The sequence below is a fragment of the Athene noctua genome, chromosome 2 (assembly GCF_965140245.1).
Source record: "Athene noctua chromosome 2, bAthNoc1.hap1.1, whole genome shotgun sequence".
NCBI classification, from domain to species: domain Eukaryota; kingdom Metazoa; phylum Chordata; class Aves; order Strigiformes; family Strigidae; genus Athene; species Athene noctua.
In genome coordinates, this window is record NC_134038.1 from 90,157,106 (window position 1) to 90,301,284 (window position 144,179).

The window sequence follows — 144,179 nt, forward strand, 5'->3', positions numbered from 1 at the left end:
CACTCACCCGTCACTGCTGCATCACTTCTGGACCACTGATGTATGAGTGTCTGCACCACTGAAAGTTCACAACTTGTCAGCTCAAGAGTCTGTCCTTTGTTAATGGATTATTTTTGAAATGTCTGCTGTAATGGGAAGGTTTTATTTTTTTATTTACTTTTTCTAAAATGTGTACAAGCCACACACTGTTTGGGCTCTGGCTTCTCATAGTAAGAGTCCCCAGTTTTAGAGATCTTGATCATTGCTTCCTAAGACTCCACAGGTAAAAGCATGAGGGTGACAGTGCCCAGCCTGCATGGCCAAGTTATCTTTTTTTTTCCCCTCGAAGACACTCTCAGGCATGGGAAGAGAGCTGTAGCATGCTTTCGAAGAAGATACTTAATCCACAGACTAAGACATCCACTAGGTAAGACATCATTGCCCTACCACGGACCTCCTGAGGCCTGGACCCAAATGACCATTTTGTCCTTGTTTTCATCTCTCAGCAACAGAATGCTGTGAAGAGCAACAGAATCACATACTTGAGGCATTCAGGTATGATTGTATTGTAAGTCACAGTATATAATTTATACTCTTCTTCATGAAAGATTTTTGAATCCTTCTGAGGAAGGAAGTAATGATCTACACAAAGGGAAATACACCTAGTTAGCAAGGTTTTGGGTGTAATTTGGTGCTCCCTTTGTTATCAGTAGCAAGCAGGTGAAGAAAAGGGCCTTCTGGGGTAAACGTGCTCCCTGAGGGAAATCTGAGTAGCTGCAGCATGTAAACTATTCCATTTTAAGGACCCCAGAAAAATCTGTGAAATTTGAGGGTACCTGAAAAAACAGACATGGGAATAAAAAAATCCAGGAGAGCTGGAGTACATTGCCTCTCTTTTCTTTGTCTTTGAACAGTCTTTGTCTTTTCACTTTTTAAAAACAGGGGAGATCTTTAATTTCTCTCCACAGACTCAGCCTACCTGTTCTGGCCAACACACTCAGCTGCAGCTGGCGGGGTCAGCCTCTCTGCACTGCTTTCGTGACTCCCTGGTGGATCTTCCAGCATGCTGATGCCAGCCAGCGCACTCCCATCAGCAATGCTGCTTTCCCTCTGTTCATTACCTTCCATGGTCAAGAATGTGCCTATGAGCAGAAAGCACAGACACAAGAGCCTAGGATGGTCTTCTCTGTTGCAAGGTTCAGAGGGTTCCTCTAGCTGAGTGACTCACTGCAACAGAAGTGAGATAGCCTACCATGAAGAGAAGAAAATATGGAAAACAAACCAGTGAAAGTCATTGGCCCTTATTTCCTTCTACAGAGAGAGAATTGCTTTAAAGGAAGAATCCAGAGAAACATTAAGGGGATGTGATGGATGGTCTTACCTATGTTTCATTGATAGGTGGACATAGTATATCCATAAACATAAACAATTTGCTAAGAAACACACCATCTGTAAACTCAAGCTGGGAACACAAAACACGTCAGAATATGAGGGAAGAAAAAGTCATGAAATACTTAAAAAAAAAGCTCCCTAAAATAAAAATCTTCACCTTGCCTATAACTTGAAGTGACCAGTACACCTCCAAGATTTGCAATACATTTTACAATGAGAAATTATGTCTTCAGAATACAAGGAGTTAATCTATTTTTCACTGGTGGATGGTCTAACGAACAACTCTGCAGTAATAAATGGTATTGAGATGTGTCCATGACAGATGAGAGATCGGATTCCCTGCTCTGCCTACCATATTGTTATGGCAATTTTTTTTTACTCTAATAAGTAAATGTAAGTTCATTATGCTGCCACCAGCTTATTTTGCAGCTGCTTTCCAGGTTATTCACCGTATTTGCTTAACTATGAATGAAAGAACAGAGAGCAGAATCCAGAATGCCCAACCCCTGACACCATGGCTTATTGGCCAAGAATAATTACCAGCAAGCAATGACGAGATGGTCACATTTCATTTCAGAGCATATTTACAGTAAGATGTCAGTCATTCCAAGAGCTAAACATTTTGGTTTGCAGGCAACAGAAGACAGCAGAACACTCTTCAACTGCTTGTTTCCACTACACTTCAAGGAACAAAACAGGAACAACTTTCTGGTTATTATTCCCAGGCAAAAATATTTCAAATGCTCAATGACAAATATATAACCAGGGTGGGGGTGGGAAGAGGGAGAAGCAGGGTGGGATGTATGGGTCACAAAAATTTTCTCTCACAAAAATATCTTTACCATTCTATCAAAGACAATGCACAATGGTACAATGTAGATGATCAACACCCTAAACCCTTATGCAGCTTTACAAACTTCCACCAAACAGAAACTTTTTACAAGTGAATCCACCACTTCATTTAAATATGTAGCTTGTATAATCAGAGTCTTTGAAGTGGGGAGACAGATGATCAGGATTTGCCTTTTGATCTTTCCAAATTGTTTTAGCAAGTAACAACTATGCCTGAAGACTTTTCTGGAAAACTTTATTAGCAACAATGTTTACAACAGCCTCAGAGACCAAGGTTCTGCTCACAGTATCGCTGTTAAATAATCTTCCAGAAACTGAAATCTTACAAAGCAAGTTTAGGTTCTGCAAATAACAGTGATGAACTTAATGTAATTTTAAATTCATAATCAAATAAGATACAATGCTCTGTATACACACACATTAAAAAAAAGAAAAAAAATTTAAAAAATAAAAAATTTAAAATGTGCTTTCACAGGATCTGATGGATTCTCACAGATGTCTTGTTCTTCAGTATCAATAATCCAGTAATCAATAATCCAATCACATTTCCAGAAAAGCAGCCAAATTTGCCAAGTTATGAACTACCACTGATTAGCATGAGTTCAGTAATCATTTTTCCCAAATTTAAGGCAACTTAAAAGAAACAACTTTCTCTTCATAGTGTGTGTTATAAAGGACTGTACTCACATTACACATGCTATGTATATCCTTAAATTATCAGAAAAATTCACAGCCACTGTTTTTAGACAGTGCATAAACAGAAAGACACCGTGGTTTTTGACACAAAGGAAACATGAATTTCTTCACCTTTCGTTTTCTTCCCTCAAGACAAGCAAAACAAAATTTCTTCAGGAAATCTTCCTAGCCCATGCTTATACAGTGAAAAAAGGGAAAATAGCCCACCCATGAAAAAAATGGTTATCTACATGTTATTGAGGAAGACCTAAAATTCATTAACTGTAGTAATGGAATGCAGAAATAGCTTTAAAAGTTTGTTTTCAAGCAATTTCTCAGTCAAATAAGAAAAGAAAACAGTTCTGGATTTCTCTCCCCAAACAGCATATCTGATAAATTCAATCTGGTTTTATCCAAATGTTTATGAATAAGCTCATAGTCTTACAGCTGAAAAGTTAAATGATGTACAGGAAGAATGAAAGCAATGTTAAACTATGAGCTAACAATTTCACTGGGGTACTCTGGTGATACTAGATATGATGAGAGAACTGTTTGTAAAGCAACGGTACACGTGAAAATGAAGTCACTGCACGTTTTACTTGTTAAAGCACATGAATCTGGTCACAGTTAAGAGGGAAAGGTGTACACAATTACCCTTAACCCTCTACCAATGCACCATTTCAACTTACTGCTAGAAGCAGATGGGCAATTATACAAAAGATTTTGAATTACAAAAGACTTGAGGGCAGGGGAGTTGTTGCTGCTTGCTTTTCAAACCTGCTGTTCAGAGGCATTTCAGCTTTTTATTTACAGACTGAAGCTATAAGGAGTTACATTCACTTCTCAAAAGTCAAAGAGCAGAAGCATCCAGCAGAAAGCAGATTCTTGCCTTTATCTTGTTGTTTTTATCCCCTCCTTTACGTTTTAATGGTTTATTATCACGCTAAATTACAGAATGTGTTTGTTTCTTTTTTTCTCTCATCCTTTGAAATGGATTTAAAGCAACACTCTATTAAGAAAAGGCAATCATAGAAGCTGGAAGAAGTGAGGTAGTGCTGTGGGGTCAAGTTTTAAAAAACCCAAACATTTAAGTGTATCTCACATTGCATGCATACAAAAATGTTTTCATGAAAATACATGTATTGATTAGCTCAGAAGTGAAACTCAGGGAAGACATCTGGGTAGTCTGAACTTTTCAGCTACACTTGTGTCTACTTTGGCACCTGCAATAAAGTGCTTTCATGGATGCCCACTGCATACCTAGAGAAAGGTTCTTGAGACAACTGCTGAATTAGTTGCTCAGCGTAGTGTGACCATTGGGTAAATGTCTTCTTTCCGGAGTCTGTATGAATTCTTTGGGCCAGACTCATGCATCCACACTCATGAAGCTGCCTGGTATCTTATCACAGGCATCTACGTTACTTACATCAGAAAATCAATGACTCACGAAAAAGGATCTGAAGCAGGAAGAAAATGTGCAGTTAAGGAAAATAAGAGTTGTATCTGTTTCACTTATCAAAAAAGAAAGAGAAATGACTACACAATATGTACTAAGGGACTGTTTTAACTGAGAACTCAGCATAACAAAGACGGATGGCTTGAAGTAGGCAAATTAAAAGTATGAACAATGCACCAACATCTACAATGAAGCTGGTAGTCAGTAGGAAAAATCATCAAGACAAAGTGGATGCTCCACTTCTGGTACCATTCAGAGCTTTTGTAGAAGAAACTTCTGTCTGTCTAATACAAGCCACAGACACCAAAAATCAAGGAAACTGGGTGACTTATTATAAAACTGTGTGCCACCTTTGAACTACACCTTGGGGATAAATTCTGTCATCCTTTGTATACAAACAGTTTTCAGTGAATCTATCTGGAACAGCACCTGTATGGAGTTTCTAATACACCATTTGATTATTATGGTCACATTGGTATCTCCTGGACAAAGAAACCCATTAGAGTAGACATCAGTTTGATAGAGCAAGAAGTTGAGAATGACACTAAATTTGTAAATGTAAAGTCAGTACATTCTCTATGAAAAAAGCTGTCATTCTCTTGCTTCATAATTAACTTTCTTTTCTTTTTCTTAGAGTTTTATAATACTGATTTAAAGACAAAACCCCCCAAACTTCCACACACACCTGTGTCACATTTCAGATGTGGAATCCACTGTTTAAAACAAAACTGAGTATCTCCTTTGCTTAAATTACTGCATCAGTTCCTGTAAAAGGACCTGAAGTTTACGGCTCTGGTTTAGCAGTCAAGAAGCACATTTAGCTGTAAAACTTGTTAGCTACATGATTAAGCGCTCTCCTGAATTACTTTCTCATAACACTTTCCTCCTCCACAGTGGAATTCACGCAATAACTTTGCTGGTCACTGACAAAACAGCATTTGGACATAGGAGACAATTGTTAAACAGCTTTGGTCCTCCTACAGACTTTTGAAATGAATACTTTATTATTTCATACAAGACAGTAAAAATAATAAAAATAATCCCACAACTTTCTGTAAAACATAAAAGGATTTAAAAACAAATCTTACTAAAAAGCAAAACAAACTTTGCACTGAAAACCAAAATAAAGAAATACTATACATACACACACTTTTTAAAGAAAAGATTATTTTCTATTTGATATCAACAGGCACTCTTCATTCATCATCTGCAAGAAACTAGGTTAGGTCTCCACAGGGCACAGCCATGAGTTACTAAGTAAGTAAATATGCCACTGCTTCTGCGCCCTCCTTTTATTTCCTTGCTTCTTCAGTCTCATCTGGCTCTCTCTCTTGATGCTCTCTTTCCCACCTCATTTCTTTCAACTCTTGTCTGTACTTCCGTTCAATGAACCGTTTCTGATGGGCCATCTGGGGGAAGTTATCTGATGCAAGGAGAAATATTTTACATTAATAAACAAACTGGTAATACAGAAAGCCTCAGTTTTTTTGTTTGTTTTCGTTTTTGTTTTTTTTTTAAAAAAAGACACAACAAAAAGTTTGATGAGATTAGAGGTAGGGAGGAATAATGTTATTACCATTTTTACTCATTTATTTCTAATAATCCCTAGTAAACCAGGGCTGTGTGTCATAAGACTTTGATTTCTTTGTAATTTCCACATCTGTTTCCCCTGCTACAAAGCACTCCTAAATCTAATACACTCACAAAAATAAAATATAAAATCCTGGTATAGCAACATGGCCAGGTATTACCTGGATTTTACATTCTGTTCCCTTAGCAACAGGTGGTCGATACTGAAAAACACATGTGAGACTACTGTCAATACTGTCAGGGTTTTTTGCCTTGTTCTCACTCCATAAAGTATTAGTCTCTGGTTCCAAGCATTGTACAGATGTTTTAATTATTAATATTATCATTATTATTATTATTTTAGACCATGCAGAATCCACTAGATGCCCCACATTATGGCAGGGTTCCTAATGGCAAAGTAATAGTGTAGCAAAATGGAATGCAGTAAAATCTGATCCTGAAAAAGTTAGTGCTTGGGTATATACCAGAACACAGCCTTAATGTAGTCTAAGGGCATGGATGAGTGAAGACTGGCTAAAATAGACTAGACAAGGCCGAGGTGATGGACAAATGTCTAGGGGGACAGATGCTTCTGATTTCAGATATTTGTTCATTGGCTGGTATGTATGTACACTAGTTAGAACTGAGGCTGTAAAACCAGCTTATATAACTCATAAGAACTGCTCTCAATTTAGTGCACAGCTGACAGAATATGATGTTTTCTGCATGACCAGGGTGCTGGCATTCATCTGTGTCTCTGTGCTGCAGAGACCTGCACCCTTCGGCCAGTCAGCAAACAAAGAGATGGTAGAGCACATGGCAGCCTGCAGCTGGCAGCAAATCCTGCTGAGATTACACAGAGCTCTGGGATCTGCACCAGCCACCTATCGGTAGCCAAGATGAACACAAAAGGTTACTACACTGACCTTTCAAACCATAAACAAATTTGGGAGATGTCTCAGCAAAGGACTGCTCTCTCTAGCTGGCTACTGAGAGAATTCATCTGAGGCTCCTCAGGGAGGAGTCCCTTGGCACCAAGCGTTTTCCTTCTATTTCTGGGTCTCAGGCAGCACAGATTTCTTCAGCTAAAGAACATGGTGCAGAAGCCACATAATCTGCAGAAATTTGTGGCAGACAGCGGAATGACTTTCTAAGAAATTTGTGCCTTTTATTATATAATGCAGGAATAAAAAGTTTATTCATCAGTTGTTTACAACTCAGCCATAGGAAGTTACATTTGTTAAAACCAGAAAGCAATCTAAACAAAAGAAAATAGTTTTTAAATTGTTGCTGTTTTTAAAAACACTAGTGCTTTGTTTAATGGAGTTCTGGGATATTTTGTTGCTCATGTGCACCATAAGATGAGAATCAGATTTTCAGCACTGCGCCTATAACGTGATTTTTTATGAACTCAGAAGAACTTGGCTTGGTAACTACCTGTTTGGTTATAATCCATTTAACATGTTGAGAAGGAAATTTATGTAATAAATGCATCATGGCTATCATATATATAAACAGATACGTGAAAATTACTTTTACTTGAAGTTAACTACTTATGCATTAAAAGAAACCCAAAAAAAACCCAACAAAAACTCCACAAACATATACATAATAAAACAGGTGCCCATAGGGGCTGTGGAGCCTCCATCCCTAAGGATAGTCAAAACTTGACTGGCAAGGCACTGAGAAACATGCCTAACTTGAGAGTTGGCTCTGTTTTGAGCGGTGGTTGGAGTAGAGACCTCTAGAGGTCTGTGGTATTCAAACAAATATGTATGTCAGAAAAGAGCTATGAGGTCCTTGGACAGACAGGAGATGAAGCTCACAGATCTCCGAGTGATGATACTGTCACAAGAAAAAACCCTCGAAGAAAACTTCAGTAATGTTTTGTAGATACTCAGTGGAGAAAGGAAGTTACATTTTTCTACTTGTCAGATTTACTGGTGGTGAGAAGTATACACTTAGCAGGGGATATAAAATATTCTGAATTACATGGATTTATTGTCCTCTAAAATTTTTTAACCCTGGGATTTCCAGATGCAGAGATAACAGATTAAAAACCTTTGGCATCTGAGGAAACTGCATGTTTTTCCTTTGAATCAAACAAAAAAATGTATCTCCCCACGTTCTGAATAGAGAGCTTCCGCTGCACAAAATGCTTGTAGTCTATTTGCTTACAGTATGTCCACACCTAGCATTTTAACTCAACTGACTCAAGTTATTTCGTATAAAAAGTTAGCATACACTTATTCCTTTCATATCTGAGACTCCATTGCAATGAAGAACTGCTCCCATGCTGGCTAACCTGTGCATAATTTTAAGACATGCATATACAGATCACTGGATCCTCAGCTGATATAAGGCATTCTTAACAGATAAATATTGACTTACATTGGCTGATGATCTGCCTGTTAGATTATAGCCTAGTTTACTATAATCTGAGATCAAATTATTTTCCAAACTGGCAACTAAAAAGTAATTTTCCTCCTTTCCTAGATTAGAGGATGAGACAACCACGCTGTCATAGACTAAGCAGTCTTATCCCACTGCATACTTAAGCATGGAAAATCTTAAGGAGACTTCACTGCACAAGGTTCCCTCTAAGTTGCAACCTCTGTAGCTGATCAGCTCCCTTTATAAAATACCTATTGGTATCATATTAACTTCACCTGTTACAAAATTGTTTTGAAAGTACTAAAAGGAAAACCTGCTGCTTAGAAGCTGCCAGCATTCAGCATATACATTCTGTTCAAACACTATCCCCCGCAAAACCTGCACCTCAGCTCTCTAAAGACCAAGGATGTAAAGTATAAATTTTCTTTTTTGCCCAAATATCTTACATTTTTCAAGTGCGTCCATTGCGGCTCCCATTTCTGCTTGCTGAATACTGTGAAAGCCAAACAAAAACTTGTTACATAAGATCTAAACTGTGCAGAATAAACTAAAATTTCTGATGAAGTGGAACACCAGCTACTCTTTTGTAATAAAACTCTTTGGATAACCAGTATCTAGTAATTCTCAGAGTGTATGATATATCAGCCTTTCCATAAATATGTGAACAATAGCACTACAGCTCTAGTAAAGTATTTTTAAACTTGGATCAATAACATTAACAGAATATTCTAGTCCATTCTTTACTGAAGCATTTGCTTTTACTTGAGAGGAAAAAAGGAACAAAATCACAGGTGTGAATGCTATAAAACCAATGATATTTTTATAACCACCACCAGATTCGGTAGGTGAAAATATGATGAGGTCTTTGGGGTTCATTGTTGAAGTCTTTGCAACTTTAGAAACCATTCTAAAACTCCTAGAAGTAATAACATCAGAAAAAAAAATGAGCCTTGCACCCTCAACTTGCCATCTTAAATTGGACAGTAATCCAGTAGCAAAGCCAAAGATAAAGTCACTGTTTCCTGGAAGCTGTTCTGCATTTTCTAGTCTGAGTGCCACAAATTGGTTAGCATTGCTAGCCACCTTGTAGGCAAGTTCACAAAAAACCCTTTAGACTCAAAACTATACAGACATTGAACCCTTCGGGTATTCCTGAGGCAGAAACTCAAGAGCAGCTTAAAGAAGGCTCTATAGCTTTCCTTCTCTAAGGCCAACCACACACTCGTCTATCTCCACAGCTAGTCATTTGCCACACTCAAACTTTAACACCATGTGATTAATTTTTTGCTATACCTTGGGCCTTTACCACATCCTATTCTTTCTCCTTTAAAGTAAACAGCTACTGTGTATGTCCTGGCATGAGACGGTCCCACTGTCTGCAAAGTCCTGAAATAAGAAAGATATGATTTATTCAAGCAGGAAGTATTAAAAACCAGAATCTGTTTGTGTCACATACATCACCAAGCTTTCAGTCTGGTCAATATATATAGTAGACTTAGTGCAAAGCGTAGAGCAAGGGTTGAAAGGTGCCTGTATAAATCACATTAACTCAGAGAGTACCGGTATGGTGCGCAATAAAAAGAAGATATTTACATAAAATGCACCTTGTTTATATTGGTTATATTTATTCCTCCAGGCTCAGTCATGAGCACCATATGAAAATTAAAACTTTAACCTATAAGCAAAAATGCAAACTATAACACAAAGTGCTTAAACACTGTGAAAACACTTGTAATGAAGTCATATAAATTGTGCACAGCCATGCAATTGCAAATAATCACATCAATATGATTATTGTGTGCACTAAAATTTTAGTCCTTGAGAGTTGTGCAGTTAGCAAGGTTTTAAAAGGGTTTTATATTGGACATGGTAGCTATCTACATACTGAATTATCACAGTTCAAAGAAATTTTCCATCAGCTTTGAAAAGGTACAGTTTGTCACAAAACATACTTCCCATTTGAGCTAAAGTTGAGGACATGCATCAGCAATCATCTAAAGGGGAAAAAAAATAATTCCCTAGACTTGTAAGGAATTGCTGCTTCTGCTGTTTGTTCCTGCTGTCCCAAATCTCTCCCCACTGTCAGCTCAAGTTCTTCCTACTACCTTGTTTCTTTTTGGAAGGAGCACCCATTTCACATCAATTTTTAAAGCATCTAACTATAGTCCTCTGTCTCCATGTGCTGTGAGAAGAGCAAATAAAACCCACCCTGAATATAAAAGCAATAGTACTGACTGCAGTGAAACAGATAACCCCAAGAAAGGAAATTTAGCAAGATAATAGGAAGATAACAGCATATTACTAGCTCTAAGCTGTGCTATAAAAATCAATTTATCATCACAGAAAAACAAAACAAACATTTGGTACTTGATACTCAGTGGGTTTTACAAGAATCAGAAATTGTTTTTATTGTATTCATCTCCTTCACTCAAGACAAAGCTGTGAGCTCTCCATACAGAGACACTAAGGAGTCAGACTGGCAGAGCACCAGTTTCAGTGTTAAAGCAATCATATTTCCAAAGTGACTGTTTGTCACTAAAACTCAACTGCTACATTTCATTGAAAACTTTAGCTCAGCAAATGTGACAAATACACTCAAACTTTGATTCTTCATAGCTTTTTGATATCATAAAGCCAACAACACAAGCCTTGAGCTTTCAGAGCCTTTATCTCTTCTTTTGGGAGCTACCATTGCACCCTTTCCTACATTAATTGAATGGATATGAATGCAATATACAATCTTAAGTTTATTATTGCCTCCTTTAAGTAGCTATTACACTATTTTACAACTGAAAGAGAGAAGGGAGATTCATCCCATCCACCTTCAGGTATTTAACTGAGCTGTACAAGTTGAGGTTCACTGCCCTGAGCTCTTCTCTCACTAAACACGAGAACATACGTGGGCTGAACTGCATAGCAAAAACGTCCAAAACTTGTGCTGCCCTTCAGTGCCTGACTCTGTGGATTAGAAACAGAGCCTACAATCAGGATGTAACACAAGGCATTTATTATGTCTGCATAGTAATGTAGAGTATAGAGAAACTTCATACTATTACTGAAAACAGAACAGCAGTATCTTGACTTCATACCCAAACAGCCATTGTTCCATTACTTTCATTTAAAATACTGCCATTACTTACATTAAAAAGAATAAATATAGAAAGATGCCAATGAAGTACTCCATTTGAACATAAAAATTTTATTTTCCCTTGCAACTGTATGAGGTAAAATGCTTACTATTTCTTCCTTGTAATGGATTAGAACACCTAAAGCTTGGAAAACATTGGGTCAACATTTTCCATCGTCATCCAAAAAGAGACTGGAAGGCTTAGATAACTACAGTAAAAACAAACTACGGGAAAAATGGAGGGTGACTCATCACATCTTCCTCTATATAAAAGAAAAACTGGTAATTAGTTTGTATTCACAAGATGCCCATTCTTACTTGTAAAGAGGAATGTCTGGCTCTTTTCCTTCTGTCCTGAGAGTCAAGCAGCACTGTTGAAGCTGAGATTTAGGATCATTCCAATCTTGATTTAAAATAAACTCCTGTAAATAGTTCACAAAGATGATTTTATTATTGAGAGATTATGGTAAGACTCCCAAAGGAAATAATGTGTTAAAACATAGTACCAGGAAAGTAGGAACCTGACTGATCTTACCTTTAGCCGTGGAAAAAAGCATACATTCATGAAAGTGTGAACATATTCCAAATCTTTATCAATGTACAGGGCAGCAATAAAGGCTGGAGAAAAGAAAAAGGTACTGTCACTCAACCAAGAAGAATGTTAATGGCTTGCACTTTTAGAAACAAGTATCTCTGAGTACTCTAAAGCCATATTCAATTATGTTTCACAGCAGTGATCTGATGAGGGTATTATCCTGCATGCACAGGAAAAAATAAAGTTGACCGAGAGATTAAGTGATTTACCCAAATCCACTCAGTCGTTTAAAGAGCTAGAAAGTACACTCAGCTCCTAATCTCACATTTTAACCAGGAGACCATGGATACTTACAAATAAATCACTACTGGGTACCATAAAAAATTTTAGATATAAATCGCTCCTGTTTGTGTGCTATTTCCATTTGCTTAGAGGATTTGGCAAAAGCCAAGGGGTCTGAATGGCTCACAAAATATATCAATATATACAAGATTACCTTTCTTTGCAGATTATTTATCACTGTTTCCACTTTCTTTGGAAAGAAAGTAGCACAAACTTCCATAAATGGACCAAAAATAATTTAATTTCCATGTAGCTTTCCCTCTTGTCGAATGACCATTTTGAAACATCCTAAACTGCAGTCAAATGAACCACAGAAATAAGCATCTGCTGAAGGAACTACTTTATCTTCCAACAGTGATAAGAACACATTAGGGAAACATTGAAACTGCTGTTAAACAGCTCAACTTGGATTACCAGCTTTACCTCACTAGACATGCTTTTGACCTGGTCATCATGACCCCTCAATTTCTAAGCCTACAACTTTGTATCTTCAATTATGCCCCCTTCACGCTTTCATACAGACTTCAAAAATCTAGGCTAGTGTTCAAAACTGGCTTTCAGAGGTATAGGCTTAACTCATTTGAAAACCTGAACATAGATTTTTAATAGTGATTTGGGGGATTTCTAATGGATTTCTTAAATAAATCCTGAGGAAAAAGAAGTTGCATAAGTACTAAGCTGTTATAACCAAATTAACTCACATTCCAAGAGATCAGCCAAAGTCTTAGTTCGAAGAGCTACGGGTCTTTTCGTCTTGTCATTAGTGATGGCAAATTCTTGCATACCCAGCTCTTCTGCCACCTTGGCCTGAGTCCTGTTGTTCACCAAAGAACTTCTCAACAACTGCAATGGAAAGAAGTTCTGCTCAATGGCAACAATTAGCAACATCAAACTATGAGAGGTAGGGAGAGCTGGAGAGGAAAAGTTACTTTTATCCTTGTAGCCTTTCACTTCTCTCAGTTTGATGTTTTGTTTCAGCACACCTCACATGATTTACACAGACAGACACACACTTTCTACTGGTGACTTTTCCTTGTTTCAACTCTTCTCAGCAAATTTTATTTATTCTATGGACACATTACTTAGATAGTAAGATATGTCTTGCATTTAAAATGCTTGTTTGTGAGCTTCTTTGCAATCATATACCATCTCTTCAGCAGTCCTGTACTTTTTCAGCTAATCTGCATTTTTCTAGTTTAAGTAATACACAGCTGTGTACATTTTTTCACAAAAAGTACAAACATGCAATATTCTGGTGTTTATAGGACAGTCCCCAGTGTCCACCAAATAAGAAATAAATAGGCAGTAATTAAAACAAATGCACATTAAAGCAAGACAGTCTACTGGTTCAGAACAAGCAGATGAGGAAGCCGCTCCATTCATTTGGCCAGAAAAGAAAATGCATAGCTAGACGGCCTGCAAGTACTTTTTTGCTCTGCTGAAGGCAGTACAGCCAAGACAGTGCATCCCTGGCAAAGATCAGGCTCCAATATTTTCAATGGATGACTACGTCCAGGACACCTGGTTGTTCAGCAGAGTTCCCTGAAATGCTTAACCCTGTCTTTAGGCAGATTGTCTAGAACACAATGCTCTGCCAAAGATACAGTCCCATACAGCTTAAAGGAGTATTTTGGAAGTTTAGGGTTTCATACAGTTTTCTGAACCCCTGATTGAGGTGAGTTTTTTTCCTGTTTGATTGCTTTTTTGCTTTAAATTAAACAGCATTCATTTAAGAAGTTAGAGATAATATAGAGATGGAATGAAAGGGAAAGGATGTCTCTCTTCTCCACTGCTTATATATAATCTAGAGTTGAGAAACTGCATAAACATTTTTTTCTCTCTTTGTCTTCCATATCACATTTGCTCAGCTGATTAGATCCAAGTTATATGCTACCTGGCTCCAGCATGTCAACTGAGCTTATGAAAATCAAGATTTATTTGCTGCACTTGATACTTCATCTCTGACAACAGATAAACAAAGAACAGTATGTTCATAATTTGTTTGGCAATGATGTATGAAGCAGATACAACTTGATCTTCATAAACTAGGCAGACTGCAGATAGCATTATTACTTGCCTCCCTAACCTCTGCTTACACTGATCTTCTACTTGTTCCTTTCCAAAATGCTTCCCTTTTATGTCCTTAAGATAAATAAACAATACCTTCTCCAGCAAAATCCCCTAAGTACAATATGCAATATGCAACCTATGAGATAGAAGTGCACTATCACATGACAAAAATCTGTTTCTTATAACCGGAGAAGAAGGATGTCTATTGCCATGGTGCCATGGTATTTGCAGGATATTTATTTTGATGGGACCCATAATCATAGCAGTAGTAATCATAAAACAAAGAGCAACATATACACTACACAGTGAATTAGAGATGGGGAAAAAAAAAAAAAAGCACTAGTTACACTTCTAGCACTGTAGTTATAAACTTGGTCTGTATTAGAATTTGCCTCCTCTGCAGGTGTGATCTACCAAGAAACTCAATTCTTCTTAATGATACAAGGAAGACAAGGTACCTGTGCCTTCCCAGCAACTTCTTCAGAGCTAGTCTCCACTCCAGCAACACACAGTCTGCATCACTGCAGATGCTGTAACATGTGATGGATGCTCTACAAACCAGATTTTTTTTTTTTCTTCCATCTTCACACAGCATACTACTAACTGTGACTGTCTCATAAGCCAGTACTGGAGAAGCTGTGTTTTCCAACAGTCAACAAAATTTCATCCTCTTTTTTGGCAGATCACTTGACTATCTCAAAATATGTAGACAAGACTAAGTTCTGCCTTCTTTTTCTTAAATATAGTTAATTTACAGACATCTCTCCACAAGTAATCACTACACACTGGGAAGCCACTGCATTGCCAGTCAAATGATATCTTCCCATCCTTGACCAAAATTGTCCTCAACACTATAGACACCATTCAGCTGATGTTCTGTTATTACTTTCAATGTATGTTCCCAGATAACAGGAGAGAGTGTTCAGTGTGTGCCATTTCTCTTCAGATTTCACATCATCAGTCTCCTTTCTCACAAGTCTCAGTTCATTTGTTCTCAAATTTAAAAACATTCTAAGACAATTTTCTTTTTCATTGCATGCACATCTCCAGAGTTGCAATTTTATTCTAGGCATTGCCTAGATTTCCTTCTCATATTAATGTGTTTTCAGCATTTATTCCACTCTATCTTTGTACTTGGATGGTGCAACTTGCTCTACCTGCCAACTCACTAATTAAATTAAGCAACATGGAGACATTCTGATCATTGTTCTGAGTATTTACACCCATTAATAGCAACACTTTATATCCTTCCTGCTGAATAGTTCTTGAAAGATTTATCTTACTATAACTACACTGATGCCTGACATTCTTAAAAGCCACCTATAAAGCAAAAAGACCCCACCACTCTTGGATTTCTGCCTTACATTTTTGTTTCTCTGAAGAATTAATATGACAAGGTTATTCCCCTTCTAGCTTTTACCTCAGAAGTTCAGCCTTCATCTACTTTATCTCCCGAATGGTGTAGAAGAATCTATACAATTGTAAATGAAACTTAAGAACTGGAGAAGAAAGATTAAAATTACTTTTAGTCAGAGCATATACTTTTTTTCTCAAAAAAAGCTTTAGCCCAAAAGACACAAGAAGCATATTCTTGAAAACACACTGCCTGCTAGAGACTTAGCATCACCATCCCTTTATTGATTTGACAAGCCGCTAAAAAACCTACAGTGCTACTTCCTAATTTTAACCAGAAGACTCGACTCATCTTCCTGATACATCTATTGCTTCTTAATTCTAGTCAAGACTTGAAAACCAAGAAAAATTTAGTAAGCCTATGAAAATTTCTTTCTCACAAACAAAGACACAGCTGTCTAGCTGCAGTACTAAATGAATCAATCAGGGAAAAACTTACATATGCTACCACCCTATGTTTAAAGTACCGTAAATTGCTGAAAGATCCACAAACTGGGTTGTTCAGAGCCCACGTAAGAGAGGCTGAAAGGCTACAATAATCAACAACAGATGACTATAACAATAGTAAAATTAAATTCAAAAGCTACCACAGGAGCTCCAGATTAAAGACAGGAAAACCAGACTAAAATAGATTGCAAAAACTTCTTACCAGGAAACATAGTCCTGCCTGATTGAAGGTTCAATAGACTAGAAGTCATGAATAAAAAAAGTCATGTGATGTGCCTATTTAAATAAATGGTTTAAGACACCCATCTTTAAACAAGAACTAGTCTTATCTCCCAATTTCATCACTGACATCCTTAAAATTATCAATCCATTTCACAGACGTAACAAAAATTATTGCACCGGGCTCATAAATCACCTCTTCCTATTCATTGCAGTGCTCATGACTTAAAATTAACAAAGCCTTATTAAGAGCAGTGGTTGCTGAGGCTTCTTTTATTAATCAAATCCAGAATAATTCACTAGCTATTCCCATAATTTCAGCCTCTGCCTCACTCTAGCTCTTTCAGAAAGCATGATTGATGGCAGTCTCACCGTTAAGTGCCCTTCATGATGATCGGGGAAATGTATGAATAAATACTCTGTGGCTACCAACTGCATTATGGAGTCACCCAGGAATTCCATCCTCTGGTTATGGCCTCTGAAAAATCAGACATCAATGCAGCAAAATCAATAACCACTCTTTGAGGAAAAAACAAAACCAGCATGCACAGACAAATTAAAATAAAGAGTGATCTGAAAGTGAGCATCACTCATTTCCAAACACATTTAAGACAATTTTCGAGTGTTAACCAGGTGAGATGAGAACACAGTTCATTACTGTTCTAACACCAACTTTCAGGGAGAAAACAAATCAGGGTAGCTACATATAAACACAATTATTAGATCACAGATCTGGGACTAATTGAAGGAGAAGAGCAGTTGACATCAAGTTTTTAATGGGATAAGGTCTCTACCTGCAACTTCTTGTGAGAAAGTCAACTAATGAATACAACAGCTTCAACAGAGAAAAACATATGTCCGTTCACAAAAAATAAAAGGATCAGGGTTTAAACTCATGCAAGATCCTACACTGGGTAACCACTGGTATGGCTCTATTGTTTGCTCTAAAACAGAGCCTGGCAGCTCTACACACCACAGAACACAAGGGCTGCATTTGGACCAAAGAGTATGATTTTACTTCTTTCCTCTGCACAAATGTGCCTCCAAGTATGTTTTGCTACTGACTCAGGAGTGATGTGCAAATATCAATAATGTAGAAAGTTCAGAAGAAATACCACGATAGCTCTCTGACTGCTTCTATAGCTTTTCACAACGTATCCACTACCGTCAGAGATGGCATACGGAGCCAGGCAGGCTTGTGAACATAGCTGGTCTAGTCTCTTCTGGAGACCAGATATGACATCTAGAGTTTATTTACAAATAAGGCAATCTGGGATACTACCAGAAGGACCAACGGAGCTACATGAGGATTCTTGCTGTGTACTCACAGAGTCAGATGGTTAAAGCCTACTGTCCTCAGAGTAAAAGCACGTGCTAGAAGCCGAACATGAGTAAAGATGACTCCAATTGCCTCCTCAAACTCTGTAAGCTTCTGAAGAACTGGAGAGGTCTCAATGAGTTGCCTGTCAGTATTGGACTCCTGCAGCTGTAAATAAAATGAAGTGCAATTAACATTGTTTCAGAACTTTTCAGAGAAGAACAAGCTTTCTGTAAACCAAGGACAAAGAATACAGTGAACAAGTCATTCCGTAGACAGCTGAACTGAGAAAACTGAGTTTCTTGTGGGTTTTTGTCTTGGATAACTACCACTCAAAGACGTGAGCTCTGATGCATGCTTTTTTAATAGTTGAGGCATTTATAACACATTGCTTATGAGGTCTTGTCTCTTAATTTGGATAGCATGGACTACTTAGTTTGACAGAACATGTACAATTGTACCTGTCTTGAGTTTTCTAGTATCAGATTGTTTGCACCTGAGAAACAGATTGAAAAATTATTAGAATAGGGCTGGCAGACTGACAGCATGTCAAGATGAGACAAACCCAAATCTATTTCTTCCACTTTCCATCAGTATCAAAAATCAAGAATAAATACTTAGTATATGAAATTCAAAAGGGCACAATAGCACACAACAATTAAAATTATCACTTTGGGTCAGTATTTTTTCTTATCAGTTTCTTATCTGATGTCCCTGATGTGGTGACACTGTTAAATGGCTTTCTGGAGCTGGGATATGACTTATGCATTTCCTCCAGCCACTCTGGGCATGTCTCTTATAGCAATGCCTTAGAGGATCAATCATCCAGATGAGGATGCCTAAAGGAAAAGTAAGAATAGCCACAGTTTTTTAAAGTGGCATTAAGATTTTTTTTGTTTGTTGACTGTCCCTTTTCTATTAATTAATTATATCCAATTTGTCTTTTTCCTTAAACACTACTGAGCTTTCATCTGAAATTTTCATTGAACTACATATTCCAGCACCAAAATCTCATACTTGGGTGATAATGGTCAGTTTGGAGTTCAGTTGCATGTGAAGCTGAGACTGCTTTTTCCCTCCTCATGCACAGTCCTTTATGTTTACCGATACAGAATTTAATCTGCTTTTTTACTCCACAGTTAGTCACTCTTGCATTCTTGCAACCAGACTGCAATTTTTCAGCCTGCTGTTGTTTCTGCTACCCTGAATAATTTGGTGGTGTCAAACAACTGCCACCTCACTGCTCATCCTTCTCCCTAAGCTGTTGATGTGAACAGCCTACACCTTAGCAAAGATCCCTAGGGAAACCTGCCAGGGATCTCAATCCCTTGTAAGTTGTGGTCATTTCACTCCTGTTCTCCATTTCTTATGTTTCAGCCATCAACTGGGGTTGATCTTTTTTTATTCCTTTCTTTTTTAAAACACATTTTTAAAAACCTTATTTGAGTGCCTCTCCAACATCCTCTTAGGAAACCCAGCAGACAGCATCATCTGCATCATCACATACTATTTTGCCTCCTCTAAAATCTCCTATTCATTTGTGAGGCAGGACTTGTCTTTACATGTTGACTCTTTAGAAAGAGACCACATTTATACAGGTGACCACTAATTATTTTTCCATCATTATTTCTACCAACTTGATTAGTGCCAAATAACAGGGTTACAGGCTTTCAGTTCTGTATATCTTAACCAGGTTCTTTTTTAATTGGCAACTCATTTGTCATATTGTTACAGTGACTTAATAATTTTTAAAATGCTACTTTTCAGGCTTGCTGTCTGTGCCCAAAGGCCAACCTGAGCAGCCTGTGTTTCCCCTACTGGCAAGTTGAGAGCTAGTATGGCTTCTGGGACATGGAAGAAAATACATTTTCATCACACAAGTTAAGGTTGTAGAAAGAAATTATAAGCTGCATACACTGACTGTCTCCAATCCCTATGCAGTGTTCAAGCCTTCCTTGTGAAGGCAGAGATAAAAAGGTTAAAATAAAGTAAGAGAAAAGTAAGAGTAAGAATTTTCTTGAGAGCTTGTGCCACCATGCAGGATAGCTGGTGCTGAATCTCAAAAGTTTATCTTCCCATTAAGACTCTTCTTCTATTTACACTCACAAGGAGTTGGTCGTAAAAACACTTCATGTGAACCGTTTTGTTGCTGAAGATTTTTGTCTATGTATCCATTGCAAAATACATTTAAATATATGAGACATTTCAGATGGAGGCCTCAAAGTGACCTTCTGCTGGAAGGCTGCATTCATAAAAAGTTTCAAAGAAGACAAACTGACTGCACAAAACATCAAACATTTGACTGGACAAAAGAAATCTCTCAGATGTTCATATGACCCTGAAAACCTTACTAACCAACTGGATAACAATTTGAATACAGCTATTCTTGCAGCACCCCTGCACACTTGGAAAATGCTACCATGTTTGCTGAGAAGACAAGGAACAACAGTGCAGAGAGGCTGTGACATGCTCTAGGTCTCTGTCAGAATTCAGGCAGGGAACAAGAACTGGAAAACTATTCTCCTAGCTCTCAGCTTTGTAAACTAACAAAATGTGAACTTGTATCCTTCAATACATGGAAAATAAATTAGCCTTCAGACACCCTCATAATTTCAGTGTTTACTTGGTATTAAAGCTACTGGAATCACCAGAACAACCATACTATCATTGCACACACACCCCCTCAGCCAAAAAACCCCCAAACACTAGAATACACTTTTATTCCATTCAACTATTGTGCCATCCTACTATTAAGGTTTCAGTCTTAATTTCAGGTTAACAAAATATGTACATAGATTGGTTTTGTACCCTTTTTCCACCAACTTTGAGAAGATGAACAAGAAGCCACCAAAATGTTACCTCTCACTAGATTTATCATTTAAGCACAGTTATATATCAAACATGAGACAAGGAAAGGTGAATGATTAAATCTCACCGAGGCAGAGACTCATCATTTATAAAAAAAGCCACCCCAAAACCATACACAAAGGCAAATATATACACTCCTTTGGCTAGTCTTTAGCACCATTTCTGAGATGTCATTACAATGGAAACCTATAGAAAAGCACCCCTGAAAATAAAACAGAGCTATGAAATTTATTACAGAAAGGGATACACTTACTTGGAGTGGGTGTAGTGGATAATTAAGCCATACATCCCGCAGGTCCTGCAAACATTGAGAGATGCCTTTAATGCTCAAGGGAGTCATTTAACAAATTCCACAGTACTAAATAAAATGTCATTACTTGAAATACTGAACTATTTCAGATGCTGACTCTGCTTATTGCAAATTCAATAGTGCTGGCAAACTAATTTTTAAAATCATGTATTTGCTGTTCAAACTGCCTGTAGTTTTCCCAATTAGCTAGTGTCAAAGAGGTGGAAAAATCCTTGAACCAAATAAAAAGTGGTTAAAGGAAGAAAAAGATTTGTTTAACCCTCAGGACTAAATTTATTTGCAAGTGCTCCTCAGTAGCAAGTTTGACTTCACCAAAGGCAAGGACTAAAAAAGAAAAAAAAAAAAAAAAAATCTTATTTTTTTCTGTTTCATATAGGCTTCCTTCACTACAGACACTGAGTAATAATAGGTTTCAAAATACCTTTATTTTTAATAAGCTTTGTCATTTCACAGACTCAAAGACTCTGAAGAAGGAAAATACCATATAATTCATCACCTCACCACAGCCACATGGATTGTCCCAGCAGTGCGTACTGGTTACTTTCCTTAGTCGTTATATGGGATAAGTTCCAACTAACAGTGGTCTAAGATACAGTATGCAAGAATGGATCAGACTAATTATGCAACTGTGTAAATGCTGGATGAAATCCCCTGTATTTTTTTCAAACATATGTTTAAAACTTTTAGTGGGTGGGATGATTTAACTGATGAAACAGGAACAGTCACTTGACATGTGCATCATTTCCCTAAAGCACACCGCTTGGATGAGCAGCACTTTGAATGGAAGTCTGCAGGTTTCCCGCACCACTTACCCTTCCCTACCTAAGGCAACCAACAAACAGCACACCTGAGGAAACACTGTAATATTTTTGCCTGAACCAGTGCAGCTGCTGTCCTAAATACTCCATGCTACACTCAGTTTCCTGGAACTAAGTACAAAAGGTGTATTCCTGTTCATTTGTGATTCTCAAGTAAAACAATGGACAAGAAAGCATGTCTTCAGTTATTTCTAAAATGGAAATCAAATCATATAAATACATACATACCTTGTCATTGAAGAGTAAGCGTCCAAACAATTGCTTTGCTTCTTCTAGGCTCCCCTCTAGATAAACGGCTCCTGCATGAGGGGACCAATATGTCAAAGGTCAATAATGCATTAGTACTTAAAAAATTGCTAAGCACAAGAAAGTCAAAGATCTCTGCCTTCATCTCCAGTATATTTATTTTTTAAAAGCATGCTTTCTGTAGTAATACCTAAGTTTTTGAGAAATTTAAAGCATATTAAACACTAACATAAATCAGTGGTCATAAAACGCACAGAAAAGACCTGAAATAGTTGAATCAGTGGTAGAAAATGATATATCCAAAGACAAAAGTTTAAACAAATTAGGCTAGAAGCAAGCTATTTCTAAAAGTAGTTTCCAGTAATCAGCTAACTATACCATATATGTAGATAGTGAAAGCCATGAAATACATTTCAATAGCTAGCAAATAATTTTCACTTATTCTGTACTTTCAACATCATTATATTGTGCATATAAATGATGTGTCGGGACTATTCCAAACCTCAGCATCTCCCCAATATCACAATAATATATTGTCTGAACTGGAAACTGCACTTTTGCATCTCTGAATTTCTGGAGATTATGGTAGGTTTTTGTTTTGTTTTTTTTTTTAACTGCATATACAACCCTCACTAGCTCTCCACATGACCCTTAGTAACAAGCTCTGCAAAACTTGTGCTAGCATATTATATTTTTTGTGTGTATCATATACACTCTGTATCTGCACAGGCACTTTACAAATTCAGTATCAACACTTTGCTCTTTGATACTCTTTACAGGAGGGCTTCTGCAAACCTCAACCTAGCCCTTGTAAGCACGTCTGTATAAAAGCAAAGGGAATAAAAAGCTACATGAAGAACTCAGAGAAAGAGAGCTGATGTTCCCAAATACAGGGAGAACATGGTATGCCTTGCTGTGTCTTTACCTGCCTCTTTCCTTTTAATTCCTCACTAGATCAACTACTTTCTTGGGACTCTTTGGAGTACAGTTTGGGTGTTTATATGACTATCAGAGGCATATTATGAGAGCACAGAATATCAAACAGGTCCTAGGCAGCCTGCTTATACTTTTGGTTATTATTTTCATCACAGGAAAGAAGCACCACTTTTACAAAGGTTCTCAAGTAGGAGCTGCAAACACCACATATACTTTTACAGTCCCTTAACAAGCTCCCAGATTTTAGCCACGGCCCTGACAAAATTTTATTGCTCAATTAACTTCGTGAACAACTTTGTATTTGAAGTTAAAAAGCAAGCGTCTCTCTTAGCAAATCTCAATGCTTGTCAAATAGTCCTCCTCATTACATCTTAGACAAGCTGAAGCATATGAACAAAGCCACAGATACATATCTAGTGTTCCTTTTCTGTTTTTGTTGTTTTTTTTTTTATTATTATTTTTAAATTAAAGATCAAAGCACGCATGGAAAGCAAAATAGAGTTAAAAAGAAAACTTATTTCTTGATAAGATGAAATGCAATTTGGCTGGAGGCAGAATGCACAGAACTGTTGACATCTAAGTCAACAACAATCTATTTTTCAAAGCTGGACAAAATGCTTTAGGAGCTTGTGTAGTATGTAAAGACCTGGATCACAGCTAAACCATTCCCATAGCTAGTATCATGTACAGTACATTTGGATGAATATGAAGCCAAATCAGTGAGATTTAGCTTGTTCTGTGTATTCAAACAAGTAAAGTTTTATAAAAATATGCTATTTAAAATAGAACTTGTGTGGATATAACGGATCAGATTTCTGCCTTACTGCTTGATTATCTGGTAACTGTGGTTAGGCAGTCCTGATTTCTTCTCCAACACATATTTATCAACTAGCACAGCCAGTCACTAATCAGCATCTTGGTGCCATAAGCAAATTTGACACAACTCCCCCTCATCCTCAGATAGAGGATTCTGGGAGCTTTATTGCACCAGCAATAGCATATTGCCATGATTTTTATTTGAAAGGAAAATGCAAAGATCTAAAAATATTTACGTGGCAAATGTCACGTTTAATTCACAGGAGAAGTTAGCAGAGCACAGAGGAAGTGGATTGATGACTTGGTTGGGCATGCCTGGTGCATTCAGAAAGCAAGCTGCAGAGTTTAAAATTCAGGGCAGAAGTGCAACTCCGCATTCTGCAGGTCTGTGCAAGTAGTACTGGAATCAGCAAACCTGCACTTTTCCTGCCAGGCCATGGTGACTGAACTACTCCCCTTAGATGACTGCAGGTGGCAGGCCATAGTGGCACATGAGAGGTGGAGTTCTGTGTTGACAGACAGAAGTACTGTGCCACAACAGTGTGAAATGGGTGAATCTTCAGTGTGTGGGAGGCAGGATATGAAAGATGAGATTTTACCTGTAATACTGCACCCTCATATTATACACATGGTGTACGTGCAGGAGATGGGAAGAGATGAAGAAGGTTTAAGAAGCTTTACTATCACCTACCCTTACTAACACTACTCAGCACAGACCCATGTCTCCTCCATCACAGTCAATATGGCATGTAGACATATTAAAACATAACCATCTGCACACACAAATACACATCTTTACCTATTAGGGCTTCAAAGCAGTTTGCCATAGCATGACGGAGATCTGATTCCCTGCAAAGGTCTGGACCATGAGCATAAAGCATAAATCGATCTAGTTCCAGCTTCTGCAGAAGATGTGGAAAGAGTTAAAACCACGGCTTTAGAAGTACAAGAGGATCAGTTCTAGTCACTAGAGTTCAATTGCACTATTATGCAGCAACTGGGTTTGAGGGAACTTTAAAGCTTTTCTCCATAGTTTCAGTTCAGACATAGGCTAAAATTAGAAGACTTTGTATTGTTTACCAGTGGCAAGCAACTGGAGTGTGATACCATGGGAAAGATACGAATTATCAAATGAAACTGTTAACGGAAGACAGATCAAAACACGTTACTAGTGAGATTTAGAAATGAGTTCAAGAGGAGGGCTGAAGGTGTGAGAGAAAAATAGCTTGATATCAGCTGGATGGTGCAATGTGTTGTGTTTCTTGCTGGTAGTTTGCCCTTGTGTGATTTGCCTTTAGAAATGCCAAAGGGACATTCAAAGGCGGGGAGGGGGAATTAACACTGAGGGAAAAGATTTTGCCTGCAAGAAGACGACAAAGTAGAACAGTGAGGAACAGCAACTCTGGTAGACAAAATCCACTGAACATCTGGCTTTTTCCTCTAAGAGTATCAACAGGTGGCAGCAACAAAAGCCTTTGGGCACTGCAAGCAGAAGACTAATACTTAATCGACAGTGCCACCTAGCTTTCTTCTTTCTTTCAAATGTGCATCATTAACATTCACCTGTTGCCTAAACTGCAGTTCTGCTTGCCAGTCAGAATCTCAGGTAGTGAGTCAGATATCTTATATAATATGTGATAATTCTGCTATCGAAATACTGGCAAGACCAACAAGATTCTCTTTACATATTCATCTTTTTTGACACAAAACCATTACTGAGATTTTTAAAGAAGAGCTTTATGTATCTTGCAAAGTTTGTATGAGAACAGGTTCTTCCCAACTGGGTGTAAGTTTCTACTGAGTAATTTCTTATTCACTTTCAACTTCATCCTCCTGGAGTATATTTAAGAGCTAAAAGTGAAGACTAAGTGTTTGAGGCACGTGGTTTAGACACATTTCAATTCAAAAAGAAGAGTCTTCCATTTTCAATGAATGAGAGCCTATTCACTGCTCCGGAACACAGGGAATTACCCCTTACGATGTTCCATAGCACTTTATAAAGTGTAGGGAATGCTTGTTAGAGTTAACATAAAAGTCAAACATTAATTATTTTATATTGAATTTAAACTTCTTACAGATTATTGTCATTTGTTCATTTTAACAGGTGGTGTTTGCGTGTTGGTGGGTCTCCCCTGCTTCCAATGGATTATCTCAATTTTTTGAGCTTTCATTTAGCTGGTTTTGCATGTGTTTTGCTTCTCATTTTTTGATCAGAACATATTTCAGACTATTTTTTAAATTTATGCTACCATGTCCCTTAGGAACTACAGAAATTTATTATTTGATCCTCAGTAAAGCAGCGTTCCACAGGTACAAATGAAATTGAGGAGCTGAGAGATATACTGAGTAAGTAAACTGAATGCAACATGACACTGCAGGGGATAATTAAAGGGGATGAAACCAGGAACATCATATAAGATATATGAGAGGAAAAAAGGGTAAGGTGGGAAATCAGGAATGTACAGATACCTAATATTTACAATTGCATCTAAGATAAACACAGTTTTAAAATATTGCAATAAAAACTTTCAAAAATTGTACATGTAAAATGATAAAGGCTGTGAACAGACTTTAAGAATATATGAGCTTTCCCAATGTAGGTTTTAAAATAGTAATGTAAATTCAAATATCAGACAGTTCAATACCATATTTGTAAATAAAACCCTGATTTGAAACAATCAATTTATGTTTATCTAAATCATTAAAGAAAGCTTTAGAGAAAAATGCTTGTGTTCACTCCCCACCCTATGCCTCTCCTGAGAACTGAGCAAAAAGATGACGTTAGAAATAACGCAGTTTTGCCAAAATCCCAAGATTGATATGCTTGCTTAAATTACTGTATGAATATGAACAGACAAAATTAAAAGAGCACTTGAAAACCATCAGCAGTGCACGGTGGACATGTGTGCACGCACGCGTGAATGCGTTTAATACATTACGTCAGCAAATCTCAGGCTGTTTTTTAAAAACCCACTAACAAAATAAAGTATGAATATCATATTATAATTCAATATCATATTCCCGCCCCCTAGTATCATGTAGAAATGTAAAAAAAAAATAATCTATGCCATTCACAGAATTAAATAACGTAAAATTTAGAGACATCTCTATTTTTCCGGTGAGATAATACAACTTTTCACCAAAAGCCCTTTCGACATATTTCTCTTCCACAGTTCATGGTGAATCTGAAAATGACTTCATAGGTTATGGAGCAGACAAAATTATTTCCCACACAGACACTTTCTCTACCACCTGCTGCCATATTCTCCCTACATATTCTATCAGGAAGTCCTTTTATAAGCATCTAATTTATTTTTCTTCACTAAATTTTTACTATCAGCTTCATTACATCTGCAATTTAAAGGTAAATATAGACACTCCTTCCACATAAGCATCCTAAAGACTGCAAAAATTACTTCTTTTAAAAACATGCTATGGAGAGAACACTAAATCCTATTTAATCTTTAAAATCTACTTTCAAACTGAAGAGTTACTGTACCCCAAATCTTGTACATAAAACACAGTAAAGACACTGATGTTCAAAGCAGACAGATCCCTCAAGAAGCAATCCATGCACTGATAGTATGCTAGCTATGGGTGTCAAATACAAAGACATATAAAACTGTACCTTAGCCAACATGGCCAGGTGTTGGTTCTGTACAATGGCAGTGCGGTATGTAGCTAAACCGCCTTCCTCCAGAGTAGGAAACAGGTAGTACAAGTGGACACTAGCAAAACAAAAATCAAATCAGATGCTGTCAGTGTTTGGTTAAAGATGAACCATTAGGGAACCGTGCCTTTCCCTCAGATCCTGGGGGTAACACAGGTCCCTCCCAAGGTGGCCACTCAGCTTGAAGTAAGGTAAAGAAACAAACATTGAAAAAATGCTCACTAATATTTGACTGGTCCACACTGGCAGCAGGGGAATAAGAGTGCTTTTTCTCTACTGGGCAGCACATAATCTCTAAATCCCTGCAAAAACATGCAGTTCCCTCATCTGAAGATTTCTATCCACCAGCAGCAGTGGGTTCAGCAAGGTTGACACCTAGAGGACACTGAGAAATAAAGCACAAGGGAACTGTCAGCCTTGAGAAACTCCAGGCTGCAGGTATGCAGTGCTTTTAGATACCACTAATTCAGGCTGGACCATCATTCAGGATACTTGTTTTACAAGTTTCTTACAGTACTTTAACAGATGCTAATGGGGCCAAAGACCAGAAGTCAACAACCTGTATTTATCAAATGTGTGAAGTCATTAATACCACAGAAATAATAAAAAAAATAATAAAAAAAAAATCAGTAAAAATCACAGGCTTTCAACTGCCTTTAATGATATTTGTCATCACGCAAGTAAGATCCCTCATTAAACAGAAACAAACCAAAAAAAATTAGTTCAGTGGTCCAACCAAGATGTGAGCAATGGATAAAGGATTCTGAATATCTTCATATATGACTATCTAATCCATGTCAGAAAAAGTTTAATACAGAGGGTTTTCAACATTCCACAAATAAGGCAGTGGATGGCACTAATTATTAAAATATATTATTAACCCAGTACCCAGGGAGAAAAGTGCAGATGGATGAAAGATTATTTAAGGACAAAAATTGCTATAAAACTTAAGAGGCAATCTAATCAAGCATCATAATTCACAAAAGCAGAGACCTGAAGTCAAGAGAGTTAGAAAAAAAAATTCGGACTTAAATAGGTGCTTACATGCTCTATTGAACAGAAATGTAATTCAGTTTTTTTTCCTCAATCGAGACAAAAGTTAGCTCTGAAAGTCAACTGATGGTTGATGAACGATGACAATGAAAAATGCAAGACATTTTAATCAGCAAGTCTTCCATCTTATCAGCCCGTATTGTTGTATAAGAGAAAAGGCCATGGGTTTTAAGGGCAGTGGAGACCTTTATAGACTAATAGCTTTTAATACTGAGTAGCTAATGGCTAGTAGAGGCTAGCAGAGACTGGAGATAAAAGGGCAGTTTTGTTATTCATATAACAAGCTTGCTCGAAGAGAAGCTTTACAGTAAACAAGACTACTCCCCTATTAAAAACAAAGCAAAACAGATGCAAATGGATTATAATATTTTATGCAAACTACCTGCCTCTAATACTCAGGTAAGAGGCCAATGGATGTAGCTGATAACACCCCTGTATTGTTCACTGAGTTCAGAATACTCCGACCAAAACTGAAACAATTTTTAATGAACCATGTGTTTTTCTTACTACTTCTAAATTAATTACATTTGTGCTCAACCATTTTATTTACAAACAGAGATAACAGAACCTACAGCCCCAAAAACTGGAAATATAAGAACTGTAACCATATTACCAGTAAATGCTTTTCACTTACAACTAGTGAAAAAGAACCCATGTAAACAAAATGGCATGCTAAGGATATTTTTCCTTTAAAAAAAGGGTAGAATGTTGGACTTGTCTATAGGTGAATAATCTCTAACCCAAATCAACTTAAAATGTACTCCATGAAACAAAAACTCTAGCTTTTCCACTTTGTAATCTTCCTTGTATCATCTGCACTAAAGGAATTTTCAAGAAAGCTGTGTTCAGATGTGCAGGACTGCAAACATGCACAGTCATAAAGTACACACTGCAAAGCTTAATACGCCAAACAGTATGACAATAACATACAAAGGTGAGGACTGCTGAAGAACCCTCCATTTATTTACCTTGTTAAGAATTCCACCACCGCATCTCCCAGAAATTCTAAACGCTCGTTGTGGTTAATCCTGAAAAAGGAATTTTAAGATTTACAACCAGCTAAGAAACACATGCTGGTTATTTACACAATACAATTAAAATAGAACAGATCAGAGCTGATTGCTAATCAGCCATGATAGACATTCTTGCAGCCTCCCCAACCCTCTCTGGGTTACAATTCTTTCCAAAACAGAATAACAACTACATGAATCTTGAAACTCAGGACTGACACCACCACCTTTGAAATTTTCATACGTTCAGTTCTGAGCTACTGTCAGAGCTTAACAAATAGAGAAAGGAAACAGTACCATTGATTGGCACTGAGGTCGGGCTTCTTTGTCCATCAGAGGGCACCAGGTGACTGAAATACACAATCTGTCTTCAGTCTTGTGCATGTAACTAGAGAAGTGTATGTATTTAACATCCAACACCTGCAGGGTGTGATGACTGCCACAGATGCATTGGTACAGCAGAGCTACAAGGGAGTAAGTACTTTTATTTTTCACAGCACCTTTAAATGCCCTGTTTTCTGTAACTTCCTTTAAGCTTAGAAGAAAAAATGGCTGTGCAAGAAGGTGCATTCAAAGATGCCATTAAGCTAGAAAGAAAACAGGAAATACAAGATTTTACTATCACTGCTTCTGGTTTTCCTTTTTTTTTTTCATAAGTTTTGTTTCCTTAAAGCTGTCTTATATAACAAAGGACTAATAGGACACAGCAACTGAAAAAGAATGTGAGTTTGTCTTTGAACACATACAAATTTCTGTTCTACGCATCAAAGTGTTATAGTAGCACCATTTTGACTTCACATGTGATTGTAACAGAATCAAGACCACTACCACAGGATTGGGGGTTTTTTAACCCTGAAGATCCTTCTCAAGTGTTTGACAGTTTTTATTGCAATTTGCACTCCTGCAACAATTATATAGTTAGTCTAATTTCTGAAATAGCAGGCCTTTGTTATGGGCTGAAAGAATTCAAATACCTCTGCTGTGTAAAATAATAAGGTGTGAGCAAAACTACAACTTCTCTGTGTAGCAAGATAGCAGAAAACACAGATCTCTCAGAAGTGGGATTTTATATTTGTGTGTTATTTTGTGAGAATTAATGCAATTTAGCCCTATCTCACATTATCTTAACAGGGCTGAAATAAGCTTGAGTCTGACTCTCAAAGGGCATGGTCTAGCTGAAACAGCATTTGGGGAACACTGCAACAGTAATTTATCCAGAATTCAATTCCTCCCTTTCCTGAGCTTTGTCCAAAATGACAAATCCTAAAAGGCCTAGTCATAGCACTAGTTAACTAAAATACACTCTGCCTTCATGCATTTAGGAATTTTTACATGCAACTGTTTCTTGCATTAGCCCTATGAGCTTTATTCAGTCTGGCTAAATATGGTGTCTGTGGCTATAAACCACACCTTAAAAGTTACTTATTTGCACAGAATTCTTAGTGGTCATTTAAGGATTATTACATTACAGCTTGAATGGTTTTTGCATGTGTCCTTAAATTGGACCAGTAAATCAGTGAAACCTATGTTCAGTATCACACTCATGTTAACAAGGTGCCATGCCAGGAACGAACAACTGTGAGGAAATGTGATGGAGAATTCAATTTATATCGGTGATAACAATAACAACAAATCTTATGTTTTGTTCTTCAGAAAGCAAAAAGGTAGCCTTTTAGTCCTCACTTCAAGGGTAAACTACAGTGATATAATTATCTGTTAAAACCTTCCTGAGGAGTTTTCTGCAGGCATGACCAAACATTTACTATGTCACTGCTAATGGCGGTTCAGCACATCATCATAATATAAAAGCCAATGGAAAATGACTTTTCATTTCAACTATTTGCCAAAGCTGTTGCTGACAGTAAGTTGGTTGTTTCTATTAATAATCTCCCCCTCTGCCACAGCTTTCCTACTTGCAAACAAAAGCATTACCTGGAAGGAGCTGGATCATCCTGTCCCAAACGGGACATAATATTTATCAGGGTGTTTATCCCTAGAAATATAAACAATGCACTATTAAAAAAACAACCACTAATTCAATTTGAATAGGCTTAGAAAATAACTGCTCAAAACGTTACTTTGTAATTGCTGCACAAGATCATCCTGTTTCTTATAGGGTTTACTCTAAGCAAGCATAATCCTTGCAGATGCGCTCTGCCTGACTGCAGTTCTGTTACAATACTACTGTATTTCTGTATTCAGAGAGCCAGACAAAAATACCACCTTTGCATGAAAGAGACATGCCAAACATTACATAAACAATTTACTTCATTACAGCTGAATATACTTTTAAGCGACAAGGGATATTCTGCAGCAGACAGATCATGTACTTTCACATTAATAAGACATTTTTTACAAAATATCCTCCAGGTTGCTCATCATGTTGAGCAGCAAATTAAGAAAACAGTATTTGGCCAAAAATCAAAGAAAATACATCCTCCCATTTATTATCCTTGCTTTTTCTCAGCTCTTTACTTGTTGATTAACTTGCAAAACAGAGTCTTTTAGAAAGATCTCACTGGTGCCTGTGTATAAAAGCATTTAAATCCTCCACTGAAGGGATCTCTCAGAGGAACAATGGCCAACGAAATAATAATGGACAAAAGGATTTCTTACTGATTGTGTGAAGTGAGAAAAAAAATGGTAGTGGTGTAATAGCATACCTTTTTTTCTCATGTGCATATGATGAACTTTTCTATCTCCATACTTCGGTTGTCGAATCCCACAGTTGGATAAGGAATTTCTGGCATGATCTGGATTCATTCCAAAGTTTAAGTGATGGCTTGGATGAGTCATGGCAAGCTATAACGTAGCACATACAGGAAAAAAAAAAAGAAGTCTTAGATATATTTTTGCAAATGTAAGAAAAAAATACATATTTAGCTGGTAGATAATAATTGTTCTTTTTCAGTTTGAAGAAAAGCTACAAAGTGATGTTGTCAATCAGTAGTTTGGTTCCAGTAATTTAAATGTAGGATGTACTATTTCAGATGCCAGAAAGAAGCAACATTTATGCCCAATCATCAGTTCAACTAATTAATTTTCAAGAGGTTTTTTTCTTTAAAGAAAAATTAGTTTAGAAGAGAAAAAGCATGAACTGTCAATGTGTGCTAGGAGTTTTGCTTACCAGCTTTGCTGACCTGATTTCAATACATTTGCTTATTTAAACATATATTCACTCTAACATTGCAGCATGAATATTCATATTAAAAATATGAACACCTAAAAGAGCTTATCAATCATTCACATAATTTGAGTTAGGTTATTTAAATATCTATAAAACTTTCCTACTTCAAAAAAAACCACCAACCAACAAACAAGTATATTACCTCTGGAATAGTTATTCATAGAATAACTCTTTCTCTCATGACTATACAGGGCCACTCTTCAATTGGAAGTGAACAGCAATGGTAGGATTGTTTTTCTGTTTTACATTTGTACCATCTAGCATTATCAAAAGCTTATTCCGCTGCTGACACCACCACTACCAAAATGGCAGCAGTAAATAGAACTACGGCCAGCTTGTATGACTTCATCCTGCAAACTCACACATTTTCTCCTTACACATACACACTTAAAAATATTATGCATGTATAAACGCATGCGTACGCACACCTTGTATATAAAACAAGAAGTACATTGGCAGATTCAAGCTGCATTAAAGTTACTTCTGAAACACTTGCAGGACTGGTGCTGAAGGCTGTGAGCAAAGACACTCCAGTAGTTCATTCCAATATTGTCCATGACTTTGCAAACATAAGACTTAGAGAAGCTTAGTTGTTTTAGAGAGTAAAATTGTATTTGATCAACAGTAAGAACTTTCTCCAAGTCCTCTTTAATTCCTTGCTAATATTAGTAAGTTTGTCATAATTGCACATTCTCAACTTCTCCATCTGAACTGGATGACACATTACAATTTCTCTGAATAGTTAAATTAGCGTAACCTTTCTTGCCCAGTCTGTACTTTAAAAAAAATACATCATAATTAAAAAGGTAAAAATCAATGCAAAATTATACATCTAATATTGCCTATGCTTAAGTAGGTGACTGCTGCTATATACATTTTTAAAAAGCTCTCTTCTGGAACAAGTTTGTAGGTTTTAAATAAATTTGCATAGGGATCAAGCATTAAAAAGTACTTTTGTTATAACTAAACATTAATTTGACTAATGCTCACACACTCGCTTTCTCCTCCTTTTCAATTGCAATTTGCTTTTTGGTTTATGTGTTTGGTTTCAACACTTTGAAGATTTCCATCACTGCATTTTTATCTTTCATATTAAAATTAAGGCAGCCTGCAAACAACCAAATCCTACAGGATGCTCAATATTTAATATAACTTTCAGCAGAGCAAGCCTGGCAACCAACTTCTAGAAGACAAAGAAGCTATGAGAAAAGATTTCTCTGTAAGCCTCTGCATGAAGTAGTTTGGGAGTAAAGTCTCTATACACATACAGAAACTGCATGTTTTGAACTTAAAGAAAATTCACCTTTCTCAGCCCTAGTCAGTGGAGAGAGATGATGCTTATTTCAGGGGAAAATTCTGAACAGAAGTCTCCATTTCCCTTCAGTAACCTCAGAAGAACCGTAAGACGAAAGAGGCCACCATGCCAAGAGTCAGCCTTCGGAGCTGATCAGCTCCAAATATGTGCTTACATAAATGACTGGTAATGCAACATGGATGCATTTAAAACAAATAATAAGAATTCTCCTCTCCAGTTCCTGTCCTTGTTTGTAAATGAAATATTTCATCATGTCTCATGACTCATAGAAATCAAAGAGCTGAACGTACATTTGCAAATTCCTTTTCGCTAGCTATAAATGCAAAATAAAAAGGCAACACAAATTATTCTTTTTGGAACAATAGACTATAAAAGGAAGAAGCAAGACATGTATGCTCATCTGCAGAATAACACTGCATTCTTCACAAATATCTAAAAGAAGAACTTACATGGAAATAATGAGTAATGTACCTGACAGTCTTTTCAGTAAGCATATTTTTGTCTTTCTACACAATACAAGCAAATCCAGACCTACCACTGGAGCAAAGGTAGGTGTATACCTACATGCACAATAGATGTCTCTATTCAGAAATCTCTTGTGACAACTGGAACTTTTGAAAGATCTGCAGTGCAACTAATCAAGTATATCCAAGCTGCAGCAATACAGCACATTTCTCAAGTTTGTACAGCAGGCAGGATTATGGATAAACTCAATAATATTAGGAAGACAAACCAGCAAGTAGCTTACTTTTTTTGCATCTTACCTGCAGCAAGCACCTATCTCGAAAAGTGTAGCCTATCAATTTGTCCAAATGCATCAGGCACTGATGGTAGCGGACATGGTGGGTGAGGACAGGAAGCATCATTGCATGCTAAAAAACAATTGCAATGAGGAAAAGCATTCAATTTCAGTGTATACAGTGTTCAGTTGACTAAGCTATAAATACAAACGCTTTCCCTTCATCACAACACTGAGTTTTACTGTTTCGGCTTAAATGAGTTTAAAAAGCATGGTTTCCCAAACTTCATCATCAGAGCACTTAATTAAATCAGGTTTGCCCATGTGCATCACCGTGGTGGGAACACAGCCCTACCCAGACTAAATAAATACATAAAACCAGTTTTGCACTTAAGTATTCTGAATGAGGCAAAACATGTCTGGTCACCAATAACACCAAATTTCAATAAGCTGTGACTGAATATGATGCTATACGTTTGTACCTTCTTATTTAACAACCTGCATTTTAAGGTTGGTACCAAGGATGAAAAAAAAAAACATTTCCCCTCTGCCTCATAACATTAGGGAAGAAGCATTTTATACCACTTTAACCAGCTTTCAATGAACAACAGTAGCCACTTGATTTTCAAGCAGTTATTAGTGCCTTACTTCATTTCCTTCTGAGGAAGAATTAGGGGGTTTTTGAAGTGACATAGTCTGGCATTTACTGGTTTAACGTGCTAAAAAAATACCAGAAAGGTTGCTGTTTGATCATCTAGGAAACAAATAACGTTTCTCTGTTAGGGAAAATTTCAGTAACAATTTAACTAACTCTCTTGCGACAATGGAAGTCTCCCTCTTTCAGTGCTTTAAAGCAGGAATTCTACCCTAATACTGACTTCAGACAGATCTGGCTTGAAGTAAGAAAGCAGTATAGTTTATCAGTACAGAAATACAGCAAGTACAATAATATCAAAAATCTTGCATAAGAGTGAAGAGTAAGAGCTACAGAAGAAACGTCAGTATTTAAAGAATTTTATGCATGTGACCATTTTTGTGACACTGATATCAAATTTCAGTTCTTCTAATCATTTCTATTAGTGACATGAGAGGAATATATTCAAAAGAATGACGTGTTTTAAGGCAATCAAAATCTGACAGCTATCAATTTCAGAAAGAGGAATGTGTATGATTATAGAACATGAGTGTGGAGAGATCCAAGAAAAACAAGCATACAAAGCAAATGATGTATAATTTACAGAATAAATGATGTTATGGATTTCTGCATGTCATTAAAGACAGAACAGCAGAAAATAGCTAGTATCGAGAAGTTGAGAATAACCAATGGCAATTAACTAAAGTTTAAGTAAAAGACTGCGAAATTATTGAGAACTGAACACATCACTGGAAGTTAATCATAGAATCATTTAGGTTGGAAAAGACCCCTAAGATCATACAGTCTAATGGACAACTTAACACTGCCAACTCCACCACTAAACCATGTCCCTAAGCACCACATCTACACCTCTTTTAAATACCTCTAGGGATGGTGACTGAGCCTCTTCCCTGGGCAGCCTGTTACAGTTTGGTGAAGACATTTTTCCTAATATTCAATCTAAACTTTCCCTGGCAAAACTTGAGGCCATTTCCTTTTGTCCTATCACTTGCTACTTGGGAGAAGAGACAAACACCCACCTCACTACAACCTCCCTTTCAGGTCTTCTACAAAAAGAGCAATAAGGTTTTCCCTTAGCCTCCTTTCCTCCAGGATAAATAACACCAGTTCCCTCAGCCACTCCTCATCAGACTTGTGCTCTAGATCCTTCACCAGCTTCATTGCTCTTCTTTGGACCCACTTCCAGCACCTCAATGTCTTGTAGCGAGAGGCCCAAAACTGAACACAGTATCTGATGTTCAGCCTCACCAGTGCTGAGTACAGGGAGACGATCACTTCCCTAGTCCAGCAAGTCCTGCTGGCCAACCTATTTCTGACACAAGCCAGGATGCTACTGGCCTTCTTGGCCACCTGGGCACACTCCTGGCTCATATTCAGGTGGCTGTCAACCAACACCACCAGGTCCTTTTCCACCAGATGGAATTAACTAGTTAACAGCAAGAAAAGGACTCTCTGGATCTCTGAATGGCAGAAAAATGCAAAACCATCCCAAGCAAACTGAGTAAGTGGAAGCAAAGTTTTATTTTGTTACCATGTCACTCACTTAGATTTTTCCTAGGGTATGTTACAAGCTGGGAGAACACCCCTCTTACCTTGATATAAACTGTACAGGTATGCTTCCCATGTCTTCCTTCATAGAAGGAAATCTTTACAAAAGAAAAAACCAACAAAAAAGAACAACCCAAAACTTGTTTCACGTGACAACTCTTCTTCCCTGCCTATATGTTCCACTGTGCTAGGCAGAAAGAGTCCCTCAAGCAAGGTTTAATATTCTTTATACAAATACATGTGGCCCTAAGTTTGAGGACTGAAATCTAAAGTTTTAGATTTTTATCAGCTGTGGCGCAGTGACCTAAGTGACATCTCCCTGGAAGCACACAGAAGGCCTTTAATTTGACTCTTGCAGTTATATTGACAAAGTGCTGCTTCCATGGCACTAAATACTTGATTGATTCAATTAATGTGCATCGTGTTGGATGATAGCTATTTGATGTTTCTGATGTTTTATGCATTTATCTCTTTATAAGAAAATAAAAAATAAGCTTTTAAAATTGTCTTTGGCTAAAGAATGGCTAGTGATTTAAAAAAAATCTCCTGAAACAATATGGCTACAGGAGTTATCCCATAACCTTGGTACTTGCATTTGGTTATAAACATGCAAGCAACTTCTTTTTTTGTTTTTAATATATATGATTTTAACTATGCTGCATGTTCTTTTCTTGCTGCAGCAGGCATGCCAAGGCAGGGAGTCTCCAGTGCCCACAGCTAGTGCCACCAACCCTCCCTGGCAGACACTCCTGACCTGAAGCTGTTAAGAACCAGGTGAGCTGAAATATTTTGAAATACATCATTTCTCTTACCCTGAACACTTATCACAGCTGTTGAGGGCACACCAGCAACAATACAGGCAATGATGTGTGTGTGTGTGGTGGAGGAGGGGTGGTATCTTCACAGCACGGCCCCATTCTGCCAGATTCCATAGTAAGCGCTGCCCAGCTTAGTAGCCAAGTAGTGCACTTCACCTAGCAAATAACTTGAAGTGAGTCTGGCAGAACACAGCCATTTTATGGTTTTGGAACATTTCACTCACCCCTTTTTCTCCCCCTCTAAGCAGTTCATTTGTGAGACTGCAAAGACCACTGTCATTACTGCTACATGGAACTTAGAGCAACTATAAGCTAACAGAGCGACTTAAAAGAATTTAAATCTTCTAAAAGGCAATGCTTTTAAAAGCATTAATTTTAAATCACTGCACTTCAGCTCTGCCCACAGAGTTGATTTATGCATATTTAGTTTAAGTCTTCCTTAATCTGGGCGAAAGCATGTAGCAACAGCATCAATCTTGCATTTTACAGACATGCAGTTTGCCTACTCTTGGCCTCTCAAAGAAATCGAATCAAAGGACCTTCATACTGGCTAATTTAGATGTTACAGCTGCAGATGGGCCCAAAGTTGCAAAACAGCTTTAGTTTTATCGTTCTTTGGTGTTTTGCTGTCCTTTAGCAACAAAACAAAACAGGAATATCCAAGAAGACATTAAGAGATGAATCACAGAAGATATTATGAATAACACAGAACTGTTTCGAAGTTCCCAAGTTAGAAATTTACTCTGTTTACTTAACCTGTAAAAATAGATACAGTTCAAAACAAATAATTAGAAAAGGCCCATAATTTTCCTCAGCTATGTGAGAAGATACTGTTCCACTGTTCTCTTTCTTTGACTTCAGAAGCAATAGTAGGATCAATAGATGTTTCAGACAGAAGAAAAGCAATTCTAGTTATTAGTATTTCTCTCCCATTAGAATTTCCCCTTTGGCCTTCCAAACTTCTAAGGTAACAATGGGATTTCTCCATATACCTTTGCCTAGCAACCCCCAAAGTTTATACTTCAAACTGTTAATATTAAGTTGTAAGCATTTAACTCTTAAATAATCTCCAAAACAACTGCTAAAAAAAATGATGCAAGTATACCTCTAGTATATTTACTTGGCTATTATAACTACTTGAATTTTACTAATATTATGTAAAAAAGGCACTTATTTTTATCATATCACAAAGCTAGTGGCTGTCAACTGCTTCAGAATAGGATCTAGTAGAAATCTGTACCTTGGAGATGTTATGTGTATGAAACAGAGTATCTGAAAGATATCTTCATACTGAGGGTCACCTGTTTTAATCCAAAAGTTAGTTGTGGTGGGTTTTTTTCTTTCTTTTCTTTCAAGCAGAAAGATATTTCTTCATGCTTCACTGTAAAATTTGATTTTTAAAAAATATCTAAATAGAAACAGATATTAAAACAGAAATATCTAAACCCAACCCAACTGAAAGATGAAGAAGCCCTTGGTGTTCCATACCAGACTCAGCATTTCGCCAACCTCCAGCATTAACCTGGCCATTCCTACCAGCTCTCCCTTGTACTAATCAGTCAGTGGAAAACAAACTAACATTTTAAAATAACTTTTTGTTATGTGTGTGTGGAGAAGGTGGACAGGACACTAGAATAGTTCCCTAAATCAAGAGGGAACTATTATTGAGGCAAAGGTATTAATTTCCATTTGTTTCTTCAGCCTAGAATCACAGCAAACCCTTGCAAGAGGTAAATAGCAGCTATCAAGAAAGAAAATACATCACAGATATCTCTGTGGTTTAGTCACCTGGCAGACGTCAGAGCGTATCCCTGTTTTCCAGAATCCTTGGCTACTTAACTCAACAGTCACTTCACGTCTCATTGTGTTCTTCTGACGAATTTTCTGCAGTGCTTCCTAGACAGAGAGAGAATGGAGCTGCTGTGAAGAACTTTCTACCACAAAGCAGTATCAAAGCACACATGAGTGCATTAACAATACCCGTTTAAGGTTTACTTCTGGTGAGCAGTTTTTAAAACTAGTTCAAATCTTGTAACTACCAGCCACAGACTGTGGTGGACGTGCTGGAATACAGTGTAGGCAGAGGATTTTCATCAACCAAGAAGAGAACAGAGGTGACTACATTGTTTACTGCAAATGACAGAACAAACCAGTCCAACTCATACATACAGGACAATACATAAGTGAGCAAGTTAAGATCCTTATAACGAAAACACCTTCCTGACCCCTGTGTGCAAAACAACCTCTTCATTCAAGTCCATCGCCATGAGTACTCCTGGATCGAAGCATTCAGTAGGTGTAAAACAGACTAAGTTTCGTGATCTTGACTACTTCATAACAGTTTCTGGTCAACACAGTCAGTACTGGGAAAGGGGTCAGCATTCACTAGTCCTGGAGCCTATTATGATGAAATCTACGAAAATGATTTCAAACAAAAAAATTTAAAAAAATATATATGTTTTGCCTTGACCACTGGCTGTTTGATGTTGTGTAAACAGTTTATTTGTCTTTAGAAACTATGAAAGGGTCAGAATAATTAAAAGAAAATATTTTCTGTAAAAATGGAAAGAAAGAAAACCAGCTAAAATAAATCATCCCTGGATCAGGATCTCCTGGTTCCAATACTACAAAATCTGTGAGGTATGCAAACTCCCCACAGAGCAGGCACTAACAGTAAAGACTCCCCCAGTGCTCTTCCTTTTTCAAAACACAAAACTTTTCAAAGCTGCAACCCATCCTCCCTCTCCTTCTCCTTTTCACTACAGGGCACTTGCTCAAGGCTGTCTCTTCCCAGCTTCCAGTCTGAAGCCTGTGAGCAACGCTGGGCAGGAATGGGCTCTGTCTTCTGTTCTGAAGAGACTCAGTGGTTCCAAGAAACACATCTATCCAGACACAGATTCATCAAACCTCAGATACCTCAATACTGACGCATCTAGGGTAGGAGGCTAGTTAGCCCTGCCTCCTTTTATAGTCAGTGAAGGGGGATAAAAGGCTTCAAATAATGCATTTCTCTCTCCATTGACTTCAAAGCGAGCCTTCAGGTCCCAATTTATGCACCTGCTATAAACGCTCAGTTAGGTTAGAGAAATAAAGCCCCCAGGCATGACCTTGTCACAAATAATAACATCATACAATCTTAGTGAATGATAGATGGCAGAGGGAACAGAGATGCTTACAGTACTGTGCCCTTTGTGCATTGTCTAAAATTTGCATTTCGAGGCTGTGTCATTGGGTGTTATCTGAAACAGGTGCTACAGCGTTTGCTAGACCTAGCTGTACTTTCAGGCTGACTGGTTCATGAGCACTCCAGTGTTACTCATAATATACAATTCACAATTTTTAAAAGCCCATGTACCAGTCAGGTGCAGCCCTACAGCTCCTAGTTACTGACACCTCCACTGGCAAAATCCATATGTTATTCTCAAATAAAGCTTCTGCTTCAGCCCTGTATGCCTCTCTGATGACAGAATCACAGATCACAGAATCATCTAGGTTGGAAAAGACCTTGAAGATCATCTAGTCCAATCATTAACCTAAAATTGACCGTTCTCCATTACACCATATCCCTAAGCACCATGTCAACCCAACAAACTATTATGACAAACTACTTGATAAGCTCATTATCCGAGATAATACAGTCTAGAAACAAAACTCAGTGCATCATATGGTAAGTGATAAATACAAAAGGAGCATTTTATTTTTGAATCAAGACATAATCACACCCCTACACTCAATCCACTACAATTTTACAAGTCATCCATTAGCCCCTAATGAAAAGATGCCCATAAAACAATGGTCCTCCCTTCTACTTGCTCTGAGTGTAGAAAGCTGTAGTAAGCAAAATCACATCCTATAGGGACAAAAATTTTTCTTCCTTATAGCTGTGGCACAGATAAGTCACAACATTGTGTTTTTTCCCATTTACAAGCAAGGAAGTTAAGGGCTTATACAATATCAGCATAAATAAAATGTTAAGACTCTTGCTCATGCAAGAGTGTACTATGCTTTGCAGTAATAATAAAAATCAGGTGCAATGTCAAATGTATCAAAACATTTATCGCAACCAAAGCTACATAATTAGCAAACTGGGGAAGACTCAGGAATTTGACTCAATGATTCTCATGGGTCCCTTCCAACCCAGGATATTCTATGATTCTATGAATCATCAGGGTTTCTAATCAATAAATAAAAATACAATACCACTTAATTAAATTTCATCCAGTACCAAAAAAGTTGATTTCTCCTCTATGTATTCTTTATGTCAGTTGTCCAATTAAGAATGCCTGGTAGACATGCATCAGACAATTTCAAAGCTTCAGTTCAAGACCTTAAAAAAAAATAGATACCTGAGAGCAGGCTGTTTTAAGTCTATATTTAGGTGACTTTATTTTTCTGATTTTAATTCCCAATTGGTTACACTTAGGGAATGCTTATTGCTCATCACTTCAGGGAAAAAAAAAAAAGACAGAGAAAAGACAAAAATTCTACAAATACCCCACTTTTCATTAAAGATTACTGGAAATAACAACCACCAGATGATTTTGACTCAAAGATCTTATGGAATGTCACTAAGACTGCCTAATAAATTATGGTTTAAAACCATGCACAAATGTGGCAGTTTTTATCTCAGAAGATAAATGTTTAAAATTATGAGCCAGTTAAAAGTGCACTCTGAAATAAAAGTCCTTCTCTATGCTAATTCTTGAAACCATTAATGGCAATAGCTATAAAGAAGTTATTGTTCTAGAATGATCATTTCTATAATTGGGTTAAAAAATTGCAGTAGTTTGACAGCTGAAAAAAGGAAAAAAATTCCATTCACTAACAAGAAAGATAAAAATAAAATCAGTGTTAACAGCCTGAAAAGAAATTCTTTTGTGAAGGATTTCTATTGTTTCCATAAACAGGATGGTCATATGGCTTTATTGCATCATGAATTACTGTGCTCTATTATCAGTTATAGGAAGGCCCAGTATACCTCTCTCTGTGATAATTTCTGTTTATCAGCCTGTTTGACTTTGGGACTATTAGCCAGCAGGTGACGCAGCTTCACATAACTCTTCCACAGCTTTTGGTACCTGAAGGACAAAACCAGAAAACAAATATTTTGGTCAACACAACAAAAGTCTCTCACCATTTGTCCTTATGAACATGCTAGCTCCTAGCAATGCACCCATATTCACACAGATTGTGTACAAGTGTCTTTTTGCTCCAGAAAAAAAATCTCAAAACATTTTCCAAGAGAGGTGACAGTGTCTCTGCAGTTGTTCCAGTGGGGTGCACGCAGCAGCAGAAAGGAGGCATCAGTGTACAGTCTGAGGTGAATAGCAAAGCTCAGGGCACAACCCGGGTCTCCCAGATATCCACCCATCCTCTCCAAAGGGCCACCTCTGCATGCTGAGAAGATTTGCCCGCAGTATGACATCTCAATTCAAGGAGGTGACGATTCCCTCTTCTTCACAGGGTTTTACCTATCACTCACTCAAAAGCAGTAGTAACCTTTCCCAAGAAGTGTCTCTCCTTACATGGCTGAAACATTTCAGTGAAGCACATGAGGAAGAGCTCTAGAAGTCATGAGCAACACAAAGTCATTCTGTGAACACTGAAACAGAAGTTTCACTCCTACAGGTCTGTGCTGAATGGAAACAAAAAGTCAAGTTTTCTCTGTGGTTAGCATATACTTAAGATTTCTGGTTTTCTCTAACCATCTAGCCTTTCTTATTTTGGGGGTGTCTAATTACACATGAACTTCAATAACAACCTTTCCTTGGTGGGAGTCCCTCTACAATCTAGCATGGATTTTCACAAAACTGGTAAGAATTTACTCCATTTGTAGACAACATTCCACCGTTATATTCAGCTGAAATTGATCAACGGGTTCAAAAGTTACCATGGGAGGAGCAACCAAGAGAATCATGATATGGACCTTGTTTCCTTAGGAAACAATGACATCTTAAAAATAGTATCACGTCCGTAGAGTTTTTTCAAGAAAATCCATAAAAAACAGATGTTTAATAAGAAGCGGAGAATTAGAGGACAGGGGGAAAAAGTTTATCCAGCTAATTTATTTTCTTTTATATATACACATTATAAAAGAAGATCTCCCTCAGCACCAACTTAGAGCAGTGGTTCTAGTAGGAAGTTACCAAATTAGTGGCAAAACAGTAAATGAAGCAGCAGCTCTTTTACTATTTCATCATCTTTCCATCATCCCACATTCACAGGCACACAAACAGATCTTCTCTTATTGGCACTTCTTCCATATCTATTTCTCTGCAGCATTCTTGAATATATACTCTCTGACTCTAGTCGCTGATAATTTTTCTGTCTATAAACACATCTGAAATCGTCAATCCATAGATTATTCTTATGGTCTGTTCTCCACATTTTTGCAATCTGCAGAATAGAACATCTATTTCTGCCAAATCCCCATCCAAACAAGAAAAATGAGTTAATGAACAAATCAACCAACCAGAAAACAAATAAATGCCATGAGGAGGTTTCAACCCAAAAACAAAAACCCAGAACAATGATCTACAATGTATGTTTTACTACTAGTATTAATATGAATGGAACAAGCTCTGTTATTGCAGTTAAATGAGAATTAATAAATAGATTACAATAATAAAAATTCTGTATTAGAACTTTATAAAGACACACTAGAGGAAAACCTTTGCTGGACTTTACACACATACACCAGAGTTAAGCCTAAGATTTATGATGGCACCACAGAGGTCTTCCACAAAAACTGCTCTGTTACTTTGATAAAAAAAAAGTACACCTAAATTCTGTAAGCAGCTCGGGGAAAAAAAAAAAAAAAGCCATGGAAATTTTAAAGAAAGTTTAAATAAAGAAGTGCAGGAAGAATACTTTTTGTATCTTTATACTGCTTTCAATGCAAGGTACTAGAATTTTACAAATATTAAGAAATTCAACATCAAAATAGAGGTGGTTCTTAAATTCTTTGGTCAATTATTTTCTTTTTATGGATAAGAAAATTAAATTATGAAGAAGATTAAAAGTCATGCTCAAGGCCAAAAGAAAGTATGTTACTATCTGGACAAGCACTCTTCTCACTTCCCAGCATATTAAATCTAGAATTCTCAGCAAGCAGTTGTAGAATATGTCTGTCATACATGCACACGTGAGTGTTTGGGCCTCAAAACTGCAGGTGAAATTCAACATCCTTAACAGACACTAGAGGAAAATACATGAGGAAAAAGACAACCTTAACTATTCATGCACAAGAGATGGGCTCTATACTGTCTGTCATCATTCAGAAAACAGATCTCCAAATAATTGGAAAAGTTCCCTGAAATTGTCAGAAATTAAGAAAATAATTGTGAACAAAATGCAGCAATTGCTTTTATGTCATTACACCAATCCACAGTGAAACAGTATTTCTTGCTCTGCCTGAAGTGCTGATTCCCTCTCCACTCCTTCACTACATTCCTCCCAACCTCTATAACGATATAAAAGGTACAGAGAACAGTAGCATGGACACAAACAGCTTCCAAACTAGGAAACAGTATGTAGATGTGATTCTTAAAGGCACAGAAAGAGACAGCTAGGTAGAATATGGCAAGATTCAAGAAACATAAATGTCATGAAGGAAGCAAACAGAAAATGGCTATATTCTTCATTATTAGATGTAAGACCTGAAGAGCATATAATTAAACGATCAAATAGCAGCTCTGAAACGAAAGTCAGTCCTTTTTCATGTGATGCACAAGATTACTAGGGAATTGATTACCTGGAACCTTCTCCCGGACAGTAGCATAAAAAGATTCAAACAGTGATTTGAGAAATTTAGAGCAGGAAGGTCCAATTCAGGGCGGTTAAACAAAATTATCTCAATACATCCTCCAGCTCAGAAGTCCCTATGCTACAGACCTTTGGAAGCCTGGGTATTTCTCCTCCTATCTATGCCTTCATGTTACACTATAGTGTAACACTAAAAACCCCCAATTGGCCTTTCAGAGAAATAACGTGGAGCTTGAGGTACCTTTTGTCTGACCTAGAAGAGAGAGCTATTGTCAGGTTAAGAAATTTCATACCACACATGCGTGCATACTTACTTCAGCAGATTCTGAATTATGCCAGAAAATAGAAGCTATACCTTATATTCTCTAATTTACAAGAGCTTGTGTCCAATGTCATAAGCACTAAGCTTTATATCAGACTCAATTAAGTACATAAACAAGTCCTATTTAAGCCACAAATGAAAACAGTAATGAGTTTCTGAACAAAAGATGGAAGGAAAAGCATCTTACTGAGGATCCCCAGCATAACTGAGTTGAGCAGGTCGTATTCCGAAGTGGACAATAATGGGGAAAGTAATTACATCAGGATTGAACTGTTCACGGTCCAGTTGATCAATACGAACTGAGCTGGGTTTCTAGGAGAAAAAACAAAATACACCTAATTGACAATAGCTCCATGGAAAATTTATTGCCTCTAGCCCACACTATCCAGGAACCACAAAGTAGCAATATTCCAAGCTTATTAAAACACACATAAACCTAATCAATAATATTATAATAAATATTCCGCAATGACAATGACTGAAACAAAGTTAATTGACTTAGCTCTCAGTGAAAAAAGGAACTATTTTTATTTTCATTTTACAAGTAAGGAAATTTACAGTTTGATTATTTCTGAGAACTTAAAGCAACTGTCTTCGGACAGTTTCACAATGGAAATCAAATCAGGATTGGCATTCTGGTACCCAAGCTCCCACATGCCTGAGAAGTTTGCTAAAAACAGGTTACCTCTCTAATTTTACTTTTGTTCCTGATTTCCCAAAGCAAGTGAAGCCACTATTAGATTCATTCAATCACACCCACCAAACAGCATGAAAAAAATCTGTCATGCTACTCTTAGAAAAGGCTCCTAGGCTGATGTGTACAATGAAGAATACGGTCTTGTATAATGAGGAGACTTTTGTCCTTTTTACACTTCAAAACATACATTATTTTTATAGTTAAAAAGGACAGGGTAGAAGGAGCAACTTTTGCTTCACGTCTAAAAACGCAGAAAATGAGTAATTGCATGTCACTGTAGAAGACATGCTGCTTACCGAGCCCTCGATCACTTATCTAACGTATTTAAAAACAGTTGAAGGTGCACAGTTTGTTTCCAAGTAAACATTTTCTTCATTACCTGGCAAACTGCTTTGTTATGTGCCTGCTTACTCCCCACTTTGCAATCAGCTGGATGAGGCCAATATTTTCTGCTTGTCTAAGGTTTCAGAAAAAGGGCATTACTTCTAGTTACCTGCACCTCAAAACTTCTAATTTAGTATTGTGAATCTCTCAAAGATGAGTTTCAAAGTTACAGAAAGAGCTGCCACCATTCTCTTCACAAAATAATAAAAACGGCGTCAAGAACAAAGCTTTCACCCTTCAAACCACCTTGGTAGAACTGTTCACAGGAATCATTTTCTGCATGGATAAGCAAAGCCAATTCTATAAATAAAGTTAAGCCTCATCAGGTGGCCACATTTCTAATCTATTCTAGAAAAACAAAAACTTACTTAAAACTTTGACATTCAGATAGAGAAACATTTTTTAAGGGAAAAATGCTTATCGGCTTCCCTTTGAAAAAAAAAAAAAAAGAAAAAAAAAAGGTTTTCCCCACAGCACTTCTAATAAAAAGGGATTAGGACAACAAAATCTAATGAAAACATGGGGAGGATTTATAGCAGGTAAAATGTTGTTCTCTAAACCAGAGCTTAAAGTCCTGAAATTTAAGTTTATCTGGTTTTGTGGGGTTTGCACAATGCCAATTTGAAAAGTTTGTATCCTCACAAAAGTTGTTCATTGGTTCTCCACTTCCTTAACACTAAAAATTAGGAACTTCTCCCATCACCCTCAAAAAAGCAGCCCTGCTGCACAACTCCTCTGAGAACCAAGGCTGCAAAATATTAACAGAATATTGAACAATAACAAATTACAGACAATATTTTCCTATTCAAATGTTTCACATTTTTGATACTTAGATAGAAGTAATCTTATCCTCAAAGGTGTGAAAGTGAAAAGAGCTTTCAATGAGCCTATGACAGGGTCTGTGACATGTGTGGCTTCAAGATCACTCAGAACCAGACTTCATATGCCATTGCCTTTGAGTTTTACCACTCAGTTATACAGCTGTTCACAGATGCCTGGTAACAACCAGGACAAAATAACTCCTTGTTTGAATGACTTAATCATAATTGTTCCTTCACTGACAGTTATGAGAGGGGTGTATCTCAGCTTTGTTCCTTCAGGACGGTGAACACAGCTCTGGTGCTGTTTTGAAGGTTGAATGAACAAACAGCACCATACAGAAACATACAGTATAAATTGTGCACCAGTGGACAGGATGCAAGAAAATTAGATGTTATTCTTCCAGATTTCTACCCCCGTGTTCTTTTACAAGTACTGTGAGAGACCATCTAATAATGACAACCTTGCTTTTAAGACCTCATCAAAACCAAAGAAATTCTAACAGAACAGAAGCCCACTATCTTTGTTTCCTACTCCAAAAGTCAAAGCTTGCTGATACTAGAAGACATAATGAATTTGCATGCAGACGTAGTACAAAAAAATGCTAAACATATATATTTGTGCTAGTGAGAAAAGCAACAATATTTTAGAAAGAGTGAAGTATTGAAGAGGATTAAAATTTGAGAACCTGTACATCTGCTCCAACACAAAGTTTCACTGAACTAATGAAACACCATCAATAAATCAAATGGTTTCAAATAATGATGAACTATTGTTAGTTGTTCAAGTAAATGGGATTTATATGTCTATCAATTTTTTTTCCCTTCCCCATAATTCATATACACACCTCACTTTTTAAAAAAATAAAATGCATATATAAAACCTAGGTCTGCTCAGAAGAGGAACTATTATTTCTGAAGTGATGTTGTGAAGGAAAGCAGTAAAATAAAATTTAGTGTTTTTACTTTGTTGTGTCAAGTGGATAAAATTGAAGAGCTGTCATTTTCTAAAACAGTTTCACATTGTCTCTATAGCAGAACTGCGCTGCCTTCTAATGTTGTAAAATGCACAGAAAATACTTTCATACTCTTGTTTTTTGCTTACTTTCATACTCAATAGAATATGCTGCAATGAACAGAAAAAATTCACAAACTAAGAAGAAAATCATTGCAATCTTGAGAGAAAAAACATGTTCTAATGATGGCATTGTAAAATGACAACATTTCAAAGTGCTGCAGATTTCTTTTATGTTTACATATTTTCATGTCCACAGGTATCTTTCAAAACACTGTCTTGTAAAATGCAAAGTTTGTCAGTAAAAATCACACAAAATCTCAAAATTAACACTACCACTCAAAACCTGCACTGCCTTGTGCATACAGACATTTTCAGTTCAGCGACACAAGGAAGGAGCATACATGCATTCCTTCAAGCTAAACAAAAAAGCAAGTTTTCAGCTAGCTAAAGTCAGCATATCTTCAGCAAAATCACTGAAGTTATGTCTGTGTATACCATTTAGATGCTGATACTTATGACTACCTTGTGGCACAGAAACCACAGGCAATGTTAAGTTGAACAGTTAAGGCTGTCTAACAGTTTCTATTATGAGACTGATTTAGCACTTGGTTTTAACCAGCTCAGGTAGAGTTTTCCATAGGGTCTACGTGTATTCTGTATTTCATGTTCCCACAGATGACCGTATTTTCCTTTTGGTTTAGAAAGTTTTAGCCAGAATGGAAACACTCAGAATGAAATCAAGGGAAAAATAAATTATCCTGCTCAAGTTATGATTAGCTTATAAAGTACTTTACTGAATGTAATGCTGTCATACTTAAAAATATGAACTCAAAAAATATATTTAGGAAGTCACCCTGGCGGCAGTTTGAGGACCGGTTTTTTAGTTAGCAAACTAAATTTCCCCTTACGAATGATACCAAGTCACACTTTTTCTGCAGAAGCTAAGAAGCTGAGCTACGAGCAAAGGAGGAAAACGAAGTCAGAGAAAGAAAGGTATTACAACCGAGAAAGCCACATGGCAGTCTAAAATATTAAGTTTAAAATATGCCTCTACTACTGAGATAACACTTGGCAATAAGGACTAAACCACACAAACAGAATCCTGCAGCTTTTAGTGGACATCATCTATTCTTATGATGCACATTTCTCAAGTGTCAAAGTCAGAAAAATGGGCTAAATTCACATTAAACGCTGAAGTTGAAAGGAGCTGTGTTCAGAGAACATATGCTTTAAAATACTAATTGTTCCAGAAATAATAAGGCCATAGGGGTTTCAAGCGTGGCACTGAAAATTAATAGATGCATTCATTAATGTACACAAAATTCATCAGTGTGAGAGCAACATAGAAAAAATGTGGAAAAAACCTAATAAGCAGAAAACACCTTTTCCATATTCAGGGCAGCATCTGGATAGAGCACTTTAAATAGAGCTAGGGGGTCAAAAGAGCAAGATGAAAGAAAATAGCAAATAGTTACTAATTCTCCAGTCCTGTGTCAGGGGAAAGAGAATGAGATTATGAACATAAAGACTGTCTGACAAAATAAGAAAGCAGAGGAGCAAACTATAGTTACACATGCATAAAATGTAGTCATTCCTTTTAACATGCACATCGAAACAGTGCTCATTTGGAAATCTGCCCTTCTGTAGAGCAGCCGATAGTGCAACTCTTCCCACGACTGCACCAAGTCAATGGACTGTTCCTATAGCAATCTGCAACTGTTACTGGTCATCTTTTTCCTTTCCCATTCAGTCTGTAGCAAACTCTCTGAAACAGGAAATATACGTGTCATTGGGTTGTTCATAAATCAGAATTCTTTGCTGTACCATGCCAGGGCTGGTAACGATCATCCCTTTGCATTCTTCTGCATATTTCTGCCATTCCAGTTCTTCCCACTGAAGCATGTTGGCAATCTCCTCTTCAGGCACCAGAGCTTTATTGCATCGTAACAAATACAGAAGAATCTGATGCATTGAGAGCACTTCTTTTCCTCCATCTTAAAAACATAAATAAATAAACCAAACACATTTCAGATATTCACTCCTAAAGCATGAGTAAAAGAAAAAATATGTGGAACACATAAAATATCTGGATGAGCAAAATAAAATGCAAAACACTTAAGCGACTTGACAAATATGAAGGCAAATGTTTTATTGATGAATACTGCACAATGCACGAACACTTTGCTAAACTGAAAGCACTAACCGTAATGGCAGCAAGACTAACAGTTTCATCATACTGTAACACTGAAGTTCCTAACTTGCCTCAAAAAACTTTAAAATTAGTAGGCAGAACAATCAGTTACATTGTCCAGTTATATCTTCCTTTTCATACTTTTATCATTCTTTTTACAATGGTAGTTAAACAGCCTTTAGGCATTTATGCATCTTTTTTTAAAAACACTTAAAATTTTACAGGATACTTTTGGATGAATGTAGCAAGTTATCCCTGCATTTTAAACTCATCTCTAGTGCTTACATGCTGTATCTGCAGTAATTAAGACTAAAGAGCCTCATGCTGTCTTTGGTCATTACATGAATCAAAGGCACGTGAAAACTGCTAAATACTTCTGAGACCCCACGAAAACAGCAAAGGCTGTTTGCAACAAAGGAAGACAGTACAGTAAACATCTGACTGGCTCCAAGTAGCCAGTCACAGATGTGAAGATGTAAACAGGAAAGAGGAGTGACGGCTCTGACAGACCACCACTTAAAAGACACTGACTATTCAAATTCAGTATTTCCGCTCATGTGAGCAAACAAGATATACATGTTACTGCAGTGCTTTAATTTTGACACACATCTCTCCAACACTCTCCTTCAACAACAGGTTACTAATCTGTAGGTATCGAGGCATCTTCAAGTTTCATCCCCACAGAGCACAAACATTGATTTACCTTCCCCAGGGAGCAGGAGCAATGTGGTCCTGCCACTGAGTACATCCTCTCTATCACTACACACACCAAAAAAGAAATGGAGAAAAAACAGAAGTAAAGCTTCAGAGCAACATGGGGGATGATGCCACACCACAAGGAATGTTATCCCAAGCACACAGGAAAAGCCTGGCAGAACTGCTGCATAACATCAGCGTTGTTTAAAATGATGTCCTCTACAAGATGCATAAGGGAACAAGCCCTTCTCTTACTTCAGCTGGGATTACAGCACTATGGTACAGAAAAGATGAAAGGGAATGATATAACTTGGCTTCTTAGAACAACTACCCTCATCCAGACTGCAAGAGGGAATCTTAAATGGGGAAAATACACCCCAAACCGCACTGGAAACAATACACTTCTACATAACCACAGTGGTAGATTTTTAAATGTGCAAAGTTTTCCTTCAAATTAAAGGGGGACTCAGTTTACAAGACTTTTGTCTTTGTCAACAACTAGATTATACTGTTAAGCAAGAGGCAGCCCATATCCAACAATCACTAAAAAAAGGTGTAGCCTTACTCACTGAAAACCGTGTACAGGAAGGGTACAGGTTGCTATAGACAGCTGTGCTAAACAGTAGCTAGAGACCTGACCCTTCGTGGGTCTGAACATGCAGTACTCAGGAGTTGCTCAAATGGTTTTTTTTAGTCTTTCACTCTCTTAATATATTTATCATCGTAAAAATCTATCACAATTAATACAATACAGCAACTATTCCACATGCCATGCATCTCTGGCACTCAGTAAACCCATTATGATTAGCTCAAAGCTCAGAGCTACCCAAGGCATGTCTCTAAGTAATCCACATAGAAAATGTGACATCCCAAACCTCATATTTTTAGACAACGTTAGAAAAATAAGAAACAAAGAAAAGTAGAGGGGATGAGAAATCAGCAATTCATTTCTACGTTAAAGAGACAGTTGATGGATGCGTGGAGGTCTGTTACACCAATATATCTTCTTTGAATAGACACAGATATATGATGTTCTGCAAACATACCTGAAAGAAATAGATTCCCATTCTCTGGAAATTAAAAATCCCCAAGGACATCTCAAAAAATAATCAATACAAAACGCAAACTTGATTAAAACAAGATTTGTCAAAGGTGCTAAAAGGCAACTATATATGCAGAAATATCAGGAAAATGCCATTTTTGGAGCTAGAAGGCTGGGAACCCAAAAGAGGAAGCACACAGGAATACATGTCATAGAGGCTTATCTCTCCCTATCAGTAAACAATCCAACAGCGCAGAAAGAGCTGACTTCTAAACTAGAATAAAATTAATCAGAATATAAAACCCCCAAATGAACAGAAAAACACCCTCAAGCTACACAAACCAGACAGGTCAAACTTGCTGTCATTTTGTGATGAGGTCAAGTTAATCAGCCACATGTGGTTTGATGGCTTATTTTGTAAATTGCTTCAGCAGAACCAAATCAATGTTTGCTAGCAAGCCTCAGAGCTCTGCTTCTGATTGAACAGTGTTTTGTATCCAGGAAGGAACAACAATTAGACATAGTCATCTAGCCATCAGTACTCTCCACAGTAATGAGCCAAACTTCATTTAGTTACAGCTATAATTAATATCCCAACTAAGTTTCAAAACCCAGAGCAGAGAGCACCTCCAGGCCACAGCCCTCTTGATGAAGATTGTTCCAGGTCTCATCTGCACCCTCAGTCCAGCAACTGAAACGCATCCTCCTGTCCATACAACCCTTCTGGAGCAATCACTGGCAGGATCTCAGCAGGACACAGTTCAATGGAGCCATGACATTTATATCAACTGAAAGTCTGTCCTAGTATCGTAGGATGTGTTAAATGCCTGCATAAGCTGTTCATTCAAAATGAGCATAACACTCCACACTGAAGCTTGTCCTTGGCTGGCAGGCTAGGGTTGAACTGCACTGGAATTACGTTTGTCTGTCTTTCATAATTTGCTGCAAGGTCTAAGCTTGCATTAAGATATAGAAAGAAACAATCAAAACAACATGTGCTCAGGGGTGCCAATCATGCTGACCCTCAAAACTGCACATCAAGAGTTTTAATACAATCACATAGTATCCTGAAGAGCAGAGGGGACATTAAATTAAGCTTCACATGTGAAATTAGGTAACAGCACTCCTCAAATGCCACAGCTCCATCACAGGGCAAGACAAGGATGACCCAGCAGCACAACAGAGACAAAAGCTGGAAGCAAGACTTGGCCCACTTATATGAATCCCAGTTGTGAGTAAACCATCCACACTGCAGGCAAGCACTAAAGACTCTAGATGGAAGCTCCAGATCTCAGCACCAGCTAAACCATTTGACTTGCAATAGGTTTTTTTGTGTTGGTTTGTTGTCTGGTTTGTTGGTTTGGGGGATTTTTTTTGGAGGGGGAGAGTTTGTTGGGGTTTTTTACATAAAGCTACATAATTCAAACATTACCTGGAAGAAATCTCACAAATCGTGGCATGAAGTGAAATCTGGGGCAGGAGACAGAATCATTTTCAAGTGAAGGACCTTAAATATGAACAAATATGGGAAATTTATGAACAGCCACATATTTGCAAGAGAAGAAAAAAAAAAGAAGGCAACTCTGCTGCAGATTAAATCAATGAAAGGTGACTACATTTGATAGGGCCTGAAGTTCAGTCAGAAAAGTAACAAAATGCACAGCAGAGAACAGAGTAACAACTTCTAGTGAAAGCTTTCACATGGACAATTTTAAAGAAAGCTACAATGATTTAAAAATAATCTAACACAAACACAGTAGTTTTTAAAAAAATGTTTTACAGAAAAATATTGTTAACTCACTTTAGCCTTACAGACACAAGCATTAGTGTATTAGTCCCTCCCAGTTAGTGGGGTGTCTTTTGGTTATAATAACAAAGATAACAAGGAAATTTCCACGTTCCTATTTTTTGTTTTTTTAATTTCCTATTTCATCACCCAAACCTTTTCATGAAAATAAAACCAAAACCACTAAGTACCTTGTGTTAAAAAAGAGAGAACAATCAGAACCAATAATATGAAAGATAACATTGATATTAGAATACATTTAGTATGAAACCAAAGAAGGCTACACAAAATGTCTGAAATTTGAATGCCCCTCTGTTGTTTAACTGCAATAAATGCAGAGTGCATCTCCACAGATAGTCAAGACACCAAAACACACCCTACAGATTCTGAAATGAAATTCCTTTGATATTCTCAGTTTTCTTTCAGACCAAGGAAAGGATCATCCCTGAAATTCTCCTTTGTTGCAGTCTTCACAGAAACATATATTTTCATCTTGTCAAGTCAAAAACATTCAGCTATAATGATATATTATCCCTCTACGGTTGTCTGTTTGACACTGCTTCGTAAGGTGACTGTAGAGAAATATTATATGAGTAACTTGTTTGGTGGCTTGTGAAAACAGAGACAATACTTTACGTGACACCCTGCTTTCAAAACACCATGCACACGATACAGTGCGATATTAAACATACGATAATATTCACTGTTTGATTAAAAAGAATAGTTTTGGATTAAGAAAGAAATTTAGTTTATCTACAAGAATACAGTGCCAAGTCTGTGCATTTTTATTGCTACAGCCCATACTAACGAACTGTAATATTTCACCTTCTTGAACAACAAAGTGGAAGTTTGTCCCTCTTAAGTAAAACAGCATTTGGCTTTGTTCTTTTGAGGTCCCGCCCCAGTCTTTTCTTTTTAAACCAAGGAAGAGTCCTATTTTCAAAATCTACAATTAATTGGGATTTTGTATGGTTTTTTTCCCCTAAATTAAAACTACCTTTAAGATTCCAGTCATAAAGCTCCAAAATATCTTTGAATAGATATGAAGAGAACAGCTCAAGACCTCTCACACAAAAATTCTGAGGAAGAAAAAAATAAACCAAAATTACAATTATATAATACTGTAATACAAATAATGCCACTCATGTATAAATAAAATAATGAAAAAAACAGTGTCATCATATTTACCAACTGCAAGACACTAGGCTTTGGAAACAATATTGATATATTTATAATCATCTACTGTAACATAACACAGTGATCTCTTCCGAAATCTCTGTCAAGAAAGCATTGTAAGGAAGACTCTTTAGTCAATGTCCAAATCAACACTATAGGCAGAAATTATGAATCTGCGATAATTTGCCATGCACTAAAACCCTTTCACCTGAGTATGCTAAGCAGATGACATATTTCTGAGAAGGACCTTCTTCATAATTCACTTTTTCCTACATGTTCATATTAAAAGTTTATAAATCACCATCTGTGATATATGATCACTTCCATAGCACCATATCAGTACAAAGTAAATTGAGGGGTTTGACCTCAAGAACCAACAGGAAAAGAATAAAAAGAAAAACAAAAAAAACCACATTCTTCTCATCAAATGAGGAAGCAAAAAAGAAAAACAAAAAAACCCACATTCTTCTCATCAAATGAGGAAGCAACTCCTGCAAAGAGCTTTCATTCAGAAATTAAGGAACTTAAAAAGCCTTCCTTAATGAACAAAATTGAGCCAGGTTGATATAAATTTAATGTGTATGATAGCAGCCATAAATTTCAAACTCAACAACACAATCTCTTTCACAAGAATGCATTAATAAAGACAGTCTGCAAATAGTGCTGCAGCTAGTTGACCAGGAATAAAAAAAAAAGTCAAATTCTCTATTTTGCTTGGTGGCCATTTGTTGGTTTAGAACAAGATTTGGTGACAACACAGCAGATTCAGTAACAAGACGTGAATTGCTTTGATCACATTAATCTTGCTGAGGAATTTCAGGGTTCTTGCATATATTTAGATGCTGTTGAGCAACAAAAAACGATAACTAGAAAGAAAAATGTAAATATATGTGACTAAATTAAACACTGATCCTATCTTCGTAGTTAATATGCAGGGGTGTTTCTGTACCTACACATGCTGTTCCACTGAAGCAATTTACTTCACAAACTGGCTTCACGAGGGATTAATTTGTAATAAAAAAAAAAAAGATTATGAACTAAATGTGCTTTGTTTGTATCCACCGGAAATTTGTTTTGGCAACAGTTTATATTAAGTACTGATAAGCAATCTTCAGAGCTTCAAACTTATGATTAAGTTTCAGCACTGCCATTGACTTACGTGGTTCCTGGCAAGCCAGCACCTCCATATGCCTTATTTTGTCATCCATAAAAGAAGGATAATGTCTAACTCATCTTACAGATAAGAGTACCTGACACATATTGTATATAAATTAAAATGAAAACAAGCTATGCATATAAGCACTTCTCGCTATATGATTTTAATATATGATAGCCTAGGTAGACGGATTTATGCTAGTACCTGTGAGTGCAAGTTTCTTTTCAGCCGTTCATTCAGAACACAGCCTGTCTCTTGGAGACTTCATGAGATGGGACTCTGAAGAGTTTAATCTATTAAGCATACCAACAACTCATAATCCACTCTGACTTTTTAACTAATTATCCTTCTTACCTCTGGCATCATCTCCTCAATGAAATGAATTGTATAGTCAATGTTAAATCTGATTACTTTACACAGAGGAATCTGGAAGGAAAATAGAAGTTCAGCATGAAAAACTATACAGCATCCTATGTATATTTAATAAAATTTTGTATGCAAAAGTATTACTGTCTGCTGAAAAGGGCACTTACTGCTCTGGGGGATCATGCAAAGACAGGAGCACAAGCATGTGCTAAAGAAGTAACAGTTCTAACCTCCACCTCTGTGCATGGTAAAGGAAGATTAAATAATGCCATCTACTGGAGATGAAAATTTATTTAGAAGAAAAAGCAAAGCTCAGTCAACCCATATCTTCTCTCACCTGTATATTTGGAAGGGAATTTATAGTTGGTGATACAATATGTCAGACTTACAGTGACCTGAAGGCATGGTGGTTTTAGCAAACTGGCAATTCTGTTAGTTATACTGTCTTAAAACATGGCTTTAAGTCATAGCAATACAATGCAGGAACTTCAGGATAAATTTGTAGGTTTATACTAATTTCATACAGCAAATATTCTCAGAGTTCATTCAACTAACCAGTAAAACAAGCATCTAATTACTTTTTTTCACCTTTGAAAAAAGGTTCCTTTGTCTGCACGGTCCATGGACAGTTGAAGATTTTTGTTTATTTGTTTGTTTTAAAAGAGAGTTTTTAAAGCAAAAAAGCTAGATTTCGAAAAGACTACAGAAATGCCTAATCCTACCCTACACATCTACAGATCTTAGAAGGTTACGTTCACTGGTCTTGCAAGCTTAAAAGAATCTTAGAACAATTTAATGGTCTGTGAAAATGAAGCAAACCAAGGTTATTTTGCATTGATAATCACATAGATAAATATCTGAACACTGCTAGTATGGAACTGAAATCAATGGATTTAGCCGAAATGCGATATTCTGCTTGCATATTCTTGCAGCCCACTGTCAAACATTTGACTGTTTTGTTTATAAAAATGTGTCTCTATCTGCATGATAAACTAACAAGCTATACCAAACAACCAAACAAAAAATAGCATTTCCTAAAATTTGATAAAATATTAAAGGTGAATAGAAAAATACAAAACCTTGGAAGTCAAATGTCCCAATTAGAACCTGAGGAGAGGAAAACCTGTCACATTTAAATTAGAGGGGCTTTTAAAAAACAAAAAAAATACAGGGAGTGTTTGATTGCTTTCTAACCTGTAAGTTCAACCAGGAGAGGATATTCTGATTCAGAAACTCATCAGCCTGATGTATTTTCCTTTATATCAAATAGAAGATGAATGCTTTAGAGAGGTTACCACAAAAATCTCCATGAATTAGAGTTCCACATACACAAGCAAATACACATCAAAGGAACATGTAGTGGGTACTGTAACACTGTTTTGGTAGTTATATTGAGTTTTTAGAAGAAAGAAATCCCTTTAGAGTGGATCTCTGAAAAAAGTACATCATTTAAAGGGAAAACCTTTTGTTGTTGTTGTTGCTGTTTTTTTAAACTTTTCCAACTTAACAAATCTCCTCACCCAATTGAAATTCAATTAACAGTTTTCACAAGTTCTTCCATGGTTCATTTCGCTTCCAAACTGTGAAACATGTAAAAACATTACTTTGCTTTGATGCACATCACAATCTCAGTCACAGTTTGAAGACAATGCTTAGCACAAATAGTCAAGTCAAAATCTGAGATTCATTAGCATAAATGGTCTTTCCTCCATCCCCAATGCTGGCAAATTCTTTGTAGCTCACATATATCATTGTTTTAGAGAAGTTCTACTTCAGGGCAGAAACAGCTTAAGTTCCAGACAAGTCCCATGTACGTAGTAATAAACATACTTACGTTTGTTAGTGGGGCATGTGCAAACATTGAGAAGCCTTCAAAGATATATTCATGGTCATCATACTCAATAACAGTAGGTCTGTCTGTCTTAAAAAAGCAAACAAAACCACCACACAGTAAGCAAGAAGCAGTACTACTTCCATCACTAAAAACAAAATTAGAGACTTGGTTAGAATTATTTATAAAGTACTTACTAAGAAGTTTGTGGGAGGTGACACAGTAATTCGATAGTGGTATAGTCTTCCAGCATTGTTGGTCATGGGGCGACATGGTTTAATGGGCTTAAAGAAAGAGATTAGTACAATTATGTGTAGAGTCAAGGCAAATTTAGATTAAAAGAGAGAATAAAGTATTCCTAATAGCCATGAAATACGCACTGGGAAAAATTAAATAAAGGCAGGTAGTCAAAATGAAGCATTCTGGGAAGAGGGAAAGTGTGGCCTTATCTACATTTTTCACTTTCAGAAAGATCTTTAAAGCTATTCAAAAGGAAAAAAAGGTGAAAAACATTGCTGTAGTTTTTTCATTTTCCATTTGACTCTCCATCTTTATTACAGACATCAGTTAGTTGTTTACGTACCAGACTAATGTCTTCTTTTATACAAACTTGTTTCAAGTTTAAAAGCTTACAAAAAGGAACCTGGACCTACCATGAGAAGATCTCAAAGTATGTTATCAAGACAGACAGGTATCAGCTCATCTGCTTGGGCAAATCTGGGGCCTGAAGAGAAGGGATTAGTCTATCACCACAGAGGTAGCTCTGGTAACCCTGCTCTGTCTGGTCCTCTGTGAGGTCCAAAGGCAGCCCGCCCTCTGTATACTCTGACTGTAACACCAAATGCCTGGGATTCATGTTTTCTTCCAGCTTGTTCTGAAGAGCCCAGTTTAAAGACCTAAAATTCCTCAACAGTCAGACAAAACCAGTTTCTCATACATCCTACATGCAGTTTGCTGAACTTCAAAGGCTGCCACTAGCTTTTTCAGAATACATGCGGCTGCACAGAAAAAAAAAAAAATCACCACAGCAAGTGGGGTACTACTCTAAACAGCATTACAAAAGTCGGCCTGATTGCAACACCACTACACAGGTCTGTGCACTTTGCAAAATCCATCCAGTAAGTAGGGTAATTACTCTGGCTGTTCAGCCCCCAATTAAGCTTCTCACTGCTGCAACGAGACAAACTAGCTAGTTTAAAGCTAGGCCATATTATCTACAGGACACTATGAAAACTACTATATCCTAGGAGATTTTCTGAAACCTAATATTCCCAGCTGGCCTTGCTCCAGGAGCAGCTGCCTTCATGCAGCAAGTTTTATATATCAGTTTTCTCCTCCAAAATTTTCTTCTGCCTTCTCTGCAAGAAAAACACTGTAGATAATATGGGAAGGAATTGATCCTGAACTGGAACAATTTATAGTAAGCTTCAGACCAAAGCCATTTTTCTGAACTGGAATAATTCACAGAAACATTCATAAATCCTTAACTGCAAAGAAATACAAGAATATTTCAGTATATATATGTAAAAAGGCATATAATAAAATTATTCAAGAAAAATTACAAAGGTAAATTGTAAAACCTACATATTAATGTTCTCCAATTCTTTCACAAGAAAAAATTTTTTTAGAAAAAAAAGCTTGAGGTCATCCGAGCACTATTTTTATGTCCAGAAACACTACTGATCACAAAGCATGCTCTGTCCAAATCAGTATTTCTAAGGAAAATAACCAAACACTATTTCAACAACATTTTTCAAAAGAAAGGCACTACCAATCAAAAATGGGTTTCAGGAAGCTAATGGAAGAATTTTTTCTAATCACATATTCATAAAAAACTTAACAAACTGTTTGACAGTTTGCAGTGCAGACACCCTCTAGTATTAAGGCAAGAACACCTCCTGACCAGCTTCCTGCTCCTGTCAGCAGCAGGACTACTCTTTTATTTACTTTTACTTTTAAAGCAATCCCTTCACAAAGAGGGCCCTCGTAACATACTCATCCACTTGAAGATAGTAGCTCTTTGATCACAAGTTCTTTTTTATTAATGTAATTGTGTTTTAGAAACTTTAAAAACAAACCCAGAACTGAACAAATGAAGGCAAAAGTTTTCCATAGTTTTCAGGTGAATTTCATTACTGGTATTGCATTTTAAATATGAGGTTACACAACTAAGTGATTTAAAGTTGAACAGGAGTTTTTACTCAGCCTGTAAATCATGGAAAAAAACCCTCAAATCAACCCAAGTATGAGTTTACAGCAGCAAATCTGAATTCATAATCGCAACTTTTAGAATTACTTACCTCTTCACCAGGATAAATGCCATGTCTTATTCCCGTTCGTCGGGCTTTAGCACTGCACTTGCACAAAGGTCCGTCATTCATCTGTCAAAACCAAAATAGGATGCTGTTTTTATTGAAAAATGATTTTGGAAAAGTATGTTGGTTTTAATGCTCAGTGTGCTGATGCTTCTAAAAGCCTGTCATGCTTAGATTAAGTGGATGTTCTTAAGCCAATAAAAGTGAAAACAGTATAGACTAATGCAAGAAAACTACTCAATAGCATTAGAACTTCATCACTGTTCCAGAAGCACAAGATGGAAAAATGTTCTCAATAGAATTGTACCACTCTACTATCATACATATTTTTTTCCATTTCTTACACATACAAACAGCATGCTGTCTGCCTAAAACAAAATTCAGGCCCTAAATATGCATGTGCATATATTTACATACTGAAATCTCCACGTTCAAACAGTTCCACTAAGTTCACTGATGGAAATTCTACCCCTGACTAACCCCCTCTGCTATGTGGCAAGGCTATCACCCAAAATATGCAAAGCAGACCATTTGAAGATTTTACTCGGAACTTTAAAGAACTAATAGGAACACTTCAAATACATCCTGTAAACAGATCAGTAAAAAAAAAAAAAGGAAGGCGGAAATAATACCCACTTCAGTGTTCCATATGGGTGCCTCAAGTAGCTATACCAAACAGGGCCACTGCACACATTATAAAGCTAGTGTCTGTCTGTCCACTTTTATGACCAGGTTCAATGCAGACTATCAATTACTGCAATTCCCTACAGCTTTCTGCTCTTAACATCACGCCCAATGCAGAAATCCAACAAAAAAATACCCAGAACCAAACCAGAGAAACAAATTAAGTTCCCAACCCCAGGCTTTAACGGAGTTTTTCAAAGTTTGAATCCAAGAACAGAAACTCTTTTTTTTAGACTTAGAAAAACGTCAACAACCTTGCAACACAAGTAGTTTGAAAATGTTAACAGCATTCACGGTTGGTCTAAATAGCATCATCACAAACCAGATACAATGTGAAGATACCTTAGGAAGCAAGAACCACCAAACTGCTGTTAATGTAGTCTTTAGATAGTTGAAAGAGGGATGCAACTTTTTAGTTTTGATGTTAATTCTCTGAATCTTCATCTCAATTTAATTTCTTCAGACTGGCACAATGCATACATGCAAAGGAACACAAGAAGTAGGGCACTTCTCTACTCCTTTGGAAACCTAGTCATGCAATCTTAACAACAGAATGACAGGACAGCTTTTTGTTCACACATTATTTTTCCACACTCTGAGACCCTTGAAGAAAGTACAGGCTCAGTGAAATTGAATCATGCTTATAGCTAAAAGCATACTTTCTCACTGGTTTATACAATCACAAAACAGAAGAGTTAAATAGGCTGTCAATAGCAAATTGCTCATCACTCCCCCAAAAATAAGGGCCTACTGAGGATATTAAAATAATCACTTATTTTTTAAAATCTCATCCTTAATTCTTAGCTCTGTTCAGCACTAACACTGCCTCCATTACATTAAATGTACAGACAAAACTGAGAGAGATGTGAAGTACCTGTAAAGCCCAGGACTACAGAAACAAGTCAGATACATATCTATCTCGTCCCTAATGACACCGCTCATGGAAAAAAATGCAGAACAATCATGAAGTGATGATAAAATTATACTGAAAGATCACAATTTTACCTAGGCAATGGCTTCTAAATTTCTATGACCAACAGGGCAACACAAACAAGCAGATAACACTTGCAAAGAAAAGGCCACTGTGGTGGCATCAGCTTTAACAATTTATTTTCTGGCAACTGCCAGCACTGCTTGAAATTACCCAAAGAAAAAACACACTGCTCAGATTAAGGGTTGGGAAGATTCATCCTAAAAATTTAGTTCCATGTCAGATGGTGTACTTGTACACGCTAGTGTGCACAGCAATCATTCCTGGTTTATGTAGTGAGTTAGAAAGCATTTTGGCATACCAGATAAATACCTAGGAAAACTACAAAACGCTTTCATATAAAATCTACTCAGAACTAGTACAGCATTGACAAGCTTGCCATGATTTTAGCCCCTTAGAATCATAGAAGATTTTGAGTTGAAAGAGACCTATAAGGATCATCGAGTACAACTCCCTGCTCCTCACAGGAGCACCTAACACCAAACCAAACATCAGCACGCTCCCTACCATCCTCAGGCTTAGGTGCTTTGGGCTACAGCTGCTAGTTTGTACTGGGATGGGGAGCCATCTATACTGAGGCAAGGCCAGGGGATCCCATTTGTACTGGGACAAAACCCAGTCTATACTGGGAGGAGACCACGGATCCAGTTTTTATTCAGACTGGGCAAAAAATGTACTGGGAATGGAGCCAGGGTTTCCAGTTTGTACTGGGACAGGACCCAATCTGTACTGATAAAGGGCCAGGGGATCCAGTTTGTACTGGGGTGGGGCCCAGCCTCAACTGGATGAAGCATCAGTCTCAAGAAAGTTTTTGGGAAAGAAAGTTTTCTAGCAGGAAACTCATAAACCATATATTTCTGAACCTATTCATTGTACAGTTATTTCATTTCCTTTTATTTAGCTAATATTCTGGCCTAGAACATTACTTTGAAGTGTGCCCAAGAGCTACACAATTTTTTCAGTTAAATATCTAAACAGTTCGCTAATTTTGTTTTCCATGCAAATAAAAACAGCTAGCTATGCTCAGTCAAAATATTATTTTTTCTTAACTAGAAGCATAAATATGAGTCTGTAATAGAATATTCAACAGACCTTTGAATTACCACAGTGGCAATAAGAATTGCAGTATCTCTTCGCATTGTGATTTGTTGCACACTAAACTCATGCATCACACAAAGTGCCAGAAAAATAAATTTACTGAGGTACCATTTGACAATGAGTTAGAATAGACTGTAAAATATTTAAGTAAGAAAGATGAAGATGGCAAATTTGCAAACAAAAACTAGTCTTCTGTGCAATGTATACATTCAAAACAACACTTCATGAGCTCAGCAATTACATTTAATGAGAACTATAATCTCCATGCAATTACAAAAGAACCATTAGACAAGAAATTAGGAGCATTAGCTGCATATTTAAAACATTATTTATCATAATGAGCTAACAGCTTTTAGGTGAAAAATTTGTAAAGGAGGTAAACATGTTGCCTTTTCTCCATCCCAGAATTCATCTGTGTACCTTTATCTCAGGGCTAAGAGGACAGCATTAGTACACTGTTAGCAATTCAGTGTTTTTTTAACAGTCAGACATGACTCCAGGATTCATGAGCTGGAACCACACTCTTGAAATCAAAAGTGAAGTGCTTTGAAGAAGATAAGAGAGAAAAGGGACGTAAAAAAATGCATATTGAAATAGATGTCACTCAGCATGTCTGACAACAATGCAGGTCTACAGGGGAGAATGACTTTCAGACACAGTACTTTTTCCTCTCAGCATACCTGTCCTGGATCATTGTACCACAGTTCTTCATGGAGACGATCAGGGTGTGCTTTTTTACGCTTAATTTCTGCAATGACGTCAAACACATCCGAATCTGAACTGCTAGAGCAGCTGCTGTCTTCTTCAGAGTCACAGTCTGAGTCACTGGAACTCTCTGATGCACACAGGAAAAATAAAGTCAGATAAAAAACATTTCCACACAATCTTCTCCAACAGCAATGCATTTTCTAACGTGACATAGCTAACAGTGCATACTCAGAAGCTGTGCATGACATTCACACTAACAAAAAGAAGGACAGAAACTGCATTTTTAACCAAAAATCACAGCAAATGCTATGGATATTAAATGCTTGTAATAACTTATCCTGGTTTCGGCTGGGATAGAATTGTCTTCCTAGTATATGGCATAGTGCTGTGTTTTGAATTTACTATGAGAATAATGTTGATAAACTGATGCTCTTAGCTATTTCTTGGTAGTGTTTATACTAAGTCAAGGATTTTTCAGCTTCTCATGCCCTGTCAGCAAGAAGGCTGGAGGGGTACAAGAAGCTGCGAGGGTACACAGCCAGGACAGCTGATGCAAACTGGCCAAAGGACTATTCCATACAATATGGTGTCATGCCCATTATATAAAATAGGGGGAGCTGGCCAGGAGGGGTGGATTGCTGCTCAGGGACAGGGCTGAGTATGGGTAAGTGGGTGGTGAGCAATTGCATTGTGCATCTTGGGTTTCATTTCACTCTCTTTTTGTTATCTTCCTTTTTTTTTACCATTATTATTACTATTATTTTATTTTTATTTCAGTTATTAAACTCTTATTATCTCAACCATAAGTTTTACTTGGTTTTGATTCTATTCCCCATCCCACCACAGTGAGGGGGAGCGAGTGAGCAGCTGTGTGGTGCTTAGCTGCTGGCTGGGGTTAAACTGTGACTCAACTGCATCTGTTTGCATGCATGAGAGACTGCTGTTTGACCGTCCAGCAGCAGCACTGATCAGCTGTAGAACCATTTCAGTTACTTGACAATAAAGATTACAGAGCTATAACCGACACAAGTATTACCATAAAGTTAAAAAGAAAAAAAAAAAAAGAGAAAAAAGAATACACATAAGGTCAGTAGCATCAGCTAAACAGAATCTCTGGTTATTTAAAATATAATTCTGCTTGCTATGAGCAAAGTGCTTATGTCTTGTTTCATTTTACCTAAAAATGCTCCTGTTTGTAGCAGGATATTTTTTATTTAAGACTTTCAAAACAGCACATACATATAGAATTATTATAGAACATGTACTGTTAGATGCATTTTTCAAAGTCAATTATTTTTAATAGCTCCATTATCACAGATTGGAAACCACAGACAAGAAGAAAACCTTGAACTACTAGCTGAGTGAATCCAGTTACATGGTTTTTGGAAGCCCTGTTTTGTGAGTTTTCCTCCTTTTTACATTTTTTTTAAGACTTTTTCTTTGCATTAACTGAAATAACTTTTCTGATGTATCAGAGGGGAGAACAATACTAAAGAAAAAAAGAATAGAAGGTGATCTTAAGACTTGCTAAAATGTCTCCTTTATGGTGTTGTCAAAGTAACGTTAAAAAGCATCTGGACTTAATTACAAAAAAACTCAAAAGACCCCCACAAAAAACCCAGAGCCTGGTCTCACGTTATCTCTAACCTCCTGTGATACTTAAAAGCCACTCTCTTCTTATGCATGTAATGCTGCTCATTTCCACAGATCTCCTCTCAGCTCCAATTTAAACAAATGCCTTCATAGCCAAGACACATACCAAGATGCAAGAAAGGTTTATTATTCCTGGAAGGAGGGATTCAATATTTCTTCCACTTCTAAGTTTTGATTTAAGAGAAAACATATCACTACACTGCCAGTGTTTTGAAACACTGTGAAACTATGGTTTAAAATATATGTATTTATTGAATACAAGACTCTCCTTAGTTAAAAGAAAAAGGAGGAGAGAGAGAAAATGAGAGAATATTACTAGTAAGATAAGTTTCCCTTTTTTTTTTTTAAAAAAAAAGATGTATTTTTATATAGTCCATAATTCAGCATCAGGTGTTATTAAAATACGTCCTTGGGACATATGGTTTATATAGTTCATATATGCTCAGTTGAAATCAAGTTTTGTCTAACTGTGCATACATGTATATTCCTACAAATATTCACAAACAGTTGAGTTTTAGAAGTTCTCTGATAAACATTAATCAGTTGTATAAGTCTACTTTTAGGTGCAAAAAGTGTGGGACCTGTGAGTTCTGGAAGTTCTGAAAGACCAATGCAGAACTTTGGGATTTCAGGTACTGAAATCAGCCTTTCATGATCTAAAACTGCTCTTGGGAGTGCACTGCTATCTTACTACAGTACACAATTACTGCCAACACAAGCCAGAATAGTAAAAGCATTAACTTAAGCATAAAGACAAAACTATTGAACACTATAGAAGCATGGCTGTAGGAGAAGCTGACACAAACACCAAGTCAGCCAAGGGGACCAGCACAGATGCAGAGCCTTCAGGTCCTCCAGAAAGAGTGAAAAAAAGAAACACAGGTAAGTTGCTCCTGTCAACTATCATATTTTAGCATGGAGCAGAAAAGGAACTCTTTCTGCAGAGATCTGAGAAAGTGAAGCTTTATACAGGTATGTTTAATGAAGCATTTTTGTCCTTGCTTCATTCACGTGAAAATATACCTCCTGAAAAACCCCACAGTTAACTTTGCTAGTGATTCCTGAGTGAATTTAAATATGTGCAAATCCACTGTTCAAAAAAAGTAAAAAACGTTTTTTCCTTTACTAAAGATAATTCACATTTCATTTAATCTGTTTACTTTTTTCTCTCACTTTTATTGCATCTTACTATAGTGCCAGCATGTAACTGACCATGTCATTATATACCTGTATTTCAACTTTAGAATATTTGATATGTGATTTTTTAATGAGTTGCTATGCTCAGATATTAGAGTCTGAAGCAGCTCAATAAGCAAATATGAAGCACCGGTTAAAAAGGAAGCCCAACAGAGTATCTAAATTAATGGGATATGCCTGAGAACATCTTGACTAACGCAACTGAAAAACACACTTCATATGAAACACTGAAATGCTGGAAGTATAAAAGGAGCAGCTAACAGTTCTCACAAAACAAAGTAAGAAAAATAGCTTCCACTGACTTCTGAGTAGACAAATTGCTATCAAAAAGTATGCCCTGCTAATTCAGTCAGTATTTCCCCAATAATACAGCTAGCAGACTTACTTCACTGCAAGATCCATATGGGTAATGCACAATAGTGCAGACAAACTATGTTTTGAAAACAGATACTTCTGCATAAGACTGTAGTAAGGAGAGCTGCACAATCAAAATACAATCCAGAAGAAAGATGAACTCAGTGCCATAACAAACATCTGTATGAGTTTATCACTACTACTCTTGCTTCCTTTTTAGAAATACAAGACCAGAAGCTCCTCAAAGCCTCCTGTGGGCCATGCTTTGGCCTATCTGATCATGCTCAGGGTGCTTTCATGCCATGGAAGACACTTTACCATAAGGCAGTGCTGGATACTCTCTATTTTCCCTTAGGCTTTCTAGGTAAAGAATCTAGCTTTACTTCAGTCAAAAGCAACAGCAGAACTCCCATGGATATGTAATACAAAGGAAGGATTTAAAAAAACATATTAACCTACCAACATTATTAAATGCACACAACTGCCAAAATCAGGTTAATCACAGATTAATTTCAGAGCTTTGTCACCATTTCTACATACCTAAATCTTCATCCAGCTTGGTCTTTGGTGGCTCCCATGGTGGCCTAGCTGCTTTGGCCTTTGCCTGTCGCTTTCCTAACTCCTCGTCAAACTTTTCATACAGATCTCGGAGCTTGCTTGTTCCTACCACAGTAGAGTCTCCCTGTTAATTAAAAAAAACAGAACAGCAACAATAAAAAAGGACAGTGTTGAAGTAGTGCACCAACACAACATGAACCAGTGTTTCACGATGAAAAGCAAGAGAGGGAAAAGACAGATCTGTGTAGTTCAATGAAACATGGAAATATTTGTTAAGGCTTTAGCATACAATTACATTGCTTCACCAGGTGAATTAGCAGAGAGATGACTTCATCTGCTGGTGCCTTATCATCAAACCTTTGGCCTAACAAAGCAGAACTATGGCTAAGCGTATTTAGTACAACTCAGCAATGATTTTTAACAGGTTTAGAAGAAACAGGAGACCTGTTAAAGTATTCTGCAATTAAAAAGAATTTTATCACACACAGGAAACACAAAATCCAGCACATTTTGTGGCCTGCTTTAGATCACCATAAATTCACTCTCCATGTCATTCTCAAAAAAACCCCACAACCAACCACGAACAGAAGAAAAACACAAAAAACCTCCCCCCCATCACAACTCCACCAGCAAGAGTTATTGTCAAGTACAAAGAATCCTGACTTCCTGCTTCTGTACAAAATTTCTCCAAGGTTGTGGGAATATATGGTGCTTGAGGCATCTTTGCTCAAATACAGGTATAATGGAAAAAAAACCCACCCTTCCCTCCTGGAGACAAAAAGTATCCCTCTTCCATGTACCACTAATCTGAATGCAAACAGATAGAAGAAACTGATGAAAATAAAGAAGAGTATCAACAAATAAAGCCCTTAACAGGGTTAAAAGACTGAGATGGTTGGGAGGAGAGAAGGATTAAATGACAGAAAACATGATCAAGATGAAGGGTTCATATTAATCAAGTAATAAAATAATCAATAACAGACTGTGTACAGTAATTTTAGAGTTCTCTCACAAACATACCACTTGATCCATAGGATCATTGGAATAATAGCTTTCAGAATGGGTACAGCGAACCCAGACTGGTTTAAGTAATTCCTCATCTTCCTCTTCATTTTTTTCAGATGCATTCTCCTCTGATTCTTTGTCTTTCATAGCAGGATAATTTTTCTCTTTGCTGGAGCTCTGGTTCTCAGACCACCTTTCTCTGTCCTCCTCCCACCGGGGTCTCTTTCTCTCTCTGCTTGGAGACCGGCTTGGTGGAAGAAAGCACACAAAAGAAATTCTCTTTATTATCTTAACAGTGACAGTTTTATAATGAAAAACAAATAGTTTGTTTCAGATCAGCACATCATTCTATCATAAATTACAGCAAAACCCAATTGCCTCTTCCTGCTTTTAACTTGCACCATAAAGAGTACTTTGTAGTTCTGACCTACTATAAAAAATTACTTAAAACTGAAAGTGCTTGTATTTTAAACCTCATTCTAGAATTAAAATGAAAATATATATGCCATCTTAGATTAAAATTCCTACTTGCATTCTGGGTAGCCTTCTTTTAATTTTGTTCCAAAGATGGATACTCATCACTAAAAAGTGAAAGACACATCACTCACAACTAAAAGTTACAACATAAAGAGGTTTTAATACATAGCCCACAGACTATTTGCATGAGAAAAGAAGTAGGGTTTTATTAGAAGGATTATACAAAAGGGTAGCACAAGCAGTGTGGCTAACTCTGGCATTCCTCTGAACAAACCAATATGTGATATTCATTATGTATCACAAGAGTAATACTTCCAAAAGCTAAATGAAGGAAAATGACTTTTTTTTTTTTTATCTCCTCTGTCTACAAATCCAATAATGTTGCACTGGTTTCAGCTATCCAGGATTCAGAAGGAAAGGAGCATCAATATAAAAAAGCTCCTAAAAAACGACCTAAACATAAAGTGACTTTAAACAATCTTAGTACTTTACAGACTGGAAGCAGATATAAGAGGAAGTCTTTAGGACACAGCAATGAAGCCCTATCTCCAAAGATTAATCCTGTTTCTAACTCTACAAGTCCTTGAAATAACTGACATTTGCACGTATAAGCAGTGGTTATAAATCTGACACTCATCTTTTCTGCGTTTCAAACCAGGCACATATGCATATACAAAAACTCAATGTGTGGATGCACAGTCTCAAATACATGAGGGACTGAATGTAACCTTCCTTACCTTCCTGTTCTCTTGTAATCTTTTTTGTAGGATCTGTCTGGTGATGGTGATCTTCTGCTGTCACGGTGCCTATGCCTCTCTCTCTCCCGCTCCCTTGGAGAGTTCAAAATATAAGTTAAAATGAGAAATCTGGCATTTCATACATTCCAAAGCTGAAAGGAGCACAGAAGCAGGCTGATACCATGTTACGCAAAATGACACACACATGCTGACTGCTGAAATCCAGACATTCTTAACGCTGACCTTCAAGAAATTTGTAAAAGACTGTCACCCATCTCGTCTATCTTTGTCATAAAGCCACCTATCTCAATATGATAGCTAATTCATACCATACAGAGGCAACTTCCATAAATTCACCACAGGACTAGTTGCCACTCTTTCTCTTCTCTATTTATGAATGGCAAAGGCTAAGATTATTGTATGTTTAACCATTCACAATACCTCAGGGAAGGGAAAGAAAACCTATTTCATGCACAATAGTTTTCTCAGCACAGCAGCCATTCAAGTGTTGCAGGCAAGCCCTCTGGCAGTCACCTCAAGCACACACAAAAACCTGATAGACACAGAGAATCTGCATCATGCTGAAACTGTAAATCTCATCTACAATACTCAGCTTGCACATATACATAAAGAACCTGACCACTGAAACACATTTCTGGGGCAAAAGAACCATAAATAAACTGAAGGCTTGGGGAACAGTAGCTGGAAAGCTGCCCAGCAGAAAAGGATCTGTGGGTTGTGGTTAACAGCCAGCTGAACATGAGCCAGCAGTGTGCCAGGTGGCCAAGAAGGCCAATAGCATCCTGGCTTGTATCAGAAATAGAGCAGGCACCAGGACTAGAGAAGTGATTGTTCCTCTGTATTCAGCACTGGTGAGGCTGCACATCAATTACTGTGTTCAGTTTTGGGCTCCTCACTACAAAAAAAGACACTGAGGTGCTGGAGTGAGTCCAAAGAGCAACAAATATGCTGAAGGGTCTAGAGCTCAAGTCTTATGAAGAGTGGCTGAGGAACTTGGGGTTGTTTAGTCTGGAGAAAAGGAGGTGCAGGGGAGACCTCCTTGCTCTTTACAACTACCTGAAAGGAGGCTTCTACCGAAATAGGCTTCAGCCTCCTGTCCCGAGTAGCAAGCAATAGGACAAGAGGAAACGGCCTCAAGTTGCACCAGGGGAGGTTTAGAGCAGGTATTATGAAAAATTTCTTCACCCAGAGGGTTATTAAGCACTGGAAAAGGCTGTCCAGGGAAGCGACTGAGTCACCATCCCTGGAGGTGTTTAAAAGATGTGCAGATCTGGTGCTTAGGGACATGCTTTAGTGGTGGACTTACTAGTGTTAGGTTAATGGTTGGACATGATGATCTTTAGGGGCCTGTCCAATCCAAATGATTCTGTGAAATCACTGTGTACATGAGGCAGCAAAGATCACATAGGCAGGTTTCATACTCTGCTGACAACAGTCCACAATCATTTGTGTATCTATCAAATCTTCTAGTAAATGAGTCTGCTGGTACACACAGAATTCTAAGTATGTGCATCAGGTGGTTTGGTGGGCTAACAGAATTTATCAAGATTATTTATGAACATATGTATGCATGTTTCCACATGCATAACAAAATAGAATGTACAGTACATTCTATATTGTTATGCATGCATATGTTTATATAAATTATTTATTGTTCTTCCCCACATTCATTCATCCTTCTCTGACTATGCTTTGTTCAAGCATGGGTTTCAGTCTTCAGAAAGAGTGTATTTTATGCCGTGTGATTTGCTTGAGAAGGATGCTGTGCAAAAAACACACCAAGGATGGCAAACAGTTCTCATTAAAGTAAGCAGATACATTGTCAAGTAGACTTGGAAGCTGTTGGCCTCAAGCAGTAATCCACAAACATTTGAGAAACATGCTACTGAAAACACTCATTTTCAAAACTTAAAACTGACCTTTAAAATTAAAACAATAAATTGTGAAATTATGTGGCAAATAGGTGTGTCACCTACAAAGGGCAGAAAATTCCACAAGCCCCTTATACAGAAAAGGCCAGTGCCTTAATGCCAGTTGCACTCAGTTTTAGGAAAATCCTCTCTTGGAAATCAAAGTAAATTTACTGAATGTGAGATCTGGGGTTTTTGGAATATAATTAAGTTATATTTAATTACAGAACTGTCTAACTGTTCTGTAATTAAATTTCTGCATATCTAAATCAAAGTGTCTTCATTTCCCAAGCACTATGTGTAAAGTCATGTTTCACATGTGACATGAGAAAGTTCAGCTTCTAGAATTAAAGCATATGATCCAGGTGCCCTGATATTTAGATACTTAACTTTCCAGTATTTCTTTGAATATTCTGACCTAGATCATTAGACACAAAAAGACCCACCAAGAGAGCAAATCTAAGACATCTGAAAGATTTAACTGATGATGATTTGCTCTAAAACACCACACAGCAAACTGCACCAGGTCAGCTCATAATCTGCAAACTGCGCGTGTCTATGAAGCGTAAGGACACAAACTTCATGACACATCGCAAAATAAGCAGTCCACACTCATCCAGCTGAATCATAAGATGTCAATATAGCCTACAACTTGCCTATTTCTTTTAACTGGTGTATGCTAATTTTCAACTTAGTCCTCTCTTTGAGATCACAGGCTGGCTTGCTGAGGTCTTCATCCTGAACAGGATCACACAGGCAGTTCTCAGCACTCACTAGAAAGTCCTGTGAAGCCTGAACACATCTGCACTGGTCTCCCACAAGGATGAGGACAGAGCAGGATGAAGAACACTGCACAACATGCTTTTCACTAAAACACCTCACTGCAGGGACTAGATATGTGCACCTATCAGACAAGAAAGCCCCCCAGGTAATGATTCTCTACAAATGCAGCGCTTACTCAGAAAAAGACTAAAATCAAATAATACCTGGAACCCTAACTCTGGTACCTAAGTCTTGAAGTGCTTGGACTTAACCCTTTGTAAGGCTCAACTTTGCACTGTTTTTGCACAAAGTTGTGCCAACTCCACTTTCATGCCACATGTGCTTAAGTTTCTATGGTAAATACCCATGAGAGTAGAGCACTCCTCAGCAACCCACTCAAATTTTCAAATCAGTTTCTTCCAGCTATCTCCACGGACAAGGGTAAGGAGTCTGCCAGTTCACAAAGGTGAGGCAGAGCAGTGTACCTAAAACATGTCAAAACAGTAGCTCTTTCCATCAGACTCAACCCCCAAGCTAGAGGGAAAAACAAGGGTGAGGGAAGAACATTGATGCAAGCAAATACTATGTGACAATGACGACAGCTCTCCCTCTGCAGGCAAAAGGTACTTCAAGTTACCTGTTACGCTCATAACTTCTGTGATGAGGCGATATCCTTCCTCTGTCATAATCTGTCCGGTGCCGACTGCTTTCCTGCCTCCTCCTATCTGGACTCCGGCCTCGATCCCGACGATCCCCATGGTTAGTGGACCGATGCCTGTCACCGTGGATGTGACCATGTTCACGATGTCTGTGCTCGTCGTAGTGCTTGCTCCTGTCCGGAGATCGTCGATCACTTTGTGATTTCTCTCCCTGGTACTGACCCGTGTGCCGAAAATGGCTGCTGCTGCCACTGCTGTTGGTAGTGCTGCTCTGAAAGGAGCCAGAGTTGTGCTGATAGCTATTGAAGTTTGGTGGTGGGAACGATTGCTGTGAATACCCCGTGGAGTACACAGGCTGGTAGTTGACTTGCTGGGGTATGACTGGTGGTGGGGGAGGATGTGGTACTGTTGGAGGAGGCATCATGTAAGGAAAGGTGCTTTGCCCAGCCGGAGTTCCTGGCACGGGAGCATTGCTAGGATTTGGCACTGGCGGAGGAGCGGGAGGGAAGCACGGAGGCACTGGGAAGCTCTGCCTCATCTGGTGGTTTGGAAAGGGTGGCCTCATGGGACACTGGCTGATGGGATTTTGCGTGGAAGGAGGCACTGGAGGAGGATAGGGCACAAAGTCTGGCCTGGGAGGCATGTAACCAGTGGCTGGAGGGTTTGAATAGGTTGTTGGAGGTGTGGTTTGCTGGTCATACTGGTATTGTACGGAGGGCTGTTGGGGGTGAAGCTGCCGTAGGTTCTGAGGGCGGTAGGTCTGTGTTGAAGTTCTTGCTCCTGGTCCCCCCTGACCACGGGGACATCCTCGCCCAGAATGGAAAGACATGGCTCACCTTTAATGAGGAAAATAAAAGTCTAGCATCACACAATTTTTGTAGGATGTCCTCAATGCATTTGCAGAAACTACTCACAAAGAGCTGAAATTAGTTTCTGCAAGTTTCCTTCAGCAGAAGCAGTGAACGATACCCACTGACTGTCACTGACTTGCGCTTTGTGCTCCTTGGACCTCTAGTACACGTCACTTATGTCCCTTTTGACTCCTTTAAGCCTCTAATCCACGAAAGCACTCTACTGTCTTTAACTCAAGAGCCTAAACTGGCCCATGCTCTCTGACTTAGAGCAATGTTAATTTCAACAAATATGACTGACCAAGGATACAAGCACCTCTACTAGTATTCACTAGACACTTTGATATAAAGCTTTCAGATACTCACACCAAAGAAAACACTCATTTTAAGAAATGCAACTGTCATCTAAAGTCCATAGCAAGTCCCTTCTAAAACATGATTCTACACTTCAGGCAGAATGGCTTTACTAACACCTCATTGGAACTTACCCAGTCCAACAAATCACATAAAATTTAAATGAGATAGTATCAATTTATGTTCTCAATTGAGACTGCAATTTAGTAAAGGACCAAATTCAACAGATACTTCAAAGAATTTTAAGTTAGGTATGTATATTTTTGAGGAACAAGAATCTTAATCTTACAGGTTACAGAAAAAAATCTGTAGACTGCACTGTTACTCCAATTTCATTGAAATAAACAGTTCTCAAAAAATCCCTCAGCTGCCAGCTTGGCCCTCTTACCTTTCCATCAATAGTTACTACTTGAAGCAGCCTTAAGTCTTGCTCAAAACTATGCATGTATTTAATGCACTGTATTAATGTTTATAAATGAAAACCACTGTGTTCCATTAAAGTTAAAATTCACTCTTTAATTACAGTGTAAAATTTCCAGAATTGGAAAAAAAGTAAAAAATCCATTTAAAATAATTCATGGTGTCTTGGCTGGAATGGATGGAGAAAAAAAAAAAAAAATAGTTAAGCAGTCCTGGGAGTTTTCCATGAGGAAGAAGGAGACAAAGAAAGGAGACACACGCACATAATTGAAAAGATCACCAGATAAAGAAAACAAAGCCTCTCTTTTACCGAGGCTTTGAGGATGCTGATGCTGAAGTAGTACAGGCACAGAATATTCTCCCACCTGCTACCATGCAACATGGCCAACCTGGACTGCTCAGAGCACTCCTTTCAGCTGCATTCTGGTACCAGCGATGAAAAAGATGTAGGTTGCTGAGAGACAGTAGAACACTTCTGGTGAACTGGAGGGAGAAAGGAAAAGAAACAAAGGGGGAAAGGACTGACATCAAGGAGGAAGAACCAGGAAGACCCTAAGTCTCTCCTTACACATTCAGGGCTTTGTGGAAGTCACTAGAATTGGTGGCAGCAGTATTCAATCCCTCTCCAGAGCAACCATAGGCCAAAGTGAAAGAATCCTGCATTTCTAGGAGGTAGCGGCCCTGATGGTAAAGCCACTTGTTCCTTCCAGTCAGCCTGTGCCTGCTCAGTATCCTCTAAAGGCTCTCAGAAACAACAAGGGAGGGGGTGGAAGGAGTCCATTTCCATTATTTTGCCTGGCAACTGTGCAAATTTTAGTCATTATTAATTCTAATCCATTAGATGCTGAATCAACTTTTCTTCAGTTCTCCAGTCATGATCTCACACAGCTCAGACTTGTAACTGAAAGCTGGTTTATACTTTGCTGACATTTATCTAATTTTATTTAAACAGGCTGAGCTAAACTCTTACCTTAAACAAATTAAAGCAAAGGCCACAGTACCACAGTGCCTTGACTTAAAGCACATTTCTTTTTAAGGTATAACAGCATTCAAACTAAAGGTCTTGTTTATCACCTCTCCCAAATAGAGTTCTAAGACTTCCCCAACGCCAGCGACTGCTCTAGTTCTAACCACCTTAATGTCACTGGTTCAGAGTGCACATAATCATAGCTGAAAAAACCTACAAAAAAAATATATTTTAAACGCCCAAATTATTTTAAAGCTCCTTCTGCTGCAAACTTTGGTCATATTTAGTTTTCCTTTAGATTTAAGTAAGTTCCAAAACACTGGAAAGGCCGAACTCTCCATTTCCCGTCACCTAGAAATTTATTGTGGTGGTGGAAGTCGTCACACACAAAAGTAACATCGGTTCCTTAAAAAACACCGAAAAAAGTCTTCTCTCCCCGCAAACACACAGCTGAGAGCAAGAGGCCACCGAGACTCGGCCTCATCCAACCACCGCCTCTGTAACGAGGGGCCGGCAGGACACAGAGCGGAGACAAACCCGGCGAGAAGCCCGACCCCCGGCCGAGCAGGCTCTGCCACGCTGCCTTCCCGCTGCCGCAGTGCCCCGCTCCCCGCGCTCTCCTCAGCCGCAGGCCGGCCGGGCGCGCCTGGGCTCCGCCACCCAGACCCCGCGGTGCTGCCCCCGCCGCCCGCCATGTCCCCAGGCCCCCCGCGCCGCGCAGGGAACCGCAACCAGAGCGGCGCGGCCCAGGAGAACCCCCGCCCGCCCCGCGGAGCCCACCTTGCCCCCGCCGCCGAGGCCGGCCCGGCCCACACCGCGCCGGCTCCGGAAGAGGAAAATGGTGGGAGGGCGCTGCGGGCGGAAGCGCCCCCTCCGGGAGGAGGGGCGGGAGGCTGGGCCGCGCCGGGCCCTGCCCGGCCTGTGGCAACCGCGGCATGAACGGCGGCCGCCCGGTGGCCGGCAGCGGGGCCCGGGCCCGCGGGGGCTGCTTGCGGGCCTACTCGGCGCTGCCGGTGTGGGTGGTGGAGGACCACCAGGACGTGAGTGCCCGGCGCCAGAATGGGGGACCCCCCCGGGTGGTGCATGGGGAGCAGCTTGCTTGCGTGCTCCGCGGTGTGGAGGCTTAGCCTGGCAGGTGGAAGCGGAGGGACGTGCCCAGTAGAGCCCCTGTGCTGCCGCCCTCCCGGAGGGTGCGCTTCCAACGTGGAAGCGGGTCGCCGGGCGCTGCCTCGGGACTGGCTCTCACCTCCACAATCCTGCACAAACCCCTGACCCGCCTTCCCTCTCGCTGTTGAAACTTAAATGTAGTTCAGTGCTCAGGTGACCTGAATTTCCTTCCTGATCCTGTGATTCAAGTTAATGCCATGATCGCATTTTGGCATGCTCTTAACCAACTATTGCTCACTTTTTTTTTTTCCTTTGGGGCGTAGTTGCTATAGTTATAAAGAGATTATACCTGTGTTACACTACTCTTAGAATTAGCTAGGCATCAGTGTAGTGCTTTGAAACTGAATCTTACACAGTGTATGACATGTTAACAGCAAATTGCTAAATATAATCATATCCTAACAAGTAGAATGGCTGTTGCTTGATGAGAAATGTAAAGCTTGGAACTTCCCTTTTTTAGTGAAGTAGTTAAACAAGGGGGAAAAGTTGCTTTTGAACTACATTTTCTGGTTTGCTGTATGGTTTGTGTATAGTAGTGTAAGCTGAGGCCTTAGTCCTAAGTAAGCAGATTCTTTACCCAGTGGTGTAGAAGCTCACTAATTTCAGTGAGGATGGGCATGAAGACCTTCTGGAGATAAAAATGAAAAATATTAATGCTATTGGTGTCTCCAAATAGAAAATTTTTGTGCAGTAAAGTTTATTAAAGATAATAAGGTTCTGAAGTTGTAAATTAATAGTTTAACACAGGCCATTTTTGCTAACTCACTGAAGTACACGGTGCTGTGATAGCTGGTTTTCTGCGTTAACCAAGTACTAAAGGTGTCACTGTGACAGGAGTACAGAGTTAATGACTGTTAATGATTCCTTTTTGGTTTGTTCTCTAAACTTCTGTCTTCAATTAACAAAATCTGTTCATAGTGAATGTATATGCTGTGTTTTCAATATATGTGTGAATATGCATTGATCTATCTTGTATAAAGCATATATGGCCTTTCATCTCAAAGTGCAAGAACTTCACAGAAACTTTATGTGGTCCTTTGCTGACACTGACCTTCTCCTAGGGCAAGGTGTCACTAGATGCATCATACTTTGATTCATAATAACAGCTGATGTAAAGGAAATTTTTATTCTTGATCCAGAGCAGGAGAACTTTCAAGGTTAGAGATCCTAGTCACTCATGTTGTCCTCCATCCTCTCCTCTCACAGTTATAGTAACAGTCACCTGAGATGAAACTAACTGGTTCTGGTAGGCCAGATTGCTTCCTTTTTCCAAGCAAGTACAAGTCAAGGATCGGGGAACATTTGTTAGTTTTAACCTTGTTTTATCTGCTATTACAGTAGTATACATATAACTGCATATGTAGTGGGTAAACTGAGGAATTGATTACTAGGCAGGTGGAATATAGTCCAGATTTCAGCTGTCATGTTTTATGGTTATGCCTGTGCAATACACACACTTTGTCATCTTAATCAGTTTTATGCCAAAAAATTAGCTGAGTTTCTGTTGGAATGTAGAGATCATATATAATTTTTATTGCCCAGTCCTTTTACAATCTTCACATTCCCTGTATAATAGGACTGTGATTCACAGTCCTTACTGGATTTGTTCTGACAGCTAAGGCAGTTACTGTCCTGTAATTGTGGGAGGGACTCCATGTACTGCAGTTCAGTGTAAGAGATATCATGATTCAGCCATCAGTTTTCTCATTTTACCACCCTACATTATTGTGCTTCAGTGGTTTGCCTTATCTCCTGTTTTTCCCACCTTTGAGTGAAGACCTTTGGCAGGGGATAGGGTTGGGCAGTTGAGAAAGGTAGTCTCTTCATTGCAACCACTAAATCATGCAGGGATTAAGAATTAAGCCCTTTCTTCGAGGGGGATAGATTAAAAGATCAACTACATTAAATGATGGTGGGGTCAGTTTTCATTCTACATTAGTTAACTTACAAAACAAAAGTAATTAGATGCTTTAATCTCCACAGCACCCATGCATGCATGGTGAGGAAGCTTTATAGCCTGAAGAAGGCAATGCAGAGGCAGTGTTCTGCAGAAGAGGAAGGGCATTCCTGGGGTTCAGTAGTAAATGAAAAAAAACTAGAAATTGAGTTGAATGATTAGTGAGAAGACCTTCTGCAAACAAAGACTTCCTATAAAGAAGGAAGGAGGGAGTAGAGCTGTGATTCTTCAGCAGCTTCTCATGTGTGGAACTTTTGGGCTCATCATTATTTCAGTTCATGAGCTCTTGCCACCAGGGTTGTTTCTCCGGCGTTTGTAGTGTTTTCCATCTCCTTCCTCTAACTGGGACTAATGTTTTTGCTATTACAGCCATTGCATTTTTCCACTCACTGGTTACAGTGGAAATATTTTTATTTGTATTTTTTAGGTGCTGCCTTTCATCTATCGTGCCATTGGTTCAAAGCATCTTCCTGCCAGTAACATCAGTTTTGTTCACCTTGATTCCCATCCAGACCTCCTCATTCCTGTGAATATGCCTGCTGACACTGTATTTGACAAAGAAGCTCTTTTTAGGTAAGTCCTGGGTACTGCATCAGAATACTTAAAGTCTGCTTCCTTCTGCCTTTGATTTACAGTGAATATTGGTATGACTGTGTAGGACGTATGAACAAGAGAGGCATAAGTCAGCCTCAGGTTGCATCTTCTGTCTTTGCACTTTTTCTGAAGACTTTATTTTTTTTGACGAAAAAAGTTATGTTGGTGTTTTTTGAACGTGGTCAGATATTTAAGTTGGGTATCAAGACATTTAAGACTTACAGATTTACTTTGTTTAGTTGTTTAATATACCATGTTACTAGGCCAATTAGTAGTTCCTCTGAGTAACAAGACTGAGTGGATACTTTATGTCTGAAGAGCTGTGGTTTTACAACAGCCTCTCTCTCTTCATACTGGAAAATTGACTTTGAGATTGAAATTTTATCTCCTGTGTTGACGTGAGTATGTGAGGTTGAACAAGCTTTTCCTCTTAAGATCACTAAGATCAATATTTTCCCCAACTTTTCAGGTAGGTAACAAGCCACAGAGTGATCCTTGCCTATTGTCTCTCTTTTCCTGTTTTAAAATAAGTATTGATTGCTTCAGTGTTACGGTGATTTGCAGCAATGACAAGATGATGTAAGTAATTGCATCATGCTACCAGTAGTCAATATTTTGTTTTCTTTGTTGGATGAATAAGAAATTTTGTGGGCTATATCATACACCTAAAAAAATGAGGTGTGGATAATCAGTAAAGTTGCTATTCTGTAGGTGCTGGTGGACTCACTTTAATTACTGAGATTATATTTAAAATCTACTTAGAGCAGTTTGCAGTACAGTACTCCCTTGAGGTCAGTTTGAAGTTATTTGAACAGTGTTGATGATGCTCCTTGTACTTTACTCTGTGTGATGTATCAAGAGAAAAAGGACAACAAATCCATGTAGTTTATAATCAAAGTGCTATATGAAGAGTGCAACAGATTGCACTCTATAATCCTAACTTTTAAAATTCTACTGTGGACATTTTTGTTCTGTCTTATGAGTAAAGATTGCCCTCTTTTTCTTTCTTTTTTTTGACATGAACCTTACACAGAGTGTTAATTTCAGATGACTTGCATGGGGGCTTTCAAGATGTGGAAGATGTGTGTTGTGTTCCTGACCGTGTTTTACTTACAGGGAAAATAACAGTATTATCTCCAGTCTTTCTCCATTCATTACAGTGAATTAAGTATTGAGAACTGGATTATGCCTGCTGTTTATGCTGGCCATATTTCTCAAGTTGTATGGCTTCACCCTCCTTGGGCTCAGCAGATCTCAGAAGGAAAACACCATTTTTTAATTGGGAAAGACATATCAACAACTACAATCAGGTAAATTGTCTGCGGTCATATGTTAATAATATAAATGTTGTCTCTGTAGCTCTTCTTGGGTGGGTTTTTTTGTATTCTTGGATAAAGATGAAAATTTAATTTGTATTTGTGAGTCCCTTAGGACCTAGTATGACTATCTGTGTGCATGGGCACCATTAAAATTGTGCCTTAGATTTTTTTTTTATAGGAAATTCTAACTATTCACATTTCATTTCAGCTACCCAAGTTTTAAATTAGTCTTCTTCATTAAAGGCAAAATCTCAGAAAGCAATAATTTTTAACAGAGGATTTGGGTAACAGAGGGCAGCAATTAGATCCTACTCAGCCCTCCCTTATCAGGACAAAACAAATGCAGTTCCTTCCGCTTCCCTGTCATGTGCTCCAGCGATCTAATCACCTTAGTAGCCCTTCTTCAGCTTGTTGTCATCTTTCTTGTCCTGGAGGCCCAAACTTCAGCAGAGTATGTAAAATGTGTTCTTACTGGTGCTGAATAAGAGGAGAAATCTCTTCCCTTCCCTTGATGATTCTGTTTTTCTCATATGTGTTGGGGGGGGGGTGGTGTGTGGGTTTTTTTAAGTTTATCTGTTAGTGAAGCACTGAAACAGGTACACAAGCAGAGAGAGAATTCTCCATTCTTTGATAAAGTCAAAACTCAACTGGACAAGGTCCTCCGCAGCCTCATCTAGGTTTGAAGTTAGTTCTGCTTCTATCAGATGATTGACAAGAGACTTCCAGATGTCCCATACAATCTTAATCATTGTGTGATGCAAGTTCCAGTGACAGCCCCTCATAATTCTGCGGGATGCAATCAATGATAATTTTGCATTCACCACATTCACTGCGTTGTGATTTTGTACAACTTGACTGGACATTTACAAATCGTGCCTCTTGCCAGCATGTCAGAATAAATCTTTTGAAGCAAGTTTAACAGAAAGCAGCAGAGCAACGCTTTATCACCTAAAAACACAGAAGCTCTACAGTTCTGAATCTGAGGCCTAAAGTAAACATAAATAATAAAATAAAAGCTAATGCTTTCAGTTACATTTAACCATGAGAACTAGCACACATACAGAACTACTTCATGATGGCTGAACAGCTCTCCCACAGATCCTCTGGTCACCTTAGCAACCTTGAAAACATTATTTCAAGCTGCCTTTTGAAGGTGGTCAGGTATCTTTTCTGCAGGTTCTAGGCATACAAAAATCATGAAGAAAGACAGGGAAAGAGTCCTCAGAAATAAGAACTTTCTAACTGTTGACAACAGTGGCTGGATAGGCAATAGATACTTTAGTCTCCCACTAAGGGAAGGACAATAGCATGAGCTTGTGTTGAACCTTGGAGAATTTCTGAGAAGAGGCCCTGTGAATGCTCCATCAACAAGATGAAGTTGTGGTCCAGCCTCTTACCTTAGCAGGCTCAGGATAATCCAGCCATCGGACATGGGGGAACTAAGCTTCACATTTCTGCTGCTCATGAAATTAATTGTCTTTGTGATTGATTGACATGATACCCTGTAATCAAATAACGCCTTAACACAAGTGAGCAGAAGTGCACACTTCTTAAGCTTGTTTTTTAATATGAATTTATGATGCTTAAGGTTTAATATACTGAAATATGGCTTGAAAATAATATTCTTTACATTTTCACTGTAAGCAGAGTTTTTCGTGTTGTTTTGTGTTTGTTTGGTTTTAATTAAATGTGTTCCATTGATGTGTCACTATTCATCCTCAAGCTACCTCCCTCTATCCCACTTAGAACAGGCAATCTGTATTGGTGGTAAAGAAAAGTTAAATGCTACCTATTAATTAATAATATTTTACTAAATTAATATCTGTGGGTTTCATGGTAATTCTCAAAACAATTAACACAATTTCCCTTAAAAAATATGCAGTCCAAGAAAAAATATCTATAGCTTTGCAGTCTTACATGCCATAATATCAACAGTATCTTGTTAAATTCTGAATGTTTTCTTTAAAATGCAATTCAATGGCAAATAACTCTTAGTAGCACATAATGTAGAATCTTTTTCTTACCCATTAAAAACCTTGTAGGGCTATCATAAAAAATATAGAGTGAATTTTAATATATTGATTCAGCAATAAAGAAGTATTGAAAACTTCAATTTAAAAACCTACAGATTAAAATAAATAATTTTGTGTACACAGTTTTATTGCTTTTGTTACCCATCAATAATCTATTCATTCTTCTCAGAATCCCTTAAGTGTACATGCTTTTTTCTTAAGCTTTTTGCAAAGAAGTGTATTAACTGTGAGTTATTGTCAATTGTAGGGTTACAGGTACAGATCATTACTTTTTAAGTGATGGTCTTTATGTCCCTGCTGATCAGCTAGAAAACCAGAAGTCTTTAAATTTACATGTCATTCTCATCAATCCTACTGAAGCATCAAACAGCCAGGAAGAAAATGGCGATGTAGCATCTGCTAAGAGACTGAAGCTAAATACAGATGACACAGCAAGCTCTGCTTCTGCCTCTTCATCAGTGGCTCCTGGTGACCTTGATCACAACACCCCAAGTCTGAAGAAAAAGGAAATGCAGAATGCAAATGCCCAGAACAAGGCAGAAACACTGTCAGAGTGCTCAGCTTCAAGCTCTCTCAGAAACAGCGAATGCCCAATAAAGGAAATAGTTAAAGATGTCTGCCAAGTACTGCAGAAAGGGGATGCATATGTTTTAGACATTGACTTAGATTTTTTTTCAGTTAAAAATCCGTTCAAAGAAATGTACACACAGGTAAGCATGACAATGGAAAGGCTTCTTACATTCACAAAAGAGTACGAGTCCTAGCATTTATGCCTATGAAGAAATTTTCACCTAAGCTAAATCAGCAGATCAGCTGATCATGATGAGTGAATCATGACAATATTTGAAGGAGAGACATTCTAAGGAACTGTACACTCCAGAGAAGTACAACAAACTAACAGAGGTAGAGCCTTATATTTTAAATAGGCATTGAGTGCGCATTCAAGCTCAGATGTATGGCTCACTTCTGCTTGTTGCTTGGGACATAAAAGCTATGCTAGGGTTTCCAAAGGTAATGTTCCAAATACCCACAGCAAGATTCATCAGGGAAGGATGACAGATTGTATCATTCTTTACCCCCGAACAGTGGTAACTTTTTCTGATGAGAGGCTGTTACTCTCATTTCCTCTGTCTGGACTGCTGAGTATAATGGTAAGCAACCAACTGTGGTCTCTGATGCCATGTCTCTCAGCTTAAGACTCTGCCTTGTATTCCATTTATAACTTGCCTGCACAGCAAAGGTAGCCTACCTGTATCGAGTCATAAATATGCAGATCCTCAAAGGTGCAAAGCAGTTAGTAGCTTTTCTTGACGTGAACAGGGTTTTTAGGAACTAACTAACCTGCTCTGAAAATTGAGTGTGGCATTTAGGTTTACAATTTTTTTCTGCAGTATCCAGATCGTTTGTAGCATTTAAATCTTTCTGTAACCCTGGTCTAATATCAGCCTGTGCTGAAGAACATCTGACATCTTTGAGTTTCAGCTAGGCTACTGCTTTACTGTGAAGAAGTGAATATAGTGTCCCTGACCTGTTAGCTTTTGATGTTCAGTATTTATGATCACAGTATCTTCAGACAATGTGCAATGCCAGTTGCTCTGAATCACAAAGAGAATTGTACAGCAAAGGGAAAGCACTGTGGGGGTCTTGCCATATAAGAATAAAATTAGAATAAAATTCAATACCCCTCTTATGTAAAATACACCCTGAGTAAAATAATGGAGGAGTTGGGGGGGGGGGTGGTGGTGTTTGGATGGTTGGGGGCGGGAGTTGGTAGTGGTAGGTTTTTTGTTTTATTTCTTGTGCTTTCTTTTGGTTTTATGCTATGATAGTTTCTCAGTTAGAGCACCCTGTGCACCTTTTTGATATAATTTCATTTACAGTTAATATTTCTTAACTAGGTTCCCTCTGTTGTAAACTATGGTAATTCCCTCCAAAAACTTTTCACAAGCTAACATTTGAAATGTAAGAATACAAGGAATAAACTAAAAAGCAAAGATGCTGTTCAATACAGAAGAATATTGTCTTCCCACCAAAAAAAGTCTAAAATCCAAAACACTGCCCTGAAGATGCTTTGCAGTTCTGTAAAAATTGACTAGTCTGCCCTCTACTCCTGAAAAATTCAAGTGTTCACCTTTTGAATGCTGTTAAATAAATAATGAGATCTGTTTATCCTTGATAAACTTGAATATTATCAGGGAGTAGGGCTGACAAGCCTCTGTAATAGTTTACTTGTGAACTTGGTCAACCAGCCTGAAGCCTTTACCTGTCTTGGTTTTGTTTACAGTCATACTCTTCTGTTGGTTTTGTCTGCTTAAATCCACATCTCATTGGGACCATAGTTCAGCAAAATGTATGTTTAATTTCAGAGAGTCTTTAACTAACAGACTGTAAATACTTAGCTTTTAAAGCTGTGTTCTTGAAGTCAGGCTTAAAGTTAAGCAATTGTAAAATGTTTAGCTGAGGCCATGAAGTATTGCTTTCTCAAGCCTCACAGCCTCCCCACCTGTATTTATAGAGTTGTCTGCAGTACTAGAGTAGAGGAATTATCTTAGCAATCAGATTCTCTTTTTGTAGAAGGAGGGCTTAAGTATTTTCTTTCTCATGTGAAGACCCTAATTTTTTACCTCTTCTTTCTTTTTCAAAGACAGAATATGAGCTTTTACAAGAGTTGTACAGTTTCAAGAAGCCTCATAGAAATGCAACAGAGGTATGGTGTTTCCTTGTGGGATGTATGAGGCAATGATTCTTTCGATTTACCCAATAAAAATGAGTTACAACAAGGTATATGAAAGGTGCTTAACGAAGTGGTCTCCAATTAAGTGATGCAGCATGCTAATCAGCAGCATCTTAGGAGTTCTTTCCTATTAAACATTTTGGTTAAATGTGTGAACTGCATAAATATTTAGCATGAGCGTGAAAATTAATTTCAGTAAACAAGTGATAATTGACAAGGAAGAAATGAAAACAGAGTCATCTGCAGCCTTTTTGTAACTTATCAGGGCTATGGTTTGGGTGGGGGTTTTTTGGTTTTGTTTGTGTTTTTTTTTTTAATTCCCCCCAGGCTCTTCCCTCCCTTGCCATAGTTGCTCTTCCTTGACAGTCTGAGCTGTGCTGAGTGCCTAACTAGTATTGTACCTATTTATTTAGATGTGGAAAGGACCATATTATACTGCTGTAATGTACTTTTCATTGTATGCATTGCACGCTTCTGAATCATGGAAATGTAAGCCTGCTGTAGTTGCCAAAACAGTCATTCAGCCACGAGCCCAAACCATGGAGACAGCCATGTTGATGGTCACTACACCAAGTAATTTCTAAACAAGATCTCATCTTTGTTTTAGTAATCTCATCTGAACACTATTACTGAGAGTGTAATATATTCAACACATATAATGATCACAGATTATTGAATTCTAATTAATATGTGTGTATAAAGAAATGGAAATATGTGGAAGATTGCCAAATTCATTTTCATATTTGTTAGTCAATCAGCAATAAAACAAGTTACCTATTTAAAAGGTAGTTAAATGTGAAAGGGGTAAACACATGTGATTTAAATTCCCAATATGATTTCAGGATATAAGTTATTTACAAAAGACAACAAATTTATAGGAGGAAACTGAAATTGTTAGTAGACGGTGAGTAATAGATAGGCATAGAGCTGAACAAGGCAAGAACAGATTCATGGATGGTTTTACAGTGAGACAGTCAGTTTAAAGGGTTTGAAGGTAGAAAACTAGTGAACTTTGTGTTTTTCGGAGTTTCAGAAAATATTCTACATGTCTAGTCTCTTAAGATTCCAGAGTATGGTTACATTTCTATCACACTACAAGATAACGTTGTGTTGTTTTGGCAATTTTTGTTTGGTTTTGTTTTTTAAGGAGTATAGAGGGGGATCAGATGTGTCTTAAAGTTGAGTTACTGGTGATGCTTAGAAAACTGTTTTATTCATACCCCAGCATAGGATCATAAAGCTGTACTTCATGAATGATTGATACCCTCTCAGCTCCTCTTAAAAATTCGCCCAAAGTTGACATCACTGGCCAAAAGAAGCAGCATGTGTTAAGATAGAGCCAGCAGAATCCTAAGAGGGAATTGTTACATTCTTAACTGTTATCCTTCTATTCCAAAGTGCTTTTTAATTTTCTTCACGCACTACTGCACTGAGCATTTTTAATACCAAATAAGCCAAGCATTGCTTTTTCACTTGTTATGTAGGATCTCTTTCTGCAAATGTTTGCATGCACAATTGTATTCACATATGTAGCCTCCCTCCAAGAAGACTGCCTTTTTATGTGTTCTGAACTTTTTAAGAAAGGGCATCAACCTTTGCAGGATCAGAGTAATAATTGACATTTTAAATTAATTCCATGTCTTTTTAGGCATGCGGAGTTGATAGAAACTCAAAACATCATTTTTTCTTCTGTTTTTCTGAAAATGCGTTTGATTTAATAATTTTTTTTAAATGAAAGATTAAATTTTCATTACAGAAAGTTAAAGCTTGTACTCATCTGAGCATTTCAGTGCTGTAGAAACAAATTCAACAATTAGTCATAGACAGTTTCTTACCTCTGTATTCTACTGAAATGTAGATGTTGCTTTTTTTCATCTGTTGTAGGGAAGAGCAGAGAGGTGATTTATTCTGAAGGTATAACAGCTTCTGCAGACATTCATTCTGATCCTCTTGAAAAGATGTTTTGTAGTAATGAATCAGTTGTTTCTGATTCCCCACTTCCATTAGATCAGTCATTTCAGAATTTAAATCATAGGGTAAGCCATGACATTCTTACCTCTTTTTTTCAAAATATACTTTTATATGTGCTTATTTAAAGGAGGGCTTGCTGGATTGTGTTGAAAACCGTGTTCATCAGTTAGAAGATCTGGAAGCAGCATTTGCAGATTTGTGTGACAATGACGATGAAGAGACCCTACAGAAGTGGGCTTCATATCCTGGGTAGGAGATTTCTAAATGACTTAAAATGCGAAGAGTAGTTCAGGAACTGATTAGCCCAGCACTTTACTAACAGAAAAGGAGAGAGTCTGGACAGGATCTATGCAAGGCGACCATTTTTCATTTAGTTTTAGAGGAGAAAGACAAAAGGAAAGGCAGTCACCTGTCTTGAGTGCCATGATAGTCCTTCCAAGATCAGCCTTATACAGCTTTATGCAAATTCTGTTCTCTGTGGAGGGAGGCATGTTTGGTGACTAAAAATTTAGTGATCTGTGTGCAGCAGATCTCTCAAAAAAGCAACAGGCTATGAAGGTTATGCAGAAGGACTTCTTTGGTGCTCCTCAATGTTCTGCTTCCTGTGCAAAACCGAAGTGCATGAAAGGCTGTACCTGTGTCCATAAAACATCTCAGTAGTATCCACTATGCTTTTAAACTAAACTTTTTAGCTGAAAAGAAACAGCAAGTTTTCCCTTGATAGGAAAATCACTCATTTTCCCCATCAAATGCAGAAATTACTGCCACACCTGTGTTACAGTGACCACAGGGATTTCCTGTCACGTTCATACAGCTTTGAGCTACAACAGCTTGTCTCCAGGTCTGCCCTAAAAGAAGTGCAAAGAGGTGTTGCCAGAGACAGGTATAGGGGCTTTCTAAGAAAGACATAGTGAAACGGTATAAAAGTACAGATAATTTCCATTTTTCTCAGGTGCAAGATGACACAGAGGGGCAAATTTAATTTCCAAATCCTAGGCCTTCTTTTTTCTCTCTCTCTCTTTTTTTTTTTTTACCACTTAAGGTAAATATGTATGTTTCCAACTGTTTATGTAACAAGTTTTGGTTTTGTTTTAACTCCAGAATGAAGCCACTTGTTCAACTAGTTCACAGTTTGAAAACCAGGATGGAAAGCCCAGACTATGAAATGGTAGGTGACTAGGTAAAACAGCAGAAGGTAAACAGATGTCAAAACCAGCTTCAACAGAGAGGAAAAAGATCATGGTTCATTTCATTTCAGACTTGCTTCTCAGTTCAGGAGTTTGTGAGATTTTGGTACTTTTCCTTTTTTTTTTTTTTTTTTAATGTGTTGTGTTACTTAGTCCAGCTTTTCTTTTTAAAGCTTCTAAAATTCTACTCTGCTTCTCTGTATGTAGGCAGCAGTAATGTGATCTTTAAGGGCTGTGATGTCTCAGGCTGCTTCCTGTGAAGGAAGGTTTCAAATCAATAGGGTCTATTGATATACTTTATAGAACTTAAGATACCTATTTGTAAAAGATCAGACCTATCATCTTCAAGGGCTGCAGCATACTCTGAATTCACAGGAGAGGTACAGCATGCTGGAGATAATGAAATAATCCATACAACCTCCAGATTTTTATTATTTTTGTTTAAAAAACAAGTTAGGGAAAAAAGCCCAGCTATTACTGCCTGAAGAGGTGTAAGTTACCTACTGGGCTAGGGATGGTATCTTAAAGATTTTTTACACAGATAATCTGTATCAGTAATTCATCAGCTGAAATTAAATCTCTTTTTAATTTACATGTAGGTCCATCAGGCTGGTCTGACCTGTGATTATATGGAGCTTCCTCACCATGTTAGCACTGAAGAAGAGATTGAAGGCCTCATACAATCCATTAAAGTTCTACTAAAAGATATGCCTAAACCCACACTTGTGACAGTTGCTCGGTAAGACTATGTAGATACTTTCACTTAAAAATGCTCAGACTGTGCTTATAAAGCTGAATAATTTTGTCAATATAGCACTGGTCGGCACATCTTAAATGCTGTCTACGTTGATGTTTGAAAAAGTTGATCATAAGGCAGTGACAGTATCTACACAGCTAAGGGAAGGTTCTGTGCTGATGGCTGGTTTTACTAGGTTCTAGAGTAGCTAGCATAGCTAGCACAGATTTCAAAAGCAGTGAAAGCATGATGGCTTAATGAACTTCAGCACAGGCTATGTCAAGCCTGTGATGAGGCCTTGTGTGTGTTGAGATTGATGGCTGTCACTGAGGTTCATACATCTCCACTACTTTTATGAATTGTGCTAATTAGAGCAAAGTCAGTTTGGACAAGCCTGCATGGGCTGAAATCTCACCTTCTTTACTCTCTTGCTCTAGGTTTTATTGTACTACAGATAGGATTTCTGTTTTCAGTGAAACTTCTGATAGAAGGGATTTTCATCTAATAGGCTGAAAGGGATTTATATTCTAGAAAGCTCTAGTAAAGCTTTGTATGGGGTAAAAGTTATGCTTCAAGGACTGTAAGGGTATTATTTGGGAGAACAGGATGGAGATTGAGGCCAGGGATCTGTCCTGGGAAAACTTAATTTGAAAACCACAGTGTATCTGTTGACAAATTATTGTAATTTAATCACTTCAGAAATAGTAAATGTGCTCTTAAAAGGCAGTCAACAAGCTGACATGAAATTGGTTTTGTCAACAAGAAACAGTATGGCTAATACCTACAGTAAAAGAAAACTGTACTTCCTATGTCAGCTGCACGGTTATCATCCACTGTTGCAGAGAATATACAGAATCATTTATGTAGATCTTGACATAAAAAATCCAAGAAGTGTCAGCTCTGCATTTTACTGTTTGTTTGCAGTTCATTAATAGAAACTGTAAACAATGTTATATCCCAGGGATTGTGAATATTTGTTTTTCAAGTTTTCCTACCTGTTTTACTAGTATCATTTGAATTTTTCAATCTTAACTTTCCCCAGTCCTTTATTAGATCATTTGCTTGCACTTTGCCTGCCTACGTGTTCTGTGTCAGAGTCAGGAAGAGAGTAGAATTGGAAGGATGAACGGGTCATATTCTTAATCTGCTCCAGACTTCAATTTCAGGCAAACTGTTCCTGTTGAAAGCTGTAAGGAGATGCTATGCTTTGAAGGGATACTGGGAGGCAGAACTCACCACTGTTTGAAAGTAGCTTCAGCCTAGACACAGAGCACTACAAGAATACAAAATGTGGTGATGGTGGTGATACCTGTATTCTCTCATGCTTTTTTTCAATTCCTTGTTACAGATCAAGTTTGGATGACTATTGCCCTTCAGAGCAGGTTGACATCATTCAAGAGAAGGTTCTCAATTTGCTAGGCTCAGTGTATGGCACTCTGGATGTGCACTTAGATTACTCAAGCACCTCATCTTCTTTGTGACCTTTCTTCATGTATTGCCCTCTAATGCAGTGAATTAATTTAAATTGCATATTATTTATGGTTGCAAAGGGAAAAATACTGTTATTTCAGCAGGTGGCACTAGAACCCAAGCTGAACAAGAACTAGTTTTGAGTTGCATTGCTTTCTCCAAGAGAGAATTTGAACTGTCACCTGTTTGGCTTTGTTCAGATTAGTTCTATGCTTGTTATTTTTACTGTCTTGCTTCTTAAAATTAGTGCAAGAGAAACCAGATTTGTCCATAAAATGTTTTTTTTTCACCTGATTTCTGTGTCTGTAAAAATATATATATATACCTTCTTAAAATAAACTGATGTCTTGTATCTAATTACACTTTTTTTGATAGAATTTGGTCATGATCCTCAGTTACAGTGTACCTTTAAAAACTTATCTGAGTAATGCTACTAAGACATTAAGTTTACACAGCGATATTTCTTAACATCTGTGCTTGAAGTAACCAGGCAACCCCCTATCATTTCGCTAGAGCAGCTTATGGCTCTGCCCAATCCACAGAATATAATTTATATTTATACTCTGTTGCATTAATACCATCTTATTTTGCCTTAGGGTTTTTCATTGGTGACTCAGATAATATCCCTACTGTACAGACATTGGCTTGGTATTTTCATTTTTGAGGATGAAAAGTATGCATGCATGTGGATGGAGCTAATGTATGGAGCTAAATCACTGTTTTCTTCAGAAACAAAGATTGAACTTCATTGAAGTCAGCAGCAAAACCGTCTGTACTAGGTTTTTGCTCATTTCGGTATTGTTATTTGGAAAATAACAGTTTTAGAACCATTTAATTTAGAAAGAAATCTGGTTCTTGAGAAAACTGCCCCTTCCAGAGTTAAAAAAAAAAAAACAAAAAAAAAAACCCAAAAAACCAAAACACCCACAGGATTTATTTGGGAATGAAACTGAAATGGGAAAGAGAAAATAGCACCTAGAATATTGTATTTTACTATAAATAAATTATGCTTGTAATTTCTTTTGAAACTGTTCGGTTCCTTTGTTAACATTAGTATTTTCTCTGCAGAGTTTGTGCACTTTCACTTTTTTACTGCTTCTGCTGTTGATATAAATTATATAGGTTATAAATATATGAAGTATTTCTTCCAATAGAATAAATTCCATGACCATGGACCCATTTTCTTCATGCTTATGCATTCTGTCAGAAAGGCAGTGCTAGCCTTGGATCCAGGATCCATAACACTTCATAAAGGGCCGTACGTTACGTAGAGAAATTAAGTGGAGTCAGATTGCGTACTGCTTGTGTAGTTTTGGGGGTTTTTTAAAAGTAAGAGATGTGCTTTGCTGGGCCTTAAATAATGTTGTGGAAAACAAACAAAAAAATTGGATCAAAGGCGCCAGGCCCTCCTGCGAGGTGGAGACTTAGGTTAGCCCCAGAAAGTAAAGTGTGCAGGGTGTGATAGCGCGGTTCTGCCTGGCTGAGATTCTGCTTCCATGTCCCAAAACAGCGCCTGCAGCACATCAGCTTCTGCCGTGTGCCGGTGCCCCTGCGCGGCGGCAGGGCGGGCTGTGCGGGCGGGCCCCTGCGGGAGCGGCCGGGGCTGCCCCGCGCCGGACACAGCCGGTTCCAGGCGGCTCCAAGGGCCCCAGCGCAGGGCACAGCTGAGCCCCTCAGCCCCGGGCGGGCGCCTCGGGGAAAGCCTGGGTAAGGAAGGGCAAAGCGCTGCCCGGCAGCCAGGCCCGAGGGAAACGGGGGCAGAAACAGCCCTGCGAGCCCCCTGCCAGGGCAGAGCGGCAGGAGGGCAGGAGGGGCTCCAGGCGCCCCGGCAGAGAGGCCCCTGCGGCCCCGGCAGAGGCCCCGCTGGGGCGGGGGTTTCCCTGCGGCCCCGGCAGAGGACCGTACCAGAGGAGGTGGATATTTGTTCAAGGACAGCAGCTCATGGAGCAGCCCACTTTGGAGCGGAGGGAGAAGTGTGAGGAGGAGGGAGGAGCTGCTGCCTCTCTCGACCCATCATGGTCGTTGAAGCTGTACTGAGCCTGAGCCTTTCCTGGGGGCTCAGATATCCAGCGGCTGGCCCAGACAACCTAGCCCCTCAGAGTCGTGGCTGTAACCAGGGTGACTTCTCCTCACCCTCACTCGCATCTGTCCTGCACTAGCTTGTCTCACTGCCGGGAAGTGCCCAGGCTCTCAAATCAGCCCAGTCCCAGGGATGCAGCCTTGCTGCCACAGACTCTCCAATGCTCCAACTGTTTCCAAAGGGAGTAACGATGGAAATGGGAAGGTCCTTGGCCATACAGGACAATGCAGTGAGACAGACAACCCTCACAGGATAGCTGAAAGGAAGGAAGTAATGAAGGGGAAAAGTTGGTGCTGCTGAGCTGGTTGTCTGGCCCATCCATGTTTCTGACTACAAGAGGAAAGATACCTGTCAGTCCTTTAATGAGCTCTTCATTTAGAAGTGTGGTGAGTTAACCCCACCATCCAAACTAGATGATCTAGGTTTAGATCTAGATGCATTGATATGGACTTTATTTACAACATTGAATCAAATCAGTTGCTTGGCTCAAAATTCCTGATCTGCAGCCACGTTGCTTGACTGCTATCCCATGGGGCAGTTCTTGCAGAAATGCTGCTCTTCCTCAGGAACTTATCTCCTGATAGAAATGCTACAAGTCAGCTTAGCCCCTCCAAACGCAGGCTGAGAAGGTAAAACTGTTGGTAGATCAAGGGAATTCCTGTTTCCCCAAGCTGTTTGGGGCACTTCCTTTCTTTAAAAGTTGAGGGGGATGGGGAGGGGGAACTGTTTTAAAGAAATCAGCCCTAATTACATCGTGAGTCTTGACAAGAGCGTGGGCCCATTGCTTTTTACGGTGTGTAGTTTACTCCTCTTAAGGAAAAATCCTTACAGAAAAAATCACAGGTTCTGCAAAATTTGATGTCAAATCAGTCCCCCTCTTCTGTGCTTTTCTGAATGAAGGAAGAAGGATGGCTTGACCTCTGACTGGCACACCACCATGCCATGTTTTTACTGCAGTAATTCAACAACTTTTGCTCCGCACATCAGAACAAACTCAAAACCCCACTTCTGTCTTTCCTCTTTTTCCCTTCCCCAACTCCACCTTTCAAGATAAAACATCCACCAAAGCAACTTTTGGCTTGATACATTAAGCAGTTAGCATCACCACAGAACAGCACCTAGAGAAAATGGGGTCTGAAATCTTTCCATACTGATAATAGTGCCAGTTATAATAGTGCCAGTTGCTTCTGTGAACCAGTCATGCCAGTGTCCATTTGGGCAATGAATGCTCTCACAGCCGCAAAGCTGGTAAGTTTACTGCCCTTTCTGAGGGAAATTTCTCATCATCCATATTCAGCTCTTCCATCACCTAGAGATTGAGCCAAAGAATAAATGTCCTTTTTTCTGATGTTAAACTCACTGCAGATTGCCACAATATAGGATAGGAATAAATTTACTTTACTGAGAAGAACCCTCTAGGGAAACATGAAAAAGACCATAACATTAACAGATCTGTTAAGTAAACATGTATCATCTTTATTGTCCAGTAAGACAGTACCAGGGCTACTGACAGCCTCCCCACCATATTTACTGGATTGAACTGATTATTGAACAGAGACACAGTATTACAATTGTATTTTTTTAAGGGGTTTAGAAGAAGAAGGGCAATAATCATCCCTGTCAAAGTGGGATAAAGAAGATGGGAAATCCCATAGCATGCTTTGGGGCTGTCAGAGGTGCCAGGTAGGATGTGTGTTGGGAGAAAGGGGAAGGATAAGCCATTTGATTTGAAGCAAAATGATCTGACAGCATTAACACTGCCCCATTGTTCACAACAGCAGCCAAGTATATCTCTTAATCATTGCACAGATACAGAAAAGCTCTGCATCTGGTAGGGCAGAACCTACCCACACCCTGTGGTGAGCCCAGCCATGTCCTCCTCCTTCTCCCTTACCGTTCCCAGAGGAGGAGCCCATGGAGGCAGCTGCCACCCAACTGCCAAGAGTGACCCTTGCTGCTCCCCGACTCCACATGTGTGATATTTCCCAACTTTATGGCTTCTAAACAAAGTGATGCTCATTTTGGCCATGGCTCCCCCTTCCCAAATAAATCCTGTGGAGTTTTTTTCCTCTGGAAGGGGCAGTTTTCTCTAGAACCAGGTCGCTTTCTAAATTAAATAGTTCTAAAACTGTTATTTTCCAAATAGCAATACTGAAATGAGCAAAAACCTGGTACAGACGGTTTTTCTGCTGACTTCAGTGAAGTTCAATCTTTGTTTCTGAAGAAAACAGCGATTCAGCTCCATACAGGATTCAGTAGATAAAAGCATGCATCATACTGTGCATCTTTCTTCCCTGTCTTCTTCCCTGTGTGAGCTGGCACAGGCGGGATGCAGGAACAACCACAAAACCACAGATGAAATGCAAAGAGTAAATTTATTCTCGTTACCTCACGATCTGGGGGATCTCCACAGCAACACTCAGGTAGAGGCACCCAAGAGGGGATGCAGGCACCACGGAGCTCAGTCCTTGTTAGAAAGAGTCAAAGAAGGAACAGATCTCAAGCCTGCTGCTTTTACCTGTATATATCCAAGATTGTCACAAGTGTACTTTTCCGCTGTGCTTTGATCTTTCCCACAGCTGGGCTGTCATCTCAGGGATGTTCAACAGAGTGCATCTGAGTCTCTCAGAGGCCTAAATTATCTAAGCACAGACATTCTGCCTGTCAAGCACGCAGAGCTAAGCAACAATTAGGGTGATATATGTTTTTCAGCACCCCAGCTGCAAGTCACTTGAGCATGTTTACAATCTTCCTCACCAATTTTCCATTGTATTCCCATACTTCCCCACCAAACATGCCTATACTCCCAGAGCCGTATTTGAAAAGTACTAAAAGTAGACAGAGGAACCTTGAGCCACCTGCAGCTTAGCAATTGCAGATTTTATCACAGAGGTTGTAGAAGTCCAGCAGTTCCTTAAGGCAAGTGATGACAAGGCTTTTCAGACTGCCCTGAACCAGGTGTCTTGGCCTGTCAGTGGTACAATTGTAGTGGGGTGAGCTGAGGTCCTTACTGCTTCCAGCTGCTGCAGTTCCAGCCCCATATTTCCTGAAGCCATCAGCTCTGTATTAGTGTTAAGGTTCTTTTTTCCTTTCTTCAATAGTAGTTTGTTGTGGTTTGAGCCCAGAGGGCAACTGAGCATCTTGCAACTGCTCCCTCACTCCTTGCCCTTCAGGAATGGGAAGGAGAAAATAAAACAAATGGTTAGGGAATTGAGATAAGGACAGGAAGGGTTGGCCCACCCATTATGGTCACAGGCAAATGACAGACTTGACTGGGGAAGAAGAAGAACATCAGTTTAATTCAAACACCACCACCACTTAATTTAACAGTCAGAGTAGGTCAGTAAGAAGTATAACCACATCTTATAAACACCTTCCTCACACCCCTCCCTTCTTCCTGGGCTCAGCTTTGCTCCCAATTTCTTTCCCTTCTCCCCCTGAGCTGTGCAGGGGGCAGGGGATGGGGGTTGCAGTCAGTTCATCACCCACTGTCCTCACATTCTTCTGCTGCTCCAGCATTGGGTCCCTGCCATGGGAGACAGTCCTCCACAAACTTTCTCCAATGTGAGTGCTTCCCACAGGGCTGCAGCTCTTCCCAAACTGCTCCAGTGTGGGTGCCTCCTGCATGCAGCAGTCCTCCCATCAATAAATTGCCCCAGCACAGGCTTCCCACGGAGTCCTGGCCTTCTTTGGGAGCATCCACCTTCTCTGGCATGGGGTCCTCCACGGGCTTCAGGTGGGCATCTGCTCCTCCATGGGCTGGAGGGACACAGCCTGCCCTCTCACCACAGGAGTCTCTGCTCCAGTTCACGTCCCCACCCCCTTCCTCCTTTCTTCCACTGACCTCAGTGTTTGCATAGGTGTCTTCCTTACAATTCCTCCTTTTACAAGGTTCCTCTTCTTAAATATATTATCACAGAGGCACAGCCACCATCATCACTAACTGACTCGGTCTCAGCCAGAGATGGATCCAGCTTGGAGCTGGGGGGGCTTTGAGAAGCTTCTCACAGGGGCCACAGCTATAGTCCCCTCCCCTGCCACCAAAACCCAGCCACACTCACACAGACCCAACACATAGTTTGACTGCATCTCCACATGTCAGTCACCAAGGCAAGCAGCTCCAGTGCTGGCACGAACCACAGCAGAGTGATCCAGCGTGGTGCATGATGGGGTTTCCTGAACCGGGGAAAGATCGGGGGAGTGGAAAGACCCACCAGGAGCCCGCAGCTCACACAACAGTGGCTGACAAGATCTGGTTAGAGCCAGAAGCAACAGCCAAACCCCCCCCCAACTATAAAAGAAACCCCTGGCGAGCACCAGTGACCAGGTCATGGTGCATCAGCCAGGGCATGATGTGGCTGTTCACGCAGAAGGATGTGCAGGAAGGGCACTGTAACTCTGCCAGTTCAAACAGGGAACAACAGTATCCACCCGGCAGAAAGCCATGTTCTCTCTAAGCTCTGCGCCCACCACGACTGACACTGGTGCTCAGGCAGAGCTGCGGTGGGAACACGCTGCCACCCCGGTGCCAGGCTGCAGGGTGGGCCCTGCTCTTAGGCCAGCACCGGCCAGCAGCAGTGAGCACACCTGTGGGAGCTGCGCCCAGGGAGAGGAACTCCTGCGCTTAGTGACAGCTCCGGGAGGAGCCGAGTAGGTTGAGGAGTGTCAGGGAGCCTGAGAGAGAGAGACACCACTGGAACCACACCCTGCCATCCCTGGGACAGACTTGTCTGGCCGACAGGACACATGATACAGTGGATCCCTTTTCCTCTCTCTGCCTGACTGAGCACAGTGACTTCAGAGGTAAGGGGAAAAAGTCTTAAGTTCCTGCCCAGTGCAGCACACACGTCTCCTCTGTGACTACCCCACCTTCCCAGGTGCCCTTGCATAATGGGTCATGGCACCCAGCCTGTGAGAGTTCAGGAGCATCTGGATGATGTTCTTAGTCATATGGTTTAGTTGAAGGTAGTCCTGCAAGGAACAGGGAGTTGGACTCAATGATCCTTGTGGGCCCTTGGCAACTTTAGATATTCTATGATTCTAAGTTCTGTGAAGCATGCAAAACCTTCCTTCCAAATGTTTTTAACCCTGTCACAGAACAAGTAGAAAGATCAGGATGGAGTATCTGGGGCACCCATCTACCCCTGATGTGTTCTCTCCTACTGGGTAGACAGAGGGACACATTTAGTCTCTGAAGATGGTTCCTATTCTTTATATGGAACAATGGGCCATTTGGAAGTCAGAAATAAATCACTACATAATAACAAGTTGAGTGACAAGAACGTTTGCCTCTGGAGCAGTTTTACCAACTCCTGGCGCTTCAGTGCAATGGGAAGGAGTGTGGAGAGAAAAGTGCCCTTGCAGTAGTGTTAGAGATCCAAATTCAATTATATGTGTTCAGAAAGGCTAACAAAAATCATTAATCTGCCTCCTATTTCCACCAGCATACCTGTGATTTTGTCACAACACTGACCTTCATCAATGGCACCTTTACAGAATAAAAGGAAAACATTACACCAATGTTACCACTTTTCTCTTACACACCTATGTTGTGTTGCACACTAATATCAGCCAGTCCGGATTTACTTCAGGACCACAGATTGTAAAGTTTCTTCAGTTTGCAGCATGCTTTTCTTTCATAGCCAAAAGGCACAGACATTACTATAAACACTTAAAAGGAGAGGAAATCTGTAGTTAAGGTCTAGAAGGAGCTTAAGAAAGGGCAAAGTGTCTGAATTATTCTGTTGTAGAATTTTTAAACAATGTAGAAACTTGAGACATTCTTAATAGCCCCCTGAGAGTTAAAAAAGCTTTCAAAATTAAGCTATTAAATATTAAATTACTTCCTGATGGAAAAAGACCTTTAATTTCAATCTTGTCATAAAGTTGCCTGAAAGAAAGGCCCTTAGCTGGTCCCAGGGTACTGAGGGACACTGGGTCAGGCTAGTCCTTCTCAGAAGATTTGACAGGAGGAATATGCTCTCAGGTCAAGAAGTGTTTTGCAACAGCTGGTACCTCCTCTGATGGTATTAGAGTCCAGGTAGAACACCAAAGTACACTTCTGGGGCATTTCTAAGCATGTTGTGCAGTCTGTAGCCCTCCCCTCTGTTGTCTTCAGGTCAGAAGCATTAAGGAAGGTCGACAAGGCAAAATTAACAGTGTTTCTATGTGCTGCCTTTCTTGTCAGGGATTGGATGCTAAGTGAATTTGGTTGTACCAAAGAATTCTACCTGAAATTTCTGCCTTTTGTGTCCTTCCTCCTACATAGCCAGTAGAAAGATGAAAGTTCATTGCTGACATGTTATAAAAAAATTTACAGATAGACTTACATTTTCAGCAATCAAATATGTTCATTGCTGCAGAAACAGCTTCCTGCTTGAATGGAGTATATTCATTTCTCTCTGCAGTCAGCACTGCACTAATTTCCACTCTCAGAAGCACCTGTCAGGAGGACAAGATAATTCTTATACTCATGAAAATTACCCTTCTCTAATAAAGTATGAGTGCAAAAGTCTCTGAGTACCCTGAAATTCATATTAGAAAATGGTGTACAAACAAATTAATTTTGAGGATGCTCTGATAAATTAATAGACAGGCCTGGCGAGAAAGGATTAACTCTTCATTTTTTCCCAATGAGGACAGAGGGAAGGGAAACTCAGAGCTCATATCCAGTCTGGAAGTAAGTATCCAGGGAAACAATCATCCAGAAAGAGGACAGAACTGGTTGAGAAGTGGGTGCTGCTAAACGCCTTGCTGCTTGTATTTCTGCCTGAAAAGACTTGCTGTGATTCATCTGGAAAGGACTGAATTTATAAAACAGCATACACTCCTCTGACAGATGGTCTATGTCAAATTAAAGTCTAACTCAAGCTCCAGTTCAGGTTCATAGTTCCTTGTGTCTTTGGGTTACACCTGCTCTGTTTACACCACAGTTTCCCACAAATATGATATAATTTGCTGTTTCCTTCACTTCCTTTGTGGTTATTTGTGTTTTATGTGGGCTGCAATGAGCCACTTTATGGTGAGTTTGCTTTTTGCTTATGTGATTATGCAGTAGCCAGCTTGCAGGGCTTTAGAGGAAAGATCGGAAATCAAACAAAAGCCTTCCCAAGAACCTGTCTGTCCATAGCATTGGTGAAAAACTGCCTGATTCCTACTGAATTCAAACTAGGGTGGGTAAAACGGAATTTGAGTCTGAGGACTTAATTTTTGTAACAACACATGTTGGTGGCTTTTAAGGAACCTTTTCTGAGCCTGGCTCAATTTGTTTGTCATGAGGTATCTGGCAACTACATAGCAAATGGGTTTTACAACATATAATTTACAGGTCAAGAGTAAGTTTTTTACCAAAAGAGCATTCCTACCCCAAATTTATTCTGTCAGACAACAGGAACTCTGTCTTCATTGCTTTTTTTTGCCTGACACAATGCAACATTTTCATCTTGCTTTCACTTACTGGCTACTTGTCATACCTGTACTTTAGAATATATTTTTTAAAATTCTCACTCCACCTTTCTCTGAAAGTCCCTCCAGATGACTGACAATTAATTTTTTCCCTAACTCCTGTAGCTTGTTTTGCCACAGATTGACACTTGAACACTTATATGTGGGAAATTCCTCTGACCCACTTTACTGTCAATGTATTAATGTAAACGCTTCACCAGCCAGAACCTTTGAACAAAGGCAATGAGTACTCACAGTAGCGGTTTTCTTTGTAGGGAATATTTTCAGTTCTCTAGATCCAGCTGTGTTTTTTTCTGTTTCTTGCAAGAGGACATTGGTGCAATATAAGTTTTTACTTTTCCCAATACCAATGGACACTTTTGCATTTAACATTTCACATATTTCATCCATCAAACAAAAGAAAAAGAATAAAGTAGATTGTAAAGAAATTCCTCAGAATAAAGGAAAAGGTTGTAATTAGATGAACTGGAAGTATGCATTCCTTACTTAAGTAATACACTTAAGTAATACAGTTAAAGTATGTTATCCTTGTGTTTGAGAAAATAAAATTATTAGAAACAAGCTTAGGCCATTTACTGTTTGATCAGAATAGTGCTTTTAAACACCACCATGAATGCACCAGGATTATAATTAACTCAGTTTAAATAAAGAATGCATTAACATTTTTTTTGCAGGGAATGAGCAGCTGCCATTTTTAAGAGAAGAGTTGATTTGATTTTAAATAGCACCTATAACAGCAGTGACTAATATAGGTGTTAAATACTCCATCAACCTCTGAAATTTGAGAGCCTGTGCAAACCCCAGGCAGCATACAGAACAACTGCAGAAATCTCCAGCCTTTACTGCAGAAGAAGCAGTAATAATTAAATTATTGATAAAATTTGCCATGCTCTGCTCCGTATAAAGCCCCTTAACTGGGGCTTAGGATAACAGAGCAATGACTGGCTGCTCTAACACAGTCACCAATGTGTAGACTGCAACCCTCTTGAAATGACCCAGGAGATGTGCTGAGCACCCTTGGTGCCCCAGCATATTCAAAGTCACAGGGGAAAACTTCAACAACTTTGGGCTTACACCAGGGCTGGGGGACACCTGGCAGTCCCTCATCCTGGCTCATACGTACCACCAGACACTCAGGTCATCCCTGCCTCAGCAACCACTCAGGCCCCTGAAAACATCAGCTACACCAGATTTTAGAGGTATCAAGATTCGCATCTCTCCAGGGAAATCTACCATTCTGTCAGAGTAGATTTCCAGCTTCAGAAGCAAAGGGAGTCAAGATTAACACCTTGGTGGTCTACACTGCCCATGGAGGGGCAAAGATTAAAGATGTAGGGAATGCAAGTTGTGCTCACTGGCAGAAACTCATTTAAAAGGGGAATAAAGTAGAAGAAACCTTTCTCTGCAGCTTGAGTGATGAGATTTTTAATTTGCCCTTTGCTTTACTGTGTTTTGTGGAGGGCCTTTGACAGCTGAATGGAATAGTCCACCCCCAATTTGGTGATCACTGCAAAAACAGATTTCTGCATCTTCATCTCTTTTGCTTTTTGAAATTTTACCATTACTCTTTTGCACTTACTTGACCTTAATCAAAACATTGCCAGGATGACTCGGAAGAGAACTGAAAACATCCAGAAATTTTTTATGTTGAGTAGTTCTAAAGATGTCTGCACATCAAGATGGTTGTCTCCCTGAAAACATCATTAATCTTAGTATTTGCTCTGAGACTTTCATACCAGTTATACATGATCTTTTGAACATGTAATGATATTCTTTATTCATTGTAATTGGATAACTGAGTTGTATTAATTAGCCGGACACAGCAACAGGATATTACAATGAAATGCAAGTTTGAGAATGTTGTGGGGTTTCTTTTACAACTAGAATTTAAATTTCTGTTTAAAATTACAGTTAATTTCCATTTTTATTCTTAAATCCATCAGCACTGATTTTCTTCTATGACAGAAATAGAATAAACCTGACATTTTTCAGCACCACAGTAAAATATACTTTTTTCTCTTTGACACATTGACACAGGATTCACTTAAGATCAGCCTGTTTGCAGTACAAACCTTTTTTTTTTTTTTCCCAAGTTTTAAGACGGAAAGCCTTTTAAAACTGTATTTACCCACTACTGCTTTGAAACCCAGAATAGCTAACCTTGCTTGATATGATATTTATGTTTTAAAATGTAGTATTTGGTGCAGCCTTATGAACTGGAGATAGGCAGTGATTGCATTTGCACCTATGCACAGAGGATTGGGTAACTCTGAAAGCCACAGAGCCATCCAGAAATGGGCAATAATTTCTTGGACACACAAACTTTATAACAAGTCTTGAAAAGGCAGAGCTTTGACTTCCTTTTTGAGAGAAAATTAAAGCTGAACTGAATGAAGGGTTTGCGTTCAAAAGCAGAAGGTAACACCTGTGCTTTCTTTTGCTTTGTGTGGATACAAAAAGCAAGAATGCTCTAGGAAGTTTGGCTATTTCATTCTGACATGAATGTGTTACATATGCTTAAGAAAATCGGAAGGAATGCAGAAGATTTTCTAAAAAGGGGGACACTGTAGATGGCTGACTTAAGCTACAGAAACTGGGTACTAGCACTGAATGAGGACATGCAATATTTCGGGTTGACATAGCACTAAAGGATATGGTGTAGATGAGAACAGTCAGTGTTATGTTAATCGTTGGACTAGATAATCTTCAAGGTCTTTTCCAACCTAGGTGATTCTGTGATTCTGTAACATGAATTCAAATTTCTTAGTATGTGACAGTAGTAAGGGAACCAAGTGGTATCTCTTGACTAAAAATGTCACCTACTTCATTCATATTATAATCTTCATGTGCAAGAGGACATATTTTTAAAAACATATTTCTAGAGGCTAGATCTTATTTTTATGGATGCACACATGCCCCTGGAATTACCAAAGTGAAACTTAATTTTACAGTTTTCTGTTGTTTTCAAACAACAGAGAGAAACCCCAAAGAAACAGCATATGAAGACATTCCACTCTATCCTGCACTAGACACAGCCATCAGATTTCTGCCTGAAGAAAAAAAGGTCTGTTAAAATCCCAGAAAGGCTGGAATCCCAGTTCGTGTAGCAGCTCATCACATTTAGTTATCATTCACTTTTTGCCTGGGGAAACCAAAGGCCCTAGAGGGAGTCAAAAGTCACCCCAAGGGTGAACAAACATTTAGGCCTCTGCTAGTTTAACCATACTGTAATAGGCAGTGATCCTGATGAGACTTGTGATAGGCTTTGAATTAGCTATTATTAGAGGAGCGGTTTTAGGGTTAAAATGCAGGATGTCCAGAAAGAAACTCTAGAAGCAGCTCAAACAGCAATTCAAACCTAACCCAGTCCCTGGATTAGGGACTGCACTGGAGACAATCTTCTGTCCTCAGAATTTACTTGCATACTACATTAGGATGAAATAAAGACTTTTCAACTGCATGCAGCTTAGCATTGGATTCTTCACTCACCACTATCCTTCGTACAGACATGTTCTATGTTAACCCAAAGAGATGTCTGGAAAAATGAATCATCTTGCTTTGTGGTTCTATGCAGCTCAGAGCATCTAAACAGCTAACCATCCTCTTTTGAGTTGCAATTGTTTACTGAACTGAGGAATCCTTCCTGACCGTGGAGATATTTGTTACAGTCACTAGGTGGAGCAATAAATGCATCATTTGAAAGCTGATTGGAGGGATGTAAGGTGAAAGAAACCTGGAACCTTTGCCAGTTCATTCCCTGACTGAACTGCGATCATGAAAAAGCAATGGGATAATTCCCTCCTGGGTATTCAAGAATTTTCTATTATATTGAAAGTTCAGCACTGCTAATAGCTGATGAATCTCAAAAAAAATTGCAAAGAAATAGGATATTTCCAAGTAAAATAAGAAACTATGAAGGACGTGCTGACAAGCTATCCTAAGGTACCTATTTTTAAAGGAAAAAAACCCTCCTTATCTTATGAATATGGTTTTTTATTAACAATTTTGACCCAAGCATGGTATAGGTATTTTCCCTGCAAAGTTACAGGCCTACAGTAATGAGATGGGTAAGTCTTAGAACTCTGTTGCAGTACATGGGTGTCTTACTTCAATAAAATTCCCATTTGTTTCTTATCTAGTCTTTTGACTGTCTTTAGTTATGTCTGGATGTTTCTTTGTTAAAACCACTGGTAATGTATCTCAGCTAGAACACACTGTGTGAGTCAGCACAGACAGGATGCAGGAACAACCACCAAACCATGGATGAAATGCAAAGAGTAAAGGTCTTTTTGTTACCTCGCCAATCAAGGGATCCCTGAAGCATCACCTGGGCAGAGGCACACAAGCGAGGACACAGGCACTGCTGAGCTCGGTACATGCTAGAGGATCCCTTGGTTGGCGAGGTAACGAAAATAAATTTACTCTTTGCATTTCATCCATAGCTTTGTGGTTGTTCCTGTGCCCTGCCTGCTGACTCACATACACACTTTCACTATTGTTCTGCAGAATTTTGTTTATGTGTTAGAGAAGTTATTTGTGCCTTTCAGGCAGTTTTTGTTCGTGAGTGCCAAACTGGCGCATCATCTGAAATCTATGACTAACAGAATGTGCAATACATTCCAGAAAATGCCAGTCTTACCTAATTACAAAGACATTAATTTCTATATTGAGAGGATATTTGCAGGATTGTTTTCTATTTTGGCAAAAAATAATCAAACAGAAGCAGAAACAGATACTTCTGGTTTTCGCTTTTGCTGGATATGGCTTATTTATTGACTACATGTAGAAAGCCTCCAGTACCTGTGTCTGCCTCCATTTCCTCTCAGCTTATTTTAACATCTATTATGCAGAGCAAGACAATGAAATTGTAATGCATAACACCTCTAATCACTGCTGTAAGGATGGGACATGAAGGCCCATTAGAAATAAACTCACTTGCTGATACTGGCATAGCAGTGCTGTATAAGAGAGCAGCTCCACGTTGTCTCTTGTGGCTAGATGCCCCTGCCAGCAGTGTTGCTCCCTGTGGTGCCCCTGAGGAGTGAGGATGCCCACTTTGGAGGGCATTTACAGATAGTCCTCAGCAGCAAGGTATGCAGAAATAGCTCTATCTTAATTGTGGCTCAGCCTCCAAGATGGACCATCAGCCTGAGCATTTTGGTACAAGGAATAAAACTATTGTGCATTTACATGCAATACAGAATAGGGTCTTAAACAAGATATACTGAGCAATGACAGTCTTCCCTGTGCATCACCAGCTCTCCACCCCAGCCACACTGTAGTTTCCCTGGTCATCACTGTGGAACGAAATTAGCTTTTTCAGGAAAAATGGACAGGGGGTAAGTCAGATGGCTGAGGTTACTGTGTCCTATGTTACCATTTCTTCCCCTCATTGCAGACTTTCTGTCTCTGTCAGCTCTGTCCTTTCCCATCCCCTGATGACTGCACTGTGAGTCGATCTCTAGCCACAGAAAGAGCTGGACTGTGGGGGTTGAAGAGTAGACTGCATGAACATTTTCCTTCTGCTGCTGCAGTTGAGAAAGAAAATCACTCTCCAGCAAGGTCAGCCTTGGGGGTAGAGACCCATTTCTAGGAGACCCAGGATAACGATTCATTCTCTTTATGCCTCCAGTGGGCACACCGCAAAGGGCCCCTCCTGGCCTGCCTGCTGGCCTCTGCTGGCCCCATCAGTGCCACAAACCCTTTGCATGTCCCATCCACTCTTAGGAGAGAAAATGAGAGGAAAGATGTCAGTTTTCTGCCTTCAGCTTTTAGTGTCTCTTACAGGAGGAACTCCTCTCTCCCACAGTGGAGATGCAGCTCCCACACCCCAAAGCAGATAGGAAATCAGGGATGTAGCAAACCCAGTCCCAGCTCCTGCTTTGGCACAGATCTCCTCCCTCACCCTCATCAGCTTCAGCCACAGCCCCATCTTGGGAGAGGGGCAGTCTGACTAGGTCCACAATGACCACAGGGGACTACCGTAACACCCTCACAAAGGCAGATTAATTCCTTACCTTTCTTTCAGTCTGTGGGCCCCTGGATGCCCTGCTTCTCTGTCACAAGCACAGCTTATGAAGGTTCTGGATCCCTTTGCTGGTGCTTACCTCCCCACAACCTTACATGGATGCCCACCTCCCTCCTCTCTCAGATAAGGGGAACTCCTGCAAGGAAAAGCTGCTGCTTGTCATATCCCCAACATTCAAGAAATGGCTCTGATCTGAATTTTCATCTGGTTCTGTTTTGTTGGGGGGTTCTGTTTTGTTTTTTTTTTTACAGTTAACTGCAATTCACCTTGGTCATATATAATTTCAAATAGCGATATTTAGCCCTCTCGAGGAAGAAGCCACCTCACTTGGAAAGAGAGAAATCCTTCCAGCCCTCCCTTGCTAAATGCTAGTTTCAGCAGTTTCCATAAATGTCCTAATAGTTTTGCATATCTACCACAGGGGAATGCACTGTCTGCTAGGGAGCTTTCTTGTGGGATTGCTTACCTTCAGCAGAATCATTAGCATATCATTTTACTCAAGCCCTTGGCAAAAAAACCCAAAACAAAACAAAAAAACACCCCAAACCCACAAACATTTATGTTTGTCTTTCACTACATTACAGAATAAGGTACGTTATGTGCAAATTTAGGACTAGACTTCCTAAAACAGGTCTAACACATGTCTGTGCCTCACGTGCTTTAAGTGATATTAAATCTTAGATTTATTCAATGTAGTGTCAGTCAGTCAAGAAACATCTCACAGCAGTGTTACTAACATGAAACTGAGATAATACGCTGATTCTCACTGTACTGCATTCTGTTCTAATGTTTATGTCCTTTGTACTCTGCTTGCTACCCAGCATGTCTTCCAAATATTCCATACTCCATAAACATGTTTTGGAAAACATGTATTTAATAAGACTCCAGGGTGTATGAAAGCCTTCTGGAATGCTCTGCCCCACACAAGGTGTTCCTTCCCCACCACTTGATTTCCCTCAGCTCTGAACACTAACATACAAGCTAATTCAAATACCTGATTTCAGTGCATCAAAGCCTGCCTTGGGGCTTTCTTTTCTTTACTTAAGACTTATTTATTTTTTTCACTTAAAGGTAGTGCAGGTCATCAGCTACCCAATTTCTGTTAACACTGAATTTCTGCTACCATCTGTGTAATTCCAGTTGCCCAAACTCAAATGCCCTCTTGTTCCAAGCAGACCACTGCTTCTCCAAGTCCCTCGCTATCTTGACTTTAGGCTAGTCATTAAACTAGGAGGTGGCTGATCCTCCTCAATTAGCACACAGGGCTAATTCTTCTTAAAAAGTAACCTTGAGTGATAAATATCGGTCCTTCCTCACACCCTGAACATTGAAAAAGAAAGGCAACTTTTTTCTTTTTTTCTTTTTTTTTTTTTTTTAAAGTGTGGCATTTTGTAAATCCCTGTAACTAAAACCAGATCTTGGGTGGATTCTGTTTCCATGCCTCTACATGCTATTTTATTTAAAGTAAATACGGGATTGCTCACAGCTAGCTCAGTAAAGTTCCTGAAAAGTGCAAATCAAAATTTGATGCATTACTGGCTTTCATTTCCCAGACAGTGCAAAAGTTCCAATGCAGGCAAAAAAATCGTGTCAGACAGTATTACTTCACTAACAGGATTTTTTGTTTCTTTGTTTATAAATTGCAAAAATAGAAATATGTTTATAAAATATATACGATACACCATAGTTTTCATAGGGTGCTTCACAGCAAACAAAGCAAATTGCTCAGTCCTTTGGTCCCTAGGAAACAGATACTAATCTTGGAGATTTGACAGAATACACTCTCTGGATTAAAATTCCTGCCTTTGGCAAGGTTATGGATGCTGCTCCTTCTTTTCTAACAAGTTACTTCATGTATCAGTGCAGAAGAATAGAAGTAGTTCCCTTTTTCCCCTTGGTTTCTCAGATTTCAAGGAAGCAAGCAATCCCAGCGACAAAACCTCTGTTCCTTCCTCTCCCATCTGCTCATCTTCTTTTTAATCTACTTCCTTTGCCTTGGTTGTCTCCCTTTTGCTTCTAAGACTGTAATTCAGCTGATATTTTCTGACTCTAGACAACAGTCATTCACACCTCACACACACTGAAAAACACCTTTCTTACTAATTTTCATGGTTATTAATCAATAACCAGCTTTTTTCATTCAATTCAGGCAAGAGAACAGAAAGCTACTCTTACTGCTTTGGACTTTCTTTTGCCCTTCTTGGTCCTGGGTTCTATGTTACAGCAGGAAATACAGGTGTATTAGAGCTGCAAGCCCTGTCCAATATTCAGCTTAAAAACACATAAGGCACAAGACACTGCTAAGCCCTGAATTCGGTAGTATTAAAAATCCTGCTTTAGCCACCCCTAATGCCATAGTATTAAATTTCCTACTTTGTCACAACCCTGTGCACAATGCAAAGTAACACTAAAATCATCAAACTAGACATCTTATTACAGAGAGGGTAGCTAGTTATACAGTCATGCTGCTTAAGCCCTTTGTCAAAATGTCCTCATAATTAGGTCCAACAGCTGAAAAGGAGGACTGGTCAGTGAACAAAATGCCTGCCTGAGACTGGCCCAATGGAGAAGAAACACTTTCAAAGCACTAAATGCTGTTGGGGATGACTTCCCATTAATGTGTTTATTTTTGGTGCTGCTTATGATTCTGAAGAATCTTTACATGGTAAATACCTGACATGGGTCAATAATCTTTTAAAAAGTGACTGGAAACAGAAGAGAGGCTGCTCACTTAAAAATATTTTAGGATAAATTTTCAAATATAAATGTGCTGTATTATTCCCTTCTTCTGTGTCTTACATCTTTCCCTACCTTGCCAAAGATGCTCCCTCAATTTCCATTTCTCCCTTTTGTGTTTTGATGCCTAATTTTGTAACTCATTGTTGGTAAATATTGTTTAGGTCATTTAAAAAAGAATCAAACTCCCTTTTGATTCACTGACAATAATGAAACAAGAATTTTTGTCTGTAATTTTACTAGTTTGTAAAAATTTTTCTTACTGAGTTGGTCAAAATTGCTTATGTTTTTCATGTGTTTCCTTCAATGCGGAGTCTTCGAAATATTTTTTAAAGTAAGATTAAGGAAATGTATTAATAAAAATTGTATCATCTGAGAAAAGTTTTAATTGAAATAATATCAAAATGTTCCAACATATATTTCAGTAGAAAAATACATTTTTCTGATACAAAAAAAAAAAAAATTGCTAACAGTAGCTAAGAACAGGAAGACTGTTGTCAATCAGAATACTAAAATACTTTCTAAAACTTAACAATTGTGGGTTGGTGATTTATTGTACTTAATTTCTTCTGTATTTTTCTTCCAAAAGCAGTCCTTGTCATATTTTATGTCACATTATCTAATGTGAAAAAAAGTTCATTTTAAAAAACCTACCACAGTAGTCTGCAAGTCACAGCAGCTTCCAAGTCTGCTTCCAAGACCTCCTGTTTGGTGACGTCCATAGTTCCGCAGGAGTAATCAATAAAATTGATGAAAGAGCTTTAACAGGTAGATTATTTATTGTAAATAATTTATTTCCTATATTTAGCTTTGTCCCCTGTTAGTAAAATGCTTGACCTGCTTCTGGATTTTACAAATTGGTTTGCTATGTGCAATTGTTTGGTTTTTTGCATGAATGAAAGACAGCTTTCCAGAATCTTTGGGTTTTGCACCAAAGAGTTTACTTATTCTTGATAATATTTATGGGTGATTTTTCTGAAAACTTTATTTCACTGTCTGTGCCCAGTTGTTGGCTTTGATGATTTTCAACTCAGGCCAGTACTTGTCTGTTCCCAACAGAAAGTTATTTTGTCATGTGAATATGACCATCTTATGTTCACCTTCTTACCTAGGTATAAAAAGAAAGCGATCTTTGTATTGATCACACTTTGCAGCATGTCATATTAAGAACCACTTAAGACAAGTTAAGCTATTTAACTTGCAAATATAGGACAGATATGAATAGCATATGTCATCAATGGCTTTAGAGTTTTACTCATAGAAAGCATTATATAGAGTTATGTCACGGTAGGGGTAGAGCCCAGGTAACAAGTGTATGCACCAATATGATTTACAAACTTGTTCCAACTTTATTAGGCAACTGGCCAGTATATATAACATAAACGTAGTACATGCAACAATCACGCGCGCAATAACAACTCGTGATTGGTCCCTGAGTTCAGTTCATGCGCCACAGCTGACTCCTCATGGGCACGGCGTAAGCGTCCCACGAGGCAACTTTTTCTGAGGGCACTCCCCCCTTGTGGCTGCAGCATCCTGTTCTACATGTTGCTAACACTGTTGTTTACTATGGGTTTTGCCTCCTATGGCTTCAAAGGTGACTTCAAGGATAACTGCAGTTCAGCAAGCCAGTCAGGATTGTCCAACTTGTCTAGCAATACTATGACCATTTTCCTTCGTAAGTTTCCCTACAGAGTTATAAACAGCTTGTTAGTCTCTGGTCTTAGAAGAACCTGTAGCTAAATTCTGTAGCTGGAATCTGTACAATACAATTCCTTATATGTACATTAGTGCGTACCTATAACTGTACGCACAACCTGCAATTATACAGTGTATAGCAGTTTGTCTTTTATTAAAACTTATTTTAGACATACATCAATCTTAATCAACCTACACTTTATTCAACCTTCTCAATCACAGTGAGTGTTCTACTGAGTAAAGGAAAAAAGGAAGAAGGAAAAGTTATTCCATCATTTGTCAGGTTTGTTACTGCAGAATTTTTATGTCCCTGAGTCTTTGTGTATTTCTGATTGACCAGTGAAAACACAGAAACTAGTAAATTGTTATCAAAAGGGTGACTATTAATATAGTAAGTACCTTTGACATTATCTTAAATATGTTTATTCTCCGATAGGTCTCCCTGTGACCAGCAGGATTAATACTGTGGCTATGTTTTGATGATGTAGTTTTGATTTTCAGAATTATGTATTTCCTAAGGATGGAATGCATTAGATATGAGCTGTCTGCTGGTAAAGGTCAAGTTGTATATATTGTTCTCAAAAAATGACAGCTCGAGAGAGGGAAAAACAATTTTTTTTCTTTAAAAATAAGAACATAACATACAAGGAAATTAATGTATTGTTTGTATTTGCCACATTTGGAAAATTGATTTTCCAGCTGCAAAACATAAACACGAGAATAAATTTATGGATAAAAAATTTTCCTATTTCTTTTTCCAGAAACAGAAATCATATATAGTCACACACACAAGTAACATGGGTATTTGATAGGGCAGAAAAATATTCCCAGCTATGATTTAGAAGCTTTAATTACTTCATAAATTGAGCAAGATTTCAGGGCAACAAAGGATGCTGGTGATGATTCTCCAGGCCTGGAAGGAAGAGACAGTGGCAGATGTACTTACCTACACTCTGTAATAAGCTATCAAGCAAAAGGAGTTGAATTAACACTTTAAGCCCTATCTATTCTGTAGATGGAGGACAGAGAAACAATTTGATCTAGAGGACAGCTGGAGAAGTTCTCGAAAATGTGTAGTTGTCTAAAGAAATGAGACATCTATCACCACAGTGTGGCAGTATGTGTGAATGTTGTCCTCTGTCTTTGCTTTCACCCAAATATGTGCCGATTCTGTTGGACTCCTTCAAGCAAACTGCAGACAATTAGTGTCTCAGACTTGTCAGCCTTACCATCCCATAAACTCTCTGTAAAGAGCAAACCAGGAAGAGACATTACAAACACTCCCAGTGAGGCAGCAGCATGAGTCAACTCTTTATTAGACTCTAGAGAGTACACCGCACCACATGCACCTTTCATCTTCACCCAGCCTGCCATGGCCTGGGTTAAAGCTGTCTATCCCAGGGGTCTCCTCACAGCTAGTGTGGACACAAACATGAAAAAAAATGCAGCAGTCAGAGTTGAAGGGGAAACTCATGGATCAGCAAACCAGAGGTTTGTTGAAACCAAAGACAGCTCCAGAACGTCTGCAGCAGGAAAACACAGTTAAAATTGAGGTCAGAGTGGAATGAATACAGCTGTTCTCTGCACCACAGTTTGCCCAAGTTGAGAAACTCCTGTACAACACTGAGCCTGGGAGAAAGATGTACTTTGATAACAATCTGTGAATATACTTTTAATAGCTTCAAAGGTTTTTCTAATAATGGGATAGGGGGATGCTACAAGGAAATGTGGGGTCTTACACAGTGTTTTCCAGGTAATTTGAAAGTGATGAGTTTCATGTTGCTGGAGATTGAGTAGAAATTGCCTGACAGTCCAAGGAGAATCAGGAAAGTATGTGTCTTGGGCAATAGCAACAGCAGCATCAAAGACAAAAACATCTGAATTAGCCCTTTACTGCAGACAATAGTTATTCCCTTTTCTATGGGTTAAAGGAAGGTTATAACAGTTTTGACCCTTTTGAAAGTTGAGTCCTTTTGGTATTTTAGAAGTCTTTGTTATTGGAAAATAAAGCAGCTGCTAAAGGTCTCACCACCTCATCTTGCAACAGTGAAACCTGGGACCTCAAGACATTTAAAAGGACATTACCTCCTATAAAAATTAAGTAATCAGTAGTATATGCATACAGCAGATTTCATTCCTACTAGTCTTGAACTGCACGCTGAGACACAAGACTCAGGAAATAATCACAATTTTTTTTTTTTTTTTTTCTCATGGAGTATTTAATAGCTGTGGTGGTTTATCTTAGGCCTTTAGTGACAGTCTTTCCTCTTTCAGTCATCTGGAAGGTTCTAGATCTGTAAATAAAATTAATTGCTTTGGTCTTGTATAGTCATATGCTTTGTTGCTGTAAGAAAATAAAAGGCTTTTGTGGGTAGCTTAATGCTTCATTTACTTCTACTTGCAGTGCTCAGCATGCCATGTAGAGATGTCTAGTTACTTGTTAATTCTGATCTTTAAATTACTTGCTGTAGGGGCAACAGGTGCTTCACCCAGACAGTATGAGACCCTGTTGTGGTTTAACCCCGGCCAGCAACTAAGCCTCACACAGTCACGTGCTCACGCCTTTGTGGTGGAATAGAGGAGAGAATTGTAAAGGTAAAAACGAGAAAATTTGTGGGTTGAGATAAAGACAGTTTAATAGGTGAAGCAAAAGCCACATGTGCAAGCAAAGCAAAACAAGAAATTCATTCACCACTTCCCATGGGCAGGCTGGTGTTCAGCCACCCCCAGGAAAGCAGGGCTCCATCATGCATAACAGTTACTTGGGAAGACAAACGCCATCACTGCAAATGTCCCCACCTTCCTTCTTCCCCCAGCTTTGTATGCTGAGCATGACATCAGATGGCATGGGATATCCCTTCGGTCAGTCGGGGTCAGCTGTCCCAGCTGTGTCTCCTCCCAGCTTCTTGTGCACCCCCAGCCTACTTGCTGTCAGGGTGGGGTGAGAAGCAGAAAAGGCCTTGGCTCTGTGTAAGCACTGCTCAGCAGTAATGAAAACATCTCGGTGTTATCAATGCTGTTTTCATAACAAATCCAAAACATAGCCCATACTAGCTACTGTGAGGAAAATTATTTCTGTCCCAGCCAAAACCAGCACAGACCATCAGGCTTTTTTCAGTTTTCCCCAACTCAGTGTAACTAGTTACAGCTCTCTTTTTAGATTTTTACACTTAATCAAATGTATTTATACCTTGATATTAACATTCCCCAGATATAAAGGAGATAGAAAGCATGTTAAGAATCGTGACAAACCTTTAAAAGGAGATGCCACAAGCTCTACTTCTATGGGGCAAATCCTATAATTTTGGAGCTGGGGAGTTCAGAGGGTGAATCGGTAGCTGTAATGAAGCAAAGTGGTGTTTAGTGGCTGTAGCAGATGGTAGCTGGTGAAGAGGATGTGTGACATGGTGAGAAGGGAAAAGCAGAGGAGGGTGAAGAAGCTGTGGGGTGGGTCTGAAGAGCTGCTTGAAAGTCAGGCTGTGCTGGAAAGTGGTCTGTGATGTGCATATTTATAATGAGTAGGAATTGGGGACCACTGGCTTTATTCTCATTAATCAACTAGTGGGTGGGAGAAGACTGTTGAAGCTAGAGAGAGTAACTAGAGGGTGAATTTGTGAAGCATGCCGGGGGTTGTGTGCATGTGGGAAATAAATCTTCCTGGTAACTTGGATCATTCAAAACACTGGTGGTGTTGAGCGAGACATGGAGTTAAACCTCTGTTTATGAAAGAAAACTACTTTATCAAATTAGCTGCCCCAGTCCCAGCTCTCTGCTGCATTATGTTGGTGAAACTAGGAAGGGCTGCCAAAATAACCTGGAGCAGTGCATACTGTTTAGTTTCAGCAGCCTTGGTAGCCTTCAGCAGTGGTTCACTGAATGTATTTAAGCTAATATCTCATTTCTTGGGGTGCCCTCATAATGAAAAGGTCACTCAGGAATTTATCTTATTGATGAGTATGGAAACTGTGTAATATTATAATGTATGTAGCCAGGGGCTGCATGCATTTTATCCCTTTTTTTTCCCCTCAGAATAAGAAAGTATGAAATAAAATGTCAGGGATTTTCATTTTTTAAAAAACATGTTGGATTTGTGAGATAGTGGTATCCTAAAGATGAAGGAGAAATAACTAGAAAAATTGGGAAACTAATTATTACTAAAGAATACCACTTAATGTGGTGGTCAGCTGAAATAAAGGAAGAGGCTGGGGGATGAAGGGATTGAGAGCAGCCCTGCATAGAAGGACTTGAGGGTGCTGGTGGGTGAAAGCCTGACATGGGCTGACAATGTGCACTCACAGCCCAGAAAGCTGATTGTACCCTGAGCTGCATCAAAAGATATGTGGCCAGGAGGTCGAGGGAGGTGATTCCACCTCTTTACTCTGCTCTCATGAGACCTCACCTGGAGTATTGTGTACAGCTCTAGAGTCCTCAGAACAGGAAAGACATGGACCTGTTGGAGTGAGTCCAGAGGAGGGCCACAAAAATGATCAGAAGGATAGAACACCTCTCCTGTGAGGAAATCCTGAGATACTTGGAGTTGTTCAGCCTGGAGAATAGAAGGCTCCAGGGAGACCTTATTGCGGCCTCCCGGTTCTTAAAGGGGGCTTATAAGAAAGATGGGGACAGACATTTTAGTAGGACTTGTTGCAACAGGACAAGGAATAATGGTTTTAAATTAAAAGTGGGTAGATTCAGGCTAGACATAAGGAAGAAATTTTTTATGATGAGGTGGCGAAATACTGGAACAGGTTGCCCAGGGAGGTGGTAGATGCCCCATCCCTGGAAACATTCAAGGTCAGGTTAGACAGGGCTCTGAGCAGCCTGATCGAGTGGAAGATGTCCCTGCTCATTGCAGGTGGGTTGGACTGGATGACCTTTAAAGGTCCCTTGCAACCCAAACTATTCTATGAATCTGTGATTCTATTCTTTGAGTGGAATTAACATGAGATTGTTCTGCAAAGCCTTTTTCACATATGATAGTTAAGCCGCTCAGTGGTAACCTTTGTCATCTACAACTAAATTCCTGATAAAAAGAAAGTTGAGAGATTGGTTACAAAATGTGTGAACAAAACATGTGTGAACATGTGTGTACAAAATGAACTTCTCAATGTTAACTGTATTTAAGTGAGGTTTTATTTCCTGTAATACTTCAGTACTGTTGGTCATAAATTGCTCTGTCTGCTTTTCATTTCCACAGTCAATGGCCTATACTCTTTGCTGTTACTCTTCCCTATTAGTTAGGGGACCAGTCAGTATTCATAAAGTAAGAGAACTCTTCAATAATGCAAAGCCTATGCATGTGAAATCTTCTGCTTTCTGGTGAGGTAAAATAGTACTTGATGACTTCTTCTCAGGCCAAAATGCTTTAATGTATAGGTTATACTAGGATACTATGGACTGGAAGCCCAGTCTGACTCCAGAACTTCACTGCAGGAGTTTTAGGTTCAGAAACAAGGACATCCCAAACACTGGGCAGGTAAAAACCAAGGTTTTTTGCTGACCATCAGAATTGCTGAGGGAGAACTGTAGTCCTCTAACCCAACGTTACTTGGGAGACTAGCTTACTTCTAACCTAACTCCTTTGAATGCCAATGTTGACTCTGTTGGTTGCCAAAGCCATCTGGCCTTTTATCTGCTGATTCCTTAGCAATACATGGGAGATCCAGGTTGTATTTATTCCCTGATCATCAACACAGTAGAGGGAGTCAGCTCTAGCCTACCTTTGAGAACAGCTAATAAACAGGTATGCCTGTCATACAGCCTCTCTTCTAACTGTACATTTGCTAGGCAAAAGTTATTTTGTTAGACATGAAGAATTAGCAGTCCCTGTGAAGGACCAGAATAAAATGACTGCCACAATTTTTATCAGAATGTTTTAATGTTTTCATCTCTTAAAATGGCATTGGCTCAGTTGTGGGCAGGAGGCAACTATCACCTGTTGAGTTACTAACGCAGAAGTTGTTACAAGCATTTTTGTGCATTGTCGTCAGAGGATCCTCAGGGTCCCTTCAGTCCTGCTGCTCTTCTAAGATCATGCAATGACTAAAGTAACATCTAGAGTCTGTTTTGGTTCTTGTAAGAGAATAATTCTTGCAAAAATCAAGCAAAATTCATTCCACTTCCTTCTATAAAAAGCAGTGAAAAAGTAGTTTGTAGCCTTCTTCCACTCCCCAGCACAAGTGCTGCAACAGCTTGATGTTTTCATCTTGTATATTTATTTGATCACTTCAAAGTGGTGTCCTACAACAACAACAAAGTGCATCTGGCATCATCATGGTCCTATGCTTGGAATTACTTTAGGTTTTGGAAAACATGAGCATTAACAAACTTCAAGTCTCTCTTGTATGAAGCCCAAACAAGTATTGTCCTATTAGCAGACATCCTTGATCTGTGAACTCCTGACTGATGGTAGTCCTTTTCTTAGGGGATGTAGTCAGTGACTCACTGAGAATGAAAAGAGTGTAGTGAATGAGAAGTAGAGAGTGGTATTGATGAGCTGGAATTCATAATAAATACAAAGAAAGTTTTAACTAAAATAAAATTCACATTAATCTATTATGCATATTTTGTGTAATAAAGATGACTATTGAAATATTATGTCTCTATAAGTTAAAATAACATTTTATTCTGACACTTCTACATAAGTACCCATAGGAAGAGACATAAATATAATTCATTTTTTCGCAGTTATTGAATAATGTTTCCTTCTCATTTTGTACTTGAACTAATAATTGTTTCTCTGACTAAACATTATTTCTTGCATAGTAACCTATAAATATTTGCCAGAAATGTGCCAAACTGTTCTAAGCTAAACACATCAACTTCTATGAAGGTAGGCCTGTGTATGCATGTACTGTCAAGTGGAAGACTATGCTACTGCTGCCACTTTTTCTTTGCACATGCATCCTCCTCCCTAGCTATTGAGAAAGTTGGTCTTCAGCTGGAAAAGAACTTTCCTTCAGGCTACTTGTCTCTCTAATTGTGCTTCTTTCTCGCAACTCAGCCTTGACAGAGAACCCCAGCTAGATGTGGAGATGATTGTTTCCTTGCATCTGATGCATAAGTCTTTTCTTAGACTAAGCAAGCTTTGATGCCTCCTGGAACATTTTGATCCATGCTTTCTGTTGTCTGACTACAGAAATAGGTCTTACTCACTTGTTTTGCAACCAGAAGTGCCTTATTGGGAGGAAAAGTACTTCAGCTTTCATATGAGTAATTAAAAGGCTCAGAGGAGTACATTTTCAAGATGTCCCAGGTGTTACATGAAAATGGTGATAGCAAAATTGTTGAAAAAGTGGGTGATGTTCTATTCTGAATGAAGCTACTTACCTGAGATTTTTACTGCTTTTGAGCAGTCAGACTCAAAAGAAGGGTCAGAGGGCCTGACTGCTTGAATATTCAGCCTGCAAACTTCATGAACCTGAAAGCAATCAAGTCCTAAGCCTTTTGAAGGGTTGATTGATTCAAGCTTCTATAGGAAGACATTAGCAAACCATCTTTGTAAAAAACAAAATTTAGGAATTTGTCACTTCGCATAAGAGCTCAACAGAAGTTATTGACTTGAGCCAGATCCTTCAGAAACAAATGGTGAGTTAAAATTTCTCTTTTTCTACCTACTAAGCCTTTAGGATTTGAGCTAGTTTTTTACATGAAAAGGAGTATTTTTCCTTCTGTGTCCTGAACCCTGGGGCTTGAAAGTGCTCAGCCTGGAAAATTACAGGCTCCATAAAGGCTTACACCCTCTGCCTAAAGCTTAAGGATCTGGGAATGCAAGCCAGGTTCTGTCCAGGTGCATTCCTGGCACAGGACCTGCCCCCAAAATAGTAAAAACAGAATCGTTGGAAGGGACCTCTGCAGGTCACCTGGTCTGACACCCTTACTCAAGCAGGGCCAGCTAGAGATGGTTGCCCGGGACTGTGTCTAGATGGCTTCTGAATATCTCCAAGGACAGAGATTCCACCACCCCTCGGGAAAAACTGTGCAGTGCTTGGTCACTCTCACAGTAAAAAAGTGTTTCCTGAAGTTCAGAGAGAACCTCCTGTGTTTCAGCTTGCACCTACTACCTCTTGTCCTGTCAAAAACACCTCTCTGGAGACTTGGAAGGAGTTCATGTAAACTGTTACACCACGTAAAATAATATTTTCCTTAGGAGGATCTAAGCTTTCTTTAGGGAAAAGCCTGATTCCATGCTGTTGCCTGCTAAAGGCTCTTGCTAATACTAGCCTTTAATAGACTGTGCAGTGCTCTGTCCAGGGAACATCCCAGTTAAGTCCCGTGTCTTACATCCCTCTGCTCACAGCTGTCCAGGAGGTGCTCTTAAACTGTGGATGGAAATGCCAGTAAAGTGGTTAAGAATATCTATTTCAAAGCAGACACCTCTACAGGTCTGAAAAGATATATTTCTCTGTCATATCTTTACTTACTAGGTCTTATAATCTAGACTTTTTTGCTGGGTTTGGAATTTCTTGAATTTCTTGAACATTAAGACTCTCTCCTTGAGACAATTCGTATGCTTCCTGTTTTCTCAGGTTGCTCAAGTTTCCCTCTGGATGTGAACGGCAACATGATGCATTCAAGAGAGTTTATTCTGAGTGAAACTTCGAGATGTTTTTGGAAAGCATTTTCTCTCATAATGTAGACCAGAAAGTTTTAAACATCCCAGGAATGCCTAATTGTCTTAAAGAAATTTTATCATGTACTAATCCATCCTGGTCCATCTTGTGTAAAATGAGGAAACTTTGAGAGCACAAAAACAGAGAAAGAAACTCACCAGGAAAGATGGTAGTATTCTTATTTTTTTTAATACATGTAAGTACTGGTTCAGACTTTGTTCAGCTGAAATAGTTCAAGAATTGGGAAAGATCTGTCATGATATAAAAACATTTTGCTAGGAAATATTTCTTATGGTACTTACTTATTGAGGCAGTTGTCTCTTCAGAAGGTAACGGCTTCAGATAGAATTTTAGTATTACAGGTTAAACAGCTCTTGTTATCTTCATTCACTGCTCAAGAGGTTGTGATCTTAGTTCTTAAGACAATTGAATTATGCTAGAATAATAGCAGCAAATTGCATTCACATAGGAATGTGAAGACTGTAGTAGCTTAAGATTGCACATAGAAATTGAATTGCTCTTTAACATTCATTTCATTTTTATTGTTGTTTTGAAATCCATCTGTACTGAATGTCTCCTGTGGAGACAAGCTTAATGAAACTGGCAATTCTCAATACTACAATTATTGTACCATCTTATTCTCTTTGAGATAAATCATTCTTCAGGATGAAGATGAAGCTGCCTTTAATGCTCACTGATTCTTATTCAGTTTCAAGTAAGAGGAATTTAAAACTGTCTTTACATTCTGTTTTCCTGAAACAGAAAGCATGAAAATGCTAGTGTAATCTACAAAATTTATGGAGTGGGATCAGACTTTTAAAAGAGGAACAGAAATGCAGGCCTGCATTGCTCACTTGAAGGGACACAGCATTCAGCAAGAGGCTACAGCAAGTAAATATTAGAATAGAGTTTTTTTCAGAAAGAGATTCGGAAGGGAGTAACATTTTGAAGATGTGCTTTTACTCTGTAGAAATGCAGAGTAAGGAGTGTACTGTTGAGAAAAATGGAAAACGGTCCCTTTTTTCCCCTTTATTTATTTATTTTTTTAAACTGACGGTGTGTGTAAATTGTCAAGCTATTGTCATTAGATTCAACAGTGAACTTTGATTTCTCAAAGGCATAAATTAACGTGGCTCTTGTCCTGGACAGAATAGCTTCATGTATTCTCTTCTCTCTATATATGGTTGTGCCTGCTGTGTCAAAATGTGAAATGCTTTCTGAGGTTTGGGGCAGGACAGTGAGTAGGAGCGATGTTGTCTAAATCAGAATTCACTACCCCATGAATGGAAGTTGTCTCTAGGTATAATGTTACCAGCTTCAGAGGAAAAGCAGTTAAACACACTGGAGCTGGATGCTATTTTTCAGGTTAGATGCAGCTCCTAAGCATCATGTTTGAGTGTTAAATCCTCAGGGTGTCCTGATCTGGATCCTTGCACCTCAAGCAAGGTTGGGGATTTCTGATCTGGGACTTATTGTTTCATGAAACTGTAATTCTCCAGCAGTCACACACAAGTATGTGTTCTCTAAGAACAGAAAAAATGAAACTAAGGAGTATGAAAACAAGATCTTTTGAAGTTTGCTCAGTCTCCCTGTAGGCAAGGAAAGTTGTTAAACAGAATCCCTGTTCAGGTTCAGATCTGCCAGCCTCCCACCTCTCAGGAGGGTCATGATAACTGTCTGCAGTTATCTTTGGTGAACAGGGTTTTCTTCATTACTTTCTTCTTAAGAGGTTTTTCTTCAAAATATATCTATCTCTTGTTGTATATCCATAAAACACCTATGATAAACATTATCTTGGTTTAAAAACTAAGCAGTAGCTGTTGCTCTTGAAGATAACATGGTATATATGTATGGAACTTAAATATTTCTGTGCATGCCCTTTCCTTAGTATCTTCCTCACATCTATGGAGTTTCTCTCTTCAGTATGTCTTGTTAATTAAAGTTAATATTCATTCTTTTACAAGTACGGAGAAATGATGGAGTGCAGAAAAATCTGTCTCTACAAACTCAACCCCCAAGTTTGGCTGTGTAGATCTCTAGCATACAGTTGATACAGTGTCACATCACTTCATCTAATTTTATCTGGTGTCAACAAGGAGCTAGTCCCTAGTTTGTTGTGGTTTATCTGAGATGAAATTCCACCCATGGTTCCTTTCTGTTTAAAATCTTCTTTGCAAATGATCATCTCCCTCCTCCTACTTCTGGGAACATTTTTTTTTTTCTGAGTAATCTGCAGAAAATTTTTTTGCCATCCCTAATGCTACTCCTTACAGTGACATGCATGGTTTGGCAGAGTAAAAGGATGTTATTCACTTCAAGCTGCAGCTCAGCCTGTGGTTCTTTTCCCCAAGTGCATTTTTTCAAGATGTGGACTCTGTACATGTTAAGATGTCCTTAAGAACATGAGAAATCAAGACAAACAGACACATGTACACCAATTCCAATATGCAAGATTGAAAACAGTAAGCAATGGATAAAAGTGGTGAAATGGTAAAATTGCTTATATGAAAGTGAAAGGAAATGTAGCCTCAACTGTCTGTAACCATCACTCTCATTATTGCAGTATAATCAGTTTTGCTCACTGCACAGAACTTAAATTTCAAAGTCAGCAATGAAGACAATAGATGTGCTGAACATAGGAATGTAATATGTATGACATGAAAGGTGGCCTATAATTGGGCACATTTAAACTATTACTAGACATGAAATGTATTGTTTGTTCTCTTAGGTATAATGTTTGATTAGTAGAGTTCAATTAACATTCAAGTTGGAGAACAAGTCAGGACTCAAAAGTTAATTGACCATTTAGTAGCCTGTTGCATTTGAAAATCTGAAATTGACTTTCTTTCACACTTAATGAGCTAGAGCTTTTTTAATTGGAAAAATATTTGTCATAGGGCTCCAGATGTTAACATTGTAAGTGCTTAGAGACTCTAGTTTAATTTGCTATGTTCTCATTTAAAGTTTGTCACAATACATTTTAAATCATGACATGTGAACCAAGGGGAAAAACTGATCACCTCTTACAGAAAATTCTTCAAAGACTGAACAAAACCATGCTGCAAGCCCCGACAAAGCTATAAAACAGACATTAATATCAGACCGTTGTTTATGGTGGGTGACAGGCCTCATGTCAAACACCACAGTTTTGAAAAGGTTATTTATGCTCTATAGAATCCATCTGAATAGAGGTCTTCTTGCAAAAGAGAACATACCTTTGGGATGCTACGGCATTTATTAGGTTGGAAGGTACAAGCAAAAAAAAGATCAGTGTTTTTCGGTTATAATTCTAAAGTGTTTCCTTGCTTCTGTTGCTCTCATAGAATAAAAATATCTAAAAAGTTTCTTAACTCAGCAAATGTTCAATCAGGGTTTAAACCTGAGGGTAGCGAAAATACATGTGAAACAGTGTTGGGAGGAATTGACTGTTTCCACTAAATTTCCAGTTCTTTCCATGCATCAGGAAGTGATGCACAAGCACACCTCAAAAGTTCTTTTGCCTAGGATAGGCACCTATGATTCAAATTTATTTCACATTTTTGGCTCTGCATAAAAAATAGTGGTATAACTATAGAAATGATCAAAGTTGTCAAAACTCTTGTTCATCTCAGTTTTAAAAGAGAGTATTATGTATTCTGCTTCATAACTAGAAATTACAGAGCAGAATTTCTCAGTATCATCAGGGGATTCCCTTGATCACAAAGAGCATAAAAAATGTATGACATTAAATATTAATGTTGTAGTTCAACTTGTATGCTTACAGCAGTTGAGAAAACGTCTAGATCTTTAAGGTTCTGTATCTTGTTTTATGCCTACATGTGCTTTTAAGGGAAAGAAATGCATTAGTCATGGTGTACATTAAGGAGGAGTGACAGTGTTAGTCTCTTGAGTAGAACTCCCAAGCCAGATAACTCCAGGATTGCTATAGGAGTGTTGATCCTATAACTGAGATCTTCTAGATCAAGGAATGACATTGGTTCCAAAATTGTCATAGCCAAGGCAGGATAGTCTTCTGTGCACAGATGGGGAAAGTAGGGGGTTAGGCTACTGCCAGACAAACTTGAGACTTCAAGGACAAGCAGGTGATACTACTTTCTTATTGTCCCTGTAGCTGAGTGACTGTGATTATTGAGAAAGTAATGGCCACTACACTGGAAATACAAGGGAACTGCAGGACTGGAGAGAGGAATAGGCATCTGGGGAAGGGACTATATTCTCGGGTGTTGGGTAGTAAGCTCCAGGTATGTCAAGCTTACAAATTCCCTTCCCAGAGTTCCTTGTGAGAGAGATTGGGGTCAGGGTTGAGGGTTTGCAAGGCAGTGAGGGAGGTTTCAGGATGTATAAACTGGAGGTATTGAGGGAGAGGAGTCACAGTATGAAAGCTGGAGAATGGACCATTGGGGTAAAACATGTTTTTGTGTTCAAAGAAAGACTGTTGGTAGCAGTGTGTGCAAGGGGCAGCACAGAGGTGAGGGGGCCAGGCAGCCAAGCTTCTGTGAGATTTGTGGGATGACATATGGGATGTCATTGTGGGATACAATGACATGGAGGAGGTTGGGGTAACCCATTATTTCAAAAAAGAGCTTCAAAACAGAAGGTTATAAATGACAGTCCTGCTACAGCAACACCACTTCCTCCAGAGAAAGTCATAGGAACATATTAACTAAAAAGATAATCTGTGCATTTGCTGTTTCTGTCAACAACACAGTAACATCATGTATCCATCTGTGGGACTGATAACGTTGTAAACTTTCTAACCAAGCTGGTATGTGCAGTGAAGAGACTGCATAACCCTTTTCCTTTGACACATTAATCTGCCCTAACATGGAACTGTTTGAAGAGCAAACATGGATGTGGTTTGGGTGTGCTGAAGTATGGGTTTTTCAGCACAAATTTAAATGCAAAAGATCCAATATCTAATTTCATTAAACAAGACTCACAGCATCTGACTTGCAAGATATGCAATTCCGTTTAAAATTGCTGTGCTATATAATGCTTTGCTTTAAATTGTGCAGTTTTGGACTTAGCATCATTAGTTGCTTTGGAGGGAGTAGAACTCCAGCCTCCAAGTCTGCCTGAGGCTGATATAATCAAGTGGCACTCCATTTCATAGCCAGTGTGTTCCCTTGAAATGTACAGATCATCCTCCAATTGTCATACAGTGCTGTTACTTGATTTGTAGAAGGAGAACCACATACACCCATCAGAAACAAAATCGGCAATAATCCTCAAAGGCAGCTGAATACCAACTTGTACTTTTTTTGAGAGAAGATGGTGACATAGGTTCAAGAGCCTGTTTTTAGGAAATGATAAGTTGATTGAGCTACTCTCTCATAATGGAACCTAATTTTTCACCGATTGTCCTCGACAGAAAGAGTTCTGTTGTCTTTACTGGGTCAGATGTCACAAGCCTAAAGCAAGATATTTTTATCTACATCAGTACAATAGATTCATTCAGAAGTAAGCCTCTATGTTATAGTACTTCAGTGTGAAGAGACAGAGACAGGTCATGGCATTGATTCTTTTTTAATGGAGAATTAATAACTGTAGGTCAATATATATGGGCAATGGATAAGCTGACTCCTTACTGAAAGAAACTACTTAGGAATAAAAATCTGACGTTTACTGAGTTGATGAATCTGCAACCTACTTATTATTTCTACAGGAAAATACAGGCTCCCAGCAGCTGCATTAAATGTTCTGCTGTGTGATGATTTGTCAGTGCTTAACAATTGTTTAACTGTTTAGGTATCATCAGATGCAATATATATTTCATCATTGTACACAATCTACATCAAAAAGGAAACTGTTATTAAAATGCACTGAGCATGTCCAATTTCAGACAAAACAAATTATTCTGAACATACTTGCTTCCACTTGTATTTTTACAGCTACCTCTGGGTATATGATAGAAAGTGTCATTAAGAGAAAATTCAAGAAACTGTTCCATTCTAACCAATTTCTCACATTTCAAACTATTTGTTCCAAGAATAGAGGGAATGATTGTGATATGATGTTGAGCTAAAAAAAAAAAAACAAAAAAAACCACCAAAAAAAACCCCACAAAAAAACAACTCATCTGAAGATTCCTTTAGTAATAAACTGTAAATATATTCAGACATATACAGCTTGGCATAAAAGCAAAGAAAACTACAGCATGGAACAGATACAAGCCAACACAATGAACAGATGCAAAATATAACAGAAAAGACAATGTTATCTGACAGATTGCCAGAGATTATATGATATATTAGAACTTCTTTTGCAATGTCATATGGTACTTGGAGCTAACACCATCCCTCACTGGTCTTTGAGAATATGAAATATTAATGAAAACAAGTGTCCTACAGGTCCTGTAGCAGTAGTGTAAATTATGCAAATCCCATAGAATGTTAACAGGAAGATGTAACCAGAAGAAATTATTATGGCTGTCAAAATGTCATAATGGAGTTTAAAATTTATCATCTGTAAGTGGAGGTACATCAGTCCTGAAAAGGTAAGGTTTGTTTGGACTGAGAGCTTAACAGCTCAGTTACCTAATATTTTCAATGGCAGGCTCTGGTCACCAAGGGACAAAAGCTCACCCCAAAAGATCAGTTCCTCGAGTATCTCAAATTTACTGAGACAGGAGATCTTAATTGTTGTTATAACTTCCTGCCTGAACTTCTGAGATATGTGGCAGTCTTTCAGATGACTAAACAAATGCCACAGTTCGTTTCATTGTCACTGTAACATCCAAAAGCACTAGGAATTTCTAGAGCCTCATGGAATGGAAGAAAATCCTGTGTTGATATCTCTTTACCAAACACTTACATCTAGTGATCTTTCTGCCTGAGCTGAAACTCCCTTCCAAGGCTGGGGAACAAGAGTATGACTGAGAATTCACCCTATCATCCATTAAACATGGAAAGGTCCATTATCCTGTCCTATGTATTCACCAGTTTCTGAGCAGAGGTGATAGAAACGAAGCCATACCTGGCTGTTTTCTTCTCTCTCAACAACAGCTTCAAAATAAAGACTTTAAGACAAATTATTGACATTTTAAAACTAAGTCTTACTGTTACCATCTTTGGTAACTAGTCCTTCTCAAACTATAGCTGTCCATACCATACTTCTAAAGGTTCAGGGTGAAAACCTGATTGCAGTGTAGTTTTGCAGTGAAGATTATAACTCTGCACTACAACAGGTAACTTCTGAGTGGCTGAAAGAAGAGAGATACTTCTCATACACCCTGATAACTCTTCAGAAGTAGTATCAAGTCCGCTTTTGTGTAGGACTGTGAAAGAAGGACAAGTAGCTTCACCCATTAGAAAACAGCGGTGCTGCAGGTGTTCATGGTTCTGCACTTTTGAAAAGCCTGGGATTTTTCCCATATGAGAAAGAATCACAAACTTCTGATACATCAAGGCTAAATAGGAGCCTAAGAGCCTAGTGACTAGACTTGTCTCAAACTGATATGTGAAGAAAAGCACCATGATATGATTAAACTATCCGAGGCATGAATTGCTGTAAAAGGCAGCCTTTGGCAAGTCATCAAAGGTGTTCCTCTACTCTCTTTGCATTTCTAAGGATGTGGCTGTAACGATGAGGAATGGTGATTCTGAAGGCTCACTTTCCTTCTGCATATTCCCCTTGCAGCTCTGAAAGCTGGCAGTAAAATACTCTCTGTTAACATCTCACTCTTCATCAGTTCCACTAATGAACAGACTGTCTACTTCACAAATAATGGCCACTTAAGAATCAATTGATTGTGCTTCATAGTGAAGCGTTGTGCTACTGCAAATTCTACCAGCCAGGAGATTTTTGGCAGCTCTAGTCTGCAAGTCCAGATATCTTTGCAGGTCTTTCTTGACAGTTTAGAGCACCTTAGTGAAAGGTAACAAGCTCTTAAGTAGTGTTTAAATGTCACACCTCTGCAACAGGAAGATAGAAACCCAAAGAAACCGAATATAGATCTGTCAGTTTACCACAGAAATAGCTTCTGTCAAAATTTATCTCGGCTGTAAAGATGCAGCTCAGGTATAGACTACAAAATTTCTTAACAGCAAATTAAAACAATGGGTTCAAATTCAGCTGAATTTGTGTGCTGATACATTTGAATACACCTTTTGCATAGCTATAAGAACCTATTTTCTTGCTTTTAGTAAAATTAAAATCAAGTTATCATGTTTCACTTTTGTGTACAGATTTGCCTTTATATGTGTATGATAGGTAGATTTTAAAAAGCACTTCCAAAATTATTTCACTGACAAAAGATGAATGCATAACGATCCTAACAAATCAGTAACTGCTGCACAGTTAATATCCTGTAACTGTGAATCCCCACATCTTCAGTTAAAAAAGAGTTTGTATTAATATATGAAACTAACCCATACTGAGAAGACAATGAAAAGACTGTTAGATTAGTGACCCAGCATATCTAACATCAATTAAAGGAACTGTTAATTCTAATGCTAATTCTAATGAAAATATATTTCTGAGTGCTGAAGGATATGTTAACAAGGAAAGTGATGAACCCTCTAGTTTAGTATTAAATACCACTTTAGCTAAATGCTCAAGTGGTGGTAATAATGCAGAATATGAGTTGGCAAAAGAAGGTGAGCAATGGCGTATAGCGCAAACTAGATTAAACTATATTGAATATTTATGGATTTCATTAAATATTATTTCTCAAGGATAGAGGCACTCGGCCACATGGTAACAGAGGAGCCAATGACTTTCAGGACTCTGCTATAGGCTATGCCTGTGTCAACACTCACTGCATAAATGCTTTTTCTGAGTTCTTCCACTGGATGTACATCTCTTAGATTAATCCAGGTAATCTGTATCATAAACCAACAGATATTAATAAATCAAAAAGTTATGGTGTTCCTTGTCATTATCAGCTTCTAGTTGTCTGCCTGGTCAGTCTCCAAAGCAACAGACATGTGGATAAGGAAAATATTCTGTAGGCAACCTAGTTGTTTGATAGCCAAAACTGACTTGAACTAAAATAACTTAAAGTTTCCAAATCATAATCCTTTGGCACTCTAAATCACATAGTCACAGACAACAGGTATAATAACATTTGGACTACTATATAACTTGAAAAATCTGTAAATTTACTCTGACTTGCCTATATGTCCATGCCCCATGTAAATCTCAGCATTTGATAAGGTCTGACAACTGTTGATCCAAATGTTTAATTCCAGCCTGTTATCTGTTTTTGTTTTGTAGAGCTAAAACTAATGTACATGTAAATAAATGTAGGTTATAACTGTCTGACACAGCTAGGAATGTTAGGTAGTTGTTTTTTTTTCATTTTAAAAGACCTTACATTGCTTAAGGAAAGCTTTGTATCAAATCTACAGGAAACAGGATTTTCATTATTATTCTTTCCTGTATGTTCTTACTTGTGGAGGCAGGAAGACAGGTAGCACAGGGGAGAGGAAAATACTTTCTATTCAGACTTTAAATACCACTCTGAACGCTAAGCTATGAGAATTTTCTTTAAATGTCTACAGAATTCGGGCTAGTCAATTATCTAGTGAGTTTCAAAAGAATTGCCTAGCTATGGCTATGCTGAGCCATAAGATACCCAGTATCTCATCCTTCTCAGTGGATCCCATCCTTCTCGGAGTGGATAAGGAATATATCTGGGAATTTTTCAAGCCTGGGAAGCAGATTTTGGCATATCAGGCAAACACAAAGCTTCTCTCATGATGAATAAAAATGGATAATCACAGAGCAGTTCTGAAAATGTAGCTGTGTCTGGGAAAATATAAAACCAGTAAGACTGTGTTGTGGGGTAAAGAAATGATATGCAGGAAGATGGACATAACTTTAAAACCTGGGTGATCAAAGGTAAAAAATGTTATTGGTTCTCCAAGTTAGTGCTACGTATTTACCTTGAATAGGTAAACCTCAGCAAATTCAGGTTAGGAATTAGTCTAAATAGAGAACTTGAGACCCAACCTGTAGGTCACCTTTCAATCTCTGCAAAAGGTGTGTTATCTCTTGGGTGTGTTGTAATGACCTCTTAGTAAACATGAAGCTCTAGGACCAAAAGCTGCCTTTACTAACCATAGATGCTATTAGCGTTGTTACTGTGCATCTTCATTGCACTGCAGCATGGGTGATTCCAACTACTTCTTTCCTTTTTGGCATTCAAAATTAATGCGGCTACTGTGTACAAACTGTGGTGGTAGTTGTGAACTCTCACTGAGACCAACATTTGCCGGAGTTTAGTTCTACCAGCTAAATCCTCTTGCTTGCATTATAGTCTGAATCTGTATACCTGTTCACATGGCAACACAGGTCAGTTCACAAAAGCTAATTATCTTAGGTTCAGTGGCTGCAAGGTGTCAACTGTCATTCAGGGCTATGGATGATATACTCCTTATCACATAGGTCAAAAAGCAGGAGGGCAAATTAAAATGAATCCATCAGCAACTGAATTGATAAATTCTTCTGAAGTGTCACCCAAAGCTACAATTAAATCTATGAGATTTTAATCTTACTGTGAGACTCCTGTCCTCTGCATGTTCTTCCTTCACCCAAAGACATCACTGGAGTTGTGATAGCCTTCATACAAATCACTCGCCCAGTGGCTGCTGAGGCTTAGTGCAGGCTACCCAAATCACTGATGGATTTTGTGGCCACAAGCTGATCAGTCATGTTTGCAGCTGAAGTGCCCACATTTCCTAAACTGGTGTACTGGGTACTTAGCTTAATACTGGTGTACTTAGCTTCAAATAATCTCAGCAAACAGAAACAGAGGCATCTCTTTAAAAAAGGAAGGGGGGTTTTTTGTATATGTGGGGTTTCCTTTTTTGAGTTTTGGGGTTTGTTTGTTGGTTTGTTTGGGTTTTTTTTTTGTAACAGCTTAAATTAACAGGCCTTGTTTTGAAAGGAATGCAAACTCTGTGGTTTATGTCCACAGTTGCACTGCTGACCACAGCCCTAACTGCGAAATGCACAGACGTAACCAAAGCATCCTGGTATTTTACTTTCCAGCTGCTGCTTCACGCCAGTGCTGGAGATCTACAACACATCCCAGAGGGTGGCAGAACATCCGTAGCAGGACAGGGCCCACTTGTCTCCATCTGGCGTCACAAACTGCAGTGCTTGACAACGCCTGCTAAATGGCTTTTCCAAACCTGTTTCCTTTAGGTTCTTACTTAAATATAAAACTGTTCCTCCTTTGTCTCAGTCCCTCAGAACAGTTGTTGCTTGATGCTCTAGCTGTATCCGGACATAAGGCATGGCATTACTAATTACACAATTCCAACACATTTCTTTTCCCTAGCTGAGCCACATGCTGGGAACTACTACAGGCACCATGCAGCAGGGGCCAGCAGCAGCACGGAGATGATGGTGCCGTTGGCTGGGCTTCCCAACACAGGGAAGGGCCCTGCAGGCGGCAGTGAACTATGCTTCCCCACTGTGGCAGGACCTGGGCTGCAGCTGCCGGGCAAGATCCAAGTGAGAAGAAGCCGGCAAAGGCCATGGTGGGGGCTCACCTCATGCTTGGGAGCTGCCTTGGTGTTACAGAGGCTCTCAAATAAGCCGCCAACCACCAAAAATTTAAAAATTTATTATTAATAGAATTAACTAGCTCTCTGTAAATTACAGATTCGAATGTCTGTGAGAGGAGAACAGAACAACTTCCTAGGGTTTAACGGTAACCCAAACCGCAGAACAAAGCACAACTCCTTAGTGTTTAAGCAACCCAAAACGCTCTATCACTCACCTGACAAGTGAGGGCTCTCAACCTTGAGGACCTGCTCAGGGCAGCGTCCCGACCCAAGGCACCTCGAGGAGTTTCCTTGGGCAGCTCCTGACCCAAGGAGAGAGTCCTCAACCCCAGCGTGCTGCTCCAGGGGATGAGCTCCAAATGGCTCCTGTAGTCAATAGCGGCTCCTATTGATCAAAGGCCCCAACTACCATGAGGCCCTGAGAAAAAAGGCAATCAGGAGCTGCTACCCTTCCGCAGCCAAGAAGCTCGATTTCATTGGGTGGATGCACCTGCCACACTTGGGGACCCAGCTCTGGTCCTGTCCTGGCCACCAGCCTCCCCAGCCACCCAGCCTGCCCAGGCACTAGCCCCACCATCACCTCGCTAGCCCATGGCCCCTTGGGGCCCTCATATAGTGAAGGCGAATATGAGGGCTGTGTGAGAAGACTACTGAACTGCATCCAACTGGAAAGAATTTTAAGGAGAAGGAAGGTCTTTTATCTGGTGCCTGCCGCTCTCAGCAGATGGGAGTCTGGTAAATCTTTCTAGGCAAGTGAGATGTCCCAGCTCACCATCTTTTCTCTTCTCCTGCCTCGGTATTACTTGCAAGACCCAAGATTCGCAACTCATTGTTCCACTGGAAAACACAGTCGGATGGCTGCAGTCAGCTGATTTGTTTGCCCACTTTCTCAGAGTCGAAATGAGGGTGTTTCCTCCTTATATCTCAGAGAGAAACCGGCCAGAACCAGGGGAAAAATGCCACCGTAACTTCTTTTCATGCCAGCCTGGGGAGTAGGGGGGACTAACCTCCAGCACGTCTGGCTGCTGCTCTAACTTCCCACGTGGGGAGCACATGAGTTGCTTGATCTGGAAGAGGTGTCTGACACATGACATGTGGCTGTGATTTTTAAACCAGGATGGGAGACCTGCTTCCTGTTGTGTTTCCTTATCAATGGCTTTGATGCATGACCATTGCCTGTACATGTGAGTTGCTTTTTCAAATGAACTGCAGTCACAGAACACACACAAGTGAACAACTGGAAAAAAAGAAATTATTTTTTTTCATCTACTGGCCAAAGGAGTATGGAAGTAGTGTGGCTGAGACATACTGACACAAGCTGAAAAGGCAGACCATTTCCCTGCAGGGGAGGAAAAAGGTCAGTAATTACATTTTCTAAACTAAGTGCTGTCAGTCCCAGTTACAACTTTGCAGCTCTTTTTGAAGTTTCAGACTCAAATTTCCAGATACGATTTCCCCTTTGACACTATGAGCTTGCATTTCAGAATGCCCAAACTGTTGGAAAGTAATTGTTCTTCTTTCAAACTGTATCACCCCTGAACTCCTCGTGAACAAAAGCATTCTAATAAAACCTATGTTTGCTGCTAGTGTTTGGTACCATCAGGTAGCTTAAATGAGAAAACAAACAGAGGGTGACTGTTAAACAGCTACTAATTTGCAGGGCAATACTGGGAAGTACTCTGAGATGAGGTTCTATCTGGTCTGTGTTCCACTATGAGAAAAAGATGCCTGACAACTAACTTTTTTGTTGCTTTCCTCCTCTAAGTTTTGAGGCTCTCTTAAAAGACTGATTTTTCAAGCCTGGTGATCAGAAAGTCAAGCATCATTTCCCATAGAAAATAAGCAGAAAAATGATGGATTGTGTTTCTGATGTTCTAGTTAATGTTCTTTGGAAAACCTCAATTTTTTTCCTAAGTCTCCTAAAAAAATTTTGTAAGAAAGCCACTTGAAGAGACAGATCTGTTGGAGCTGTTCCTTAAATGAGTACTGCATATTGAAAGTTGACTTTTTAAATAGCACTGTGGTTGCTTGTAATACTTCAGTCTGGCTGCACAAAATGGACCCCTGTGAAGAAATCACAAGTGTGCACTAATGTTATTTTTGTCATTTCCTGACATGTTCCTTTTGCTTTTAAAACTGTGGACATAATTAGGATCACTGCACTGCTGTCTATGAGACAATTCTAGAACTGCCAGCTACTATTACTGATCAGAGCTGTGTTAAATTGCATGCTTCTCTTCTTATTCCATCCACTTTTGCTTATTACCTCAAATGGTTCTGGAAACTATGATGTTTTCTCTTGGGCCTGAAATGTATTTTGGAGTGCTGCTGCTGGAGAAAAGGTTGGGAGGGAGGAAATAAAAAAGCAAAAGGGGAGAAATTAAATATATCTTTTTCATTACTGGAATTTATAATGACTTCACAAGGATTATTTTGCTTTCCTTTATTAAACACTGTTATGCAGTTGACACAGATTTAACTACAGTAAATGGATATATACTTTTTTTACATAAACATACAATTTTAAGTGACCAAATAAATGCAGAGGCAGGCAGAAGGCCATAAAAATGAAAAGAGTGTGTGTGTAATGTATTTTTGTTCATTTTTAGGTAGTTATTCTTTGATGTGGTTATTATAATTCTAAATTGTAATGGGAAATTCAATTACTTCTACCTATGATCATGAAAATCCATTAGTAGTATAATGTACCAAGAGCCTTAAAAATTGCTTTTCTGCTTAGCTGTTAAATATGGTTGAAAATTACCTTTGTAATTGTAATGCACAATCTCAGATTATCCAAGAAGGCAATATATGGTGAACTGAAGTGAGGGGATAGGAGGAAGCTGATTCTTTAAATAGACTTCAATCTTGACTAGTGGTTTTTACAGCTACATGAAGAAAAACTGTTGACTGTACAGCCTCTATTATTATTATATAATTACTGCTGTTCACACAAAAAATTACTGTAATGTGTACAGCTAATATGTATTTGTCCTACAGCCTTTTTTTGATGGTGTTGCAATATGAAAGTCTAGAGAAAGAAGACCACTTGGTGATAAAAACATGGGTCCCATTTACTGAAATTTTGGGAAAACAATGTCCCACATTCTTTATTGCCAAAATTTTATCTTTACTGGATTGCATATAGTAGATTTTTTAAAGGTATGGGTGCTTCTGTTAACCAGCTTGGAGTCTTTCATAATCTTCCCTAGTCTTCTGTCCTTTCTCAGTTATATTTTAAAGGAGAGGAATAAGCTACCGTAACATTTTGAAGGGTTTGTAAATACCTGTCTCCAACAGTTTTAAACTGAAGTTAGCTCAGTAACAACCTTTATTTTTTCCTATATGCTAGGTCAGGAATAAAATTTTCTTTTTTTATGCAATCCTTTTACCATCTAAAGCTAAATTGACCTTACATGGTACTACAAGTCTTATATTTCAGTCTGATTAATTACTTTCACTCATCAAAATGTATTTTTAATAAACTTCTGTATCATATTGAAGACTAGCACATCAGTTTAGACTGTTTAAAAAGCATCATAACTAGCAAATGTAATGGTGAAGGATGACTTCAGGCTGAATATAACAACATTTTACTCTGTATAAAGATTCTCAAAGGACTCTACAGTTCCACTTTCTCAACCATGGCAGCAGAGCACCTTACTCCCCCAAGCCCCTTTCAGCATTTGCAGACTGAAGGACATGAACAGCAATGTGAAGTGCAGTAACTTAATTCACAGCTGATTTCAGTCACTGCCAATGGGAAGTCGGACATGATAAAGCATTAACAATTTTCATCTGTTAGTATACTTCATGTCTCATTCAGAATCTCTGTTTGGGGAGGGAAAATGTGCTGGAAATTTTCTAGCATTTGCTCATTTGTCTTGCTGCACATGCAACAGTTTGATTCACATTCATATTGCCTCAAACAGAAGTGGTCATTTAAGTGTATGTCTCATCTGTCTGGAAATGTGACCCTTAGCTATGAATTTACTTGCAGATTAATGCCACAGTGGTGTTAATGGAAAATGTTCATGCAGCCCAAAGCTGAGCTTTTCAGGCCAAGATAAAATGGCAGCTGTTCATTTTTGGAAGGCTGTCTTTGCAACCCAAACAAAAAAGAGGTTTTCTCTCTGATACTTACATATTAAGAAATGGCAATATTTTTATAACATCAGGCACGTCTAAGTTAAGAGTAACAGAAAAAGGATTGTCAGTTCAAATCTAATTTAACCTTATTTATAGTGCTTAAACCAACCTGGTCATATCCTTCTTTCAACTGGACCACAAGCTTGTTGCACACTTGTTTAGAATATGAAAAAGGGAGTTGCAGTGACAAAGATCTGTCAGTTGCGGTTCCTATTTGCCACTTATATTTCAGTCCATCTACAGTAAGGCAAGAAGGAAAAAGCTTTTTTCATTAAAGAGGCTGCTAAATGCCCCTCTGGAAATTTTCATTCTGCAGCGGAAGATGTAAGAATACACACCTATAAGTTGCTGGGGAATTTCCTCAAGAATAAGGTTTTTGTAAATATTCATTAATAGCATGTTGCCTATATTCTACAAGCCTAAATTGATCTAATTACATTAAAGTTAACCTGAAATTCTCCAGAATTAGGATGCTTTTGAGCAAACCAAAAACATATTTTGCATGACACAAGTGTACATACTAGTACTGGGAGTATAATTCCTTAGCTGGAAAGCAGTTGCAATTGATCATAGACTTCACCTAGAGTGCATGTTAAATACATAAAATGTCTAACAGATTAGATTTTTCACTAATAGTTATAGAACATCTCCAATGATTTTAGTATTATTCTATTCAGTTATTCTGGATGTTCTCATCAACACTGATAGTCAAGGGGGCACCTCACAGAATATTGTTTTCAATACGAAAAATGTATAGCTCACTTGTTATCAAAGCTATTCAACAAAGAACTTGTGCGTGTCATCCCAGTATAAAGGAATGACCTGATGTGTGCAACAAGATGTTGGCTGAAATTTTCCATTAATGCTGATATCAGAACGTGCTTTAACATCTGATTGTGCACCGCACTGAGGATACCAAGAGTTTCTTATATCAAGATATATCCAACTACTGTAACTCAAATTTTGAAACTGCTGCCCCTCCCCTGGAATATTTATTAAATTTATGTGGTGCATTAGCTATAAAGCATGATTTATTAGAATTTCCCTTAGGGTGTTTACCTTTAAGTTTATATTAATTAGAACTATAGGTTTTTCTTAATACTAGTCTCTTCTGTACAGTGGTCTTTTGTAAAAGTACTACTTCAAACAGAAGATAATTGGAAATAGATAAGAAAGTAAAAGTAACACAAAGACTGCCAAATATTTCTGTTATGTGCTACTAGGATCTCCACATCTTAAAAACCACCTTCTTCAATAATGCATGAAAGTTTTTACTTTTTTTTTTTTCTCTTTTCCTTTGAATTCAGGTGTGAAGTCTACTGAATTAAAAACAAAGTTGTGAAAAAAAAATTATCAGGGTTAAGAACCTTTCATTCCCATTGAATCTTCAAGGAGGATATGATAAAGTATCATGCTGAGTAAGCCCTTTAATTTTTCTTCAGCGGGAAACTTTCCCACTAAGTAACCTTGATTTTTTCAGTTTTCTCTTTGGCTGTTATTTTCAAGAAAATGTAACCACATTGTACGCTGGTTGTGTTATGTTATATAACTTCTGCTATGTACTTGGACCTCCTGACATTAGTTTTGCAAGTAGGTGTAGAACAGACAGCTTCTTTGTTAGAAGAGATTGCATGTACCTGTACATAAAAGAAAGCTAGGGCTGTTAACATTAAGAAGAGAAGACTGAGGGGTGACATAACAACTGTCAAAGAGACAGGTCAAACTGGAAAAATATATTCTGTATATCCACAAAAGCTAGGAAAGGAGAAATGGATCTGAACTGTGGCAAGGGAGGTGTGAATTAACGTATTTTTAACAGTGGTATATAGAAACACTGAAATAACTGGCTGGAGAGCTTTTGAAGTTTCCCAAATGGAAACCCCAGGGTGCAAGAGGACCTTACAGGTTTGGAGTGGCATTGATCTAAGTAGTCCTGCAGCAGCAGAAGCAGGAACTGGGCAACAGCTCAAGGATGCATTTGTCCCTGTGGTTTCAGGGGACTCCAGAGTAGTGTCAGGGAGAGGTTCTCTAAAGCACTGGGATTCCCTGGTTTTGCCAACACACCCCATGGTCATGGAAGTTGTATGCTATTTGTGGCAGCCACAACACTGGAATAACCAAGTCAGAGAGGAATGTACTCCATGTCTGAAGGAACTATGCCCCAAGTATTTCTATCGATAGCCCAACCTTCTTTCATAATACCCTAAGCAAAATCTTAATAGAATTTTGTTTCAAGCGAAAATTGAACACACATGTCAATGCAGAGCATGCAGTCAGCTCTGTGAAAAACAAAGACAGAAACACAGTTTGAAGGCTCATCTTTTCTGTTTGCTAAATGTATGTTATGCTAGCTTTGCTTCAATAAATAGAAAAAAGACCAAGGAAAATATTTCTGGCAGTTTTGAGCACTGTATTCTTTAAAGGTGTAATAGCTTTTTAAGCCTTAAAACTACCACTGTGCAGCTTTTCTAATTTGTTTCTTGTTATTTATGTATATTAACTACAATCTCGAGTTCACTTTCTTTATCCAGCTTGTAAAGAAAAGAGCTTATTGACTTAAATCTCTAGTCATGGCCAGGTTGAGTGGAGCAAGCAGCATTGATTGTGACTTTGTTGGCTACAACTAAGATTTGGTGCATAATATTAGCATCCGGAAAGCTTAATTTCAGAGATTAACTTCACCATTGCAGTAGCTGTGTGTAGGTTACCATGGAAGCATACTTGAGAGGGAAAACTCAGCTGCAGAGAGGGAATTAACTCTCTCACTGTAGATGGAAATAACTTTTACAATGCTAACCTTCTTCTCATATAAAACTCTTTATAAGACTGTAAATTCAGACCAATAACCATTTAATGATTAGCCCCAGTAGCAGGACAAAGTGCCCATAATCTACCAGCTGTCTACAGAATTCAGCTTGTTCTATAAAATGGATCCCAGGCAAAGGCTCACATTTAGGCCAAATAGGAAAAACCACTCTTAACAGAAAAGTGCAATACCAAATCACATAGTAAACCAACATGAAATACCAATAGAATTGGCAAAGTATTCAGTGCGGGTGTGGGTAGACAACATATGTATGAAGTGGTTTTGTCATTTGACTCTGTTTCTTTGTGATTTCATCATAAAGCAGTTGGCTTTGATCTTGGAAGTGTATATTTCAGTAGTGTCTTAATGTTTTGAGGACCTTATACTTGAGTTAAGTTTAAACTGAAAATGGCCAGAGTATTATATAGCTAAAGGTGCAGAAGTACACTTGGCATATTTTCTTCAAACACACAGTAAGAGTTAGTCTTCTAGGTACTTTGAGATAATTCCACTGCCAATTTAAGGGAACTTTGGAAATGGACCTAAATCTCTAAAAGGTTAAGACACACATTAAATACCACCCCATAAAAACATTGCCAAAAAAGGCAATTTTGAGGGGTGCTGGTGTATCATATTTCTCATGTGTCATTTAGAAAATGTACTCATATTCACTTATCTTTGGAAGCTGTTGAGTATCTCTCCTTTAGTGTTGTAATTTTAGCTGGTAGACCAGACCTCTGCTAATCTTTCAACATGTAAGCTATTCTCTGAGCACTTAGTCAAGGGGCTTGAAAATGACTCTTACTTATTGGAAACAATTCATTCTTATACACCATTCTCCAATACAGTCCTGTTTTTAGGAGGGTGCAGAGGCAGTCCTTTTGTGATTTATTACATATATTAAGCTCTAGAATGTGGTTGAACATGCTTTAATACTATTTACTGCTTCACCGTTGATCTAGCTTCTTGTATTCTCCTCTTTTGTCCCCAGTTTCTGGCTGCTGACTGAATCCCCTTTGACTTCAGTTGAGATGAAGGTTAAGAGTGCATGTCAGGGTGAAATCCAAGTAAAAGATGAAGAATTTAGGGGAAAAAGCCTGAAGTGTAATACTTTCACTAAATAATCCAGAGTATATATTGTATCAGCCTTTGCTAACAAAGACAGGGCTACGTTCCTCAGTAACTCCAGCCACATATTCTATACAAAAAGATTTTTTTTTCTCATCTATAATTTATGCTACAATGTGTTTGTTTGCCTGATCTCAAAACAAAACAGAGCTTAAATCACTTCAAAGAAGTATTCAATTACCATAATATCTTCATCAACAGGAACTGAGCTAGGCAGCCTGTTGGCAAAGACAAATCATTCACAAGCCAAAACTTAAAAGAACAGGAACAAGGAACTAAAAAAAAGAAAAAAAAAAAAAAGAAAAAAAAAAAGAGAGAGAGAGCTAAATGTCTCTTCATTTCTACAGCAAACATGAGAGCAAATGGCTGACAAAGTGTAGAGATGTTTGGTAATGAATATCTTTCTACCTCAATTGTCTCTGTTCTGTTGCTTCATTCCATTGACTTTGAGTCTATTGAGTCTATTACTAAAGCTGAGTTGGGGTCATTGTGGCTCACAGCATTATCTGCTCCCTATAGACTGAAAATAAACTTTCTAGTTTACTGGTGACTGAGGCTGGCATAGCTTAATCTAATCAGAGGTCATAAACAGATGTACTGGAGGTCATCTAGAGCAACCTCCTCCTCAAAGCCAGAAGTGCTGCTGACTCTGGTTCAACTGGCGATGTCTAGCCAGGTCTTCAAAATCTCCAACAAAGGAGATGCCACAGGCTCTCTGCATAACCTGTTCTTGTGCTGCACTAGTCTATTAGTGAAAAGGTTTTTCCAAATCTGAACCTCTGAAGCAACAATTTGTGACAGCCACTTGCCGTTGTATCATTTGGCACTACTGGTAGTTGTTTGGCCCCATAATCTTGGCAACGCTCTTTAAGTAGCTGTACTTGCCACCAACTTCATGATAACCTGGTTTTAGGTAGGTCACCATTTTGATGACTTCTGTTTCTGCATCCTCCTGTGAAGTGTTTCTGGAAATTATAGTGAAAGCAAATTGGAACTGAGTAATGTAAATCTGTAGGAAGAGGGATTTGTTAAAAGCAGACGTCTAAGGTGTTTGTGCAGGAGCGTTTGGTATCACAGTTGTGGTTCCAGTGATGTCTCTCCGGGTCATGTGTTTCTCATACCAGGGAGTTCTGACAGATGTGATGAAACATTTATGATGTAAGATCACACATCTGAGTCGGAAATCTCTGGTTTTCTTTCACTTGGTACTGAGAGATTCAATTCTCACTGGTATTGATAGATGAGAAATGACAGTTCTGATTGTTTCTTGTGACCTGAGGGCTGCAAAGCAAGAGTCAGGCATAATGTGTTGCTTTATGTAAAATGAACATAATATATAAAAATACCTGCTCCCCTCTCTTTCTCTCCTTTTGCATTTCTACCTAACCAAAGATGAAATAAGCAGCATACAGACTAAAAGCAGTCAGGAAACAGGGAAGGGGACAAATTTGAACCCTTGAGATTTGGATTTGGGATGATTGCTTATGCCTGAGGTTTGTGTCAGGCAGAAAGCCACTCAGGTTGGTGGGAAATTAAGTCTGTGGCATTGTAAAAGCCAGGTCTAGTTGTCTTGATGTGGATATTCAGTGTTAAATCACTGAGACCGCACAGCTGCATGGTTATTTTTCTTCACTTTCTTTTTTTAATGACCAAATTACTATTTTTTCACTTGAAAAATGGTAAGATGACATTTTAAATCTAGCTACTTCAAAGCAGGGAAAACAGAAATATGGTATAGTCTTGTGTGTTCTTTTTATAACTGAAGAAATGATTGTTCTTTTTCTTAGACAACATAGCAAATTAGTGGCAGATTCAAGACAAAACCCAAACGCCTAATTATACTGACTCTTTCTTACCATTTCCATAGACAGCACAGATATTAGTAGGATGCATATGTTCTGTTTAACTGTACTGAAGGATCAAGGGTTTTTCTAACAGACAAGGGTAGAAAATGGTCTCTGGACTACACTTCCCCATCCACCTATATTCTCTTGACAGATCTGTACTTACAGAACTAGCTACCCTATAAGAGAAAAAGATAGGAATAAGCAGACCTTGACACTGTGAGTAGCCCAGTCCCACTGAGTGCTGCAACCAACGAGGAAGTTGCTAACACAAATGTGTTTCCATTTTTGTTTTGTTTTGTTGTACTAATCTCTTCACTCACCTGACACCTCCTGAATATTAATCAGGTGCTTTTGCTTGATAACTCGGTGTGTTGAGCTGTTTGAACTGGATATACAGAGCATGATTAATCTCCATTCACATCTTTACAAGAGCTGCAGTTAATAGTGACTGGCATTGAGCTTATTAATTCATGTTTACAAAATGTGAACCAGACAGCTAGATGTTTCTACCAAATCTCATACTTTGGAGCTACAGTGTTATCCTTTACTGACAACAGCTGGAGTCACTCGGAAAAAGTCACACTTTTTCACACAAAAAATGAGATTTTTTTTTTGTTTTGGTACTGTCTAAATTTTCATCATAATCAAGGCTTCTGTATGCTAAATGCCATCCAAATAAACAAAATCCAGTTAAAAATCCACATTTAGAGACTAAGACAACAAATAAATATGTTGAAGAATGTTACTCAGGGAAAGTGAGACAACAGTAGACAAGGCAAGAGCTTCATCCCCACTTGTGTACGGAAGGGCCACTGCTTCAGAGGGCAATTATGAGGCAAGATTTGACTGAGGCCAGTGAGGTAGGATTAGAGTTTTAGGGAGCTCCTGCTCCTCCATGGGGCCAGTGGAGAGCACCAAAAGATAGAATATTGAAAATTAAGCAGATATGATGACAACAGTCTTCCCGGTGGAACAGAAGACTGGGTGGTTTTTAATCTTTTTCTGCCCAGCAAGATGGTATAGCATTGTATCCACTTAAGTTAGCCTGTGTTTTGGGCTGTTATATCAAATATAGAACTTATGAAGTTCAGTAGTTCTTTTTAGATAGAAGAAGAACATGTAAGTAGATAGTAATGTATCATTACTGAAAATGAAGCAAGAGGAAGGATAAAAATTAATATATAGAACAACAAGAACAGCAAGTAGGTTTCATCTAAATGGCACAGACTGAGCATATGTTGTAATGAGTTGTGATTCAGCAGAAGCTATCTGCAAGTGAAACAGCATTCAGTCCTTTACAGTCTCATATTCTCTTCTTTTCCACAGAGTAATGTGGATGGTAGTGTTCCAGGACAGGATCTTATCTGTACTTTCACAAGGATTATGGTCTGTGTGCAGAGGCATGGAAATACATGTCTGAGCATTGCTGACAAACCCCACACCGTATCTAATACTGTAAATGTTGTATAAAAGTCCAGATTGATTTTAGTACTTCCAGTTTTCAGGAGTTTGTGCTAACTGAATTAATTTGAAAGGGAAACTCCTTTTTACTTTCATACAGCTTGCCAAGGAGGCACTGGGGATGAGATTTGGGCAAAGAAGCAAATCCTAATAAAAATCATTAAAATAAACAGACTTGATGAGGAACATATTGCTTCTGTGAGCTGATGAGAATTCACTGTGTGGTAAGCAGTCTGTGATAAAGCAGTAACTAACGTGTTCTTAAATGACAGACCAGGAGTCTGCCTGGTGGAGCAGGCAATCAGCAAAAATCAGCTATTAATCTTTGAAACTCTTCTCACTTAGAGAACAATTTTTCCTATGTGAAAATATTCCTCTACATACCCTGTCAAGGTAGAAGTTAAACCCTTTACTCCTCACTATTATAGGTGTGTTGGGTTTTTGTGTGTGTGGCAAGGTTTTGGTAGCAGGGGAGGTGCTATAGTGGTGGCCCACTGTGAGAAGCTTCTTGAAGTTCCCCAGCTCCAAGTCAGACCTGCCTTTGAACCAAGGCCCGGCCAATTAGAGATGGTGGTTGTGTCTCTGCAATAACATATTTAAGAAGGGGAACCTGGGAGGAGGACAGATGCTGAGGAGGAGTTGTGATGGAGACACCTATGACAACACTGAGGTCAGTGGAAGAAAGGAGGAGGGGAACATGTGCCGAAGCAGAGACTCCCCTGCAGCTGTGGTGAGGGCAGG

The 144,179-nt window shown here is 38.7% G+C and overlaps 2 protein-coding genes across 3 annotated transcripts; one reads left to right on the forward strand and one right to left on the reverse strand.

The window, feature by feature from the left end:
- Positions 1–2,492: 2,492 nt before the first annotated feature.
- DROSHA (drosha ribonuclease III) lies at positions 2,493–77,567 on the reverse strand. 2 transcript variants are annotated; one of them, XM_074899549.1, is made up of 34 exons: positions 77,526–77,567; positions 76,144–76,261; positions 74,132–74,989; positions 70,802–70,894; positions 69,603–69,834; positions 68,565–68,706; positions 64,793–64,947; positions 61,325–61,405; positions 59,222–59,308; positions 59,028–59,114; positions 57,182–57,253; positions 55,493–55,574; positions 54,142–54,216; positions 52,714–52,737; positions 50,605–50,774; positions 46,051–46,175; positions 42,756–42,855; positions 39,566–39,673; positions 34,782–34,889; positions 32,179–32,317; positions 31,448–31,508; positions 29,474–29,533; positions 27,411–27,510; positions 24,582–24,684; positions 22,013–22,083; positions 20,910–20,954; positions 17,799–17,956; positions 16,843–16,948; positions 13,023–13,164; positions 11,980–12,062; positions 11,763–11,866; positions 9,611–9,703; positions 8,764–8,810; positions 2,493–5,777 (listed from the first exon to the last, which is right to left on the reverse strand). In XM_074899549.1, the coding sequence occupies exons 3-34, from the start codon at positions 74,980–74,982 to the stop codon at positions 5,647–5,649; spliced, it is 4,035 nt and encodes a 1,344-aa protein (XP_074755650.1). In that variant the 5' UTR covers positions 74,983–74,989; positions 76,144–76,261; positions 77,526–77,567; the 3' UTR covers positions 2,493–5,646. The 2 variants fall into 2 exon arrangements, with proteins under 2 accessions (XP_074755650.1, XP_074755651.1); XM_074899550.1 differs by lacking the exon at positions 52,714–52,737.
- Positions 77,568–77,630: 63 nt separating this feature from the next.
- C2H5orf22 (chromosome 2 C5orf22 homolog) lies at positions 77,631–92,265 on the forward strand. Its single transcript, XM_074899551.1, has 9 exons — positions 77,631–77,785; positions 80,297–80,442; positions 81,624–81,773; positions 84,063–84,525; positions 86,460–86,522; positions 88,648–88,769; positions 89,622–89,688; positions 90,307–90,446; positions 91,792–92,265. The coding sequence occupies exons 1-9, from the start codon at positions 77,681–77,683 to the stop codon at positions 91,922–91,924; spliced, it is 1,389 nt and encodes a 462-aa protein (XP_074755652.1). The 5' UTR covers positions 77,631–77,680; the 3' UTR covers positions 91,925–92,265.
- Positions 92,266–144,179: the final 51,914 nt, after the last annotated feature.

Bases quoted from the DNA above. Each gene is read 5' to 3' on its own strand.
- DROSHA (XM_074899549.1), bottom strand. From the start codon at position 74,982: ATGTCTTTCCATTCTGGGCGAGGATGTCCCCGTGGTCAGGGGGGACCA. The intron at 61,406-64,792 runs GTATGCTGAGAG...TGGTTTTGACAG, and splicing joins GGTACAATGATCCAGGACAG to ATGAATGACGGACCTTTGTG. The intron at 55,575-57,181 runs GTAAGAAGGATA...TTTCTTCCTCAG, and splicing joins TTGAGGAGATGATGCCAGAG to AATTTTTGTGTGAGAGGTCT.
- C2H5orf22 (XM_074899551.1), top strand. From the start codon at position 77,681: ATGAACGGCGGCCGCCCGGTGGCCGGCAGCGGGGCCCGGGCCCGCGGG. The intron at 80,443-81,623 runs GTAAGTCCTGGG...CATTCATTACAG, and splicing joins GACAAAGAAGCTCTTTTTAG to TGAATTAAGTATTGAGAACT. The intron at 86,523-88,647 runs GTATGGTGTTTC...GCTTATTTAAAG, and splicing joins CTCATAGAAATGCAACAGAG to GAGGGCTTGCTGGATTGTGT.